Below are 119263 nucleotides of genomic sequence, written 5' to 3' on the forward strand. Positions count from 1 at the left end.
GAAATCAAATTCTATCACCTCTGAAAAATATAATGAAAACAGCTCTAGAAATGGTTCGTTTTCAGCGTAGCCTTTTATTACACACAAACTCTCACACTCCTTGGTGGCATAGCTCTGTCTTTTTCTAATGCTGTCTAAACATCATTAGACCAGAAGACAGACTTTCAATATCATTTCATTAATTTTCTGTCCTGGAAAGCAATAGTTAGGTTTCAAAATCATATATATATATGTTCATATAAATCTTGAGAATGTTAGACTTTTGTATAAGAGGAAACCAGACAAGTTGTACTTCATTGATGCATGCTGGTAGTAATGGCACTCAAGGTTTACTGACAGGAGTTTGCAGTTAAAAGTAACTAATTCATCACGGCTTTCTTTAAAATGCTATTGCTTAGTTTTTGTAGGATTTGTAGGATGATGAAGAAAAGCAAAGATAATTCAAGGCAAATGGAAGAAGATACATTCACCAAAAAAAACTTCTGTTGGCATTTAACACACATTTTAAAGAAAGCTAAGAAATTCTGCTTTGTTTCATTTTATTCACAGTCTTACTTTGTAGTTACTGATGACAGGCAGTCAAAATGACTTTCGGATGTTTGTATAGATTTGCATGTACTCAGAATACATCAGCGCTGGACAGATTTAGAGTTTAGACACCACAGTCGGCACATTGGGCCAAACTGCTGAGCTCAGCTGGTTATGTCAGATCTCTCCACATTATTCTCAAATGCTGACTAGTCCCTCTCTCAGAAATCACTAGATACAAAATAAACAGCACAGATCGCATGAACGCTGGCTCAGGTGGGTCGTTAATTTGGGAATATGGCCAGGTGTAGCTAAACATTGTACCTACTCAACTGACAGCCCTTAGCATCTTGCATCCCTGGCACAGTAAATGTTTTACTTTGCCTGACGTAATGAGATCAAGAGAGATGGGAAAAGGCCTCATTTTACATTCTGACTGATGTTAGTGTGAATTAATGAATTTGGCTGATGGGAATTAATACTTATACTATTTGTTAACTAAGAAAAGTGCTAATTAGAAATCCTTTTTGACTTGATCTCTGTAAAGTCCTGCTGTGTTCTATTTGTTTAAAGCTTACTGAACCCATATAAGTAGGTGCTCATGGCAGAAGCTGCATTATGTTAATGATAAGGTGTTACTGTTTTTCTTTGAAACCGTTATTTATTAGATAATACCTGTCAGTAGTGAGTGGAGCTTTTACATTAAATCGGTCATTAAAAGATATCTGAGAGGCTTTCAGGGAAGTTAAGCTATTTTATTGTTTAAACAATATTTTGTTACTTAGCTTCCTTAAAATTACATAATTTACTCTTTGAATAAAGAATTAATTTTCTGAGAATATTTAACTAAATCTGCTCTCCTTCAAATAGCTAAAAGAAATACAGAAATTCTGACAGAATGTTGTTTTTGCTGTCATTTACAGAAATAAAGAACAAATTCTTTTTACTTCTCCTACTGTTGAGACTCACTAAAATCTTGCACATAGGATAAATAAGAAGACTTGGAGGAGTGCGGGAAATTGTCTTTTGGGGGTTACATTGCAAAACTGCACTGCATTCATCCAGTGAAGGTGAAGAGTAATATTCTATTACAGGTAATACCACAAAGGTAAACCACCTTTCATAATAATTTTCATCTTTCACTTAACTCAGCTGGAGGGATGTAAGGTGAGGCCCTGGCATGCAGATACTGCTCTTAGCCTGCTCATCTCTGACACCTGTTTTTCACTGAGTTTTTCTGAGTAATACCTGGGGCTACAGCACTTCTAAGAGGCACTACACAGGTTCAGGGATAGATCCTGATGCCATCAGGATGCCCATATGATTTGATTTTCTACAGGATGGCTGGCCAAATTCTAGATTGCCAACTCACTGTGTACAGCAGCACCTAGCCTTCTCATACTCTTTTATTTCAAACAGAATCATAGAACTAGTAGTCTGGAAGGGACCTTAAAGGTAGTTCCAACACCCCTGCCTTGGGCAGGGACATATTCCAGCAGACCAGGTTGCCCAAAGCCCCATCCAGTCTAGCCTTGAACACTTCCAGGCATTGGGCATCTACAACTCTCTGGGCAACCCATTCCACCACCCCAGTAATAAATTATTTCTTCCTAATATCTAATTTAAATCTACCCTCTTTTGCTTTAAAACCATTATCCCTTGTCCTATCACTACACTCTGTGATGAAGAGTCCCTCCCCAGCTTTCCTCTTGGCCCCATTTAAGCACTCACTGGAAGGCCACTGGAGAGTCTCCCTAGAGCTGAACATCCCCAGCTCTCTCATTCTGTCTTTGTAGGAGAGGTGCTCCAAACCTCTGATTGTCCTCGTGGCCCTCCTCTGAAACCCCTCTAACAGGTCCTTGTCTTTCATATTCTTTTATTTCATATCACCCAGGAAATGGTGGTGATCAGGCACTTAAGAATGTGCTCGGGAGGAGGCATTCCAGAGCAGGTGATGAGGGAGACAACCACATCTACATAAATTCTTTTGTTGGAGCACTGTGCCAAGATCTCTTGCACTAGTGTGCTTGGCAGATGGGTAACAGATCACACAGACCAGCCAAATCTAGAACCAAGGACTGGCAGGAGAGAGGTGATGGTGCTTTGAACATCAAAGAGATGTTCCTGCCTCTGCTGGCAGATGTTAGCTTTGAGTCTTGGTGGTGCCACAGTCTGCTGACACAGGCAGAGGTCTGAGCTGGAAGTGGGGGGAAATTTCAGGGGACCAAGGTACTGCTTGATTTTTGGAGATGCAGAACGAGGAAAACTTGTGAAGCAGAAATGGTGCAGGAGGGAAAAAGAGAAGCATAGGATGCAGTTGTGGTCTGAAGTAGGGAGAATATGGGTATGCTTCAAGTTTAAGGAAGAGTAAAGGATTTAGTGGATGATAAATTAAGGCATGATAGTATTTCGGAATACAGTCCAAGGACTGGCAAGTTTAATCATTACTGTTCTATAAAGCAGATTTTAGGCACAAGTGTGACAGAGAAAGGTGCCAAAATAGGGCAGGAAATAGATATTATTTTGTGTATTTCTTTCCAAAATCTAATCATTGAACTAGATCCACTGGGGAATGCATGTGTTCAGGGAAAAGGGTTAGAAAGAAATGAGGGGGGATTAAAATTGAAGGAACAGTTTCAGAATAAATCACACTGCTGTAATTTAATTATTCTACAATTGGACATAACCCTCAGAAAATTCACAGTTAAAAATCATCCAAATATGAATTCACAGAATTAGGATATCAAAGTCAAAGAATTATGATCCTAGCTATTTAATTACTGTGATTCCAATTCAGACTGCATAGATTGTTAGAACTAATGTCTTCTCCTTTAAAAAATAAACAAACAAACCCACCATGTCTTTACACCACTTATTATCATTACTTTCAGCACAAGCTCTGGCATGGATCTTAGGTCTGTTTACCCTCCATGGTGTTAATGTTTGTTTTCAGTGGATGAGAAACAGTTTTATTTTTGCACCAGTAAGAGTATAATGTTTCAAATTCCATTTATTTAGACTTTGCTTTGTTTGGCTGTTGAGAAAGGTTAGCGGTTTGTGCTCAGCACTACTGTGTAAGATTCCCTTTCTTGACAGTGGTAGGAGTGCTATAGAAGCAGATCAGAATGGAGGACTCTAACCTTAGGGAAAACACTGCTTTTATGCCAGAAGAAAGTATGCAATGATAAAGGATTTGAAAGTGCAGAAGGATGGGATTGTAGAGGGCACGGGGACTTTGGCTTTCTCCAAGGGTGGGAAAATGTTTCCTTTGAATTTACTTCTTCAATGAGAAAAATAAAAACCTCATGATTTGTTTTGGAAGATGCAAGAATGAGGCCTGAGATATCAGAAACTGGACTTTTTTTGCTGACTGGCAACACTGAATTGATTCCAAAATCCAGTCGCCGAGAGACAGTAGAACTACAATACCAAATGAAGGGGGAGTCTTTCTTTAAAGAGACTGTTGCACAGCATCCAGCTGGAATTTGGAAGTCATTTTACTGACAGATGATAATGGATTTCATTTTGAGCTTTGCCAGGAATCCCTATATCATTGGCTACAGAGTGGAAAAAGCATTCTCCTTGCACATGCATACACGTGGAAGAGACTAGGCTATGAAAGCATCTTTTCTGAAATTAAATGCAGGGCCTTGTAAGGTTTGGTTTGTCGGTGGTGGGGTTCTTTTTGTTTTTTCTTTTCAGTAAAACAAAGTTGGTGGAGGCTCTTAAATGTAAGCTTATTTGTATATATAAAGGAAGTTTGATTTGTTCTGCATGTTGTATTATTGATAAACAACAGAGGCTACATACATTTGTAACTCAGCTTGACGGAAAATATGAGTGAAGAAAAAACAATGGCTGGCCACCAATACCAAATGCTAGAGCCTGGGGGAGAGGAGAACATAAACAGCTTCCTTTGATTTTGGCCACATTATTAGATGGGCAGGCTTAAGCAACATATTTACAGGTTATGTCTATTGATGAGCACATGCAGTGGCTTTGATTCAGAGGAGAGACCTTGCCACTTGGCCAATAGATTTGACTCCAGGCTGAATTGTACTGTCTCTACATTTAAGTGCCTCCTTTCTCTCTAACCACTCCTGCGTGATCTTACAGTTCAGCATCATCTAGCACCTCCTACGTGGTTGTATTACGAAGGCCTATTACAGTCTGAGGAAGGTTTTATTGTTTATTGTTTATTTTACAGGGTTTATTTTATTGTTTCATTATGGTTAGAACTCATCCATTAAGAAATTAGTGACTTTTGTTGCCAGAAATATTATAAGCCTGCTATGCCACACTCAGAAGGGGAATGTGCTAATATATTTATGCTCAACTTTTGTCCCTTTCAGGGCACATTGTTAACTAAACTGCACTGATCATTCACTGATGTAGAAATAAGCTTTATAGCCTGACGCCAAAACGTATTACTTGGTCTACATCCACAAGGCCAATGTAGTCCATGTGGGAAGCTTTATGCAAGTTGTATAAACAAATTTAGAGACTGAGAAACAAATTGCAAGGAACAGTTTGGTGGCCAGACCAGCAACTGTAGGCAAAGACCTACATCCAACTTGATACGTGAAATTTCAGAGAGGCTAGAGAAACACATGCCATAGCTGCCAAATCTGTGTAATTTGTGAGATGGTTGTGTCCTGGGGGGTTGCAAACTTCAAGCAAAACTGTTCCCAGCCTGGGTGCTACAGCCCTATGAAACTGAAAAGGAAAGCGACCTGAGTTTTATGTTCTTCCCCCTCTTCATTTCTGAGGGAAAAAAAAATAAATCACAAAGTGTTCTCAAAAAAAAAAAAAAATAATAATACCTTTCTTCTTTTAGAAAGGTAAGAAACATCAAGGACTGTTTTCCTGAACAGTGCTGAAGGCCATGTTAGCTGTTCTAGAAAGCCTTTTGAAAAGTTTTCCAAAACGGAAACAGCTTTCTGAAGCCATAATTCAGGAAGCCTCACTGTTTAAGAAACATTTAAATCTTAGAAAAGCAATAAATAATTACGTGTGTTCTTAACAACTTGAGCAAAGAACACTCTTTGCTGACTTGTCAGCTGAAGGAGAGAAGTTGATGGTTCTTACTGAAAAGATCATTTTTTCAAAATATTTGTCAAGCATTTGAAATAAGCAGTTACACACACACACACATACACATATATATATAAAGAAAGATGCATGATTAAAATTAATTCCCCTCTCAGTTGATCAGGCTTTAATTATTTAAGATCCAAAACCTCTACTAGTTTTTTGGTCAACTGTAGTCTTTCAGGAAATATCAAGTAGAGAAGACATGATTTTTTCAAGTAGTAGTATGTTTTCACTCTTCACCATTTACTGGAGAGCAAGAGCAAATGTTCTTTAAAGCACACTACAGTAAGAGGCAAATAGTGTTTCTTCCTCCTGAAGGATGTAAGTACTATACCTACTTCCCTTCTGGGGAGTATATTATTAGAAGGAAAGATCTCTTCTATATTATTATTAAATATGTGGGCACAAGAATATTACTGTGTCTAGCTACACTGCAGTATGAACCTGCACATTTTCTTACCCTATTGTGCAAATTGAGAATATAGGGAGTAGTTAACTCCTCTCCCAGATAAACTCAAGTTGCCTTGTATTTACACACAGCATTATTTAGAACTGCAAGTTTATTGTAAAGTCACAGCTTTGGCTACTCCACATATGTTCATGTATTCGTATTTGGTGGTTTAATAAGACAGAAAATGAAAAGGTGACTTGAAAATTTTAAGGTTGCCACTGATAATTTCATCATAAATATTCCTGTCTTACAAAAAGTCATTACAGATTTGCCCATTAACTCTTGCACTAATGGCAGAATGTAATTTTCTATGTAGAAATGGCAGTTTTACATCTGTGCATTCCTTTTTAGCAAGTATACCAAACCACGTATAGTCACTCTGGATCCTTATTTTGCGTATTACTTGCATTCTTGGTTTATAAGTATAGTTGAATTACATTCAGTTTTGCTAATACAAGATTTAAGATTTCAGTAACTTCATCTTTCAGTTATCAGAAGGAAGCTGGAAGTTTTCAGATGGCTTGGCAACAACTGGGCATTTTGCAGTCTGCATGACTTGGAGGGAGCAAAAGCCATAGTTTCCCAATATTTTTGATTTGTTGTTTTTGGCTGTTGGAGGATTTAACCAAGAGGGTTTCAATGATCTGGTTTATAGCTTGGCCTACAAGCATCTTTGGCAGCACAACTGAATGGACAGGGACAAGCAGCCAAACAGAAGACATCTTTAGCTGACTTCATTAGTGGAGAACCTATTTTAGAACAATACACTAGGGCCCTTTGTAACAAGGAATAAATATAATTTCCTTCTCTCCTTTGTTCAGGAGAGTGGTGGAGGTCATTTTAAGCTCCCAGTGATCAGCTGTCCTGCTTCAGCTTGACTCACTATTTGCTACAGAATCCAACAACAATAAACAGAAAGTTAGCTAGATGTGTTCAGTAAGATGATAAGCAGCAAAACAAAACAATTTCCTTTAATTAATCTTTATTCATCCAAGCAAATACACAATAGATAAAACCAGGCCAGTTCATGATTCTCACAGCTGTTGTTCACGTTCTCCCAGCTGTTTGTGACTTGCTTTCTTTTAGCCTTCCAACAGCCCTGAGCTTACAGATCCAGGTGTGGGCACAGCAGGCAGTGCTTCTAAGCACTCCTCATCTCTCACTGACATCATGGTGGTGCGTATTTCCAGCCGTACCATCAGGAGCTGGGTGCAGAACCCTCCAGTTGGTCATCTTGAAGCTCACATCCAACCCTGAAAACTGAGCCATAAAAAAGCAGGAGAGTTAATAGTAAAGGCATTTGGCAACGGTATCTGTGCATTCTGCCCCATACCTCTGTCCTGTCCTGCTGTATTAACAGCTGTTCCTAGCCTGATTCTCCTTCCCCATACTCTCTCACTACACCTCAGCAGGCACAGTCTGCAAATCCAAGACCTTAATGAAGAACAAGGGGATGGTGGAAATGTCACAATCCCTGTTTCTGTGAACAATTGCAGTCTGATTTTTTTTTTTTTTCCTGGACAACAAAAGAAAACTTCAAAAAGAGAAAAATGGACATCAGCCAAGAAATGGGGTGGGGGAAAATGTTTATGGATGTTGGCAAATCTACTGTGCAGCTTTCCCATGTTATAAACTACATCATTGTCTACAAACCCGGGCAAGATACACTTCTGCAAACTAAGGATGATACAAGACTTGTATCTTATGTTCCTTATAATCCTGAATTCCTATTTCTCCACTAAAAGCATGTAATTAAAGGTGTTTTATAAAGCACATACATGAGGTCAGTATCATCCTGGAATAAAATTCAGACTAAAGCAGTAATGGACTGCACAGCGTGGCTGAAAGTGTCCTGCGAAGTTAAAATAAAAGTTTTGGAGGCTCCGAGCAATGCTGGTCGGTACAACCGGGTGGGGGAAGGGCACCATGTGGTTTGGGGTATTTTCACCAAATGTTAAATCACACAGAATATTTCACTCGTCTCCAGTGTGAGATCACGACATGACTCCTCTGTAATGAATTCTTTATCTTGGCAGCCCTCCTGCTTTCTCCCAACTGTGCCTCCCTCTCTCCCCTTCTGGTCCCGGCACAGGCACATCTGGCGGCGCTCGGGGTGTGATGTGGGGCTGGGGGCTGCCTCGCCGCCCACACCTGCAGGCTCCAGCACCGCTGCCGGGACCAGCCCAGCGCCCCCAACCCACCACGGCCCCGCTCCCAACCCGGGAGCCCCCGAGGGCCCGAGCCGCTGCCCGGGCGCAGGGCGGGCGGGTGCCGGTCGCCAAGGCGACGCGTGAGGCCTCCGCCCGCTGCCGGCACCGCCATGGGCCCCAAGCGGCCCAAGGCCGCCGCCGCCGCCGCCTCCGCGGGGCCCGCGGCGAAGAGCTGGGAGGCCGCGCTGGTGGCCGCCGCCCTGGAGGAGGTGAAGGAGGCACCGAGGGGGACCCGGGGCAGCCCGGCCGGGGCGAGGGGCGCTGGGGCGGGCAGGGGGTCATGGAGGGGCTCTCTCCCCACGCCGGTGCCCCAAGGAGCAGCCGCCGCCCTCGCCCTCCTCTCGGCGGGGTGGGTGCCAAGTTTCGGCTGGGAGCGAGCTTTTTATAAACTGCTGAACAACGGGGTTTGATGGAGGTGCTGACACAGCATTAACTCCAGCGTTGAAAATGCGAGGCTGTAATTTTCCTGCCTCGGTGTGTGCAGCTTTTTTTTTTTTTTTTTTTTTTTTTTTTTTTTTTTTTTTACCCTTCTTTTTAACAGCTTGTGAGTGAGGATCTGAAGGCATGTTTGGGTTTCCAGGTTCTATGTAAGCAATGTAATTCTAATAAATCTTGACTCACGAGAAAGAATTTGATTTCAAAATAGCGTAGCAGTTTCGCAAACAATAATATTTATCTAGCATGTGTTTACCTAGCTCCACTTCTGTAAGTGAGACAAATGACTTCCATGGCTCCCTTGTTTATTGGGTCCCTGATGTGCCTTACTTGAAAACCAAGGATAGTTTATAGTTTTGCTGTTGTGAGTTTTTGTTAGTTTGTTTTTAATGCACTAGTTCTAGTAATTATGAAGATTTCCGTATTCAGGAGGCAGTTTTTCAATTGGCTAACCAGCTTTCCAAAAACACCACAGATGTCCAAAAGTCTCCTAAGTACTTCCTCGCATTTATTTTTTTGTTTGGTAGTCACGATATCGTACAAGGTCAGCCAACCAAAATCACAACTTGAAGTAAGTGCTGCTCAGCTAAGGCTTTTGTTTCCCATTTTTCCCCCAGAATGTGCTTTTTCAGCAGAGTTCAAAAGCGCTCGAGTCCTTCCTTACTAGCGAATCCCTGCCCTGCCCTAGGAGAACCTCCCCGAAGCATGGGGGTGAGTGGAGGTCCAGTCTCCGTCACCTACTCAGTTCCTGGGCTTTTTTTCCTGGGCTTGCTAGCAAGGTGCCAATTAGCGATATTTTGTTTTTATGGTGGTGTTTATTAAGGCTGTGGATATTGTCCAGTGAATTCAGTGAACAAAGTGCTTTGTTTACTCTACTGCTTCTATATGCAATTTATTACATTTGTTAAATACAAACCATTATATTAAAGTATTTTAAAAGGTAAGAAATAAATGCTTGAAATATAGGAAATGCCAGAATTAGGATTATTCAAGACCACACATTGAGGCAGATGGAAAGAAAATGTTGAATATGTTCACTGAATGGGGCAAGAATACTGTAGGAAAAAAAAGTTTGTGATCGCCTAATTAAAGATTATCATAATGCCTATACCCAGCAGGGCTTAATTAGGGTTCTTTGGCTCCTTAATTCTGGTATTGTCCATCTGTTTTATGTTCCAGTTAAACTAATTCCACTTTCTCTGTCTTGCTGCTAGCAGGCAGAGCCTTGGGTTCAGTTTGAGCTCAGGCTTCTGTGATGCTGGGCAACTGCTAAAAATTCTTACTGCAGGAAAATTCATGTTCAGCTCTGATAGTCATGGGTAAGGGCATACATGGTGCAAAGCTGTTAAATGCCTGCAGATCTCAGGTTCATCAAGTATGGCCAAACATGGCAATACTTAATATAAATACACATGCGATGTAAAAGCACACCTTTGCAACAGTGTGTCTATGCTGCCAGATTTAGTTCTTTCCTCTGGAACATGGAGAAAAATGAATTTAAGTACTTAATCTTATAGGTTTTCTATTAAAGGATAAAAATGATCTTTCAAATCAAACCTCATTCTGCAAATAGTCTAACCACGTTATCTTCTTCCTCCGCCCTCCTCAGTAAATACATAGCATACATAATTTAAGCTTGAATATATAAACTGAAAGCAGCCTGTAACACAGAGTGTTGAGCTCCTTTAATTATACATGTCACCAGCCGCACTGTACAAAATTATTTCTTACATTGTGTGATATACCATATGAATCTGAATTTATTTGAGAGATGACAGGAACTCCTATCAATTAAAGACATTTCTCTCCTGGTAAATCATGTATAATGAATTTTAAAATCTTTTACTTTTATCAGTTTAGATAATATTTTTTCCTATTAGTGGAGTCAAAGGGAATTTACTAGAACTGGTTTTATGTTGTACCAGATAGGCTGAGCAATGAAATTTCCCATTTTAATGTGTGTTTATGACTTACCATATTTTATTAGTCTGATCTATGAAAAGGAGTCATTTTACCAGTGGTGTTAACATTTTATGGAAGGGTATGCTAACTAAAATATGATTTAAATGGTATTTACTAACCAAATAATGGCTTTTACTTAAACACACTGTGAAAACTGGCAAACAGACAACATAAAAACATGTACGGAGGAAATACGGATTTGGGAGAGCCTCACATTATAGTTTATATGCACCTTTTGTGTCTAACATGCTGTGCAGAAGAACATACAGCTGCAAGATGTGTTTTTCTTCATATATTTATAAAGGTATTTTGATTGGGTTCACTGCAAAATTAAATAACAAAATATAAGCTAAGATGCTTAGTTTGAACCTTTGTGTGCTTTAAGTCACTAAATATACTTGCTAAGTGAAATTCTGGGCAAATACGGCCCTGACAATTGAAGTAATTGATATCTATTATATGTCCTTATTAGCAACTGTAATTAAGCATGGCAACTGGAAGCCACATTCTGCTCTGGTTTCCCATATGTACTGTTTCTGTCACTTTATGTGCATTTTAGGGCCTGAAGATTGAACCTTGTATAAAACCATTCAAAATGTTCTGAATTGGATGACTCCATTTTGATTACAATTCATACTTTTTCCTCTTTGGAGAGGAATTTGATACTCAGTTGAATTGTGATGCCCTGTAACCTGCAGGGATAATAAAGCAAAAGTTCAGGCCCCTAAAACCAGAAGCCAGTAGTAATATGGCCATGTGTCAGTCAGCAGGTAATGAAAGTGGACTTGGAGGTTTCTTAACGCTGGTGCTCTTACACAGTCACTACATGAGGGCTGCAAAATGGCTGATGAGCAACCTTTACCAGTAAAGCCCGCTGGACTTGCTGATTTACAAGCTCCCTCATTGTTGAAAGCAAAGAATGCTAGAGGGGATGTTTTCCTAGGTGTCCATAAATCTTTAATAAATCTCACTATTTCTAAGGCTTTACTTAAAAATCGGGAGATTAAAGAACTCTTGCCTTTTGATGCTGAAGTGTTTGGAGTTTAAGTTTTCAAACATTTCTCTTCAGCCATTACGCTTATATTTGAAACTGAGGTGTAAAGAAATGAGCCTACCAGTTGTGGCCCTTGGAAAAAAATAAAATACCAGAAGAATAAGTGGCAATGAAAAATGACAGATACACAGATTTCCTGGAAATGGGGATGAGATGACTGCGTGATGCTTTTCCTAGCAAAAGAGATCTAGAAACTAGTACTGCAAATGTAGTCAATATATCTGATTTGTTGAAATGTCTTCTCTAGAACAGCTGCTCTTCTGTGTCTAGGAAATGAAGCAGAAAGTACAAGACAGATTTAAAAAGAAAATTCTGTGAGCTGCATCTTCTTTCTTCTTCGGCATGGATGGAAGTTTGAGATTTTTTGACATACCTGTATTATTCCAATAGTACTGTGACAAATAAGATATGTATACCATGTGTACTGATTTTTAATAGGTTGGAAAAAAAAAAAAAACATTACAGAGGAGCGCAGTTGAGGAGCACAGCTGAGGCCTGAAACTCAGAGTAGGTAATGCTTCTGCTGTTCTCCCAGTGGCAGCAGCCTCCCTAGACTGTTTCCATGCTTTTCCTTTAGTTACTTGCATGGTTTTCTCTGTCCTGTTCTTTAAGCTGGGAACCTCATTTAAGGTAGCCTTAGGGTCACTAATCTATCCCCCTTCAGATCCTTTCTTAGGTCTCACTTCTACAAAAACATTTGAAAGAATTAAACTAAGTAGAGGAACAGTTGTATATTGAGGGAGAAAATGTTTTTAAAGTAACCATATACATTTTACTACTTTTCCTTCTAATTTTTATGTTGTGATTTTAGGTGGTGAGCTGTAGAAGCAGGGTCTGTTTCTTCTCTATCCTTTCAGTGCCTTGAACATTAAGGATACTGTTACAGTATTGATAACATAAGGACGATGTTGCAAAAATAATAGATTTTAAGGTCAGAAAAAAAGCAGTCACTAAAACACTTTAAACTATATGCTAATGCTGCGTGTTCTCTGTCCTCATTGACTCCAGTTACTGATCTCAATGTTCAGCTTTTCTGAAAAATGAGCTTCAAAAACAGTCAGAGTAGAAATGGATGACATGCTGTTAGTGACTGGGAATTCTAGACCATTGTTCCCGGCCAAAGTGTGTGTAGCTATTTCTGGCATTTATCTAGCTCCAATTTCCAGGTATTCTACCTTTTGTATAAAAGGAATACATATTTGATTCATATTACAGCTAAAGAGGGATAGGATAATATTGCTTAATACTGTTTAAATTTTTACACAAAAGACCTTGTATCGTGTTGCATATACTTCTTCAGAATTGTTAGGCGGATTTTCACTACCAATAGTCTTTTTGATGTTGATTCCTGTATTTTATTTTAATGTATTAGCCAGCATTTGGCCTGTGCTAAAAGTATTCTCATAGCTGTTCTGTGGAGAAGCTCTAGCAGGTTGTTTCTTTGAAACAGAGAATTAGCAGAAGGAAAAAGTTGCCATGCTGGTGTCAAGGGCATATCTTTTGCTGAATCCCTGAGAATGTTAGTTGGATAAATCCTAAGTGTTTTGAGAAGTCATTTTTTCACAAGCAGGATTTACCCTGATGTTTTGCTTTGGTGTTACGGGGTGCTGTGAAGGTGGCCACCACAGTGGAAACCTGGAAAATTCACTCCATTGCTTCTGGTGCCTTCCCTGGGAATGCAGAAGTGTGGCAAAAGAGAAAGTCTCATTACTCAAACATAATTCTGAAAGTTCATGGGAAAATATTACAGGTGCTAGGAATTTAATAAGGAATGTAAGGGTTGAGAAAGGTGGAAATGAGGTCAGGTAACGAAACTTAGGGACTAGCTGGACAAGGAACTGAGGAAAAGATGATGCTAGGGGTGCAAATAAAGGATGTGTGATTCAGAGAAGTTATGGCACTGACAAGGAGCAGGGAGTGGAAATGGAAGAAGAAATGAGCTAGCAACCATTGTGAGCAAGGAGTGGAAAGGTCAAGAAGAGACAAGTCTCTGAGGAAGACAGGTTTCACAGACATTGTTGCAGGATGTTAACCGGTCCTAAGCAGGTGCAATTTGTGGGCACAGAGACACCAGCATGTTCTAAGGAGGAACTGAAGAAGTCGTAAGTTAGAGGTTTTAGGACTCTCACAGAGATTTCTTCACATATCCAAAGAACTGGAGGAAGTTGTAGGAACAGGCTCTGTTGCTGCTGTACCGTGCCTCACCACGAATCTGGGCAAAAACCTAACATTCCTGAGTATGGCGCACTTTCTGTGCTGTCACTGTGTGTCTGTCTGACACTGGGCCCCATGCTTCTCTTTTGGTCGTTCACACTGAAGAGGACATTCTGGTGATAACAGTTGCTCCATTAATTCACCCAGCATGTGGATGTTCTGAAGGCTCTAGCTTTTCTCATGAGCTATGGGAACACCAGGATACCGCCACATGGCGGCCTTTTGATCTCAACGTTTTGCAATTGTGAAAGCCTAGAAAATAATGCATTTGCACACATCCAAATGCCCTGTTCAAATAATAGTAAGTTTTTTTTGAGTCAAACTCTTGGCAGCTATACGATGACAACTTTAAGTTGAATTCAGATGAACTGCAGCTCCTGTACACATTTTGATGATGATGTTGGAATACCAGGCTCTTTCAGAATGCTTTGCACCAGCAGCTATCTTGGCAACTTTAGGCAGAGTGAGCTATCATTATTTCCCAACTCTGTAGAAAAGGGAAAAAAGAAATTCAGTGTACCTGGTGCAGTCCCCATGTGGGCTGTTGCCAAAGCATCACAGCTGCTGTCATTTCACTAGTGAGCAGTGTCCACTGACTCAGAGCGGCTGGGCGCTCTCCTCTACTAAGCAGCTTCCATACTGTTTGCGTGGTCTTAACACATCAGTGGTGTGCTTGCACTCACCTACATTTTGCAACATTAAATTCTGAAGGTGTGTTTTGTGCTGCTATAGAACATAGAGGAGGTAGGTGGTCTTTCCCACTTTTTTGTTTCTCTGAATATACTGGGGTTAAAAAGAGGAGCATGTTTGTATAATCATGTTATGATATGAAAAGGAACAAATGAAGAAGGATGTATTAAAACAGGAAAAAGAGAAAATTCTCCTCTTAGCACTTCCATCTAACTTTTTTTTGAAGGGTCCTTTCCTTCATTTTACCATAAACTCTAGCTTTTTTCCTCTTTTCTGCTAGCATGTGCATATACATTGTACATGATATATGCATATGAAATTATTTCCATCAAAATCCTAAAGTTACCAACCTTTCTTAAATTTGTCTTTAAAATCTTTCCCTGCCATGATGCACACTGATTGGCACATGAGTCTGCTTAGGCTGGTCCTGGTGAGTGTGACAATGCTCTGGTACTGCCTGGGTCTTGCTGACACTCTTTCCATGTTGACCTTTGTTAAGTTTACTGATATCCTTGCAGTTTACACATACAGACATTGAACTTAATTATATATATATATATATATATATATATATATATATGATGGATCCTGAAGCGTGGAAGGCACAATGCTTATAAGTGCTTCAGGTGTCACTGATGCTGATAGAGAAGACTAGAGAGAGATGCAGATGTGCTGGAGATAGCTGCTCATTTTCCTAAAGGGATTCCAGTAGGTTAGAGTAAAAGAAGTAGGTGGAGAAGAAGAGTAACCAGTTGCTTAAATTACATAATTTTAAAGTTTTTGTGGATGTATATCCATAAGTAACTTGTTACAATCTTCTCTTGTTGTGCATTTCTTTTATGCTGAAAACAATTTTTTCTTCTTAAAAATGCATGTGTATTTTCCTGCAGATGTTTGCAAGCTGCTAGTTTTTTATTTGTTGATATTGTCATGAAATATAACTTGCCATTGATACAAATTTTTTCTTGTTTCAGAACACTTACTGAAAGCATGTAAGAATGAGTAAATATAACCTCATAAAACATAGTACAAACAATGCTACAATTAGAAATTAGAAAATAGTTCTGGGCTGAAAGTTTTTTTTATTTTTTCTAGAGCAAAGAATGACAATAGTGTAAATACATACATGTAAAATTCTATTTCTTGTTTGTTTACCAAAATGTGAAATCTCCAAATTACATTTTAAAGTTATTTTATCTTTGTGTGAAGCTAATGCAGCCTTTGCCTGTGCGGAGGTTTTTTCGAGTGTTTCTAGGCATTTGTGTTTTCCACAGCATAATGCTGCCACCTGATGGAAGAAAGAATTGGGACAAAGCTGTACGTGCTTTTTCAGACTGTATAGCTTATCTCAGTGTGATTCATATGTTAATGTCGAACGTGTCTTAAAGGGAGTAATTATCTCTACAGGCTTACTCCTTGAAACTGCAGAGAAGCATTTTGTGTGCTCATGTTCTAATGCATTAAATATTTTTTCCTGGAAATAGGATGACTGGAAGCCTAGCATCGCTTTTGTGGTTGGGACCAAAATTGAGGATGAAATACACACAACAGCCTTGTCTCTTGCTGTGCAGGTGCCACAACGGAAGCTCTTCAGCGTGGTGACACGTGAAGATATCTTCAAACAGGTATTCCAAGAAAGGAACTTTTAATAACAAACCAAACCCTATTTAAATTTAATGTATTTATTAATATTAATATTAAATTAAATTTAAAATAACTTTAAATTCTCTGTGGCAGTTTTTAAAATTACACTAACTCATTAGAAAATGGAAAAAGAAAGCTTTCTGCATAAGCTGGTCTGCCCCTTGCAAACAGTGGGGTTTTCTACAGACTTTTCTTCAAGATGCTGGTCATCAAAGCTCTCTCCCTAAGGTACATGGGTACTTTAAGATGATTCCTTACCAATTTGGAGTGTTATTGTAGTGTTCAGTGAAAGAGAATAACTAGTAAAATAAGTTGTTTAATTTTAAAATCTACTCACAGTATAATACCTTATTTCCTTACAGATCACAGAATCTGGAAATCAAAAGGGAAAAAAGGTTAAGGATGTGCCTATGTTCTATGAGGTAGGTTGAGACGTATTTCAGAATCAGAGCTCTTTTACATTACGGTAATTACAGCTGTGTAATTATGTTATGCATACCAGAGTAAATGCAATTCTACCTGGTAAAAGCACTGACCCATGTAGATACCTAAAGTTCTTTCTTCTTCTGATACCAGCACAGTTCCATTGGACTACTAATTATGTGAGAATCAAGATGTCTTTGTATGGATCTGAGTTGTATTAAGTTGAACATTTGTTACATGGTCATATTTTGATGGCGTTGTTACAAATTACAGAAAAATAATTAGACTCTGCCCTCCCAGATGTTCACAGTAATTTAGAGATTTGTACCTTCCTCCGTTTACAGGCAAGCAGTCCCATAAATGAAATGCCATCTCCATGGGGCAGTATCCATTACAATCTCAGACTGATGTTAAATTCTAACCTGGTTCATCTAATGGGGTATGTCAGCTGGATTGAGAATCATGCTTAGTACAAATAGGACTTCCTTCTCCCTACCTTGTTAATGTTTTACGTACAGCTTGTGAGAGGTTATAAAATTCTGTGATTAATTAGAAGATTGTTTAAAATTTTCTCAGGTAAAGTTTTATGGCCCTACAGACCTGGAAAATAAAGAATTTTGGATCCCTCTAAAAAGATTGTGTTTGCATTTTAGTTCTGAAATGACTAATAAAGTTTTAATATGTCTCAGGTTTTGGCGGACTTTATAACAGGTCTTTTTAGTTGCAGTCTGTTTTTCAGTATTGCCAGGCTACTATCTGAACAAGTCCCTTTGGAATTATTCACCACTGACATGACTGTGAATTTTAGGCAATTAACCCTCTTCATTTAGGACTAGCCCCCCAGGCAAACTCACCCTTATATTACCTGGGATGTAAAACCCCTTCAGTCCTACTGACAGAAAGATTATGAAATCTGGTTCTAAGCAGAAGCTTTGCATGATACCTGTATTTAATTACTAAGAGCAATTTTCCTTGTGAAGTGGATACTTATTAAATTCCAGCTGTCAGTGCTGTGTCTCATTAGCTACTTACTTGACTCCTCAAAGACATTTTTTTTCCTCCTCTCCTTTAACAGAGAATATAAAATGCCTGTTCTGACCTTTTGCTTGGACTCAGTTTCCGTTCTGGCTGTAGCAAATTAAAAGATTGATCATGTTGCTACAAGCATTAAGATTCTGCCTCTCTGGGTCGAAATTTGCTCCTGAGTGTTCATTTAAAGTCCATGTGCCGTTTGTGCATTCAAAACTTTCGCTGCAGTAAGGATAAACAAGCACAAGGCTAGCACAGAGCATAGAGCTGGGAAATGTTCTTCCAAGAGGAACATTTTTGTCCTTTGTGCATACAGTTCTCTGTTCTGGGACATGACACACAGGGATTTCCACAAGTGCAGATTTGTTTCTAGTGAGACAGTAAATAAGATTATCGAACCTATAATGATCTTTGAACATATGAAGTATATATGTGTATGAATTTGGGACTGATAACATGGATAGCAATGTGGTTATTAATGGTATTAATAGTAACATTATTACCCATGCTCTTGCATGTTGCATTTACTCAAATGTGGGGTATTTTAATAAATTTCAGTGCAGCAGTCTGTGGTGCCTGCTGTAAGTCAGGAAACATTAACAAACTATATTGCAGGCTGGTTATGTATTATATTAAAGCTTTTTGTCTATTCTAAATTATTTTCATTCAGGGCTTTAACGTCTTACTGTGTTCAATTTCACATCACTCTTACTGTACAAATTGAAGAGGATAATGGCAGGGTTTATGAATGTGTAGTTAAAAGATTTCCATATCTGGGACAATTTGGTGTCTAACTGTTTTTCTGTCTCTTAAGTGACTTGATGAGGAGTAGGAGTCCTGATCTGTAATTTTGTGCAAATTCCAACAATTAAATCATGTTAAGTTGAGTTTCTCATAAAGACACCAAGGAAATGATTTTTTTTTTCTTGTATATGCAAAGGAAAATGTTAAGTTTCCTGAAAAACAGCAACAAATTTAATAGTGAATCAGGTTGATTTATCATGTACAGTTTTTCTACCAGACAAGACCTAAGGATGCAGTATGTTTAAATAAATTATGTGTATTATATATCACAGAATCATAGAATGGCTTGGATTGGAAGGGACCTTAAAGATCACCTAGTTCCAACCCTCCAGTCATAGGCAGAGATGCCACCTACCAGACCAGGTTGGCGAAGGCCCCATCCAACCTGGCCTTGAACAACTCCAGGGATGGGACATCCACAACTTCTCTGGGCAAAAGAGAATATATGCATATAATACTATTATATATTATTACATATACCTTGTATAAATATATATGTATATTTACATACATATATATATACACATTTATTCTATTGTTTATGTACCTGGTTTTTGTGTCCATTTTCTATTAGAGTTGGTCATGTTATGTGTAATTAAGGTGCTTTACCACTACTAAAATGAAACAGTTTGTCAGTTACCATACTTTGAACTTCGAAAATTTATTCAAGCCTAAATTTTCCACACTAGTTTATTCATCAAGATGTTTTGTTTTGTTTTGTTTTTCTGGAAAATTCTGTTGAGATCGAGTTCAGGGGCTATGTAGATGGAAAGATTTTTTTTCCTTGTAGCAGTTTCTTTTCCAGTTTTGTTGAACTCATCGATACTGGGTTAGGAAAGTTGCCTTGACGTTACTCAGGAAATTGTGAGAAGGATTCTTGTCACATACTCAGAAGGGAATAAGCTGAGCTGTGGAGCAGTACCATGGTGATAAATGATTGTGAAACAAGATGGAACCTCATGCTGCCCCTTCATGTGAGAAGACTGGAAGTAGATAGCCAGGTTTGCTGCAAACAAACAATTATGTGGCCATGAGAGAGAGGGGCGTGGAAGGGAGAGAGGCGTGGAACAATTTAGTGGTTCTCCCAGGCAAGCTGAGATGCTTGAGACAGAGAGTCATGGAAAGATGAAATAGGCACAAGTGGTAGAGACCAGAGCAGTTTTGTTTGGATGTGAATCTCAGAATGCTATCTTCAGAATGTGCGCCTGTGCTTATGAAGCCAGCAAAGTTGAAGTCTCGTAACAACAGCATCCTTTTGCACACTGCTATGACTCATCGCCAGAACAAACTGGACTGTGAATCCTATGTAACCAAAGAGGTTGATTGCAATTAAAAATATTAATCTTTATTCCACTACATGTGAAAAAAATATTAATATTAATATAATATTAATATTAATATTATATGCTTTCTTGCAGAATAATTGTTAGTTGTCGAACTAAGTAATGCTATCAAACTGGGGGACAAACACAAATCCTGACCCATTCATAGAATCATAGAATGGTTTGGATTGAAAGGGACCTTAGAGATCATCTAGTTCCAAACCCCCTGACATGGGCAGGGACACCTCCCACCAGGCCAGGTTGCTCAAATCCCATCTAACATGGCCTTAAACAGTTCCAGGGATGGGGCATCCACAACTTCTCTGGGCAACCTGTTCCAGTGCTTCACCACTCTCACAGGAAATAATTTCTTCCTTATGTCTAATATAAACCTACCCTCTTTTAGTTTAAAGCCATGACTCCTTGTCCCATCATTACAATCCCTGACAGAGTCCCTCCCCAGCTTTTCTCTAGGCCCCCTTTAGGTACTGGAAGGCTGCTCTAAGGTCTCCCCGGAGCCATCTCTTCTCCAGGCTGAACATCCCCATCTCTCTCAGCCTGTCTTTGTAGGAGAGGTGCCCTTGATGATCTTTGTGGCCCTCCTCTGGACTTGTTCGTACAGGTCCATGTCCTTCTTGTGCCAGGGGTTCCGGAGCTGAAGGCAGTACTCCAAGTTGGGTCTCACAAGAACAGAAGAGAGGGGGAGAATCACCTCCCTCAACCTTCTGGCCACACTTCTTTTGATGCAGCCCAGGATACAGTTGGCTTTCTGGGCTGCAAGCGCACATTGCTGGCTCATGTTGAGCTTCTCACCAACCAACACCCCCAGGTCCTTCTCCTCAGGGCGGCTCTCAATTCATTCTCTGGCCAGCCTGCATTTGGGATTGGCCCAGCCCAGATGCAAGATCTTGCAATTGGGAGAGAATGTGCTTGCATTCTCACACTAGAATTCCATGCCACTGGAACAGATTAAATCAGCTGTAAATAAGAGTTTCTCAACTGTTAATCACTGGGTAGACAGCAAACTCGACTGATGTCTGCTGCATTTTTGCGACGGGACACAGCGTGAACAGTGTGCACTGCATTCCAGAAGTCCTCGCTAGACTTGTTATTCCTTGAGGACAGGTATAGGTGAATACAAGATAGGAAGTCTCTCAGCCATGGTAGAACTAATAAAAACAACATCAACAACAACTTAAGCCAAGACTAACTTGATCTTCTGCTAGACTCTGTTTAGTATGCTATGGAAAACTGGATTTTAAAGACTTTTCTGCAAGCATGTTTGAAGTAGAAAAGATGGGCAAAACATTTGGGAAGAGTCCATTAAACAAGTGAAGTAAAGTCTGTGATAGCAACAAATCCCATAAGTTGCAGGGGGTGGTAGGAGAAGATGGTTAACCAAGTTGTTTCAATTCATAATAACTAAGTTCAATTCTCAATAACTAAGTTGTTTCAATTCTTCTTTTTCAGTAAGAAAGGCTACTGATAAAAAAATGTCAACACTGTAGGCCAAGAGTTGGATTTCTTATTAATGCAGCTATCACCAATTTGTTTTATGTTGTGTGAAATTAGTAAATGGATAGATATGATTGGTAGAAGAGATTATCATGACCTGTGCCACAGGTCACAGTGGTGTTTTTTCCAAAAATAATCAGACTTGAAATTTCTAAAATCATGATAGGGTGTTTTTTTTCTAAATAATGACAAATGACTGAGAATATGTCACAGCTTAATTTCTTTACAGGAAGGACCTTTCCTGATAAAAGTTACTTATAGTTTCAGTGTAAATGCATGTTTCAATATATGGCCATATTTACTAGATCAAAGAAAATCTTGCAAATAATCTTCTCAGTGTAAAAACTTTGAGATTGTGTTCAGATTGCTCCTATTTTTTTCTCTTTCTTTAGCGATGTGTAATAGAATTCTTCATATTTTTCAATTCTTTAGTAATTTCTGTGATTCTTCTTTAAGAATCATTTACAATTTACTATGTAATTGTGGACACTAGAAAGAACTTAGTGGTTTGTTGAATATGCATTAAATACAAGTGTAACATAATGCACATACTCCTATTTGTTGGCTCATTATATATGAGTCTGAAGATTGACTAATTTACCGTGGCTACTGCCTTGCACTGAGAGTGAATTTTAGACTGAGCGGTTCACTGTTGACCAATGAGTCCGTCTCAAAGTTACCACTTTTCAGGTTCTCCATCCTTTTAATTTGGTCTGTTTACTTTGTTCTAAGATACATATCTTATAATTTAACAAAATAAATAATATTGCTTTCTCACCCTATGCTGACTAAGACAAATTGCTTTGTATGAATGAATCTTCCGGAACATTCTTTAGAACTGCTATGGTTATTGGGTCTTCTGGAAATTGAGTAATTGAAAATTTTGTTTCTTCTCCCACAGCACTTACAATCTTTTAAACAGAGTAGCTTCAATACCTTGTATGTTTCAGACCTCATAAGAAACTCACCTGTTTGATGGTGCTTCTTTGTTTATCTCTGCATTTTTAGGTCTGTCAGTTAATGAGTTTCAGTCTTTGTCACTGCTTTCTTAACTGTAGAATGCTTATTTCTAAATCAATAATTAACTAATAAAGAGGGAATTCTGTTTTTCACTATATAATTGTTAATATGTTTCAACTAGAATTGCAGCCTTACCAGGGAAAGCTATTCTGTTTGTGAAAAGACCTTTTCTTCAAAAAGAACAAAATTAAATTAATAATAACTATTTTGGAAGGTGGTCCAGGTTTCATGGAACCGAAGTTGATTGTTGTAGTGGGTGCTTTGGCAGATGTTCACTTTAGAGTCCTCTGCTTTGCATCTTTCCATTTGGTATAGGGAAATATTCAAAACTCTTCTGTTACAGTGTCTTTCTAATTTTTCTGAAGTTGCCTGTAATTTGTGAGGTATCTTGCAAAATATTTTAATGTTGAAATGCACATTCTGCATACCAACTTTATAGACCTAGAGTAGACACTGATCTTAGAGTAATTTCTCACATTTTGAGTATGGGAAATTGCATAAAACTCCACTGTCTGCCTACCCCTTATGAAGTGTTCCTTTCATTCTCTTCATTGTAAAATTCTCAACAAGATTCATCTTTGTTCAGCACTGTTCATTTTCTTAAGACTAAGATGAGCCACAACCATATCATGCAGACCATTTTATTTTTTTTAATGAGCATGATCATTGAATTATCTTCCACAGTTTTCTTAAAGAAGACTTAGCTATGGTTGGAAGCAGTTCAGTTATGTGGAGAGTCTCTTGATTGTATCTTTTCTGCTATTTTCGGCCAGCTCACCCTTATATCTCTATAACCATGCCCCCTTTTCATGTTCCCCATATAGAAATTGTGCATCTTTTTCCTCTGACTTCTCCTGTCTCTCTATGTATCTTTCATGACTAACTCCTTTCTTCCTTAAATCTGAAATAGTGAGGACTTGCAAATCAGGCTGTCCAAGATCTTGTTACGCATCTGATTACGCTGAATTGTCTCTGATTCTGCAACCCAGAAAATCATTTTTCTCTATCATAGTCATTAGCTTCCATGTCACATGCAGGAACTGTTAAGATTTAAACAGAAGAAAGTATAGGATATTGACTACAAATTGTCATATTTGGCTGAACACAGAACCTATTTGATTCTTCTGTTGGCTTGCTTCTAGATATACAAAGGAATTGATTGTCATTCAAAACCTCATTTCTATTCTACCTTCATTTTTACAGGGAAGAAGTATCAGCTCAGATACTTCAAATTTTGGGACTAGCAAAAGCAAAAAAGGTGCCCGTTTTATTGTCTGATTGAAGATTCATAACAGCCAACCTGTATTGACAGGGATATAGAAATATCAACCTGGTTGTGCAATTTCAAAAAGCAAACCAAAGAGACCCCCAAATTAAATCAGTCTAATGCTAAGCATAGTATGCACACTTTGCCATCAAAATGCAGTTCAGTTGACTGTTTGCACGTAAATATTAATTAGTTCATGTTTTGTACAGCTCATTTTTGAGGACTAAATGGTTATGGATTAGAAACATAATCTTGCATTGTTTTAAAATTATTTATAGGGTGCATTTTTTTTCTTCTTCTTTTTTTTTTTCTTCCTAAGTTTGTGCTCTCAGAGTCCTTGGGAAATTGTGTAATGTTCACAGCACTTTTTGCATTAATAATAAGCTGTAGCAGGGTCAGAAAGATCCTTGGGTTTTCTAGGTGTAAGTGAAACATATTCTTCTCCTGTCACTTCCAACACAAAACACATTACCTAATATATTAAGACTTCATGCAGGGTAGTGAAACATAGCAATGAACAAACTGAAGTAGAGTAAATTGAATGAATTCTGGCAGAAAACAAGGAATTTAAAGCAGTCTTACTTCAAGCATTTCTGTGAATTGTTTGTTTGCTTGTTTTCTGGAATTACGTAGAATGTAGGTTTGTGAAGTAAAGGTTGTTGCTGGTAAGACTATTTGAAAGGTTTTTTGGTGGTATCACAATGTAAAAAGAAAGTCTACTTTAGATTGGAACTCAGCATATAGTCCTTGGGTATAGGTGTTATTGATGTAGTATAAAAGTTTATGCATACACATACATATGTGTGTGTATGCAGGCACATCAATATTCAAAGCTATGTTATTCTAATAAGTCCTCACCTCAATGGCATGAATTTCATTATACTGAAATATAATGAATTAATATATATAAACTAAAATAATAAAATAATAATAATAATAAACTGAATATTTTATGTCCGCTCTTCAGTTGGTCCTAAATACCTCTTTTTCTATTATTTCTATTATCTTTCTGATTGTGTCCTTTTTTTTCTTTTTTTGGGGGGGGAGTGGGGGGGGACAGGGACACTCTGCCATCTGTCTCTAACACTACTTTCATGGAAAAAAAAGATGGCACAAAGGACAAGGGGTATGCATTTATGTTGCCTTAAGGATATTACAGTAAATTTATAGCATAGAGAAAGCAAAAGTTTTGGTTTTATTGTGCTGTTTTGTGTGTTTTTTTTGTTGTTTTTTTTTTTTTTTTTAAGTGATATAGTTAATGATACTATATCTTCAGCGAAAAAGTGATATGAATCTCTCTTACAGTGCTGGCCTGAATGAAGTAGCCTTAAATCTCAGACGGATATTGCTTTTGAAAGAATAGAAATGAAAATCAACGTCTCTGGCCCATTGGCCCCTGCTCTTATAAGAATTCTTATAATCCTCTGTAGTGATCCCTCCCATAAAAACTCTCATGTCACCCATTAGCTTCCTGTCTCTCATTGCATTCATGATTCCACATCTCCATTTTAGCTCTATAGTTTCTTCTACTCTATTACCATAAATATTTTCACAATCTAATGACCTAGAACACCTTTGTAATGCCATGTATTTCTTTTGTTTCATTCTTGCTGCATATGACAAATATGCAATGTTTTTCACTGAGATTTTACATCAGGCTAATAATCTGATGTAGAAACAAAACTCGTAATGGCACAAATGTAGTGCTTGTGGCTAGGAATATTTTCACCCAAGAAGGTACAAGCTGTTATGAGTTGTGCAATGGTATCTGGAGGAGATCAAAGAGTGGTTAGTAGCCAGAATACGTGTCACTGAAGAAACAAGTTTCAGAAATAATGCTAGTTAGGAGTATTTTTAGGGAAGCCTTTTGATTTCTTATGGAAACGTATAATTAAAAGTGAATAGTTTTTGTGGAAGTGTATAGATTTTTACAAAGCACCGTCAGAATGGTTGGGATCAGGAGTAGGCTTTCTCAAAAGCAGAGGTGGTCATTCTAAGATGCAGTCTTTCCAGCTGAAAGATGTGTCAATAGAATTCTATTTTGTAGTAAAAGTTAGCCAAATTTTGTTTTCTTTCCACTGTAGAACAAAAAATAATTGGAAAAGTGGTTGTAAAGTGGAACAGTTCAGGGGCCAAAACTTGTCAGGTGTCATTGTTTTGTTGAGTGGGTTTGACAGTAAAAAAGAACTTTGGCAGCCTTGCTGAATGGTCAGAAGGATAGAAAGATTTCATATTATTTCCAGTTCCAGTACAGGGCAAAACAAACACTGCAGTCTTAAATGTTGTAATAGAATGGAACAGTTCTCTAGTCAGCCTTTGTCAAGTGCAATTGTGTGGATGTGAGTTAAGAGAATTTTATTGCAGGAGTGCTTGGCCTTCACTCTGTATGGGTATGCAGATGCTCACGAAATGGCTAAGAACTGTCATTAAATGAGGATGCCTTTTAGAGAGGTACTGGCTCCAGGGAGGGGTAGGGAACATTCAATCCTGCTGTGGGCACTGTCTACTCCTTGCTTTTCATGTCTGTAGTACCAAACACCTACCATGTAAATAATTGTATGGAACACAACTTGTTTTGTAAATGAGCCTACAGCATTAAGTGTTGTTTTTACCTGAGAGCTGTTTATTGTCTTGTCTTCTTAGGAGAGTTTAACTACTCTCCCTCCTGGGTCCAAGAATCTAGGTCAGTTTACTTAAAAAGAAGTTAAGGGGAAAAAAGGTTAGCTTGGGTTTAGCACGTTTCATAATTCAGATTGGTCTCAATTTGTGAATATCAATATGAATGATTCTTACAGAAGTCGACCAATGTCTGCATATCAGCTGAGGTTAGATTTCCCTCTCTTTATCTCACAGGAGACCTTTACCAACAATCCAGTTTGCTCTGCTGACAACTGAATAGGGTTATCCATACCCCTCCTAGATAATTTTAAAGTATTCCAGGATTTTTGATACTCTGCTGGCTCTGGCCGGGTTGGAGGTAACTTTCTGCAGAGCAACCTATATAGTGCTTTGCTCTGCACTTGTAGCTAGAACGGTATTGTTATCACACCAATGTTTTGAGTATTGCTGAGCAGTGCTGGCACTGCATCAGGGCTGTCTCTCCAGCTCTCACCCCCCGACAGGCCAGAAGGCAGGGGTCGGCAAGAGGGAGGTGGGGAGGGGACACAGCCAGGGTAGCTGACCTGAACTAACCAAATGGATATTCCATACCACATGCCATCATGCTCAGCAATAAAAACTGGGGAAGTGAAAGGAGGGAGAGGGTCTCTTGTTATGAAAGCATCTGTCTTCCCAAGCAACTACTATGTGATTTTATTGAAGCCCTGCTTCCCAAGACAAGGCTGAACATTGCTTCCTAATGGGAAGTAGAGAATAATTATTTTCTCAGTTTGCTTCTGCACAGCCTTTGCTTACTTTTTATTCTCCTTTAATTAAACTGCTCCTTATCTCAACTCATGAGCTTTTCTTTCTTTACCATATTTTCTCCCCCCATACTTCTGAGGAGGGGGTGTGAGAGAGCAGAAGAGTGGAACTTAGCAGCCCATCAGTTGTTAAATCACCACAGATACCTTGAAAACTTTACTAGAACTAGTGCTTTCAGCTACACGAGCTTCTACCTGTTGTGCTTACCTTAAGAGCTGGATACTTCATAATGCCTTTCACTGGTGGACTTCTTAGATCTTGCTACATTGCTTTGGCAGACAGTTGCCTCACCAGTGCTAATACTGAGGAGAGTAGAATGTCATTGTCAAGTATCTTCTCAAGAGCAGCATGTGTACTCCGTTATGTTATCAAATGATGTGCCTTCGGCTTGGGATTTGTTTGTTCCTTGAGACTGTACTGCTGTTGCTAGAAACTGGTTGGTCCTAGAAATTCTAGTTGCTTACAATCAATTTCCAAAGCTTCTGTAGTTCTGCATCCCTTTCCAGGGGCCCATCTAAGGACAGCACATCACATTAGGAAGTTCCAGGATTTGTAAATGCTACAACTGGGGTAAAAAATCTTGAGCTCCTGCAGGAAAACAATCTGTGTCTTCTAATTTTGTGTTTCATAGAAACTGAGAAATCTGGTTCTATTGTTTACATGAGACAATTGAACATATTTTATTTCCATTTCAGCATGATGACTCTTCATAATTTTAGCTCTAGTATTCTTCAGGCATCACCCTCTGCCTGTATTATTATTTTATTACAGTTAATTGTAATTATCTGGCCTGAGGCCATTTATAAAACCCCAAATTGCTGACAATTTATTGTCTAGGAAAGAAACTTGATACCATTTGAAATTCATCTATCTATTTAAAACTTAGACTTTAAACTTGCTTAGAATGCTGGTGACACCTTGTTTTTGCTTTCTGCATTACAAGATTTCCTGCATATGTTCAACTTAGTATGAAATTTTGTTTGTTTGTTTGTTTTCCATAAAGCTTTGTTGCAATCTCTATGTTAAGCAAGTATGCCTGTAATGTAACAATGTCATTCTTAAACTGGTAGAGGGACCCTCTGGAAAAGGAAATACTGATAGGTCTCTTCCACCCTAGATGTTTCTGTGATTCTGTGATACCTGTTTTGTTGCCTTCAAAGTTTCAGGTGATTATAAGTGGTTAATTATGGGCCGTGGAGTGTAAGACATGTTTCTCAAGTAGAATAATTAACTACAGAATACTTTATCACCACAGGAAAAAAAAAAATGCCCAAGGCCCTGTTGCAAACATGGGCGTAAGTGGAAAGGTCCTGCCAAGGAGCGGTGCCAAGCCCACGAGGTCATTGGGCCCTCCTGTCCCACAGGTTCTGAGGGTTCTTAACAAAATTCTGGCAGTGTGTAACTGGGCAGGTTCTGCCAGCACAAGCGTTGATGAGATAACTTTACTTCTTAAATCTTTTTGTTCCACCCCTTACTGGTTTCTCTCTGTAGCCAGATGTAATATCAGAGAAGCATGACTTTAGCTCTGTAATGTTCATTGTGCAAATCCAATTGGCTGGGATTACTGGAAAGAATTTACTTCTCAGAAGCACAAAATATTCTGTTCCACAATGAAAAGACAAGCTGGGCACATTTATACTACTGAAATGTAAATGTTTCAAGATTTCATCATAGCAATATATCTCTTCTTCTGGGAACAGATCACAGCAGACTGGCATATCTTCTCATTTTAAAGCTCTGGGGTCTTTAGGGGTTCTTCAGGAATCACTTGAATCACCATTTCAACTTTCCCCAGTTAGGATGTTAAAAATGAACAGGTATCTAAAGAGTCACATGAGAGAGTCTTTCCTTTGCATGACACTCCTGTTTCCCAAGATAGCAATGCTAATGATTGTTCTTTTGAATAACTGGACATTCGTTTCATATTTTGTATTCCCTTAAAGAAGGTGGGTTTGGTAGCAGTTAGGTGGTCAGGAAGGCATAGGAGGTATATGCCACGGATGGTTAGAGCTGTTGTATGAGATACTTAATAAAGCTAAGGTTAAAAGTCACCATAATTTATATGTAATATGTTTTCTCTTTTTTACTTAAATGAGGTTATTCAACTGTTTGTGTTTCTCTTAAAATATTATTTGAGTACTTCTAACAGTAAGAGACATACATTGTACATATGTCTTAGAAAGTTCTCCTTCTGCATTACTGAGATTAAACCAGTTAAGATATCCTGCAGAGAAGGACTCATGGGTACTGGTGGGTGAAAAGCTTACCATAGGCCAGCAATGTGCACTTGCAGCCCAGAAAGCTAACCATGTCCTGGGTTCTATCAAAAGAAGCGTGGCCAGCAGGTCAAGGGAGGTGATTCTCCCCCTCTGCTCTGCTCTTGTGAGACTCTACCTGGAGTACTGCCTTCAGCTCTGGGGCCCACAGTACAAGAAAGACATGGACACTGAGGGGAAGAAGGGAGACATCAAATCTACTTCTATTATTTTTAAAAAATTACCTGAAATACATGTTCGTAGATTCTTCACTGATTAATGAAGATGATTTTCTGGTTTGGCTTAAGTTTCGCAGTCTACCTTGTGGATACATAAGCTCTATGTGGAACTCTTTTCAGATATGCAGTTGATTTACTGATTTAGCTTGGTTTGAATTGCGAGATCTTAATTCACCAGTGGAGGAGGATGATTATGCAAGCGATTTTTTGACATCATATTTGGGAAGAGGTTCTGAGAGGCAAAAATGAAATGAGGGGAATGGTCAGACAATACAAACTAAATTACCTTTCAACAAACTGCAGGTGTGATCTGGAAGAAGTTGTTTCAATCAGCTCAGGGCTTTCCTGGTATTCTTTCAAAATGATATCATATGCGCTAGTCAATGAAATGGCATCACCTGATTTAGAAATATTTAATACTATGCATACAGAAGTCTTCTTTGGCCAGAAGTAATTTTTCACTATGACATGCAGCTTTCATTTCATAGTCTGTCTTGAAAGCTTCTTGAGAGGGATTCACAACACTGATGGCAGATTGTTTTAAGTGAAGATCATTTATTTTATTAGCTTTTATTAGCTTGCTTAACAAAATATGTTTGAACATTAAATATTAGCTTCATTGGTAAAAGTAGTCCATATAACCTCTTGACTGATGGCACTTTTGTTAAAGACAGATTATCTGCTTCAAACTGACTTGATCGGTGTCAGCTCTTAAGGTACATACCTTACTAAGGAGTCCTTCTAGGAACCATTATGTATATGAGTCTTGAATTTCTTACAGTTTCAAGTACAGGAGGGAAGATGGAGATTTACAAAGCTTATCATGGATATAGAATAACTAGGGGTGACCACTGTTCATAGCAAGTGATGCTAACCACTTCCAATTAATGATAATGCTGTGAAAGTTGGTAATTCAATTTATCAGTTCAAATGCTTTTCTCATTATGATTTAGCAGCCACAGAATGGTTCTGTATAAAGAAAATGAGGCATTTCAAAGAAAGATACTATAAAGACTGGCTTTAAAGGTTTTCCAAATTTATAAAACCTGTCTCCAATCTCAATGACATCAGCATATGCCAGTGGTATAGTATCACCTACAAGCACTCATGCAGTGTTTGAATGGCTTGAAATACATGCCCTTTGCACCAGGCAGCTAAGTCTCTGCATGGTTCATACTGCCACCATATGAGATCAAATACTGCATCACTGCAGCCTTTCTGCACTTCACAAATGTGACCCCTGCTGTGTGAGGAATGCTAAGTTTCCTATTCCTTTAAAGGAAAAGAGGCCCTACCTAACTGAGTTTGTCTGTCCAAGTTTCCATGGTTTCTCACATAAGGAAAAGGTCATCATTGGCAGGATAAAGTATAGCCAATCTGAAATGAATCCACTTCATAGTATCCCAAAAATTCCTTCTGTGCTCCTACCAAGTCTTTGTCTTCAGCTTTTTTTTTTTTATTGAGGCTCTGTGGATTTTTAGCTGTTTATGCCAGGTGCCTGCATAATTCACAGGGCCACAAATGAAGAAAACTTGCATGAGTGTAATAAATTCTTTTATCTGCTCTGCATGAATTGATCTATGTTCTATCTTTAAACAAGCAGTGATGAAGGATTTTTTTTATTATTATTTGCTTATGCATGGAGCAGACATTGCTGTGTGAAAAACTGTTTTCACGGTATTGCCAAATGTAGGGTGCTCTTTTTTTTTTTTCTGAACTCTCTCCCCAGTAGTAGAATGTATTCCTGTTAAAGAGTTTGGTTTATACCTCTCTGACACCTCACATTAAAAAATAATAATAATAATAAATATGCTTCTTCTCCACTCACAGAGTTGTCCAGTTTACTAGAGACCTGGGACAAGTCCTTTAATTTCTGTATTCTCTATCTACAACGTAGGAATAATCACAATATGTTGCATTTAACTGCTAAATCACTTTGAATTTCTCAGGAGGAATGGGTTGTAAGAATCTAAGCATTCCTTCCTTCTTCCATGAATAATAAATCAGCAACTGCCATCAAGCTCTGGGTTACTATATATACTTTTCAGGAATCCTTCCAGAATCTCTCCATTTCCCCTCTATTGTGCGTCAAGAAATGTGCATCTCATCTAGATTAGCCATTTGGGAAGCATCTCTTTCCATAGGCTGTTAACACCATTTCTGCGAAAAAACAATATGAGAATTTGTTTCTCTAAGGGAAATTACTATGATATTTCTACCAAAGTCTCTTTCAGAGCTCAGATTTTCTGTAGCTATCTCTGGGTGACTCTTCTTTGTTGGAATGGCTAGTAGTTTTTAGGGTGCGTACAGTCTGTGGGATTTTTTAAGTCAGTCCTTAATGTGTCATTGATTTTCTACCATGTCTCTGAAGTTACTGGGATTCTTTCCAGGAGCCTTCTATTGGTTGGCTTGTTGAGGTAGTGACCAGTACTATTACTCAGAATACAAAAGATGTATGTAAACAAAAACTCATCTTAACCATGATGTATTTTCTTAAGTGTATGTTATTGAGATTATCAGATTTATTAGTGTTGGAGGAACAGGGTTGTTTGGAGATGGGGGGTTATAAATACAAGTATTTACTTTGCTTTTTCTCCCTGTTATATGATACAGAAAAATCTGAAATTTAACTTTTCTTTTTTCCTGTGTTTTGTTCCCATGTACATGAAATACTAATTTGGCTTATAATATTCTGGATTCCATTCTGGCATTGACGATTCAGAGAAGCATTTGTAGTGGCTATATTTACTTACCCAGGTTTTACTTGATAAGTGAAAATTTCTAAGCTGGGCAAGGAACTATGAAAGCTCAAAGCTAATGGTGGTGTTTGCATTAGACAAGACACAGTTCAGTGAGATGCAGTGTGCACCTTCATTGTCTGAACGTTAGCAAGCAAAATTGACACCATATGTGCCCAACTGTAATTGCTCCAAGAAGGGAAAAGAGAAACATGTCAGAACATTTGAGTAACACCTAATTCAGCCCATGGTTATAAATAAAGCTGATGGTTGCTTAAAAACAAAAGTAGGAAAATATTATGGTTATATTATTCCTCAACAGCGCTTCCTACATAGGTGAACTTTATTACAGAGACAACACAAGTGAAAAGAAACATATAACAACTTTTTATGGTATTTTTATGTTATTTTATTTTTTTCGCAGTAAATAAAGTGGTTATGAGGCTCCAAGGAAAACGGCCCAGATGTTACTGTGTTGTACGAAATTTAGTGGAAACAAGCTGTAAAAAACATAGTCATAAAACAGCCTGTCAATGCCACACATCTGGACAATGCAGCTGTATGTTCCCGCTGCTGTCATCACCCTAAGAAAACTCAATAGCCTTATTTCACCCCAATTAGGCTGCATACCAACAGAATCAGCATTACACAGGGAGGGGTGTATTTTCACCAAGACAGACCCTCTCAAATTCCCTTCAAGAAGCTTGTATCTTTCATTCAAGGCTGGTGCCTCAGACACTAGTCACTTTGTAAAGTAGTACTTCAAAGTATTCCTATTGATTTTGTACCTGCTAAATGTTTTTTTTAATTATTATTATTTTTTATTAGTTTATAATAAGTAGTTGCTTACTGTTGCCTGTTTAAAACCAATATATATATATAAATAAAATATATGAATATATATATGCAGTTTACAGTAAAAACTGTGTATCTGTTCACAATTGCATATTTTTTTCTCTTCTACTTTTATCACATAATATAGCATTTGAGGTCTTTGGACCAAAGAATAGCTATGCATCTTACAGATTTGTTGTTTTTCAGAATGTGTGGCCATTCTGAGCCACATATTGTACAATGTGAAATTACACCCCATCATTTCTGCATGCAAACTATGTCAAATGCAATATTAAAACCATACAAGTAATAGCTGTTTTTGTTTTTTTCTCTACAGGTAGTAGAAGCAGCCAAAGCCATTCTTAACAGTGGAGAAGAGATTCCTGTAACACTAACTGGAAAGCTATTGAAATTTCAACTGCTTTGTCTTAAACAGAAAGACATTCAGAGAAGGGAAGCTGAAAAGAAGGTAGTATAGTATGCCATAGAGAGGATGCTTAATTAACTTTATGAAGCCACTTCTATTCAAGAGCTATTTGCATAAATTCAGCTTTCTCCTCGTGCTTCACTAACTGTATCCATAATTGAAGATAAATGTAAATTGAAATTTATATTTCAAGTTAATTAGATTTTTGGGAAGAAGCTCCCAATTACTTAAATGCAGGTGAGACAGGGAAAAAAATAGAAAAGAAGAAGTATTGCCCTACTACTCACTTGAGTAAAAAGTAGTAATGTCTTAGCTGAAGCATAGAACCACTAGAAAATAATGGTAGAAACTTGCTTCAGCTCAATATATCTCTGCTGAAGTTAAGGTAGGAGAGGTTATATTACTTGAGAGGTATCAGGGATATGTGCAGAGTAGCATTGTGAAGAAATTACTATCATGAATCATTTCTCTGGAAGAAATTTGGAGAAGTTGTCTGTTCCATCCTCTGGTATTAAGGCAGGATAAAATATACATAAACTATTCTTGGTAGATGTTTATTGAACCGGTTCTTAAAAACCTTGCACTGCTCTGCTTTCACCTTTCTATGGCAATCAGTGTTACTGTTCAAATATCTTTGCAATGTAGATGTTTGTAAAAGGTTTCTAACTTCATCAACCTTGTTTTAATTTAAATCCATTGCTCTTTCATTTCTCACTGTGTATGGGGACAATGGCTCAATATCCAAGTGGAGAGCAGGGATTAGAGGTGTCATTCTGGGGTCAATATTGTTACCAGTATTATTTAATATCTTTGTTGGTGACATGGACAGTGGAATTCAGAGCACACTCAGCAAGTTTGCTGATAACACCAAGCTGAGTGGTGTGTTCCACATGCTGGGGGAAAGGATTGCCATCCAAAGGGACCTTGACAGACTTGGTGGGGTCATGCAAACCTCATGAAGTTCAACAAGGCCAAGTACAAGGTCCTGCACCTGATGAGTGGATTGAGAGAAGCCCTGCAGAGAAGGACTTGGGGGTACTGGTGGGTGAAAAGCTCAACATGAGCCAGCAATATGTTCTTGCAGTCCAGAAAGCCAACCATATCCTGGGCTGAATTAAAAGAAGTGTAGCCAACAAGTCGAGGGAGGTGATTCTCCCCCTCTGCTCTGCTCTTGTGAGACTCCACCTATAGTACTGCCTTCAGCTCTGGGGCCCACAGCATAAGAAAGACATGGACCTATTAGAGCAGGTCCAGAGAAGGGCTACGAGGATGATAAAACAAAACAAAACAAAAAAAAAAAAAAAAAGAAAAAAAAGAAAAAACCTCACTTCCACATATTCTCCAAAATCATTACTTCTAGCTCCAAGAGTGCCTTAGATTACTTGTGTGTTCTAGGATGAATTTCACAGAATCACAGAATCACAGAATTTCTAGGTTGGAAGAGACCTCAAGATCATCGAGTCCAACCTCTAACCTAACACTAACAGTCCCCACTAAACCATATCCCTAAGCTCTACATCTAAACGTCTTTTGAAGACTTCCAGGGATGGTGACTCCACCACCTCCCTGGGCAGCCTGTTCCAATGCCTCACAACCCTTTCAGTAAAGAAGCTCTTCCTAACATCTAACCTAAAACTCCCCTGGCGCAACTTTAGCCCATTCCCCCTCGTCCTGTCACCAGGCACGTGGGAGAACAGGCCAACCCCCACCTCGCTACAGCCTCCTTTAAGGTATCTGTAGAGAGCGATAAGGTCGCCCCTGAGCCTCCTCTTCTCCAGGCTGAACAAGCCCAGCTCCCTCAGCCGCTCCTCGTAAGACTTGTTCTCCAGGCCCCTCACCAGCTTCGTCGCCCTTCTTTGGACCCGCTCAAGCACCTCCATGTCCTTCTTGTAGCGAGGGGCCCAAAACTGAACACAGTACTCGAGGTGCGGCCTCACCAGAGCCGAGTACAGGGGGACGATCACCTCCCTAGCCCTGCTGGTCACACTATTTCTGATACAAGCCAGGATGCCGTTGGCCTTCTTGGCCACCTGAGCACACTGCTGGCTCATATTCAGCCGACTGTCCACTATCACTCCCAGGTCCTTCTCTGCCTGGCAGCTCTCCAACCACTCATCTCCCAGCCTGTAGCTCTGCTTGGGATTATTACGCCCCAGGTGCAGGACCCGGCACTTGGCCTTGTTAAACTTAATGCAGTTGACCCCAGCCCATCGGTGCAGCCTATCCAGAAAAATTTATCCAAAAAATTTAATCAAGATTGCACAGAATCACAATCATTTTTGAACCCGAATTACTTTCTAACTGCTGTAATTAGTAAATAAATAAATAAATAAATAAAAGTTGTCAGTACTACATTTCAAAAACTTACTGAACAATTATTTTTTGTTATAGTCCTTTTCCACCAAATATTCATTAAACTGGAGACCTTCATTAACAGAAAGTCAAATACTTGCTGCAAAAAGTTACTCTGTTGAGCAAAAATTACAGGTATTACAAGACATGATATAAAACCTGTAAAATTAGATGATATGGAGACCTAAGCAGTCTGTGCATGTAAAAAGGTAAAGAAAATGGTTTCAAGGATTATGCGTAGTTGAAAAGTCTTTACATGTTTTTTTATAAATAATTATATTTGTGGGAATAATTGGCGGAGGAAGTATAACACAGACTCAATAACATTAAAAACTAGTCGATGAATTAGTGTATTGGTCTCATTGAAGTCAATGGCAAAACTTTTACAAATAAGAATCACAGAATGGTTGATGTTGGAAGGGACCTCCAGAGATCATCTAGTCCAACCTCCCCTGCTCAAGCAGGGTCACCTAGAACGTTATACAGGATCACAGGTTTTGAGTATTTCCAAAGGAGACTTCACAACCTCTCTGGACAGCCTGTTCCAGTGCTCTGTCACCCGAACCTGTTAAGAAATTCTTCCTTAAAAGACAATGAAACCTCCCATGGTTCAATTTATACCCGTTACCCCTTGTCCCATCACTGGTCACCACTGAGAAGAATTTGGCCCCATCCTCTTTACATTGCCCACTCAGGTATTTGTAAAGATTGGTAAGACTCTCTCAGTCTTCTCTTTTCTAGGCTAAACAGGCCTAGTTCACTTAGTCTTTCCTCATAAGACAGGTAATGTAAGCCAAAGATGATACAGGGCCTGGAATATCTTCCCTATGAGGAAAGACTGAAAGACCTGGGTTTGTTCAGCCTTGAGAAGAGAAGACTGAGAGGGGATCTTATCAATGTTTACAAATAACTTAAGTGTGGGAGACAGTGGGATTTGGCCAACCTCTTTTCAGTAGTTTGTGGGGATAGGACATGGGGCAATGGCCAAAAAATGAAGCACAGGAAGTTTTGCACCAACATGCTTCTTCACAGTGAGGGTGATGGAGCACTGGAACAGGCTGCCCAGGGAGGCTGTAGAGTCTCCTTCTCTGGAGATATTCAAGGCCCATTTGGACGCCCAGCTGGGCAACGTGCTCTAGGGAACCTGCTTTGGCAGGGGGTTGGACCTGTGATTCTGTGATAACAAAAATTTGAAGTTTAAAGATTAGTCGCTTTAGTATTAAAATGGAGCCCCAGGCTTTGTTTTGGCAAGGTTACTCTTGTATGTATTAATTTATTTCCCTGGAGAATCTGAGGATAGTTGATTTTGAAGGTAGAAGAATCTCTGGAATTTACACGTTCTTCTTGGTTTTAGCCAAGCAATCTGGACAGTTGTCTGCTCCCCTGGATTACATCTCTATCAAAGTGTGACAGACAAATATGAGAGAAGCAGCTGAAGGACAAACTTGTCATTTTGGGAGGCCTCAGTCAGCTGGGAGGCCTCTTCACGGTAAAGATACTCTGCAGTACAGAATGGGCAAAAATTGGCTTTTAATTTAGAATTTCAACTCTAAATTGCCTGCCATAAAATTTTAGTCCTTTCCAACTAGCTTGTACAGTACAAGTTCCACTGACAGCTCAGGTGTTGAAGCCAGGACTGCACTGGCAGATTAATTCTCAGAAAACTAACATAACTGTCCATTTTTGTTTGGAGTAAACACCAATATATGGAATAGCAGAAGAAAAGCAGAAAGTGAATAGGCAAAAATAAACCATAATTCCATTATAAAATTTCTGTTTTTCAGTAGGAGCAGAAGCTTGTCATTGACTGCCAAGTGTATCTGTTTGAATTATTCAGAGACACTTCTGCATAATTAGAAAAGCGTGTGAGGTAGTAAGATTTATGTAATTATGTAATGCAAAGTTTAAAATGACAGATGCAAAGCTAATGGAAGACTGAAAATTCCACAGAAATCTGCACCTCGTAGGGAACAAGAAACGTGACATCAAAAAGGAAAGAGTCCTCAAAAGGAGAAGCTTTTAGTTCCTGAAGTTCTAAGGACAAGTAGTGCTCCTTATTGGAATCTTGACAAATTCAGATATGTCTCTGCTTATTTGAAGCTTAATTACATTAAATGATTCAGGTGCAATTAATAAAACTTATTGTAAACAGCGTGGCCTGATGATTGCATCATCTGTTTTGATGTGTTCATCAACTTAGAATTCAAACTGATACTATCAAAATCTTTTCTTTGAAATGTCCAAAGCTGAATAAATCTGAAAGCAAATAATTAATACTGTTCAAAATCCCTGGTACCACAGCAAAAACACTTTTAAGAATCTATTGAAGGTATTTCTAAATGGTACAGAAAGGGAATGCATGAAGAAGGGAAGGAAGGAAATGATTTTCAGCTTTGGTCTTGAATTTGAGCTAAATACAATTTCTGCAGCTGGAAAGTCTGCTTTTCCAGCTGGGTGTAAGGAAAACAACTGTGTGGAGTCATCTGACCTATCTCATTTGCATGGAGAGCTTTTTTATTATTATTATTTTATTATTATTATTTATTTATTTTAAAGTGACACCTGCAGGATGCTAGCAGTAAGTTAATATATTTCCAATGTATTTAATTTAGCTTAAAAAAAATACAAAAAAAAAAAAAAACATTCTCATGTGGTTAGAGCATAGTCATGCTGCTGGGAAAAAGTAAGATTCTTGTTCTTACAGCATTTCTCTTTACCTTAATATAGTTTGGATTATTTTAATTTTAGACTTGTTGTGAGCTTCTTGGATTTATAATGTGAGGCTTTGGGAACTATCACCATCTTTTTTCATTCTTTACTCTTAAATTACCAAGTAGAACTTAACATAGGGGGTTTGCTTGGAAATAATGAGAATGGCTGAGTAATATCCTGTGTGAAATGAGCACAAGACTCTTGGTTGTAGTTTATAGTAGACAGATATTTACATCACAGACAAAATAGTGCTGGTACTGTTTTATGCCATGCTCAAGAGTGTTAACAGAGATGCTGAAGACTTAACAGAAATCAAATTTTTAGTCTTATTTTCCTTCAGTCCAGGGAAGGTTTCTGGCTGATGCAAGTACTGTAGTTGCTGAAGGTCATTGGTTCTTTACTTGTCTTTCTACCAGTATTCATTTAATCAATTCTGTAAGTATAATATATACCTTCCCCTCATAATTCATCTTAACACGATGATTTAGTAAGAATATAATAAACTGGTGTGTTTGAGAAGGAAAAAGCAGTGTTTAAGACATCTTTAATGCAACAATTTTATAACTTTGAGAGGGAAAAGTACTCAAGAGTATTCAAGTTATTCATTGATCCACTCTAATTTTATAGCAATCTGCCCTTTGTTCTTCACAAAGGCTACAATGAAAACTTAGTTTCTTCATCCTGTCAGGCTGAAGAAGAGCGAAAAAAGGAAAAAGATGGAGGAAAAGAGAAAGGTAAACCTCTTGGCAAGAAGGAGAAACCCCCTAGTGCCAAGACAGCTGAGAAAGAAAGGAAAGGAAGAAAGACAGACATAGCCCCTGCAGTGCCAGCTACTGTTAAAAAGAACACACAATTGAAGCGACGAGGAGAAGAAGAAGAGGAATGCAAATACATTGGTATGTAAAAAATGCAGATATACTCCTGATAAACTTGCAAAAATCATCGAACCTAGCTTCACATTCATTTACGTTTTTTGTTTAATGTTGAAAGATGTATTTGGCAATACTAAAGCATTGCCACCTTGCATTTGAAGAGAGGGCACTGTGCTTTGCTTAGAAGATATATTGCACAGTCCAAGAAATAAAACAGAGATGAAATATGTAGCACATTAACATCAAAAATGCTTTAGCATGTGTAAGACTAAAGTGGCTAAATAAATCCTACATATCCTTACACAAAGATTTCAGAATAACTAAATGCATGTGTCAGTATCCAAAGGCATCATTCTCCTTTTATTAATAAAGTAAAACTGAGCTGTCCACCATTGTTTAGGGGTGAAGCCAGGTTCTGTATAAAGGGCAATATGATTTCATTTACTGTAAAAACGTGTGGGTAGTGCTAAGACCTGAAGAAAGCTACTCCAGAAGTGAGCTATACAAGGTAAGAAATAACATACTAACCAGTGTTGAGAAAATCTTTATTCTCAATACATAGCACCCGTGGTTACAAATGTCACTGTAACAAAAAAAAATATTGGAGAATGTGCATACCTCTCCTCATTAGATCATAGTTATATTTAATTTGGACCACAGTGAGATTTAACTACGTCAGAAAAAACAGGATCTCTCCTGCCAGAGAAGCACTTGCTGGTCTTGAATGTGCAGCCGTTATTCCCCAGTTGAACCCCTGCAGGCATCCCTTCCTATTTCATCAGACTTCTGTCTATATCCCTTTTGGGATCAATGCTACTCCTGAAGCATCTAAAAAGCATTGGTCTAGATGTTTAGAACAAATCTGAATATTAGTCAAGCTGACAAAATTACACAGGAACAGAACAGTGACTTTTTGTGCATTTGCTCATTTTCTTAGATAAGGCCTGACAAAAACATCATTTTCATAATTTTAAGATTTTTTAGGGACTTGAAAGAGAAGTGTTTGAAGAAATTTTTATGCCCGTAAGAGTCAAAGCCAAAGTGATGTAGAGAACTCATGTTATCTTACTTATGTAAGTATAGAATGTACCGTACAAAATGGCTTTGAGTAGCTATTAATGTGATTCTTCTAGGACCTATAGAAACAATTTTACCAGATCCAACATTTTTGATCCCGATCTTAAGGGGTGTGTGAGGAGTGGGCAGAAAACAGCAGGTACCTGTATAAGATAAGAGATTTTTTTTACCCCATATCCATACTTTGCTGCCTTTTTAGTCACAGCTAATAAGAAGAAAAAGTAAGAAAAATAATAATTGCCTCCAAAAGCTAACCACCATGAAAAGTGTGTTTGTTTAGTATGCTTAATAGTTTTATGTTATGAACTGCTAGCATTGCCATTAAATTTTATTAACTGAGATCATCTCATTAGTCCCAAGGGTATTTACAAAACAGTGGTAGCAATGATTGCAGATTATCTCAAAGGAGAATTTGTCTAGGTATTTTGTGCTTGCAAACATGATAGAAGAATAAAAAACAAACGCCCCAGAGACTGTAGGAATATCAGAAGCTACCTACTGGTTCCTTCTGATTGCTGCATTTTTGCTAATAGTTTGTAATAGTTTGCTTCTCTGACCTTAATTTGCAGTATCACTATATCACTATATACACAAGAAAAAAAAAAAAAAAAAAAAAAAAAAGAATTTTGTTTAGCTGTTGAATTCCTTACTCCAGTCTGTTTTATTGTGCTTTGAACAGATGATGAACCAGATGATGGTGCCCATTATTACTTTATAATCTTGGGTTTCCACAACCCTCAGCTACTGCCTGTGATGTCTGAGCTTGGAGTTAATGTTTCAAGTGTAATCAGGATTTCTTCTGAGAATTATAATCCATTACAGACATATTTGGAAGCAGCTAAACTTCAAGAAGAATCTTCACTTTCACCTGAAGGTAATTTGGTCATAAGAACAAAATTTGTCTAGAAGAGTACTGTTTAGTATTCAAGTAGACTGTTCCTGTTGTGCTTTTCTCCTCTGTGCCTTGTGTGTATGTATACTACCTGTGAGCAGCTTTATTTCCTAGTGCAAAAATGCTGTTGACTTTGGTTTGGTCACCAAAAGCTAAAGCAAAAGCTTGCCTTGGCTGGCCAGTGGAAAGAAGGACTGACTATGCAGGCAGTGTTGCAGCCACAGTTCTGTGCAGCAGCCACCAAGGAACATTTTATCAAATGCATACCTGTGTGTGTCATTAGCCAGGAAGGTCCATTTCAAAGAAAATGTGTACATTTGGTAATTTCAAGGGAAGTGCACAGCTGGCTAGGTTGTGACTGTGTGCCCAGCCAGAAAAGAATGTGTTACAGAACAACACCCTGTAGTCATACAGCCTGAGGACAACTGAATAGCACCTCTGGTGAAAAGGACATGGGATTCTGGTGGACAGCAAGCTAAATGTGAGTCATCAATGATGGCTAACCATACTCAGCTCTATTAACAGAGCCAGTAGGTCAATGGAAGTGTTTTTTCCCTGTTACTTGGCACACATGAGACTAGAGTTTTAGGCTCTGCAGTACACGAAAGATACTGATAAATCCGAATGAGTCCAGATGAGATCCACCCTATGAGGAGTGGCTAAAGGACCTGGGCTTGCTTAGTGTGGAGAAGGCTTACAGAGCACCTAATAGCATCCTTCCAATACCTTTGAGGGGTGTTACCAAGAACACAGAGCAAGACTTTACTGAGGTACATGGCCAAAGGAAAGCAGGTGATCTGAAATCACAGACCCCAGAGAGAGAGGGAAAGTCTGGAGCACAGGAGATACACCCTTGGTAGAAGAGGATCAGGTCAGGGAATACTTAAGCAACCTTTGAATGACCATGGCAACTGGAAGAGGTGCTTGAGGACTGGCGGAAAGCAAATGTCACTCCTGTCTTCAAAAAGGGTAAGATGGAAGACCCAGAGAACTACAAGCCACTCAGCCTCAATCCTTGGGAAGATGATAAAACAAATATGATTATTTGCATATTTATAAGGAAATTTTGTAAAGGGAAAAAGAAGTAAATATACCTGGTAGTCCTTCATTTAAGTAGTGTTATAAGTAGTAATGCAAGTACTTCTTGTTGGCATGTATGTTGTGTGTGTTTTGGAGGATTAATCTGTTTTCACTACAGATACCATTGCAGACAGGTGATGGTTACAACTAACTACAATTAATGCTGGCAGCAGAAAGATTCAACTTCAGATTGCAAAGGAATAGGTAAAATAACTGAGTAGTACTGAGGTAAGATAGAGGAGTTTTCAGATCAGCTGATTCAGTTTAACTAAAACTGCATTCAGTTTAAAGATCTGCCTGCCATTCTTATTTATACTTGAGACTCATAAAGAACAAGTGAGATAGTGGAAAAAGATCTGGGAGGAAGAGGGAAAGGAATACAAATAGCCAGAGTACTGAAATCTGCTTAATTTTTGTTTCTGGGAAAATACTGGAACAAAGAATTTACAACCAGTTAAAAGAAAAAATGAAGATATGAGTAACAGCTAATATATCCCTGTACTCCGCTCTGGTGAGGCCTCACCTTGTGTACTGTGTTCAGTTTGGGGCCCCTCACTACAAGAAAGATATCAAGGCCCTGGAGCATGTCCAGGGAAGGGCTGCAAAACTGGGAAAGGGCCTGGAACACAAGTCTTATGAGGAGCTGCTGAGTGAACTGGGGTTGTTTATTCTGGAAAAGAGAAGGCTCCGGGGAGACCTCATTGCTCTCTGCAACTACCTGAAAGGAAGATGTGGGGAGCTGGGGGTCGGCTTCTTCTCGCAGATAAGTAGCAACAGAACAAGGGGGAATGTCCTCAAGTAGAGCCAGGGGAGGTTCAGGTTGGAAATCAGGAGAAATTTATTCTCATAAAGAGTGGCTAGGCACTGGAATGGGTTGCCTAGGGAGGTGGTGGAGTCACCATCCCTGGGGGTGTTTAAGGAAAGATGGGATGTGGTGTTTAGGGACATGGTTTAGTGGGTAGGTGATATTGGTGGTAGGGAGATGGTTGGACCAGATGATCTTGGAGGTCTTTTCTAACCTTAATGACTCTACAATTCTATATGTTGTTCAAGAACAAATCATGTTAGACAAGTTTAATTTCCTCACAAAATGAATTACTGACCTTTTAAGCAGAGGAATAGTCAGCATTGTATTTTTGATTTTATATAATGCTATTTCTCATGTCCCACAGTGAGCAAGATAGGTCTAGGAAAGTGTATGTACAGTAGGTGCAACCTCCTTGGAAAACCTTAGTTTCTGTAGAGTAGCTATCAAAGGCTTATAAAATAGAAGGATGCATGGAGTGGAGTCGAGAATTTGTGCTTGTTCTGGTATTATAAAATATTATCATCAATATTGGAATAAGGAGGTGTGACTCAAATGCAAAATGTTCTTGACAGAATAGAGAATAACAATTTGGAAAAAAAAAGTGTATTATGTTTAATGTTGACAAATATAGTGTAGTACATTTATGCAAGAATAATGTGTGTACAAATACAAGCTAGGAAACACCTAACTGAAAGACACATTGTGAGACAAGCTATCATGCTGACTTTGCAAATGAACATGTCATCAGTATCAGTATGCCACTAAAAAAAATCTCCAGATTATAAAAGAGAATATGTCCTAAAAATACCTGAAGTAATTCTATTATACAACTCAACAGTGCGTTAAAATTTCTTAAGAAATGTGTGTCAATCAGAAAATTCCAAATGATCACAAAGAAAATTATTAGGGATTTGTAAAACTTGACTTATGAGGAAAATAAATAAATAGTCAGCCTTATTATTTTTAAACTTAAGGATAAAGGGCATAAAAGGGGATGTAATAAAAGTTTTCAAGTTTATAAAAGGCTAGCATAGAAAATAAAAAGTATAAATTACAAAAAACAACAATATAGCAGGAAGAAAATTTCTACAGGAGAGGTTGGTGAAGTACTAATGTAGATTGAGTAGGAATATTGTTGAGTCTTTGAGGCTTTTAAGGTTATATTAGGCAAACATTTGTCACCAATGATATAGTTAATTGTGCCTTGGAGCAGAGGTTAAAGTATTTCCTAGTTGAATGGCTTTTGAAATAGATCATGACTGATCATTTCAGTAATGTACAAATATATACTTCTAGAAAGGAAGACATTAACCTGTAAATCCAATTGTGTTATAATGTTTCTGTTGTTCATGGCATTAGTACTACTAAACCATGGATTAGGCACCATAGCTTTCATGTTCTTTTCCTTCTCAGGTGTCTAAATGCCCTATTGGCTTTCATTTTGTGATGTTACCAAGTCAAGCACTATTAGTGCCTTTCATATGGTTAGGTTTTTGTTCCTCTAATCACTCTAGTAACTCTACTATTATTTCCTCTTTTCTGAGAGTTACTATTCAGAACTCCGACCAATCTCTCAGCCTGGCAAAATGGAATTCATTTTTCTGTTTCTGCTGGAAACGTGTGACGTGACACATTGTAGTGATTCTAGGACTTCTGTTTCCACAGTGATGGTTCAAAATCAGTATGCAATGTATTAGTATATACTAGATGCTATTATTCCACTGTTACATGATTATAACAGATTGTTGTTGTTCCAAAATTATGTAGAGTACTGCTGAATTCCATCTTCACTTCAAATTATTCAGTAATAGAAATGAGAATTCAGTTCTTCTGTGGGGTTGTGCCACACTTCTTCTGCATTAACAGTTTCTTTCACCTCTTTATCTTCCTTTCATGGAAACTAATTTATTCTGAGAGGGTTTACATGATGAAACTATACTTGAGGAAGAAAAGACCTTACTACTATAGGCACAAGAATGAAGAAGAGAGGCGTTATTCAAGGACAGAACATCTAATGATTGATCCTAGAGAGCCATGATGTTTCTGTGCAAAGGGAAACCTAAGCATCATACATTTATGTGTTTTATTATTAAACTATGGGGTGGAGTTAGTAAAACATTATTATTCTTCTGTTGTAAAACTGAAATTTTTGGCTGCAATATTGTTAGCAAAGTGCCACTCAACTTCCATTCAACAACGTGAAGTGGTTGACCCATGACTGAGCAGTCTAAATACTGTTATACTGCCATGACATGCATTCAAAGCTGAGTGTGTTAGGAGAACATTGCCACTGAATTAGAGCCTATATTTCATGAGCAAATGAAAAAAAAAAAAAAAAGGGGGGGGGGGGGGGGGAGAAGAAAGATGATCCTGTGACTGAGATGAGCTGTTAGGAGCATGGAACGGTTTAAATCAAAGGACCGTTTGGGCCAATATTCCATCTCCAGAAGTGGTCATGAACTGATGCCTAAGGAAGAGGAAAGGGAGAAGAAGAATATGAACAGCATAAAGGAAAGGAATAGAAGTTATAAGAAAAGAAGAAGCGTAATAGGAAAAGCACACATGAAACTTCTCCATATGCACCTCACCTGGCCTCCACTTATTTTCAAGTCAAGGGATTTTCCTGATCCCGATGTGTCTTGTCTTTGTACTAAACCTCAATGTATTTATTTTGTTTATTTTTTGAGGACTTGTTCAGATTTCCTTGAACTACTGGAAATTTCTTATACCTACAAAATCTTTTGGCAGAGAGTTCCCAGATCTTCTACCCAGTGCTTGGAGTCACTTATGACACATACCTTCAAAATCATGATAGGACCATTTTATAAGTTAATTGGCCATCACTTCTGATGGCTGCTACACAAGGAATATATATCTTTGAGTTCTTTAAGAAAGTCAGCATTTTTTGAAGAGTTCACAGCCTCACAGAGTTGTTTTAGTTTAAATCCATAGGGCCACTGGCAAAATACAAGTGTGGTATTTGGCCTCACTGCTTAGGTTTTAAAAGTGCTGAGCACCCACACGTCCAAATGAAAGCAAGTAATTGCAGGCTTAATATTCTTATGTCTCTTAAAATTAAGCTATAATAAGTATGGTTGATCTTGGATTCCAGAGTATGATTTTAAGTTTGGTATTAAGAGAGAAAGTTTTTTCTCTGTACCTGGAGCACCTTTGAAAATTGATCATCACCATGCAATAAAAATGAGAGCTATACAACTTCTAGACTCACTATTCATAGTCATGCTATACCTTAAACTTCTTTTAACCCCACTTTCCACTTCAACAAAATGGTGATAGTAAGGCTTGCTTACCCTATACTTAACTGTTTGGTCTAAATTTGTGCTGGCAGCTTTGGAAAAGTGCAAATATTTTTATATTTCCTAGGTTTCAAATATTAATTGCTGTTATTTTGGTGAAGTTTTTTTGTTTTATTTCTGTGTGTTTGTTTTTCTAAAAGAAATGCCATGTTACCGTACTTAGGCTTTATCTTCTGGGAGTTTTTTAATATACAATTTGTGCCTTTTGTAGAATGGAGATAGTGCACTGTGATTTATCTAATACTTTAAAATTTAAGATGTTGAAGCAGAGAAAAGAAGGAAAGATGAAGCTGTCAAAGATCTGGAAATGTTTTGGAAATACCTAGAGCCAGTTCTGAACAGTGGAAAGCATGGATCAAGTCTCTTTGACGTTGCCAGACTTCATCACCTAGTTAAGGAGAATGCCTTTCCCTCCGACTGGTCTGACAGAGAAATGCTGGTCAGTAGATAATGCTTTCATAACACATGGCATGCCTTGAGGTTTGTAACATTTAGCACCAGTTTAGAACTGGAAGGAATTTTAGCTCTCTATTCTGTGAAACAGAAACAAAACAGTATGTTTGTTATCTTCAACAAAAAATATTTTCTATATATCCAACAAGTATATTCAGCATGTATTCACGAGGAATCCTTTGAATAAAAGTACCTAACTTGGAGTTTCTTAATGTTGTAGGCCACAGCAGCGGAGTTGTAAACAGTTCAAAGTACTAAAATTAATTCATTGGCTTCACAAAGGTCCAATTTGAATCTCATTAGGGAGTCAGATGTCAGTGCTAAATAAAATTAAAAATATGTTTTTGTTCTCCTAACACCAGGTCTACTTACTATATATCAGAAAAGTCACAAGAACAGATGAAAATGAATGCAAGAGTGCTTTTTGATTATAAGCTGTTGTTTTAGCACACCCTGTACTGCTTCTTGTTGCCCTGCCCAAAACATGTCTCTGATGTGTTACTCTTTATAGCCTGGTGAGTTAGGACCATTGGAAGGCAAAGTAAACAGTTAGAAAATTTTTCCAACCTGGGATCTCAAGTATGGGAAGGTAAAAGGGTCCAACATCTTCTAATCCACAGTGGTGGCAGTGAAAAATAGGACATGCTAAAGCTACATTCCATGATTTATCCTACTGTATTTGTGGTCTATATTATTAGGGTTAAAGGACAAACTACATTCTCCTAACACTTTTTTAAAGTACATTAAATCCTGTATATAAACAATATTGTGAGCTAGGAAGTACCCTTGATCCTGAAGGGATCAGAACTGAATTGGGCTAAATCCATAGTGGTTTTTAAGGCATTCACTAAAAATGCCTCAATTGTGGAAATGTGTAGACTTGCTACTTACAACATTATTCACCATTACATTCTTGATCTAATCTTAAAATACGAAGCCAATTTTGAGAAAGAAGTTCTTTAATCCTGTATATCTTCCCAGTAATCACCTCTTCTAGGGGCCTGTTGCAGCCCATAAATATCCTGCAAGCACATATCTTTACTGAAATAAAAGAATAATTATCTGTCACTGAAATTGTTCCAGCAGATTGTAGTTGTAATTTCACATTCTTCTGTATCAGAATTCAGTAGAGCTCTAAACAAGTAGGAACATTTGTAAGTCTTTAAAGAAGCAGATGGGAAAAATGCAAGTCATGAAATCATAGGTGGATAGAGTAAATCTGTTCTGGTGGGCTTCCAGGAGAGTCTTTGAGTCCTATCTTGCTGCATCTGGAAAGACCAAGAGATACAGAAGGATAACTTTTTTGACAAATTGTTAGACATTGTTACCAAAAAATGATAGTGTTAGGTACAGAAGAAAATCTCCATTTAAGAAATTTTTGGTATTTATAAAGGAAAATGCTTTCAAAAATATTTTCCTTTGTTCAAGAGTCACTGGTGGCTTGACTCAGAGAACTTTCAACAAGGATCTGATTCTGTTCTGAGATGAGTAGAAAGCAAGGAAGTAAATTCGTAAAACTGTAATTATACAAACCTTTGTATCTGACCCTTTAAGCGGTGCCAGGTTGTACTACTTGTAACTGTAAAAATTAGAATCATATAATCATTGAATGGCTTGAGTTGGAAGGAACCTGAAGGATCATCCAGTCCCAACCCCGCTGCCATGGACAGGGATGCCTTCCACTAGACCACGTTGCCCAAAGCCACAGTCCAACCTGGCTTTGAACACTTCCAGGGATGGAGCATCCACAGCTTCTCAGGGCAACCTGTTCCAGTGCCTCACCACTCTTAGATTGAAGAATTTCTTCCTAATATTGAATCTAAATTGGACCTCTCTTAGTTTGAAGCCATTACCTGTTGTCCTATCACTACACTCCATGATAAAGAGTTCCTCCCCAGCTTTCCTGTAGGCCGTCTTTAAGTACTGGAAGGCCACTATAAAGTCAGTCTGGAGCCTTCTCTTCTCTAGACTTAACATCCTCAATTCTCATAGCCTGTCTTCATAGTAGAGGTGCTCCAGCCTTCTGATCATCCTTGTGGCCATCTTATTGGCTTACTCCAACAGGTCTGTGTCAGTCTTATCTTGGTGGCCCCAGAGTTGGGCATACTAGTCTGGGTGGAGTCTCACAAGAGCAGTACAGGGGGAGAATCTCCTCCCTTGACCTGCTGGTCACACTTCATTCTTGTTCTGTTTAAAAGACTGTGCATGAAAAACACTCCAAGACTTTAAAAATGAAATTTTCATATGCCCCAGTGATTTCTTGTAATATATGAATGGAAAGTTTCGCAAAAGAGCATTGAATTAGAAGAACAAAGATGCACAAATAATAACTCTGAAAATTCTGTTTTCACAAATATGGCTTCTCTCCCAAACACCTCCTCTAAGCTTCAAATGTTATCAAAACTGCAACAAGTATTCCATATCTGATCAGTGGTTTGGGTGCTTGTTTTGAAGTGCTATAAGGAGGGCCAGAGTCAGAGAAAGCAAATGCTTGATACTTCTTAAGGGTCACTTAATGCTTTTAGTGTGAGTTAAGAACTTAATGACAGTTGTGTTTCTTCACCATGCTTCGTTTTAGGAAACTTAAAATTGAGACATCTGATATTTTGCTAGACACCATATTTCTGTGTTTAGACTGTACAGAAGAAGAATATGGCCACTAAGGCCACTTAACCCTGAGTGTGGCATGTGGTCTGAAACAGGGCTTGGTATCAGTACAAAAGCATTTCAGTTTTAAAACAGTGGTTGGCGTCACCTTTTTTATTCCTCCAAAACCTTGGTGAAAACCACAGTACACCACTTCTGTAAACTTGTCTTTTCCCTTGTCAGATTTTAGTAGATACAGTTTTCTCCCTTTGGATGTTTGGGTGATATGATGACATTTCTTTGTTTGCACAGCTATGGAATTTCTTCTGTTCTTGAGGCTTTCTTTGTTTTAACAGAGGAATGAAAGAAAGAAAGAAAGAAAGTAGTATGAGATGACATTACTTAGTTGGATTATTTTTATTGTTTTGTCCTTTTAGGGCAGGAGAATGGCTGACATTGCAAATATGCTGCAGGTTGATCACCAGTAGAAACATACACAGATGGTAGAAAAAAAGTATTTTATGTTCCCTTGCCTTTTCCTTCCCATCCAAAAGATAACCTACATTTCAATTGCAAGACAACAGACCTTGAATGGTTACTGTTAAGACTAGTTAAGCTGTATACAACTAAAGCAGCTGGATAACGCTCAGTCCATACTGTGGTATGGCAGCATTTAGGCAGATAAAGAGGAGGATGCCTTGTTTTCTTAGATTTACTCTATAAAACATTTTGAATTATTAAATAAAAATACCCTTGGTAGATTTATAAACAGTTGTAGATCTGATGGTTAGAGAACTAATGACTCTTGTGTCTTAAGTTACACGACACTTTTGCATGCAAACTTCATCCTTTGTATCTTATTTTCTGTTATAGCTTGCATTTGGCACTGCATTGTTTGAAAGTATTGCTTGTTTAATGTATGACTGCCTGGATTGGAGAAGACAGCATTGTAACTACTTGGAAAACACCAAGTTTATTAATGTGCCTGAATTATCAGAGAGCACATCAACACAACCACCTGTAACTGAGGCAAGGATCCTTTTTGCTTTACCACAATCCTTGTAGAAAATAATTAACTATAGGATAGAATTATCTGCCTTTAATTCTGCACTAAAAAATACAGCTTGGACCATCACTCCATGTGTAATTTTTTGTGAATGAAATTGGAATTTTTGTCTTCAGCATTTAAAACTTCAAAAATGGGAAAAAAAAAATAGCAGAACGTTGGAGAAAGGGGGAAAAAAAGAAAATTTGGAGGATCATACACGTATTGGCATAAAGTATCATGGGTGTAAAAATGACTTAAATAACTTCTGATGACACCTTCTTGTGCCTAGAAAAATCTCTATGCCTGCACAGAGCTACTGTGTCTTGTTACAGATCAGTGAACTATCCAAAAAAGGTTATTAGTTCTATCCCAGATCAGTTCCTTTACTTTGCTTATGGTGGATGAAAGCTTCACAACAAGAAAGGCACAAGAAAGCAGTTTGTAAGATGTGGTCTAGTATTGGGGAAAAAATTGGTTTACTCCATTTGTAGCAGTGCTACTGAATGTTCATTTAAAGCATTCATAAAACAACATTGCTTGTTCCTTTCAGAGTCAGGTAGGATTTGACTCCCCTAGTAAGAACCATTTAAAGGTTTAGCATCTGATAGAGGGTAAATAGCAAAAGATAAATGAAATTGTTTTTTTCCCACCTATTTACATTAGGTGATCCTCATTTGCTTCTGATTTTTTTGTCTCTATCTTTGTTATTTTAGATACAACCAGCACCACAAGTTACACCTTCAAAGAAAAAAGGGCAAGCAGAAGAAAATCTGCCAACAGTGATTTTGTCACAGGGTATGATTAAAGGATTAAAGCACTTGCGCTGTAGCTCTTCACTGTTAATCTTACTGTTCCTTCATCTGATGGCACAAATCTCTGAAATTATTTGCTCAGTAAACCAAATCTGGTTTGATGTTGTGAGGGTAGTTTCTTAGTGAAAATGTTGTGAAAGTCTCTGGAAACTGCAATGGTGATAAGTTATTTTTCTAACTGTTCCTAGTCACACTTGGATATAAGAGCTATACAGTCCTGGACTTTGTTAGTTTTTTTTAGAAAAAATGTTACAGTTGAACTGGTCAGTAGTATAAATTGTCATTTTTTAATAAATCCATCCTAATGCATTCTTTTTTTACAACAATTTTTTTTTTACAACAGAGAAAGAAGTTTCTTTTTTGGCTGCCTCTGTAGATATGAGATATTACAATGACTTGCTGAATCAGATTCCAGAGGAATACTTTTCTGTGCCCTTAATGCTGAGCTGCATGCTGGAACAAGTGGGATATTATTTTTTTAATTCCTGTGGTTAATTCAGCTTAGAACTGTTATAATGAATTGATCAAAGATTAATAACTCCATCTCTTTCATACAGAGCTAAGAGACTATGCGTAGAGGCACTGACCATGGAGGCTTAATATAACGGAATCATAATTCATACGTGGCTTCCTTGTTTTCCTTTCATATTGTGCACGCTTACTCTGTAAATACAGGATTATCCCGAAATCGTATTTCTAAGACTATAGATCCAATATAATCAAATGAGGAAAAACTTGTCATTTTGTAGCTAAGTCAGTAACAGATTTTCACATCTTGCAACAGCAGTACTAAACTTTTACTGGTTTACTCTGTACAAAGGTCTTAGGGCAAGCTTTACACTAGAATTGGTGTGTAGCTATGCTAACGATAGACAGGTCTGATTTCTGCTGAGTTCAGACACAATTTACAAGTTAGTAAAGCCCCGTAGTATGATTTGAAAATCTTCCTTCTTTTCAAAATAATGTTTCAGCACAATTAGTTTATTTAGTCCAAAAATAGACTCAGGCAAAAATACTCAAGATAAGGTCCAGCATTTGAAATGCAGTCAAAACTTGTGTTCATCATTAACAATTCTTAACATTTCAAGTTGGATATATTTTTCTTCTCATCCTTTGAAAAGTGAGTAATAAACACATTTAATCCTGTTTTCCATCTGTTTTGGGCAGAAACTAACATGCAGAATTGCATTTATTTGGTACTTGTACCAAAAAAAAAAAAATATTCCTTTACAAAATGTATGGATATGTGTTTAGCTAATATGTAGCTTATCACAGGATCTGTTTGGTAGTTTTAAGGATGTTATGCAGCAGTCATACTGTAGTGAAAGCTATCATATATCATGTTTACTAGGTTATTGCAAGTGAAGAAGACCTTACACCACCTAGTCTGGTGGTGCCAGAGCGCCGGGCAGATGGGCTACATCATGCCATTGCAGATCATATAGCCTCTGTCCTTCCTTCTCTTCCACTTTCTGAGAGTGAAAAAAAGGTTTGTGTTGTCTTTTATTTCTTACCTAAAATGACAAGTAAGTCTTATTATTGGTGTTTAATGCATCTTTCTTTTTTAACAGAATCTCTATGACTACTTTTCTCCTCAGTACAGTGAAGAAACTGTAACCCCCAAGTATCCTCTCTTATTTAATTACCATGATACTCTGGGTCAGCGATTACACCTGCTGAAGGTATAGTGCTATCTATCATATATAATCAGTTCTAAAGTCCACAGGCAGTGAATACTCAATGCACTAGAAAGGGTGGAGTGATGTTTTTACGAAGGAAATCAGCATAGCCTAGATTTTTCCTATTGAGATAGACACCCTAATACAACTTTAGTCTGCTTAAAAAGCAATGGGTTACTGTTCCTGACAGAGAACATGCCACAAACACAGAGCATTATATTGATTTCACTGTTTGCATTAATAACAAGAATGTTTAGCTTTTGGTGTAGATGAGAGATACAGAACTCTGTTGATTTACTCTAGTATTCCAGAATTTTTGAGACTATTTAGTACAGAAAAATATCTTCTAATATCTGTTATTATGTCTTCTGTCAGCTCTTCTCTTCTGTGTCTTCTTTTTCCTGCCAAAAATATCTGACACCATGATTCAGTAATGCACTGTGAGCACACGCTCAAAATTTAAGTATATGTCCAACTCACTTAAGCACAGTTACATCTTTTCCTATAAAAAGAGGTATTTATTCTAACAATTTTTAGAAATCCACTGGTGTTGAAGTTAACTTTAACTCTTGTACTTTGGTTTTTGTTCCAGGTCCAAGACAACTTAAATCCAGAAAAGATTGAACATGAAATGATGGATAAATTGCCTCTAAAGGAACTTATCCATTTCACCCTTCCTTCAACTATAAACAACACTAAACGCTTGGCCAGTGTTCATGAGCTCATGCATTATTGCACTAGTGGTGAACTGATTTTCTTTTTCATTGATATAATTTCCTTTTTTTTTTTTCTTCTGGTTGATGATTCTGTTGAATAGATGGAATTTGGGGATGAGTTTTGTCAGCTACCTAAAACCTTTGAAGAAGTTCCCTTTTTTTTTTATTCTTGACTATACCTTGGCCTACCATACAAGTTAGGCTATCCTCAGACCTCTGTTTCATGGTTCTTGGGCAAGGCAATATATGTATTAAATATTGCATAATTAAGACCTGGCAGCATCTCAGAACTCTCTTATTACTTACTTAATGTTTAATAAGAGAGAAATGGTTACATCTGAGAAAGAAACGAAAATAATTGTACAAATTGCTATTTTGATCTTAGGACACATAATGCGTTTTGGGAGACAATGACATGAACTGCATGTTTGTTTACCATCATTCTTGTGGTGGAAGAGCACATGTATCTTAGAAAAATTTTATTGAACAATAACTGGTTTTAAAAATGTATTCTTTGTAAGCTGCTGTAATTAATAGAGAAATGGCTTCTACAATAATCTCTATCAAACCAGCAGAATACCTTCACTATTTCAACCATAATCACTTCTGCCGTTACCTTTTCTTGGAATGTGCATACCACCATGATGTACACTGTGAAACAATCCCAAAGACTACATAAATACCCTTAGGTAGTTTTGGAAGTTTACTCTTTGACTACTAAGAAATATAAACATTCAAATCCCTTCCGTTACATTTATGTCATCATATAAGGCACAGTATTTGAAGTTACTTTCCCAGCTATTTATTCCCAAAATCCCAGGTGTTGGATTAGTTTACACTAGCTGCATTGTTTCTAGTTGTTGGTATGTTCATTTTAGAAGGTGTGTCTTAGCTATTAAGGTATTCCATATTGCTGTAGCTTGCCAGCTGGTGGATATCAAATTTGATGGTCTTCACTGGACCATACTATACCGCCAAACTCTCCCAACTGTTAACTTTGCTTGAGATAGCCAACATTCTCAAGATGTTCAATGTTTAACTACCCCAAAATAGAAAATGTTTCAAGCTGAAGATACGCTGTGTATGATTTGGGGACTGAACTACCTGTCTTAAAGTTGAGTCCTTCTTGTGATTATCAATGTATGGACACCAATGCAAATAACCATAAATAGTATTTGATATTGCCTTTGCACCTTACATGCTTCAATGCAAATTTTGTGTAAAATGTTGTTTGAAGAAGAAAAAAACACTTGGTTCTTTGTTTGAAAAGCTACAGATTAAAAAAAAAAAAATGATTATGATAATAGAAGCCTTTTCATGAGCTAAAGCTGAAAATAACTAGTTGTTAACTGGTTTGGTAAAGTTTACTCAGTAATTTAAAATCAACATAATTTGTATAAAGTTAATGAGCCAGTACGTATTCAGATGTGGGAAGCACTTCATTTAAGATGGATTAATAATTAGGCATATCATTTTGCAATTTGGAAACATTCAACTTTGAATGCAGTGTAAAAAGTAGCTGACATAATTTGATCCAATACCATTAAGGAAATTGTTCTTGGCTTTTGCAGAGTTGCCAAGAACAATATGCTTGCATAGTCTTCTATTTATCTTCTGCTGAGCCATAAGAACATTTTCAGTTAATGATTGTAATTCTTTTATAGAACTTCTGAGTTGGGCTGAAGTAGAAAGAGCCTTCAGAGTGTTTACTTTTGAAAGCCTGACGCTGACTGGGCTGAGTGACTCTGGTCTCCTGGAGAGCTCTGGATCTATGGTTGGAGGTGATTCTGAAGTGTCTTATATCCCTTGGGATAATCCAGCCAGGTTTGCAAGACAGCTGAGACAACTCTTCCTTATGGAAACGAAGCTTAATGAGAAATCACCAAGAGGCTCTGGTAAAAACCTCTCTATTTATGTTACTCCTGAAGAATTTGAATCTGCTATTTATTTTACCATATCGTTTGCTGTTACAAGGTAGTGATTTTTCTTCCTTGTACAAATCACCAAATTTGAAGTATTGCATAGTCTGCACATTGACTATCTACACAGGAGTACTGCATTAAGACAAAAACAAGTTATTTTTATATGACAACATTAAACAGTTGATTTAAGCAACTCTTTAAAATGGTATGTGTAGAAAAATATGTACTGTAAAACTGTTTAATTGCTTGTGACATCAAATACATTTTAGAGACATAAAATACTGAAAACATGCTTAAATACCTTTCTGAATGCAAGTTCTTGTGAGTTATAATGCCAGCTGGATTTTTACTACCTTAGTAGCATCCACAGAGTAAAATCAAAAGTGGTATGTAAGGTTAATTAGATGATTACTAGTGAACAAGTAAGAGGAGTGGAAAAGAGATATACCTTACACATGAGAACTCTAGAAGTTGATATAAAAAGTTGAAAGATTAAAAAAAAAAAAAAAAAGTAGTATTCTTGATAATTACACGTGCATAAATAGCTTTTACTGCATTTTTATCTTCCAGGTGTCCCTCTTCTTTCACATGCAAGTAAATTCAGTGTGGAGTTTTGATATTCAAAATTTTAGGCCAAATTTAGAAGTAAAGAAGAACCATATTTATTTTGTGTCAAAGAAAGTGAGACCAGCAAATAAGCCTAACATATGGTAGAACTGACAGTTCCAAGTTCCAAGCCAGTCGAGCTTGCAACTTATTTAAAATGAGTTATATGTTCAGGTTTATGGTAAAACTTGCTTTTGCAGCAAAGATACAGGAAAGAATGAACCTGAGAGTTTTGCAAATAAGAAATTCTACAAATACTGTAGATACAGAATGAATGTGTTATATCTGGCCTAACTTTATCTGTCTAAAAGTAAGCATCTAGCCAAGGCTAATTATCTAGGCCCTTTTTGTGACCAGGGGAAAGAGAAGGGTTATTTAAGCAGTCAGCTTAGATGGGATCCTTTCCTTACGATGTTGGAGTAGGCAAAATGAATACTTCTTATCTGCCTCTTTTCTGAAGTTTGAGAACATTATTTGGTGTTTATTTGTTTTACTTTTTTGCTAAATACAACACTGAATGTTCTGGTTACAAACATAGCTGTCAGCATTTCAACACTTCTGCAGCACAAAAACAGATACCAAGAAGAGAAATCTATTGCTATTGGATTTCCTTAGCCTTCTAAAGGCAGTCAGTAAACAGATGTAATTTCCCAGAGAATCATAGCCTAAAGATACCTTTAGATAAACGTAGCGAAACAGTCTGGAAGCTGAGCTGTTTATGAACCATTTATGAACAAATACTTCCAGGAGTATTTTCTCTCAAGAACAGAATTTTTCTTGTATGTGTGAATTTTGATCAAATATTAGTGACTTCTGCCCTAACCCAGGGCATAAAGAGACAATATGAGAATATAAAAGTAAAAATCTCCTTATGATTCTATTCATATCAGGTGCCCATTGTAATACTGCTAGTTCATCAGTCAAACTAGTTTGTCAGAATTACTAGATAGATCCTTGACAGGTATAATCTGTCAGTAGCTAATAGAACTCTATAAATCCAATGATTCTGAAAAGTTTAAAATACACATTTTTTTCAAAAATTCTGATATCAAAATAATTTATTTTACCTCTTATTTATGTAATCTGTGCAAAGGAATACCTGTCGTTTCTCAGGTAGTAAGCAGAAAAATGGTTCTTCATGTTTGAGTCTTGAGGACACTTCTTAGAGTATTTTTAATCTTTTTGACCATGCAAGGCCATCACAGGACAGATCAAGAGGAAAATTTGAGTGGAACTTACAAAGAGTTTTTTGGGGGTTTTGTTTTTTGTTTTTTTTTTTAATGAACAGTTTGACGCTTGTTGTTGTACATGGAATCCAAAGTCTGGGAGAGGTGTATCATGTATTTAGCTTACTAGTGTCATAAAAGAAAGCTTCAACTTGATGGCAATCTCATTGAGGAGGCTAAAGAAATTGCAGAACTCTGATCTTAGTGTTGGGGGCTGGAATTTCTGGAGGAATTTTAAAATTCTGCTTTCAATTTTCAGGAACTGCTGAAACAGATGATAAGAATGGAAGAGATTGTCTGGCCGATCCTGTTTTCAACAAAGAATTGGATCTTTTTTCTTCTGATCTGGCAAGTGTGATTGATGAGTGGACTAAACTATGCTCTATATTATGAGACAACAGAAAATGTTGTTCAATGCTGGGAAATGTTGATGTGGATTCTTTTGCAATGCTGCATGAGAATGTCAATTTTGTGATGTTTGGGAAATAGTGACATAACTTTTAAGTACTATGCAATCATCTTCTTTGAATTCTAAGGTGAAGGGGTTTGGTGAAGCTACTAATGGCAACACTGGTTTAATTGAATACCAGGGGTCAAATACTTGGATGAGAGTTTGAGAGAAATTGCCAGACTGTCAAACTAATAGACTGTGTAGTTTGGCTTCTTTAAAAACACCTGCCTGCCATACAGCCCTGGATAAATATAGCAATTTTAAGATTACTTCATAGGACCTGTCTAAATATTCGTAATTACTTACAGCACTCAAAAACATATAACCTAATAATAAAAATAGTTGAATTATGTTTGCCATAAAGAAAAAACAAAAGCAAAAACCTTTGGGAGCAATTGTGTTTTTTATTAAATATTGCCATACAGCTCTACACATGTGCAGCATTATGCAATTAACTGTGATGCAACATGGGATGCTGTCTACTAAGACAACAGATTACAGTGAACTTCATACAATTGACACTGAAATGTTGATAATCATTATTTTGTTTTGCTGTATTTTGAGGTGAGTCTGGAAAATAATGGCATAGAACCAAACTTAGAAGAAATAAAAAAGATTCAGAAGCGTTGTCTGACAGACTGGAGTTTTGCTGAGTATTTTCAACCCCACGTTCTTCTTCAGGTATCTGTGAACTGACAATGTTATAGATACAGTCATGTCTCAGAATGCTTCACAAAGAATTAGTAGTGGAATTGGTTCAGTTTTATCCCTGATGCATTTTCACCAAAGCCCATTGTTCTTTAGCTGCTTTAAATTTCAAACAAGAAACTGTAGTTTGTACTTGTTTTTTATTTTGTGGTTTGGTGGCACTGCAGCTGTTCTTTTTCGTATGAGTCTTTTAACTAAATGCGTGATGGAAAAAAAAAAGTGATCTTACCCTTAGACGTGATACTCCATGGCAGTTATGGGATTCATTAGTCCACTGTATGTAGCCGCATACTTTACAAGTACATATTCAGCATATGTTTTATGGGCAAATAAAAATTTTGTCATAAGCATGCTTTACCCTCCCAGGGCTACAAGGTTCATTTATAGAAATCTTGCAAGCTAAAGACCAAAATTCTTCTTGCGGTGAGACAGAAAAACAAATATGAAAGATAAGGTCCAGTATAGATGGCATAAGGTGATAGGCATTCTCTTGGGAGAGGTGTCAGCTTTGTGCTGCCTTGATCTTCACATGCTTCAATTCATTTTTGATCCTCACACATGCTATAGAAGCATTGAGGAAAGGCTGCTATTTCAGCACCACTTTAGCATCACTGCATGTCTGGTCACAGATTTCAGTACATGGGGAATTCCTTCTTATGCAAGGTAAATAGCTAATACTACCTGAACTGTCAATAATTAATGAATCTAGCCAAAAGATACTGATATAAAATAACTGCAACAGAAAATAACAATATTTTGGTAATAATATATCTTTATTTCCTGTATTAGATGTCACATCTAAGCACAATTCTTACAACCAGCTGGTAATGAGATTTTCATATTTAAATCATACTTGTTATAGTATTACTTCAGTTTTACTTCAGTTCAATAGTTCTGTAAAAATAATGGTTTGAAAGAAAAGTTTCTTCTGGCTATAACTAAAAAATAAGGTACAACCTGCAGACAATGTAAACGCTGAAAGTGAAGGACTGTCCAGAACAGAGTGGAATAATATAGGACACAGTAAATCTCAGAGATGTACAGGTCATAGTATAGCAAATTGGATACCAAACTAACTTAACAGAAGTTAGTTTGTTTTTCTCTACCTGCTACACAACAGTTTTGCTTTTATTCATTATCTATTTAAACGCTTGGTTTTAAATCTTAAATAGATATAAACAATAATCTTATTCTTTAGCTGATATTTTTCATTCATGGTCAGTCTCAGAAGTGGAGGGTACTGAGTACCTATTCTCAATATGCATAGTAATGGAGTTCAGTTTCCACATACCCAAACACTTCATATTGCTAGAATCCAAGTGCTTTGCGTACATCCTGAAGGAAGAGTGAAGTTCCAGTGTACCTCAGAAGTACCAGATAAAAGCTCTGCAGTGTGCCATCTGCACATACTACTGTATATAGGGAGGGTGTACCTTTGTTTCTTTGCTTTTCAGGTTCTGTATACTGCAAACCAAGAGTATAGATGTATTGATTGCTTTTATCATACCCAAGATAATTCTTTACTAATGGTTCTTCACAATCCTATGAATCAGTATCGTTCATGCCAAGAGACGTGGGATGTTGCATTACACTCTAATGTTGGATTCAGGTAACTAATTTTATTATTCATATCTCATTCGCAGTCATTTTCAATTAAAGCCTGCATGGCCATGCTTGGAACAAAGCTCTGAAATGAAAAGATACCATGATGTAACTATATTTATGAGAAAGCAAGCCGTGCAGGTGGAGAAATGTAGTATATCAAAGTAATTCTGATGAGACAAAGCTTTTCAGAGGAGAACCATGCAGTAACTGTGTATGTAATTGCTTATCACATACTATAAAAATATGATAATACATACACACAAAGTCATATTACGGATATGCACATCACGAAAATGGTGCTGAGGTGGAGGATGTCAAAAAGGAAACTCTAAAAATTTAATTACCTTTTTTTTCAACTATGTTTACATAAATCATGCATTGTCATAGATTTTTTTTCAAGAAAAGCTAGAGGCCCTTTGTCAGTATTAGATTTTTTTTTCTAACGATATCACATTCTTCTTAATTGTTTGCCACTATCTGCTCACCAATAAGAAGTATGAAAGTGCTTGGTGTGCTATTATTCGAGCTTTTGCCAGTGGACCTGTTTATTTTGGAATGCATTTTTGCACTGAAGCAGCAGTATACGCCATGATGTATATCCAACTGCTGTTCCGACTTATTGATCACAGGTAGACTGTGTGTCCACGTGTCCATGTGCTGATTTGTAAAAAGGCTATGATGTCATGGAGAGATATCTGAGCTAGCTTTAACCTCATCACAGTGGTGCACTGTGATTTAATTAGATTTGATTTATCAAATAGAGTTACAAGCAACTTATCCAATGGACAAACTTATTTTTCACAAATGTGTCAGCAAGCATCACTTTCTGAGTGAGGTGTCCTATTTATCAGAATACTGGAATCTTAAAATATTTTTTTGTGTGTACCTATATATTTTAATAGGCTTGAATGCTAAATAGGCAAAATATGTCTTCCTCAAAACATATTTTGTATCATGTTTCATATATTTGCTCTCAGTCAAGGAACTCTGTGTGTCAGTCTCAGCTTTCTAGTTATTTGCACTTAAATTATTTACTATGAAAAGAGGCTGTTGTGATTAGCAGTGACTGAGACCAGAGTCAGGAGAGATTTACCAGCAGAAACTGGAAGTTCCTTGGAGAAAATGATAGCTCTTTTGTGGTTGTTCCATTAATTCCAGTAAATGTCTTGTCTGTCTGGGCAATCTCTTTTTTTTTTTTCTCTCTCCCATGTATTTAACAGTTGCAATGTACCCCAAAGATAGTGAAAGATCATATGTTAAAGTAAATGCAGGTCTTGCATTCAGACAGACAGACAGTCACTAGTGTCAAATGAAGTCCATTGCACAAAATAATATTAGTGGATCCCTGTCCTATTCAGTTTTCCAACTATTCCTACCCTTCTTTAGATATCTTTCCTATACCCTACGCACTGGTTCAGGTTCTTAAACATAAACACCTGGTGCCAGTTTAGCTGCCTGTGTCTGAAATGTCTGCACAGGGTGAGCAGATGTGAGACCATCGGAGACCCATGCTTTTCTGAAATGACACTGGAGACTAGGTCACATCGCCTAGTATATCTAACGTCACTTGGTGTTTACAAGAATAACCTCATCCTAATGACCTACCGTTGTATTATCCATAGAAGCAGATAATGATGACCAAGACCTCCTCAGGAAGCAATTATCTTTGAAAAAATAACTCTTCATCTGTGGGGTCCTAAAACAATTTGGCAACTCATGTTGAAAGGGCATTGAAATAGTCAATTCAAAGCTAGTTGCAAGATGGGAAGAGCTCTTGAATCCTGCAAAACAAAAGTTAAATGATTTTGCATCCAAAGAAGGAATGACGCATGCTCTCTGGCAGATGAATTATAATTCTGTTGAGGCTTGTCTAGCTATATATTTTCTTATTATTATTCTTCCAGATATACTGAAAACAAGGCTTAGACATTAAATATAGCTTCTGCATGGGGCATGCCAGCTTTGTTCACTGACACTTCACAGCATTCTGTTTCAAAGCAGAAAGACATTCCTAAAGAAACTGGCCTAAGAGCTAACCAGAAGGTTTGGTTTTACTGTTCTTTTGGAGAAATATTCACGACTGCTCTATTATGAGGAGCTATGGGCTCTCATTTGATCCAGTTATGTGGCATCTATACCTGCCTTTTCTCTGCAAAACAATGAGCACGTTTTCTGACCTTATTCAACCTTTTTCTAAAGATCATTTCAGATTTCCAGACAAAGTATCATAAATATTTGCTAGTGTATGTTTCCAAGCAACATAACACTTCTCTGAAAGACAGCCTTTAAATACCTGGAGTGCTTCAAGCTGTTGCCTGCATTAGCTTCCAGATCTTGTTGAGCTGTCACACACACAGTCATAAACCCTACTTAATAATGTACTTTAGGTGTTAGTGGTATTTTACCTTTATGCTTATATTATAAAGATAATTTATATTTATAATTTAATTATACTAATTATCATACTATATTCACATATATGTTAATTATATTAATAATTATACAGTATACTTAGAGTTCAGTACTGGCTTCTGATGAATTTAATAACTATTCATTAATTTACATTTTATTAAAATTACTATTATTCTAAATTTGGGGTTATATTTAAGAGTCACACTTTCACCACAGAGGGGTAATTGACTATCTCTTTGTTATGGTGTGCGTTTACTTGATACTTTTTTATTGTGACATCTTACAGACCAGATTCCCACTTTGCAGGGTTTTTTCATAGCTGCTCTCCAGAATGTACTTCTGTTACCTGCATACTTGAGAAATGACTAGCAATTTGTTACAAGTGGGTCTTGTTATGGTAAATTCTTGTGCAAGATGGAAATTTAACTTCTTATGTTGCAGCAGCTTGATTTGGAGTTGGTTTTGCTCCCGGATATTCCGGTTAACTTTTCCTTCTTCTCTATGGATACCAAGTCCTGTAGTTCATGTGGAACATCCACAAGTGTAGGAATTGTGCCCTTCCAAAGGGTAGGCAGCAGGAGGCTGCCTGTGAAATCCAATGGATGCTACTTACAAGCAGGGTCCAAAGGCATGGGTGCTTATGCCTACAGTGATATATATGTACAGAACATTTTAATTTTGGATAGAAGTGACCACTCTATCAGGAAGCCAGTTGAATTCCAACATTATCACAACTATTCTTTTTCTCAAATTCAATCTTAATGACATTTGTTTACTGTTTCATAGTAAACACATTACACAAGTTACTGGAAAAAATAATCCTTTCTGAGAAATGATTCTGAGTCAGACATTGGCAGTAGTGACATCAGAATACATATTAATAGAATGTGTATTTTTGACTTTGAATGACTGTTTCATTGCCCTAGAATATTTTCCACGCGAATAATCTCATTTTTATTTATAACGTATATTCATCTTCAAGTTATTCCAGTACTGGCAACTCTAAATCCAGACTAGTTTTGCCTTTTGTTTTCAACATCTTTGTTTTTCTACCTCGTTCACTTTTCTTCAGATACAAACAGAGTTGTCTTGTCCCTACTGAATACTTGATAAACAGTTTCTCCATGCAAGTACCTCAAAGCAGGCTCCACACACATTGCAGGAGGTAGGAGAGGCTAGGGTATCTTTAAGGTGTACACAAACTGCGTACATCTCCAGCCTGTGTAGATAGCATACTTATTAAATCTCTTGAATATACAGTGTAATGCTACAGTAAGAAATTTGAAACTCATGAGATCAAGAATTGCTTGTGCTGCCGACATGTTCACAAACAAAAACTGCAGATACATACAGAGCATTTGAACGCAGTTGATTCATCTTGAATTTATGAATGAAAAGCATTATGAAGATGCAACAACTGAATCTCATGCACTCTATACTAGCCCCTTTTACTTTTGCACATGTGAAGAATCTTACATTGAAGAATTATGGTCATCCTCCAAATAAAGGGTTGAGTGGCAACTGTATATATGACTTTCAGCCTTCATCCTACCTTGAAAGCAGTTGTCCACAATGAACTGTTTTAGTATTTGTGTCTACCACTGGAAGATGCGATAATGCAAGTACAGATGCCAGCTGCAAACTCTGGATCAGTTTATCATTCAGTGCTGACTTCAGCTGTTAATTATCAATATTCTTAATTTATGCCAGGCTACAGTGCATTGATTCACTAATCTGGATTTAGGTGGTGGCAATTTCCAAATGCCTTTCCAGTCATACTGATAGACCTAGAAATTAAATACAATAACACCTCCTTAGTTGCTGAAAAAAAAACAAATGAAGTGTATGCTAAAAGACAGTATAAATCAGGAGCTACTAAGAAAATAAGTCATCCAAGTGACTGTTCAATATTGACTGAATAGTATCTCTTTGCAGAAAGGAGAACCAAAATCCCAAACATAAAAGAGCTTAAGAAAATACCATCCAAGCAAAATACCACCTTATTTTAAAAAGAAAAAAGAAAAATGAAAGAAACCCTGTCAAACACAATCCTTCTCTCAGCAGTTACTGACTAATATTTGTATAAGAAACTGAGAAGGCAAGTGATTTTGTTTGACCTGAAATCATATGAGTGGAAATCGTATTATGGTAAATAGATAAATATTGTGCTTTTCAGGAACTATCTTGAGCTGGTAGCCAACTCGATTGAAGACTGGGTAAAAGAAGAAGAAGTCAAATACCAAGAAGAGAAGATAGCCAAGGAAACAGAAGCTCTTAAACTGGCAGGAGGCACTGCAGAAGGACCTTCTGAATTTTCTGAATGTGCTGTCAAAAAAAATGGCTTGCCTAAGAACGCCGCAAGTGGGTATCTTTCTGTTTCATTGTAGAAAATTCATTCTTCATGTTAAGTGTTGAGACTCAAAGCTATTCAGAGTAGAGTCCCATATATTTTTCATAAGTTAACCTTGTCTTGTCATCTGTGTAGACATAAACATGTTTGAAAATGAATGAAATTCACGTGTTTAAGTATTCTGCATCATCCTTCATTCTGCAAACTGAGGCTCTTAATGTAAGTTTACATTGACAATAATTGTTGTTATTTAATGGAATTACCCTAAGGATTACAAACAAATACGAATTTCTGTTTAGATGACTGAACGTATGTAAAGATGATCAGTAGTTGAAGTTGGCATCACTGTCCAGAAAAATTCTTTTTTAAAAGGGCAGCATGTAAGAAGTTGTGAACTAGAAGCTAAAACTGGAAACTGGAATTGACTAGACTGCAGAGCAAACTTTAGTTACAAGCAACATTTTGGATAGTGAAAATTGTAAGCCATTCATACAATAAATTTTGAGCAGGCAACAGAATCTGAAAACACATTTTCACAAAAGAGAACTCTTGTCCAAATTTTCTATTTGTGTATTTAAATTGAATTAACAATGATGTGTTATTTAGTCTTTGCTTTATTCATCTGCTTTGAGAATATACTTGAAACCTTCTAGCACTAAAAATTAACATTTCAAAAAATAGGATTGTCATTTCTTAACCTACTTAATGCTTCTGTAAATAATTTGGAAACTAAAAGGACAGTTTTGACTTCTAAATCATAACTTGTACCCATCTAGCTATCTGTCCTGGTTTTGGCTAGGATAGAGTTAATTTTTTTCATGGTGGCTGGTATGGTGCTGTGATTTCAATTTAGGAGGAAAATAGTGCTGATAACATACCGATGTTTCAGTTGTTGCTGAGCAGGGTTTGCATAGTGTGCTTGTCTGCTTTTCATACTACCCTGCTAGCAAGGAGTCTAGAGGTGCACAAGAAGCTGGGAGGGGATACAACCAGGACACCTCGCCCAAATTGACCAAAGGAATATATGGTCCCCAGTTATGAATACCAAGTAATACTAGTTGTGAGATAAATTTCTTCTAATCTGAATAGCCTTTCTATTTTATCTCTAAAATTATTTAACATTTGCTTTATTCTACCTTTACACTTATGTATTTTACTATTTACTAATATTTATATTTATTTACTCGCACTACTTTTTATTTATTTTTCCATTCTTTTCTTAAATTATTCAATTTTTACGTATTTATGACTGCACTTGTCTCAAAGACAGCACATCAAGATGTGAGAGCGTAATGGAGACCATTCCAGAATCTCAACCCAGCAATGAAAAAAGTCCTTTTATTAGAGAAGGTTCTCTTAAGGTGAGGCAAAAATATGTATGTTTCTGAAATGGGTTACATAACACTGATTTACCTGAAAGGTAAGCTTTTGTTCTTATAGACTTGTATAGACTTGGCCCTATCCATTACACTACACAGATCTAGCTTAACTAATGTACTCCCCTGATATTTTTTTATTTTTATTTGACTCCTCACAGCCATAGTATATCTCATCTTTCTTACAATGTGTAGTGCTCCGCACTTCAAGTACTAACACTGGAATGTAGATATGAAATGGTGTTAGCCAATTCCTGGATACGCGACTTGAGCTGGTATAGCTCAAGTTAGGCTAATGCCTATCTTATAATTGTGAATGCTTACCGTTTCTTCCACGGTGATTTACACTTTGAGAATAAATTAATGCAGTGACGCATTCAGATATGATCAAAAATGGACAAGTGAACAACAAAATTAATAATTTACTTCTGACTGAATGTGTAAGGTATAAATAGTAATCCTATATGTCTCCTGTTGTCAAGAATGACTGATCCTGTGAGTTGAATGAGTCAGTCATTTTATGCAAAATAGAGTATGTAATATTGTAAAACTATAGACAAGTTTGAAAAATGTGAGTAACTTAGAAGACCAAAAGAACCAATGTTCTTTTGAGTTTGTTTACTGATATTCTTTTCAGCATGTATGTGTGAAATACTGTGAAATAGAAAGAAAACCACAGTAATTTGAACTCTAAAATTTTATTTAGGCTTGGAAAGAGGAACAGAATCGGTTACAAGAGGAAGAACGACTTAAGGAAGAAAAAAAAGCAAAAAAAGAAAATTTGGGTGATAAAAAGAAAAGACAGGAGACAGCAATATGTGTAGAAAGTGAAGGTTCCAATAAGAAATCTTCCAAAGAAAAACCTGAAGATGAGGCAGCAAAAGCCTCTGAACCTGAGGAGGATCCCAGCATCCCAGAAACACATTCTGAGAAAGTGTACAAGGTAAGGAATCATATTGTTGCACCATGTTAGGAGTGTCAGCTATTTATATATTATCAAGATTACAGCAAAGATATTATCTTTTGTGAAACTAGAGTTCAGGGCAAATTAAGCCTAACTACATCCTGTTTAATTCCATCATTTTAGCAGCAGATCATTTCCTAAAAGTTTTGAAAAGCAGTTTCTAACATTTAAGACTATCCTACACAAGACTATTTAATTTCTTGGATGTTTTTAAATGTATATGACAAAAGATAACACAAAGATAAGTTGATCGTGGTTTTGTGACCATGGATAATGTATTCATGGGATGAATTTTGCCTGAAGATGTGCCTTTCATGGGAGAGGGTAGGAAAAAGGAACATAGAGACCTGTTACGATTCACTTGCGCATTGCTAGACCTAACTGAAATTTTGGCTGTCCGCATTGGAAATCAAGTGAAAGGAATTCACTGTTTTTTCCATTTCCTGTTTCAAATTTCATGTTCTTGGAGTGAGTTAATACAAGACGTTCTGCCTGTTACACTAACAGAGGGATATTCCTTACCAGGGGAACTCTTCACTATTGTATCCAAACAATTTTTAGACAGTTTGCACTGTTTTATATTTGCTTTTTATTTTAAGCCTTGCATCCAAGACCATCATCCTGTGGTTTCCTTCTCACTACACACCATGAAACTACAGAATCATAGATACTAGACTAGATGTCCCAAAAGCTATTCATTATTTCAGTACCAGGAAATGACAGTTATGGTTAATATCCTACTTCTCCTTGAAGTTTTCTGGGAGTAAAGCTATGAAAACAGGAGATCCATATTCACGGAAGTACTTCTGTACCCTGCTCCTACTTTCACTATGCACATCTCTTTCAAATTAAGGAATGTAAATAAGGTACAACAGAGTTCCTTTGTGACACAAAATCCCATTTTATAGATGCAGACGATGGTTGTGCACTGCAAATGAAGTGACTTGCTGGTGTCAATATATTTTAGTCTAAACTTGCTTGAGTATGAGCTTCAAATTCAGAGATATATACCTTCCTAGTCTGAACTTGCCTGAGTACGCTTAACTAAGTTTTGCTAATTTGTGGCTGGTTAGAAGGCAGAGCAATCTAAGAATCAGGTTTACAGTGTCTGAAATCCAAAATCTAGAGGCTGAAAATCTGCATCTTTACCTGTTCAGTTCATGATGTACAGATCTCATGGCATTGGACTTTGTCTCTTTGCACTTGTCCAGAATTTTTCTTTCCCTCACATATATGTTACGCCACCAGACTGCTACTCTTCATTTCCACTGGTGGCTCCATACCACTGAATGACCAGATTCTGCACTCTTGTGGAACCAAGTTACTTCAGTTAGTAACTGAGGTACTATTTTAATATAAGAATAGCATGTAATATATTTGCTAAAGTAATAATTACAGTAGTTAACTCTCTAAAAAAATGTTCAGAAAAATACTGTTGTGATGATCTGTCCTTCATTTACCTCTTTCACAGCTTTTGCCTTTCTCATTTACACATAGTCTAAATTTTGTTTTTCCAGTTTCTTGGCTACAACATGGGGGAGGGTCTCATTCAAGTATCTGGAATCAATCACTATCTTTTCCCATCTGATGGAGGACAGATTCAAGTAGAGAAGATAGAGTTTGTAAAAGGTGAGTCTTCTACTTTTCATGCTTTGCTTTAACTCTGTTAATAACTGATGACATAGTTTCTTTATCCATAAATGCTTTTTTGCATCTCAGTAGTAGAAATTCTGTTAAAGACATTATGAGCATACCATATAATTCCATATTAGACTCTATTACCACTAAAGTTTACATTTTGCTATAGTAGGTTAGCAATTGAAGGATAACGTATCAAAAATTAGAAATGGTGAAAAATCTGTTCATATTTATTTCTTCAATGACAACCAGTGCAAGATATTCCAAGAATGCGTGTCCCAATAATTTGTCCAGTCAAATGCAACATTTCTAAGTAACAGGGTTATTTTGCAGCCTTTCAGATCTCATTGTCAGGAAGTTTTCTGAATTTTATTTAGACAATCTAAACTCAGATAACCTTAATTTTGTCATCTTTGCCCAATAGTAAGCAATTGAATCCAGTTCTGAGCAATTTTCTTTTTTTCATGCCTTGTAGCTGCAGGTGCAAGCTTTTTGGAGCAGAGGTCAGCTCTGAAGCCTGATGGGGAAAATAATAGTATTCCATTGCTTTGCAGGTCTAACTTTGGTGAAGCTGAAAGTGATAAAGGACAACCACAATTTCTTCATTCATATCACGGACCCCAAGAAAGACTTAACAGAAATTGAAGTGCAAGAAAATAATGAAGAACAGAAAGTTACATCAGGTTAGTGACTTGACATCACTGATGTAATGAATTAATAGTTTGACATATTTAGTAGTTGGATGCAAACTTCATCAGCTTACATAAAATAAATTCCTAATTGCAGAGGGTGAAAAAGATCAGTGTTGCTGTGAATAGATGCATACTTTCAAATGAAGAATGTGGGCAGGTTTTTATGTTATTAGACATTCAAAATTACAAATATATCAGAATCTCTGTGAATGTGAGGCTTTATTCCACTATAAGGTGTAAGTGAAATGTTTAGCTATTAGTAACATTCATCATCATCAAAAAAAAAAAAAAAAAAAAAAGTGAGTGTGAGTGGGTATTTTACTGTCTACTACCATCTCTTTTACAATTCACTGTCCAGATCAGAAGTCCAAAGATGTAGAAATATTTTTTTCAGTAGCCAGACTTACAATTGAAATAATATGTTGGGGAATCTTGGAAATTTTCAGATCGAGAACAGCTCCAACAATTTGCAGTTGAAACAGTCTTTGGACCCTCTGAGTCAGGAGATGGCAAAGACTGGGCACTTCAGCCTCTGTCCTCACCTTTGTGGACTGTTTTGTAGAATATTTATTTATGCGGGGAGACAGCTCTTTGTATCTAAGATCAGGGAAGGAACCAGTCATTTAAAAGACACAAGACTAAATAATAATCCAGTTTTCTGACTTAAGCATCATGTAGAGATCTTATCAAGGTATAGAAGTAAGCACAGTACAGGACAACAGGTGCAAACTGCTGTCTTTCTGAAGCAGGGAAATCACTGAACAGATTCACTATTCCTTAAGAGAAGAATTCTCTTCTTTAGTAGTGGACTCCTGATCTTAATGTGGCCTGGGAAAGCCTAAGACTATGCAAACTGAACTGTGTATTCTATGCCCAGAATAAATTTCCCTGGAAAGGGAGGAGTTTCCCCTTTGCACTGGATCTCCTTTTGTGGATCATATCGCTGTAGCATTATTGCCTCCTCAAGATCTTTGGTGTGGAAATAGGTCCTTTCTGCAGTTCAGCGATATCTATTGCTGGTTGCCACGTTGCTAACTGGCACTCACAAGTATTGAATCCAAATTCTTCTGAACCCAGCTGAGGGTGGTTCCAGGAAGGAAAGTGTTTTGTAACAATATGTGTATATATTTGCTAAAAGCACTGTGGGATTGCTCATGCAGAACTGAAGAGTGTTGGAAAAGTATAACTTTTGGTAGGTATGTTAGTTCTTTTACTCATCAGTGTTAGAAAGCATCCTGTTCCTGCTCCTCTCTCTGACAGCAGCTGCCAGATTGAAATAGTAGTAGGTTGGATGAATAGAGAATTTGCATCCCTTCCACAGATGAGATATTTCTTGTCTGCCCTTCTGAAAGTGGTCCTGTGTCATTCTGGGGTCTGTCAGATGGTACTTTCAGTCACAATGTGTTAACATCTGAAGCAACCTGTAGTCATTTGGCACCAGTGTGAGGCTTTATTTCAGTATAAACAGGAGTCCCCGGTGTGATAGAAACGAGCCGTTTAACATTCTTGTCAGCCAATACGGGAGAGAAACAGGATACTTGACTCTAGAACTTGGTTCTTTTGCTGTTTAAATTAAAAAAGACTTTTCACTGATTGTTGCTATTAAACCTGTTCTTACAGACATAGCTAATTAGAATGTAATTTGTAGATGAAAAGCCACAGGTACATTATAGAAAACTGACTATTATACACTACCGTATAAGTGGAATGACAGGGAATGCACCACAGGTATCACCCTTAAAAAGTTTTTCCCACCCTGTATTTATTTATTTTACAGGTCAGTTATCCACCTTAAGGTCCCACTGTTCACACCAGTCATTGGTTTGCAGGTCAGGTGGTTCTAGTATGTGCTGCTATCTGTAAAATTATTATTATTTTTTTTTTTAAGGAAAAATGAAGAATCAAAAGAAAGCTGTGAGCAAGTTTGGATCTTTTTCAGCCACCTTAGAAAATGGAATCCAGCTGTCCCTGAGCTATTATGGACCTACAGGGAAGACAGCAGGTAAAGTAAGCAAATAGAAGAGGATATTTGAGAACCATAGGGGGAATTATTTTTCTTTTTTTTTTTTTTCCATACACCCCTTATTCAATAATTTGTTGCATGCAATTTTGCCTTTCTTAGCAGCTGTTACTACATGGTGGGGAATTTTCAGCAAGGCTTGAGATGAGATTACATTGTCAAGAATATTCTATGATTCAGATTTCAAAATGGAGGGAGGTCTCCATGCATTTTTTACTTACTGTGAAAATAGAGCAGAGCAATGAGAAACTTGAAAGTATTGTTATTAAGTAGTCCAGCAAAATCAGCCAGTTAATTTGAGCCAAAGAAAATGTGATTTGCTGAGGAGTCTTCTTGGTTTTCCAAGAAATAATATTTTTGTTAACTCATATAGGTGATTATGGAACTTTCATTTTATGTTAAAAGTTGGACTCTAGGCTACAGTTGTGCAGTCATAATGAGGGATTTCTCTCAGCCTTTCAATAAACACATTCACCAACTGGAAGCAATTGCTTCAAAAAACCACAGTGAAAATAGCGTCTGCTTTTACCAAGAGCTTTTTGTTTCCAGTACATTTGAAAGGCCACTGAAACCATCGTATGAATAAAAGTGAAACCCTCCTCTGATCAGGAAATAATCCCAGCATTTTTCAGCTCTTAAAATATGAAAACATTTAATTGAATGCATCTTTGTGTGAACCGTGGTAAGCCATTCAACTATACACTCAGTTTTAATTATTCAAATACATTTTTCAAATTAATTACTAAAAAAGGACTTCTTAAACTTGAACAAAGATAGCATCCACAATGTAGTTGACTGTGAAAAGTCATGTATTTTGGCATGAGACGCATCTAAACACCTACATGTCAGCTGGTGATGTTCAGGTTTTTTTCACATATAACATAAGCAACCTGTTCTACATTAGAATAATCCTTGCCATGTTGAGCTTTACTGCAGCACTGCTGACTCGTTGGTATGCTTTGACTGTTTGCAGTTTTCCTACAATCACTTGCTTATGCCTATGTTCCCCTGTGGGCATTTGTATTATAAGTGCTCAGAAAAATTATAACCAGAAAAACTCTGGCGTAGGCTATTCATATATACCATCCATCCCTAATGTAGAATGGTATGCCACGTAATCTGTAGTTTCTCCCCATGGATTGGTTAAATTGTGTTACTGAATCATTTTCTGGAACCTCTATAATTATCTCTGTTCTTCTTGTTTTTCTCATTTTATATCTTCCATATTCCTTTTCTGAAGTTAAGATGACAAAAATCCCCAGATTGTTTGTCAGCTTTATGCATCTTTTTATTTCTTGGTTGAATTTTAATAATGTTTAAGTTAAACAAACTTTTAAGTTCTGAATTATTATTTGTTTTCTCTAGCATAACCAAAATCTAACTTTTGACTTAGGAATAAGCTTCTCATCACTTTGTGATGCACTGCTTGAGTACTTATGGGACTTTCACATAAGGGTATTATATAACCTTTGCACTTGTCTTTGTGCCTTGATGAAATCCTGAGAACACAACTCCAAGTGCTGGAGATCTGATTTTGTTTTCAGGAGGAAAGAAACCTTCCTTACTCTGACAGTCTTCTGGAATTTCCCATCATTCTCAAGACTTGTAAAGACACTTTCCCTCAGTCACAACAATCTATTCTGTCTTTGTTACCCTCAGACAATGAGTTCTTATTTTTCAGGGCAACCATAGTAAAAGAGTAAGTGTAATTTCCTTAGGGGTTGAGAGCCTCTAACAGCTTTTATTCGTAAATTCAGCACTCTGGAAAGTGTCATCTGAAACTGATCATGCTCCACTTCACGGCATGGGTGCTTGATAGAGCCCCTCACTAAATGTAAGAGCTTGTTTATACCTAATTTGCAGTGTTCACATGGATATTTAGACTAACCTGAAAGGATAGATCATGTTCACTAACGATTTTAAAGGTCGGTTGCCTCAGAGTCCTTCATGTCAACTATCCTGCTTCTTGGTAGAGAATTACTTCTGTCCAAGTTTATTGGTCAGCTGTTTCTACTCATTAGCCACCTGTAGATCAGTACTACTGCTTTTTTATTAGTCATGCTGTCTAATAAATGTGCATCACATTGGCTGCCATGGAGAATTTTAAACTCTCCAATTTCATATAATTATTTGAGAACTTATTTCTGGCATATTACAAATAAAACAGATGTGTTCATCTTTCCTCAGACTTCCAGTGAACCATAAAAGTCATGCAGCATAAATTTCAGCACCTGAAAACAGAGCCACCTAACAAAGCATCGGATGCGTGTGTCAGCCACGTATCAGCTAATGGAAATGGGGACTTCAAAAAGCCTTATGCTGATCTAAATTTTCCTATCAGCTAAAGGTCATGAATGTATTGAGATATTGGTGTATTTCCCTAATGCTGGCACCAACACAAAAACTGAGGTTAAAGGCTTAGCTTAAAACCTGAGGTGGAAGGCTTGTTTTCCACAGGCTTCTAATTATGACTTTATTACCTGATGATCTTCTGGTGATGATAGTTTCTTCTAGCCTTAGATTGTTAATTTTTGTGTAACCTTTGCAGTTCCCATAAATCCAGAATCATTTACAAGACAAATGTTCCAGAACACACAGACAGCCTTTCTAGTAGTTCAGAATTTTATTTTTGATCTGGGCTCTGCATTTTCTTATCTGCAATGCTAAAAGTATCTAAGCCAAAACCTTTCTGGAAACCATAAATACAGTAGCAGTTGGACCTATATTTTATCTTGTTCAGCCGAAGATATATTAATGCTTCATTTGCATTTACAGAAAATGCAGTGAGCTCATACTGGAATGGTTTTATTAGCACACTTCTGTAAGCATTTCTTCCCCCTTTGTCTGAATGCAATTTGTCTTGCTATTTGTCAATGAGTTAGTTAACTTTTCTTTGCCTAATTTATTATTTTTCACATTAAAAACTTTGGAAGAAGCAAAATTAAAAAGTAATTTAATCAAAAGTATTTTATAAAAAAGGCTTTTTGGAAGTCTTCCTAAAGACACTTGCAATGACTGACTTGTCATTAAACTTCATACTTTCAGAAGCTACTAAGCAAATCAAGTTTGATGTATTTATTTAAATTTTTAAAAAGCTGTTTTCTGAGATCACGTTTTGCTCACTGGCATTTTCAGTCCTTTATCTATATGAATGTGGTTAAGATATGGATAATGAAAAGCTCCATCTGGGGTAACAAATTTTCCAAAACAGACAGGAATTCAATTGCCTGAATTATCTGGATGGAATACAAGGTGCTATTCCATGAATTGTAGTCTTGGGACTTAAGCTGCCTTCAAGCAAGAGGAGGTGATTAAAAAAACATGACAAAAAAAAAAAAAAAAAAAAAAAAAAAAAAAAAAGGATTAGGGTTACATCTGACTAGGTTTTTCAGATTAAGGAGAAATATTTGCTCATTGAAACAAAAAATGTGTTACAGAAAATCTTACTTTATATTAATACTATTTTCAGGTCAGTGTTTTGGAAGGCAACATGAGTACTTCCTGTCAGCGTGCTTAGCCGGCTGCCCTAATGACAGACTTTTAAGAAGTGGGAGAGACTCAGCAACAGAATCTTTCTGAATCATTTTAGCAAAATAGAGCTATGGAGTCCAAAACTGCTGGAGTCAGTCCATGCTCCATCAGCCTGTGATAAAGCATAATAACAGTGACCTTATCCTAGATGCTAGACTCAAAATGTCTCGACATATATAAGTATTCTGGAGGTAAAAGAGAAAAACAAAGCTGTATTTTCTACTTTTGAGACCAATGACAAGCTATGGGAAACAAGTTTCAAGATTGCTTTTAGATTGACAAGTAGTCCATCAGTGGAGAGATTTTCCAAATAATTTCATATATTCAGTCCCTCTGTCTTATTCCACTGAGTTTGTTATTTCAAAGGTAAAATTTAGTGTATAAAATATTGTCAAAAATAGAATGTGGTAAACTACATTTATGAAACTTAATTGCATTAAAATATTTATTTTCCCTCTTTTAGATGATGAAACAGATCCTGTCTTAGCAACAGTTCTGAACATCCCTTCTGTTCATATTCCGACTGTTTTTCCTTCTTCTACATCAGCTTCAGGAAAAAAAGATAAGTCAATCAAACAAAAACCAGGAAAATCTCTGCCATCTACAAAAGCAAGCCATAGCAGAGTAAGCTCTACACCACCAGACACCCACATAAAACAAGAAGAAGGAAAGGTGAGAGAACAGACATTATCCAATTAACACAGAAAAGAAACAAACCAAAATTTAAATACATAAGCTTATGTTATAGACAAATATATTCTTCTCAAAAGGCTTTGAGATGTGCCTTAACAAATCCCTAAAAATTTATGGTGCTTCAATGGATATGTTTTACTCTTCCAATTGCTCTTGGGTATAAATATTGGCAGTTGTTAATGAAAGTACCCTTTAAGGCTCCATGCTGTAGAACAGTGAGTCTTCCATAATCCACGTTTTGTTGACTTTGGCTTTACAGTTAAACCTGTTACATTCTCACTGACTAGAACTGCTCTAGAAATTAATTTTTAGTTTAACCAAATAAGAAAACTTCTCTGTGCTTTCTAAAACCTATATTGGAAAGTCTACAACCAACCAAATTGGAATATAGAATCCTTTAGACCCTTGATACCATCAAGTCCAATCATCCACATAACATTACCAAGTCTACCGCTAAACCATGTCCCTAAACACCACGTTCACACATCTTTTAAATATCTTTAGGGATGGTGACTCCTTCACTTCCCTAGGCAGCCTGTTCCAATGCCTAACCACTCTTTCTGTGAATAAATTCTTCCTGATACCCAATCTAACCCTCCCCTCAGGCAACTTGAGGCTATTTTCTCACATCCTATTACTTGTCACCTAAGAAAAAAGACTGATACCCACCTCGCTACAGCCTGCTTTCATGTAGTTGTTAGAAAACAACGAGGTCTCCCCTGAGCTTCCTTTTCTCTAGACTAAACAACCCTAGTTCCCTTGGCCATTCCTCATAATATCTTGTTTTCTAGTCCCTTCACCAGCTTTTTTGTTTTTCTCTGAATGCATTTCAGCAACTCAGTATCATTCTTGGAATAAGGGATCCAAAACTGAACATAGTACTCAAGGTGTGGTCTCACCAGTCCCAAGTACAGAGGAATAATTACTTCCCTAGTCCCACTGTTCACAGTATTTCTGATATATGCCTTCTGGGCCACGTGGGCACACTGCTGTCTCATTTTCAGCCAATTGTCAGCCAAAACTTCGGGTCCTTTTCTGCTGGGCAACTTTATAGCTGCTCTTCCACAAGCACGTTCAGCTCCATGGGGTTGTTATGACCCAAGCACAACACCCAGCATTTAGCCTAATTAGTGGAGAGTTTTGCAAAAGCCTTCTTTGCAATTTGGTCTTTCCAGTTGATCATTAGCCAGGGACCAGCAACTTGAGGAAGCTGCTTTTGTCTATGGCTGAAGTTATTTCTGTCACAGGACAGGCCTTTGGAAAGGATGGATGACATCTCAAAAACAGATTCTGAATTTCTGTTACGGAATACGTATCACAGAGTAATAAAGGAATTACAGGGCCATGTGCATCAGAAGAGCATAACATTTGATCTTGAACATCTTCCATAGAGTTCTGTGAGAAGTTTTGGGGCATTAAAACATGTGAGTGGGGGACAAATCGTTCACAATTCCCCTCTGCAATATAACTAACCTAGATTATCTCAGGTCATTAGCTAATTTATGGCAGAATATTTTAAGCAACCACAGGAGGTTTGTTTGATCCTGTGATCTCATGGACCTGCCAGAGTATCAGTTACATCAAAAGTTCTCACAGAAATACAGAAGATATAGCAGCATGCTGGAAGAGGATGCAAAAGTTTTCTATTTGAGATGATTTAATCTCTTTTCTTTTTTGATGCTGTTTTCTCAAACAAGTAGTCCCAGAAATGCATGTTTTAAAACACAAAACAAACTCTGAAAGGAGGAAAGAAATGAATGCGAACACTATTAAGAACCGGTTTAGTCACCACTTTCAGTTTAGGAAAGCAGTGTCTTCTGACAACAGACATTATTGGTACATAAAGCAGTGAGGTCCATAAACAGTTTCATTTAACATTATTGCTCTAAAATACACATTCTAGGATAATTCTTTAATACTAATTATTATAAAAAGCTATCCCTTCTAACTTGAGTGATCAAGTTACAAAAGAGAATAGCATTTCTAGATAACTTGTTTGTGCTTGCTAAATGTGGTTCTTAATATCTTTCCCAATTAACTGCAAAAATATTTAAAGGATATATTTTACATTTTGATTTTCCCCCAATTTGATTCTATTTTTTAATCAAGGATGGCTGAAACAAAAAATAGAGAACTGGTAATTGAATCATAGAAGCATATCATAGAACGACTTGGGTTGGAAAGGACACTAAAGATCATTTAGTCCCAAACCTCCTGCCATGGGCAGGGACACCTCCCACTATACCAGGTTGCCCAGGGCCTCATCCAACCTGGTCTTGAACACCTCCAGGGATGGGGCATCCATAACTTCTCTGGGCAACCTGTTCTAGTGTCTCACTTTCCTTGAAAGAGGAAATAACTTCTCTGGGCAACCTGTTCTAGTGTCTCTCTTTCCTTGAAAGAGGAAATAGCTTCCAGTGAACAGTAAATGAGAGGAGAGGGTAGTAAGAAAGACAAGAATGGACAGGTACTGAGAACATCCTTGAAAGACTCTGACATGACATAGCTATGCCGCTCTGTGGTACCCAGTGAATGAGGTGATGCTATGTCTCTTGTTTCAACATTCTGTCCATATCCACAAAAAATGCTACTGAGCCAATTTTCACAAATTTAACTAGGCATTTATAGAGCATGAGCATTGAAAGTGGTGCAGGGATTTGCCAAACAGCACTCAGCATAACATACAGCAATTGTATGGTACAAAAGAAAACTGCATAAATTCCTATACCACTAAAATTCTGTCATGAGGACATCTTTAAGTTCCTCCTCTTCTTCCAAGAGACTATTTATGATTTCAGTTAGAATGTCTTCAGTAATTTTTTGTGTTTTAATAAAAACTAAAAAAAAAAATCAATATTCATTTGCTAGTGCATACAGCACCTGGCTATGTGAGTCTGCAGGGATTTTAGAGGAGAAGATCTGAGGTGAAGTTGACAAATTCACATGGACATCATCCAGAAAATAGGATGCAATTCAGTAAGAAAATGTACTAAGTTCTACAATTGTGTGTAAATAATATATCAACAGAATGGATGACTATTCCATCAATAACAGTTATGCAGAAAAGGTCTGAGTTGAAAAGGATCACAAGCTATATATAAGTCAACAATGCCATCTTGCTGTGAGAAGGGCAAACACCATATTGAGGAGAATAAACAGGAGAAAAGCCTGCTAAATACGTGAAATTATTCTTCCATTCAGGGCTGGTAAGGCCTCAGTTGCAGGGCTGTTTCCAGTTATGGATAACATACTGCAAGAAAAATGTAGGCCATGCTGGAGAATTCTAAGGAAAGCACCAGGAACAGTAAGAGGTGTAGAAAACTTGACCAGTGAGGAAAGGTTAAAAGACTTGGTTTGGGTTTGTTTGATCCAGAGCTTAGTGGCAGAACAGCCTGCTCTAAAGTGGATAACATCATCTCTTATGTTAGCCCATATAACCAGAAGAAATTATCAGAAGTAAACTTATTTTTTTGCAAGAGAGATTCAGGCTAACCAATATGAAAGTCTCATTAAGGTTAAACAAGGTAAAGCATTTGGAATATATTGCCTAGGGAAACAAGGAAGTGTCTAGCCCTGGGAATTTTTACAGTTTTCTCAAACTGTATAGTTACACTTGATATTTTGATATAGCTATACTTGATATATATATATATATTTTTTACTATTAGGGAGAAGTAGATGAAAACTGAGGTTTACTTCTACCCTTTTCTTTGTTGTCTTCCTTATGACTCCTGTGCCTGTGATCTTAGGGTAATGAGGATAACCTTAATTACCCAGTAATATGTAAAGTAGCTATAAAATATACAGTATCCTTTATCTAAAAAGATAGGGCAAGACATCTGCCATTTTTTTTCTATTTTTCCTCTATATTTCTTTTCCTATAAATCAAGAATACGGGATAATACCAGCACTAGTTCTCTCTGTTACCTGTCTGCAAAAAACTGCTTTCATCCTAGGACTGGCATAGCGTAGCTCATTGTCACATACATTTCTGAGGAGATGACGTCAAAGGATCCACTGTTGTATTTTTCCCAAATGTTCTAGTGTCTTCAGACATTCCTTAGGTCATCCTCATCTTTTCTAGTTATCAGGATGGTTTCCACTACAGAGCAGTACAAAGAGAATTACACTTTTTGATTGTCAAGTATTCTTTCTTGTCCTCTTCTCATCTGCCGTATTTCCAGCAGACTGGAAGTACTGTTCTACTTATCTTTTGTGCTCTTTTAGTAATTATAGGTAAAGTAGCTGATGCAATCTCTATGCTGTTCTGTTATGGTCTTGCACTTCATGTTATCCATTTATTGTCATCTCATCCTGACACCATGCACAAGGTAGCATAATGACTCAGCAAAATTAATGAAGTTAGGAAGAGTTTTTCTTAAAGGGTTAATGAAGAGGAATCAAATAAGATAGCATAATCAAAAAAAATCAGGTAGTGTTTCCCCTTCAGAATCCATACATTCTCAAAGTGCTATAAATGACTGATAGAAAGTACTTTTTTGAAATGTTTTGATAAAGCTGATATATATATAACTTATTTTTTTCTTAAGTCTTTAAAAATGGAATAAAACTAATTCATGTTTCACTCCGTAGGTGGAAATAGAAGAACCAGCTTCCCAAACACAAGTCATTTCAGATGCTCTTGCTTTCCGAAGCTTGAATATCTCCTGTCCCAATGGACTAGTATTAACTTTCCTTGGTGAAAGTTTTGAAGGTTAGTTTTTTCAGCCACTGTAGAATAAGGAGTTTTTAAAGAAGTTTAACTTAAAGAAGGAAATTATTTCTGCCTTGATGGGCGTAGATGTAGCAATATGAAGTATTAACATCTCAGACTGCTGATTCTTTCATAATGTCTATTTAATAGCAATTGGAACATAAATAATGTGTTGCAATTCAAATATAAAATCTAAAAGTGCAAGGATTTAGACATAGACGGGGGGGGGAGAAGCAGGAACCCTTAAAAAAACGTGGGAGTCATGTTGAATAATCTGTTGAATACGCATATGTATAGGAATACAGGTGAAAAGGAGCAAATTCAATTACTGAATACATATATACAGAGGAATCTTAAGTGATAACAGTAAGATTAAGTTGCCTACATCTGTGTTTCTTTGGAATATTATCTATTGTTGTTAAGTCTACAAGGCAAGTTTTTCATAGTTTGGAGTATTCAGGATAGAGTAACAAGAATGATTAATGGATCAGGTTTATCTTACTGTGAGCTCATGTCAAGAGAACTCTATTTGATTACCAAAATGAAGATCAAATGATGACTGGTGCCAGTCTGGAAGTACAAAGAAATCAGAATTTTGGTGACAGCTTGTAAATAAAGAGCTTGTAAATACAGTATACAAATGTATTACAAGTTTTAGAGACTTGAAACTCAAGAATAATGCTTTTATACTAGATTTAAGATACACTCATTTATTAATGCTAAGAGTGACTAACAAAACTAACCCATTCTGTGATATACTGTCTTCTGTTGGACATTTTATAATCGGGTTAATTGCTTTTCTAAAAGATATGATCATGTTGAAAAAGGAACCACTTCAAGTAAGTCCTTTGCTTTATGTCACCCAGAACGTACAGACAAGGTGTTTGTAATAACCCTTTATGCACTTATTTTTTAATTTCCTTTCAGAGAATGATCAGGTATATAGATAGATACTTCTAGGTTTCTGTGCCAGACATATTCTTCTACAATGATTCAATTTCCCTGCATTTTTGAAAATCAGCGTGAGGTTCATCTTCGCATACCATAAACTGTTGTAATCCTCAGTTTTTCTAAGTTTTGGGTTTTGAAGCAGACAAATGTGTTTTAGTTTTCTTTTGTCACCTGGTCAGTTTTTAAAACGGTCACATACAGATGTCATTTAATGCCTATGTAGAATAGATCCATGCAGCCTAGGGTGTGTTAGAGCTACTGAGTGGGTGAAAATAGACCAGAACAATTTCAGAAGTTCGTATATATCCAGGATTCATCACACATGCCAAATCTTGCTATCAGTAATTCCAACATATCCTATTGCATAAAAAACGGCAGAATCATTCATTTTCCTGGCAACTGATGAAACAACAGTAAATATCATCCATACCTCTTAGAAACTAGCCAAGTAGCAAGTCCAGTGTACGTAAATTAAGAAAAAAAAGTTATTTTTATTAAATAACATTAGAAATGCTATATTGTCCACCAAGATACAGCCCAGGTTTATAATCACGTGGTTGAGAAATATCTTGATTTTTTATGTTTATTTTTTTGCCATACTGGCCTGAATTAATAGTAAAATCTTCCCTCATTTTTCTTCTCAGATATCACTTCCCTCTTCATATCAAAATATTTTGGCAGTTTAGGGTAAATGTGCTCTGATCAATCTGATATATAGTACAGTAAAGAGGATGCAGATGGTTTTCAAACATACAATTTGGCAAGGAGCATAAGTTCAAATACTAAATAGTTAAGGTGAACAAAACAGTTATGGACACATACATGTAGTGTCTTGACACAACTGCCTATTATACTCATTAGCATAGTCAACACACTGCCATAATTTAATCTAAAAACTTTATTTGTTCAAGTAGACAAAATATCTAAGTTCCTTTGTCATTTAGTCTTAAATTTGTTGAAACTCAGTAACTTTTTCTCTGTTAGGGGAAGTTAGGAGATTCCTCTCACCAAGTGTCAGTCTTCCAAAAGTTCAGCATCCATAGTAAATCCTTCTTCAAATTTCTCTTGTTTTCATGTGGAAAAGACAGACACCTCCACAGGAATTTCTGATTAGACAACTGCTTTGAATTGTTTTCTGATAGAGACTGTCCCTAACTCCATGGATTACAGAGGAAACTGAGGAGAGTTAGTTTTAATAGCTTAAGTTGAATACCTTCTGTAGACCACATGGTGCTGAGGGTTTTACACCGTTTGAGTGTGCGTTGCACAGTATTAAGTAACTGTGAATATGTCTTCAGATTTGAAAGGTGAGACCAAAGCAGATGAAGCCAAGGAAGAGGAGCCTGAGAAAGGTGAGACCAAAGCAGATGAAGCCAAGGAAGAAGAGCCTGAGAAAGGTGAGACTAAATCAGATGAAGCCAAGGAAGAGGAGGTTGAGAAAGCTGTAACCAGAGCGAATGAAGCAATGGAGGAAGAGATTGTGGAAAGTGGAGAGAAAGAACATGAGGTTACAGAAGGTGAAGTAAAGCAAGAAGACACCAAAAGAAAAAAGGCAAAACAGCCTGCTCTGGAAATTCTTGTTAGGCAAAGTTATCCCCAAAAGATAAAGAACTCTCAACTATATACATCCGTGGCAAGACATATAGAACAAGAGGTGTCAAGAGTCATCACTGGACAAGGAACTGTCGTAAAGTATATGATGGATGGATCTACCTGGGTATGTTGGAAGCAGCCTGTGTATGTGATTGCCATTGAACTTGTGTTTGTCAGCTGACATAGAGAAGTATCCAGCTTATAGATGCAGGAGTTAAGTAACAACTGACCTTTGCAGCTATGTCAAGATTAAAATGTTAGTGGCTTTGTTCAGAATCAGAACTTAGGGTGCATGTGGAGCTTTAATTATGAAAATTTTAGGCACATGAACATTTATACAACTTTGGGTTTAGGAAACAGCTGAATAAAGTTTTGAGAACAGCATTCCTGGAATTAAACATCTGAAGTGTGGATTAGTTAGTCTTTGGGTATTTTGGCAACACAAAAGCATCTATATGTTTTTTCAGTCATCTTAATGGTCATACAGAATCCAAAAAAGGCCTGATCTTCAGTCCTGCAGACACCTTCAGGTATCCTGAATTTTAATCAAAAAGACTCTATATTCCTATATTCCTGTATGTCTATATTCCTTCTTTGTTGTGGTGGTTTAACCAGGCTGGCAGCTAAACACCACACACCGTTTGCTCACCCTCCCCCCTCCCTCTCTGGGATGGGGGAGAGAAATGGGAAAGTGAAGCCTGTGAGTTAAGATAAAGACAGTTTATTAAGATAGGAAATAATAATAATAATAATAATAATAACAGTATGTACAAAACAAGTGATGCACAATGCAGTTGCTCACCACCCGCTGACCAATGCCCAGCCTATCTCTGAGCAGCCAGCCCCCCCCCCCGGCTAGCCACCCCTACATATTGTTCAGCATGCCGTCAGATGGCATGGAATACCCCTTTGGCCAGTTTGGGTCAGCTGTCCTGCGTCTGTCCCCTCCCGTCTCCTGCTGCACCCCCAGCCTGCCCGCTGGCAGGACAGAGCGAGGAGCTGAAAAGTCCTTGGCTTGGTGTAAGCACTGCTCTGCAACAATTAAAACATGAATGTGTTATCAACATTATTCTCATCCTAAATACAAAACATAGCACCCTACCAGCTACTAGGAGGAAAATTAATTCTATCCTAACTAAAACCAGGACATTTGTTTACACATAGTAGGTTGGACCGAATTTTTAGGTGCTATAAGTTAGATACCACTTTTGCAGATACTGTAAAGCAATTATCTTTTCAAAGTCTAAAACTCCATGTATAGTAAGCAAATAGGTGAAAAGAGTTGTCTGATTGTACTCAGAAACTACCAAAATTATTCCTTATTATTTCCTCAAGTTTTTTACAGTCTAAGTAGACCACAAATCCTAGTACAAATGCATTAGATTCATTCATTACATTAGATCTAGATTCATTCATTACATTAGATCTTAAACCATTTACCCAGGATTTCTGAGAAGCATATGCATTTCAGAAATATACAAAGGAGCTGGCTGCTGTTTGTATATTCACAAGATACAGTCTCCTGACAGAAGAAAATAGGCCATGTGCCTAGCATGATTGTAACACAACGCTTGCATATGCAGATTAATTGTCACCTTCTTTGTATTAACTTAATGTCCATGAGTCATCAAAAATTGAATGCATATAGACAAGTACTCAAAAAAGAAGAAATGGTTAATTATCTTACAATAACTGTAACTCTAACGAGACTATGTGACTGTATGTTGTCCTTTTGTTTCCCACTTTGTACCATCTTCTCCCCCAGATATCTGTGCTGTATTTGTAATTGAATTCAGAGATGATACGGGTAATTCTAGACTTTTTCTGCTACGCAGGGAATATGCATATCAAGAGTTAAGCATTATGGACAGTAGATCTCAGAAAACAGCTATGATAAGATAAATAACCATGACTACTTTTTGTTAGCTGCCTTTATGGATAAAAAACTAACATTAATCCTAGATGTGGAATAACTGAATACCAGATCAATATATTGATACAGATGCATTACCATTGCTAGAAAGAGTGGTATTCATAAAAAGACATCAACCTGTGACCACTTAACCAGTCAAAGAATAGCCTTTGCTTTTACAATGCCTATTTGTTACTAAATATAATCCCCATTGATTACATATGTGAACTATAGTAATTAGCAGCCATTTCTTTTTAAGATAGCTTCTTTACTTTTTGTATGTATTCTGTCAGTCTTACTTTTTTAGTTCTATCACCCGCTATTCTAGTCACCCAATATTCTAGTCCCTATTCTAGTGACTGTTAGTGACACATACTTTTGAGATTTTTTATTAGTGTTTGAAATTATATTAGCCTCTAATATGTCTTTGCTTTTTGTAGATTCTGTTTGCTGATGGCACAGTGAGTAGGAGTCCTGATTCTGGCCCTGTCCTTCCACCACCTGCAATTCCAGATAACACGGAACTGTTGCCAGAATCAGAGCCTTTACCAGAGACCAGCACTAAGAAAGGTAACATTTTGTGTGTTTCAGACAGATTTAAAGATAGCAGGGCTGTTAATACTAAGTAAAGGGCATTTTTTTTTAGTATGAAAATTCTGCCAGTGTAAAAATGAAATTTTATCTGTACTCAGCTGCTGTACACTGCTGATTTGTTATTATCTTCACAGCAGATCATTTCTCTCCTACTCTAGTTTTTTTTTTCTTCTAAACTGCAAGAACTCTAAGAAGTAAAAGAGTATATAAGAACTACCTAGCTAGAAGAGTGACTTCACAGTCATTTCAAAGAAATCATTGCAAATACGGTAGAGTCAAATCCTTACTTACATATTACACAGTTTTTAGTCCTGGTGTTGAGAAATGCTCTTTTCACAGAGGACTTGCAACATTTTTCTTTCTCGTTGCATGTATTTCAAGGCACCTAATTTTGGTCACAATCAATTGGTTGTATAGATTTGTGGTCTGCCGGAGTATTCTCATGTTAGTGTGTTTGGCAGAGAAATAAACAAATAAATGTTTGCTTATCATAGAATCATTTAGGTTGGATAAGACCTCTAAGATCATCTAGTCCAACATTTAACCTAGTACTGACAAGTCCACCATTAAACCATGTCACTAAGTTTTACATCTACATGTTTCTTGAAGACCTACAGGGATGGCGACTCAACTAGTTACCTGATCAGCCTGTTCCATTTCTGCTGTGGAACTTTCCAGCTACTTTTCCTCCACCTTGTAGCACTCTGTAGAGGTTGCTGTGCCCCCAGTGCAGGACCCAGCACTTAGCCTTGTTGAACCTCATACAGTTGGCCTTGGCCAACGTGGTCCAGCCTATCCAGATCTGTTAGTAGAGGCTTTCTGCCCCCAAGCAGATCAACACTCATACCTAACCTGGTGTTGTCTGCAGACATACTGAGGGTGCACTTGATCCCCTCATCCAGATCATTGATAAAGATATTGAAGAGAACAGGCCACATTACTGAGGTCTGAGGGACACTACTAGTGACCAGCATCCAACTGGATTTAACTCCATTCAGTAGGACTCTTTGGGCACAGCCACCCGTCCACTTTTTAACCCAACAAAGCGTACACCATCCAAGCCACGAGCAGCCAGTTTCTCCAGGAGAAAGCTGTGGGAAATGATGTCAAAAGCCTTACAGAAGTCTAGGTAGACCACATCCACAGCCTTTCTCTCACCCACTGAGTGTGTCACCTTGTCATAGAAGATCAGGTTTGTCAAGTAGGACTTGCCTTTCATAAATCCATGCTGACTGGGCCTGATCACCTGGTTGTCCTGTAAGTGCCTCGTGATGGGACTCAAGATAATCTGCTCCATGAGCTTCCCTGGCACCGAATCCAGACTGACAGATCTGTAGATTCCCAGATACTCCTTCCTGCCTTTCTTGTAGATAGACATCACATTTGCTAGCCACTAGTCAACTGGGACATCCCCTGATAGCTAGGACTGCTGATAAATGATGGAAAGTGATGAGTGCTTCTGCCAACTCCCTCAACTTGCTTCATACCTCGGAGTGTGGTCCCATATCACACTGTCAGTGCTACATAGTACAAAGAATAATTATGAACTGTCGTAACTAACTTATAATTTATTGGAAACATGAATAAAAAATGCTGCTAAAGCGAAGTCTTTTCAAATCAGATTTTCTGATTCATCAAGTCCAGCCCCCTGTTGTTAGGATATTCTTTAGGATATCTGGAAGGATGATTGAGAACTACTCTGACAAATCATCTTCTAATTTTTTGTCTTCTTTGGCCAGTGTATATAATTTATTACTTACCCTTTTTTTATAATCACTTTTTCACCCCACCTTTCCTCTCTACTGTTTAGTCTTGACAAACTTACAGTGAATATTTGTATCTTTTTTGCATTTTGTTTGCTAGGATTTGTATGCTGTAAACTTATAGAGTCCTGTCCAGACCATGTTGTTATCTTTTGCCTACACTTTGTCTAGTTCCTTTTCTTGAATATGGGAGGCTAGAATTCTCTATCATATATTTGATAAGATCTCTCCATTACCTTTCACAATGTAACCTGCATCTCTTTTCTTCTCATGTGCCATAAGTTTGGATTTGCCTTTTTTGTCACTCTACTTTCACAGAGATAACTTACACTCATTCTATATGGATGGTATATCCAGGTCTTTATCTTATTCAACTGCTGCAAACTTGTCTGAAGCAGAAATCAATTTTATTAGTGCTTTTTTCATAAACTTATTTTTATTAGGTTTTATCAAATTCCTATTACTTTAATCCTCAAGCTCATGGGATAGTTTGGGATGTCTTTTTTTCCTATAAGCCATTCAGATTCTGTTCTGCATTGACAGTGCATTCCAAAGTCATGTCATAATCAGATATCATTAGCATGCTGTTTGGTTTTATGTGTCATTAATAAATATATTAAAGAGCACACCTTTGAGTAACAGCTCTTGTAATTTCCGTCTAGTCTGGTAAATCATTCTTTCAATTCTGTCAAAGACAGTACTCACAGAAATTCTTCAGTTGATTGATTTTGTGTTTTGCCTTAGAGAATACAAAATCTAATACAGACATTTTTGTTTCTGCAGGAAAAGGAAATGACAGAAATGGTGTATCACACCCAAACAAGGATGAAGTGTCTGAAAATACCGTTCAGGGTCTAGTTGATTCTGAGCAACCTAAGGAGAATCAGGCAGGAACCTGGATAACAACAACCCCATTAGGCATTCAAGTGGGCACTGAAGGAGCAAAACGAATGGATCTGGAGCCAATCTTAATCTATCAGGCAACTGACCCAGCTGATGGAACGGTACTACTATTTTTTGTGTTATTACAGCACTCTCTACTAAGCTAAGAGACAGAGATACCATCATCTGTTGCAGGATGTGTTCAGAGAATCATGGAATTATAGAACCATAGAACAGTTTGGATTGGAAGGAACATAAAAGATCATCTAGTCCCAAACCCCCTGCCATGGGCAGGGACACCTCCCACTATACCAGGTTGCTCCAGGCCCCATCCAGCCTGGCTTTGAACGCTTCCACGGAGGGGGCATCCACAGCTTCTCTGGGCAACTGGTTACAGTACCTCACCACCCTCACAGTAAAGACTTTCTAAACTAATATCTAATCTAAATCTGCCCTCTTTTAATTTAAAGCTGTTAGTCCTTGTCCCATCACTACTCTCCCTGACAAAAAGTCCTACCCCAGCTTTTCTGTAGGGCCCTCTTTTAGGTACTGGAAGGCCACTATAAGGTCTCACTGGAGCCTTCTCTTCTCAAGGCTGAACAACCCCAGCTCCCTCAGCCTGTCTTCATAGGAGAGGGGTTCCAGCCCTTTCATCATCCTCATGGCCCTCCTCTGGTCATGTTCTAATACATCTTTCTTGTGCTGGGGACCCCAGAGCTGAACACCATACTCCAGGTAGTCATCACGCCAGCTCTCATTGACATAGAGGGTAGTAACCAAACCCATCTGTGGCAGCAGTCCTTAACCATCTGTTGATTTGCTTGATTTTACTGTTTTACTGTACTGTTCAATACAGTTTTCAAATATTTTGTTATTACACTGTTACTAATATAAAAGCTACAGATTTTGAAGAAAATGTAAATCCTCAATGTCTGAACTAAATAAAGTTGTAATAGTCCAGCTTGTTCAGAGTTTCAATACATATCATCTTGTATTACTGTTGTTGCTGTTAGAGGTATCTCAGTGCTAATATATATCCATATTCCTTCATTCTTTCAGGTTATGACCGTACGAGATGATGAAGTGATAATTGTTGAGAAGCTGGATGGTAGCAGAGTAGTAGATCATGCTGATGGTACTAGGATCACAACTTTTTATCAAGACTGCAAAGAACTTTTTATGCCTGAGGACAGTGAGGAAAGAGGTAAAATCAAAAGGGGTGCGCTTATCTCTGCTTTATATTGTGAACCAGATAATTGTCAAGATATACTTAAGAAGGCTCATATTAGTAGCCTAGATAACAAATCCAATGATGCAGTCTAGACTAGGTTTGCCTGCCAGGTCTTTTTTTTTTTTTTTTTTCCATCAGTATTCAGTGCAAAATTTACATTGCAGCAACAAGCAAATTTCTGTCTTTCCACTTATACATTTGTATGACCCACCTCACCATAAGAACACAGTGCCTGAGAGTTTTGTTATCTTCATTGCCCTCTCTACACCTATCCTGATATAGCATGTGAGCTGATTTGAGTCTTAACTGAATACATATGTAAGGGCTGGGGCATCCTTACAATCCCCAGAGAAACCGTGGACTCCACAACCTTGGAGATATTCAAAATTTCATTAAATATGACCTTGGAAAATGCCCCATGTAGATACACTTGCGTGAAACAAATGAGGCTAATGGTCATCCATGTTTCTTCTGTCTGGCAGTGTATTCTGTATGCTTTGTTCAGTTGCTGGACAAGTTCTGTCTTCTGTAATTAATATGAAGTGTCAGTCTCAAACCGACAAACTGTTCAAACAAAGTAGGAAGTTCTGGTTGTACAGGGAAAGATAATTATTCAGTTAACAGTGGGGAATTTTAAAAATCAAAACAGTGACCTGTCTGTTCGATGGGAAAGCAGTGGCCAAATTAACGCAACAGTTCGATTTGCTTTCCATCACTTGTACTGCTGAATAGGAATTCCTCCGCATCCTAGAGCATGTATCACAGGCATTAATGAATTTGAGTTATCCAACTTGTATGTTACAAATATCCAGATCATTATGTTTATTTACATACTTGATAAATTAGAATGTAGTCTCCTGGCCATCCTTAGATGAATGGACTTGCTGAGACTATCAGCTCTGGTGCAGGTGGGTTCCACAGCACAGCTGGGGATGGTGGCGTACAGGGGGGTTTCTTGAGCCAGGAAAGCCCCAGGGGAGCACAGAGACCCACCAGGGTCCAACAGCTCACACAAGAGCAGCTGACAAGGTGTGGGCACAGCCAGCAGTAATGGCAGCCACCACCCCCCTGCCACATAAGCAGCCCCTAGGGAGCACAGCAAACAGAGTGAGCAAAAAGGGCATGGTGTGGCAGTTGGCATGGCAGTTTGGGTGGGAGGGCATCCCTTTGAGGAAGGGCCATCCCACTGGCCAAGAAGGAGGCGACAAGTACTCCTTAACCCTGCACCCAGACCTGCGCAGTCCAAGGGCACTCACCCTACCTGATCCTCAAGGCAGAATGGTGGGCACTTGTCTCAGGGTAAAGGCTGTGGCACTGGCTGCACCATCCTCCCCAGTGATGGCTAATGCCTCTACCCAGACAGAGCTACTGAAGGGTGAGGCTGTAGTGCAGACCTCTGACTCCTGGAAGTGCCTAGATCTTTCCTTGGGGTAGAGACAGGTGGTAGACCTGCCTGCAAAAGGTGTGCCCAGGTGGAGGACCTCCTGCACCAGGTGGCCGAGCTGCAGGAGGCAATGACAGGGCTGCGTAGCATCAAGGAGGCTGAGGAGGAGTTAGCTGGATCCTAGCATAGTCTGCAGAGGATCAAACAGCCCATGACCAAACAGCCTGAAATTCCCTCACTGGCACTCACAGAAGAGGGGGGGCGGGCACTAACACAGCAGAGTGGAAGCTGGCAGCAACAGGCACCACAGGAGACCTGATCTGCTTTTGAGAGAAGTCTGCTGCTTACCAGGGGCTCGTATCAGGGCTATCACCAAGAGAATGCCAAGCCTTGTACAGCTTAAGGACTATTATCTGCTGCTGCTGTTTAACACCAGTGATGGTGTTAAACTGTATGCCACTGATGCAGCCAGGAGCAGTCTGTGGAATATCAAAAGGGATTACAGAGCACTGGGAGCAGCAGTACAGGACTCAGGAGCAGAGGTAGTTTTTTTCAACAGTTCTGCCGGTTAAAGGGAAGGGGATTGAAAAAGCCGGTCAAATCTGGCAAATAAAAAGATGGTTACAGGACTGCTGCCACAAACAGGGGTTTGGTTACTACCCTCTGTGTGAATGAGCAGCTGGAGTGATGACTACGCGGAGTACCATGTTCAGGTCTGGGGCCCCCAGCACAACAAGGACATGGACCTCTTAGAACTTGACCAGAGGAGGGCCATGAGGATGATGAAAGGGCTGGAGCCCCTCTCCTATGCAGACAGGCTGAGGGAGTTGGAGTTGTTCAGCCTTGAGAAGAGAAGGCTTCAGCAAGACATTATAGTGGCCTTCCAGTACCTAAAAGAGGGCCTACAAGAAATCTGAGGAGGGACTTTTTGTCAGGGAGAGTAGTGATGGGACAAGGACTAACAGCTTTAAATTAAAAGAGGGTAGATTTAGATTAGATATTAGTTTAGAAATTCTTTACTGTGAGTGTCGTGAGGCACTGGAACACTTTGCCCAGAGAAGTTGTGGATGCCCTCTCTGTAGAAATGTTCAAAGCCAGGCTGGATGGGGCTTGGAGCAACCTGGTCTAGTGGAAGATGTCCCTGCTGATGGGGGGGAAGTTAGAACTGGATGATCTTTAATGTCCCTTCCAACCTCTACCATTCTATGATTCTATTAATCTTCATATATTTAGTAGATAGTTCAAAAATTCTAAGGTTGCATAATGTTTACACAACAGAATTAAATGATAAAGGATGTTATCAGAGGTTTGAGGGTCTTTTACTGACCAGCCCTTTGAGAGAAAATGCAAACTGAATCCTGAGACTGTTCTATGGTTCATTTACTTCAGACTAGTTGTTCTGTATTAATTCTTAGATGAACGCTCAGAAGCCATCACAAAGAAAGTGAAATATGTACGAGTAGAAAATCCCAAGTTTGCTACCGTTACAACAAATTGTGAGGATGGTTCTTGTTGTACCATCTTTGGAGATGGGACATCTGTTACAGCAAAGCCACAGGGAACATACCAGGTGGGAGTCACTATATTTCATTACAGTGATATTTATCGGTGTCCAGAGTTGCACACCATCAGCTTTTCTCACCTTGATTATTTTAACTCTGTAGCCTTCATGAATCTTATGAGTCTCTCTATTTTATACTCTGCCAATGTTCAGATAGTTAGTCACAGCTATATAGTAAATTTATTTCACAATCTTAAATTTTCTGAAGTCAAAGATTTTACAAAGACTAGCATCAGCTTACCCTTATCATCTTCCTTCTTTCTCTCCCTCCGTTCCCTCAAAACTGTATGATTCAGTAGAATCATAGGATCTGAGAGCTCTCCTCTTGATTTGCAGCTGTTCTTTATTTTTATGCTATAACTAAGCTGAATATTTCACCCTTGAGGATTGAACCTCATCACTTTTTTACTGTGATAGGTTTTACCCATCAAGACAGGCTCCCTTTTCATTGATGAAGATTGCACGGCAGTTTATACCCATGAAGTTTACAATTTCATCAGCAAGAAAGAAGGAAAACAAACAGGGAGATATGTTATGAAACACACTTCCAGCACTATTTGTGAAATGATGGACCCTGAAGGAAATCTTTTCAAGGTAAAATACATGGAAGGAAATGAGTTTCTGCATTTTAGGTAATTTTATCTCATAAACATTTTTCAAAGTTAGTTTGTAGCCTTCTAGTACTTACTCTTAAAGTAGCCTAGCTAGCCAGAAGGAACAGTCCCTGAATCAGATCGCTGAAATGTTCTTGAGAATGTGACAGTTCTCAGGTTTTTGGTATTTCCCCATTTTAGAGAGGTTAAATAAAACACATGGTCTACAATTTACCTCACCTGTAAAGCTACCTTAATTATTGGCTCATAGCAAAAAAAAAAAAAAACAGCTCTGCAAATGAAGATCAAAAATGAGAGAGGATATTCACTTTTCAGAAGATCCATAGAAACACGCTAATCTGCCTGGTAAGGCAAATATTGTTGTGAAATTCAGTCTTTAAAGTCACACTGTTTGTGCTGTGGTCCTTGCACACCTACGACATGCTTTTGAGATAGGTTAGTTCTTATCTTTGAGTTCATTCAAATGTCTGTGATAGACTGTTTTCCCGTTAAAGGTTCTACTTAAAGGTTTTAAATGTGGCATCCAATTGTAATCATTACCATTTCTCTGGATTATGTGTGTTTATAATCACATGCCCTGATAAATCAGATATAAAGTACACTAAAGTGGATATAGAGGAGTTTCAAACTGATACAGTTTGGCACTGAGACTCTCTTAGATATACATTGGCATTACGTGAGAAATATCCCAATAATTTTCTAAGATGGTCTCTTGTTAATTAATTTATGTGCAAATGCAATGGCAGGCATCCTGTAAGCAGGAGCATGCAGCAGAAGTGTGTCATAGCCCTGTGTCCGATGTTACCCAATGCTTGATTCCTTCCTTGTTTCCTCATTGGCTGAGTACTACAGGTTCACAACCTACACAATGCTTGTTTCTCTTCTTACACTGTCTTTTTTTTTTTCCTGTGAATTTCAGGTTGCTCCGCCTGAAATATCTTTTTTTTTTTTTTGTCTCTTTCACTGGGCTAGATCATATGACAGTCCAGCAGCAAGTTACTGTTTTAAATAAATCACGAAACTCAAATAATTTTATATAACTTCAATTATAGGTCATGGCTGATGGTAGCACATCTGTGGTTATTCCTAGCACTGGCCCTGACAACAAGGAGAACAGAAGTTCAGCATCAGTACTCCCAGAAGATAAGAAACCTGTCATTTATGATGAGCATGTCCCCAGGTAAACAGCATGAGTTCAGGTTTTGTAGACTGGCACTTTCTTTGTTCAACACTGTGTATCTACACACCTGATGTCAACTTCTTGAAGTTCCATTTTCTTGTGTTGTCGTCACAGTGCTTTTAAATCTTTGCCATCTAGAAAAGAATGCAGTTTGAAAGCCATTGGATTTGATCGGTGTGGTGGGTTGACATTGGCCAGCTGACAGACACCCACTCAGCTTCTTGCTCGTTTCCCCTCCTTGACAAGACAAGGGCAGAAAATAAAATGGAAAAGCATATGGGATAAAGACAAATTGCATAACAATTACTGTCGTGGGCAAAACAGATTCAACTTAGGGAAGAATAACATAATTTATTGCCAATTAAAATAGAATTGGATGGTGAGAAACAAAGACAAACTAAAACATCTTCCAACCCAACCCCTTATTTTTCCCTAGCTCAACATGACTCCTCTACTTCCTCTCCTTCACACACCCTGAGCGGTACAGGTGGATGGGGAATGGAGGGTGGTGGTCAGTCCATAACAGTTCCTCTCTGCCTGTTCTTCCTCCTCACACTTCTCCCCTGCTACAACGTGGGTCCTCTCCATATGCTGCAGTCCCTTCAGGACAAGTCTGCTCCAGTGTGGGCTGTTCACAGGCTGCAGTTCCTTAAGGGAATATCCACCTGCTCCACCATGGTCTCCTCCATGGGCTACAGGGGAACTTCTGCTCCGAGACCTGCAGCACCTCCTCTCCTCCTCCTTCTCTGACACTAGTGCCTGCAAGGTTGTTTCCCCCACTTTTTTCCTGACTCCTCACTACCTGCACAGCATTTGACCCTGTCTTAAGTATGCTTTCCCAGAAGTGCACCCAGCTTGGCTTCTGGGCTCAGCTGTGCCCTGCAGCGGGGGCTGTTGCAGACAGCTGGAACCATCTGTGTCCAGCATGGGCAGCCCCAGCTTCTCCTCACAGAGGCAACCCCTGCAACCTCCCCCAGTGTCAATACTTTGCTTCCTATGCTCAATACAATCGGTGTTGTGTGGATGGCTCTCCAGGTTCTTCGTCATCCACACGGATGGTTCAGGAACTGAACTCCTACGGAGCCGGGATGTAGAAGAGTATCTCGCTGAGGCTTCTAGAGATCCAGCTGCTGTGGTCTTGCAGGAACCTGTACAAGAACATCCAGGTAGGAAAACCTAATTTATTTTCTGACAAACTAGTAACAGAAAAAATTACAAAGGTAGGATCAGAAGTTTCAAAACCCGTATTTGGAGAGGAAATTTGAAAATGTTTTTCCCCACATAGACAGGCATCCAAACTTCTGGCAGTGAAACAAAGGGAAGGAGCTTGTGCAAAAACTCTGGGAAACAGAGAATTAAATGAATGACATTTTGAAGGGATCAGTGGAGGAACAGGTGTATCTTTTTCCACTCTCAGATATGCACACAAAAGCATTTACCAAATGCATAGATTCTCTGTGTGTTTCCATCAAAAATATTGAATATATTGCTCTTCATTTAATAATATAGTTGTGTTTATCAATGAAGACAATGATGCTCTGTTGCTGACCATTAGTCTAGCTGTTGGAAAGAATAAATATATGTTATTAAGAAGCTGGAAAAATACAACTGAAGTAGGAGAAGACAATACAGGGTTGGTACTTGGCACCAACCAACCCATTACAGCAATGCAGGAATTTACAACCTGAAATGGCTGATTGTTATTGTGAATTTAGAGATACTGTGTTTCTATAAATATACTGTGGCATAACAGGTAGATACTTATAGTAAATATATCTTGAAAAAAACAGAAATATATGGTTCCCCTAGATATGGGGGATGATAGTAATGACCAGTTCCTCCCCACTGTATAAACTGACTGGAATAATTTTGTCATTGGAAAAAAATAAGAGAAGTGGCACTGAGAGAGCCAAAAAAGATAGGGAAAGTGGAAATCTCAGGAAGATGGAGAAGATACATACCAATGAAAATCCCAGCCAAGAAAACCTGCTTGCAACCAGCAGTCATTTGTAATGGTGGCATTTCAGTATTACCTCCAAGGAAAATGACTCTCATTAAAGTATTCCAATCACATGTTAAGAGGAAGATAGAGGAAGAGTTCCAGGTTCAAGGTTTTCTTTGAATCCAGCTGTTAGGGTGCTCTTCCAGACTTCATACTCTACCTTTCCCTGCACACAATTTGCACTGATAATGAGGCTTTACAATTTTGAATCATTGTAACAAAGTAGCTCAGTGGCAATATCAGAAGTCCAACAATGGGATAGATAAGATTAGATTAAGTAGACTTTAGGTTTGGGTAAGAAAAAATATTTTGAAAATTTTCAAAATTAATCAGAACAATAAAAAGAGATAATAATTTATCTCTAATGGAATCCATTCAGTGACCAGATTGTGATGTATAAAACACAGTAAATAATTATGTTTATTCTGAATATGTTGTACATCTTCTGAGATTAGTATTCAGTAAACCTGGTCTAATGGTCTTTTCTTCTTTGTTTGGGATATTGCACACACGATACTACTCAGCTGTTACCCAAGACTCAAAGCAAGTAGTGTAGGCAGTCAGTTGTTAAAGATGGTCTGAGTAATCCAAAGCTGTCAGCTATTGTACAATCACTTGAAGTGATACAATATTATCTGTAGCCATGTGTATCACATTTTTACATGGAGTTTTACACCTGATAATAAGTTTCCTTTTACTTAGGAAAGTATATTTTTTCTGGAGGTCTGAAACATTTGTCGTTGTTTTTTTTATTCAAACTGATTCTCACGAAAATGTGCCTTTGAACCAGGTGTTTTAAGTATTACTGTCCTCAGCCCATTGCTTGAAGCTTCCCCCTGGGTAATGAAGAAAGAACCAGAGAGTATTGTTCCTCCAAATCTTCAGGCAAGGACCTGGAATACATTTTCTCCTCACGAGGTATGAATTCTTCAAAAGTGTCTTTTGCTACTTAAGCAATATTGGATGTTTGTTACAGAGGGGGAAGCGGAACTCTAAACAGTGTGACATTAAGATCAGTTCATTAAGCAAACAAAGCAGAGGGTAGGCTGTGTCAGGGAAAATCTAGGCAACATGTTTTGTTTAAACTCAGTGAAGTGCTACAGCAGTTTGAAGGAGAGTTCATTTTTCCAGATGAAGAGGTTGTAAGATAGATAAATTGTGCCTAATAATCTACAGACTTGATTGTCTAGATCTATGATGTTATAAGCAGAGCATGTGCTTTTCAGCCAAGATAGGCATTACTGATACCTGCATTTAGCCAGTAATATATATAGCCTCTTGCTCTTTTTCCTTGTTTTTGCCTATGTTCAGAGGAAGATCACAGATCCTCCAGTCAGAACACATATTTGGAAGGGTCTCCACATCGGATCCCAAAAGCAGCCGTGCTTGCCAGTACCTGTGCGAAAATGTCCTAATAAACTGCAAATTCGTCAACTGTTCCAGTATGAGCCACTCAGTGACAAACTAAGAGAAAAGCTACAGCTTTCTCTCAAGGTAGTACAATCATATTTGCTTCATTTTTCCAATGAGCAACAGAGAACAGACAAATCAGGTGACATGAATTTATACACATCTGTGACAAGAACTCTAATACTTTTGAAAAACAATCAGTGTTTCATACATAGACAGGTGCTCTAAGAAGAATCTATTTCCGAAGCAGCTCAAGTTTCCTCTCCCATCCCTCCCATCCCTTTTGGAACCCACTTCTGTGCAAATACATGGGGTCCAGTCCAGTGCACATCATATATAGTATACTAACAAATAGCGTCTTTTCTGTCAGTATTGATACCTGTTACTTTTACTTTGCTTAGGGTTTATTTTCCTGTGCAAAGCCTTGAAAACTTGTATCTATAATGTTGTACAAGTATTTCTAACCCACCATAAATATAGTTAGCTTAGTGACTAAGAAAGTCATTGAAACAGTAGTCTTTGTTATCAGTTAGTTTTCATGGATCAGTACAGACTATTTCTAGCTTCAGGTCTGAACTCCATCACTGTTCATGTTTAGCAAATAGCTGTGTAGCCTTCTGATAAAGCATCCGCCCATCCCTCTTTAGTGACTGGTTCATAAAAAGGTAAAAGTTGCACCTCCTGTTTAAGCGTTCTGTGATAGAATCTGAAAGTTCTGCTATTGATCTTTACCAGCAGTTCTACATTTCACTTCTCTGTTTTGGTATAAAACATTTATTTAATTCACACTGTGAAAATGCTCATAAAACAGATTTTAGAGTTAAAAGCACATTATTATTTACCAACTAGGGAGTAACAAATCTACACATGTTCCACAATTTAATTATTTAACATATTTTGATGATGGTCTTGCAGACTGAATTTCAGAATTAATGGCATGTAAAATCTGTGAAGTTAGTAGCACGTTGTAGCTTGTTAGACTATTTTTTTTTCACATTACAAAATAATAGAATATCATTGACAGCTTTTCAGCCCTGGTATGGTTTGGAGCATACCAATCTCTCAGAATTTAATTTTATCCTTTTACAGTCTATACATACATTAAAATGATTCTTTAATTTGCATGCTGTTTTTTCAAAGGAAACACTATAAAGAAAAAAGTTCCAGGCCAAAATCCCAACTTAAGTCTCTCCATCAACCAGATCTGTTTTGGCTTTTAGAGAAAGAACATAGTTATGTCAGGAAGGAAGAACTGCAATTATTGGCACTGAGGTGACATTTGTAAATAACTGTATTAATCTGAAAAGGAAAATTCCTCATTGCTTATATATCAATGTCTAATTAATGTATTTCTCCAGAAACGAGTATCTTAAATTTTTAGCCAAATACTCACTTCGGCAGAACCAAGTCAGTGTCTAAAGAACAAGTTATTATTCTTCCTTTCTCCATCTACTTGGAGAGGCATGAAGGAATGAAAATGAACTGGAACCAGATTACTTCTGCCAACCTTCTCCATTTATAAAACTCAGTATTGCATGTAGCTTTCTAGCAGGATGGTGTGTTAGCACAACCCTCGGTAAGGACCCTTTTTTCCCTCCAACTAATCTTCTAAAGCATAAAGAAATGTGGACAAAGAAGTGTCCTTTTCTTTAGCACTCTGTGATTTTGACAAAGTAAACTCGTATGTAAAAGCAGTTTCAGACATTTTTGAAGTTAATTTTTCAACCACGATGTTGTACATTTCCTTTTCCCTAATAGAGATCATATGGAAAGGAGAGACCACAACCAGTGTTTGTTAGATCATCTTCTATTCGTTAAGCTGATCTTAATAATATAATCAAATCATTATTATTAATAGCAGATATTTTCTCAATAAAATTATTTTATTCAATCACATAGTATACTCAGACATGTGCACACTCATAATTTCCTGGCTGGTACAGCAGCTGGTAGGCCATCCCTGACTGCTTACTGAGAAGCAAGGGGTCACAATGGTGCACCAGAGGATTCTAGGTAGCTCATCACCACCCTCTTGGATATGCTCCAAGTCACACAGTTTATTGTGGCTGCTAATGTGTGCTAGCAGCCTGCTAGAGATTCAGCAGATGCATGGTGCCATCAGTTTATCAGTTCTTGCAGATTCAACAGTATTGCTAGTCATAAGCATTGACTAGACTTTGACAAGATGTTACCTGTTGCCTTCTTGGCACATACACCTCTCTTAGACCTGTTAGGTTTTTGTAACTATTTCTCCATGTAAACCTCTAGATAACCAGTCACACAGATTCATATAGAAAGGGTCTTTTTGACACTGAGAAGTACATGCATCCATTGCTTCTACAAACCTTTTTCTCTATATATGTGTCCAGAAAGTCTACTTCTGCAAAGCATACATCTGCCTCTTTCTTGTTCTTTTTTCATTGTTCCACAAGGAATACATAGAAAACATTTTAAAGCAGGAAAGTGACCTGGAAGAGATGAATGTAAAAGAACCAAGAACAGAAGATGAAAAAGAGAATGCTGCAAATCTCCTTGATCTGGTTACGGTGAGAAAAAATACAATTTTAAACCACTTCTTTCCAACAAATACACTGTATTGTGTTGCAAGTGTCATCCTTAAAACACATCATAATCTATTAATAGAATAGCAAATGTTTGGATAGCACAATGGCACCTCTGCTGTAGTTTAGTGGTGAAGCAGGGCCACAATGAGCATTCATCTGGACTACTGAATGTCACTACTGCCATTCTGGTTAAGCAATGCCGAAAACAGCTTATGAGTTTAGCCTCTTCAGAATGATACATTCCCAAACACACAGGCCAAAAATGACTGAAGTACTTGTGTCTCCCAGAATTAGGATGAGAATTTTTCCAGGCTGTTGTCACTGCAGCTAAGAAACTTGTCTTTCAGTCACTGCAAGCTCTGTACAAAGAGTTAAAACCTGCTTTTGGGGTAATCCAAAAACAATCTAGATCATTATTAATTGCCTCTGCCTGTGTTCTGGGCACATACGCTCTGTTAATTTGCACAGCAAATTAGACTGTGAGAAGAAAAGGGAGAGGAATAGGAAAGGTGGGAAAAAGGAGAAGAGGGACTTGAGTAGGAGTCAGGAAATGGTGAGGTTAGTGGGGAAGATGTATGGTGAAAATGAACTAGAAAAAAGCACGCAGCAGAAGTGGGTGGGCATTAGAATGAATGAAAGAGACATTGTTTACATCTTATGTTAAGAATGATCATATATGTAGTGGTCAGTTTGCTCTGTTTCAGTTCTTTAAATCATTTGTTTCCTACAGCTTTCTTTAAACTTTGTGTTATGTTAACTCATATGCTAGATTTTTAATAGTTACTAAAGTGTTTTCTTTTTTAGTCTCATTTAGGAAATGTTTTTATTTACATTTAGTCAAGTAATAAGCATATAGTGAATTCAAACATACTGAATTTAAAAATCTGATATTTGATTTAGTCATTTTAGTGTAAATATTCACTACCAAATGATGTATCCACCTTTCAAAAGTGAGTATGTTCTAGCAAACAAACATTGTCTTAGGCTTAGAGTCACTCCTCCCAAGTCTCCACTGTTCCCTAGCTCTGTTACAACCTAGATTGCCTGGTCATAAGAACCCTGGCTTCCACTTAACGGTTTCAGGGCCAGCATGAAAATAAAGGAAGTATCTTAGTAAAAGTATCTCGCACTGCTCAAACACTTTACTGTCAACCAACCTCAGGAGAGTTCCTCATTAATGAAACCTACAAATTTCTGAACACAATTCCTATTTGATTTCTTGTGTCCATGAGTTTTAAATCTGGTTCAAATCCTTTGCAGAAGGATTTGAGTTTGAATATGAACTGGCTTAATTGGATTAATAAACAGAAACCATGTAAAATATGAAGCCACCTGTGAAGTGCATCATCAAAAAAGAAAAAAGTACCTGTTTAGACCAGGGAAATAGTACCTCATTTCATTTTGTCCCAGCTCTTGTTTTCTAGCACACCTTCATTCCTGTAGTCACATTCTCAGGAAATAGAATAACACTTGTTTGGATTAGAAATCCTCTAAGAGGGTGCTATTGTGAGATCTGTTTCTCGCCTAGTCACAGTTATTCGTTCTTCATTGCAGTCCTTCCCTATCTGGGAGAAGTCATCTGAAGATCTAAGTGCCAGAGGTAATAAAAATTGAATCATCTATCTTTTAAAATCATTGAATACCATAGTAAATATTAAAGTACAGTAGTAGTATTCTGAAAGTAGTAACACAAAAGTGAATTAATCTGTATGCTACGTACATGCTTCCATCTTTTTCATTTTGAGCATGATTTGTTCATGGGTTGGAACTAGATGACCTTTAAGGTCCCTTCCAACCCAAACCATTCTATGATTCTATGATATTCACAGGTGGTTAGAGCTTGTTAGCATTAATGATTCAGTACCTCTAAAAAAAACACTTCCTGTGTTTAGGCACATGCATTTGTCATTTTGATCCACATTTCCATGTGTGTACAGTTTTCTCAAGTATAAGAATTATGACACGGCTCTACTTGATTAATTTTACATATATCAATATTTCAGATACCCAGTTGCTTTGAAAAACCTAAGTCCTGGTTGTTCATTACATTGAAAATCGTGTCTCAATCATGTTTTGGTTCTATCAGCCTTGTCTGAGGGAAAAGAAGGGCCAATGTACTAGAATCATAGAATATCCTGAATATCCTGAGTTAGAAGGAGCCCACAAGGATTATTGAGTCCAATTCCTGACTCCACGATGGACTACTTAAAAATTACACGTGACTGAGAGCATTGACCAAACAGTTCTTGAACTCCAGTAGGCTTAGTGCTATGACCACTGCCCTAGGGAGCCTGTTCTAGTACCCAGCCACCAAGTCAGTGAAGAACCTTTTCCTAATACTGGTTGGATACTTTCCTAATACCCAATCCTTGACACAGTGTCATGCTATTCCCTTGGGTCCTGTTACTGTCACCAGAGAGCAGAGCTCAGCACCTGCCCCTCCACTCCCCTTTGTGGAAGCCGTAGACTGTCATGAGGTCTCCCCTCAATCTCCTCTTCTCTGGGCTGCACAAACCAAGTGATTTCAGCCACTCCTCATACATCTTCCCCTCTAGACCAGTCACCATGTCCGTTGACCTCCTTTGGACACTATCTCATAGCTTTATATCATTCTTATTCTTATACTGTGACACCAAAAGTGCCCTAAGTACTCAAAGTGAGGCCGCACCAGCAGAGTACAGTGGGACGGTCCCTTCCCTCAGCTGGCTAGCAGTGCTGTGCTTGATGCACCTCAGGGTACAGTTGGCTCTTTTGGCTGCCAGGGCACACTGTTGACTCATACACAACCTGCTGTGAACCAGAATCCCCACATCACTTTCCACAGGGCTCCTCTCCAGCCTCACATCCCCAGGTCTGTATGTACATCCAGAGTTCCCCATCCCAAGGGCAGAATCTGACACTTGCTCTTGTTTAACTTCATATGGTTGGTACTAGTTTTCCTTTGTAAATTTCTACTAAGTTTTCATAATATACTTGTTAGCATTTATTAATGTTTTAAATAGGTACAAAAAAAAATAAAAATCCATAGACCTTTTCAGTAGAAAAATCCATAGTATTCAATCCCATAGTGATGCTAGTCTTCAAAATGTTATTTTTCTGCCCCTCCTGCCTTGCCAAGTGTATTTCTGTTTGTTAAAAAATATCAAAGCACAATATGTAATGCAAATGAAAACTGCTGCAAAGGCTTGCTACAGCTTTTTGATTTAAAAGTATAATTAAAATGTGCTTTTAATATACCATTATTAACAAGGAAGATAGAGTGAAGCTCTTTAAAAAGAAGCACAAATAGAAAAAGAAAGAAAGAAAAAAAAAAAGGAAACTACAAGTATATTTTGTTGTGAAAAAGGTGAGTAATTTTTTTTTTGAGATTTGCTATTGCATAATTCGTAAGACACTAACAGATGTTGTCACGATCAAATAGGATCAAATCTCTCAAATACTCATCTATCCAAAGTTTTGCCACAAAAAAAAATTGTTTGAACCAAGAAAATTTCTTTGAATTCACAGTCTAGGTGCAAAGCATGAAGTAAGCAGCACATTTTATAGAAGATGTCAGTGGACAGGGAAATTCTTTATTAAAGCCCCCAATTTTTTCTCGATCTTAAATACGGAAAGTTTAGCTTTTCTCCATGGTGAATGTTGAAGCAGTAGTTCCTTCCAGGAGAGTGTTGATTGTGACTGTGAAGGCAGCCACAATTAAATACAACGTAAGACTGCTGAAAGTAATAAAGGTACCTGAAAACCCAGATTATTTTCTTCATCTGGAGTCAGAGACCTGGAATGTTGGTCTGCACTAAAAGTGACTGAATGCCAGCAACTTTTCCTATTCACAGGTATTTGATTTGTGTCTTGAAAGAACATAAATATATTTCAGGAAATACAGTGTGGAGGTTTGAGCTTAATATGCTTCTAGTTTTTTTCTACATTGAACTGAATTTTGCCTCTTATTCCACAGTAATAAAGAATCTGTAATTGGCCTTTCTCATAAAATTTCTTATTGACTGTAGAAGACACAAGAATCCAGGTTTCTCTTCAACTGGCTCTGCAGTATTATCCCAGCAAGAAATCTTTAATTTGATTAAAAGTATAGGGATGTAATTAATAAGGACTAATTTTATCTTCAATGCTTTTAAACCATAGGTTTTCACCAAATGTTAGAAAGATGCATTAAAAACGTATCCTTTTACATTTGTTACTCATAACAGTTTCCAATGTTTAGCATAACACATTCAGTAATATTCTTTACTTTGCAGCTCACATAACTGAGCTGTATGAACATGCAGTGGCTTCCCAATGCCAGCATAACAGAGAGAAAACAGTCAATAAGCAAACAGAGGAACAGGAGCAGAGTTCCAGGTAGGACAGACCAGTGAGAACTGACGTAAATAACACGACGGATGGAACCAAGCTGTCATTAAGGAGCAGGACTTAGATCTTTAGATACATATGACAATACCTTTTCCTATGATTAATTTGTCCTTCTGTGCCTCTCTTTCCTTATCTGAAAAATACTTGAAAGTTTGTCAGAAAACGATTTTGAGGATTATTTTGGGTGAATAATACAATAAAAATTATTATATGTGTGAACAATTTTACTGCAAACTATACAAATTCAAGTCAGGAGTCCCTAGTTAAAATCATATAACATACTTCATAAGAGCATTTCTTTCCAGGGTTATTTTATAAATGTGCTTGTGCTTATAAAACATTATGCTAGTTTTCTCATTTTCACTTATTTTTTTCCTTCCTGATCATTCAGCACAAACGGACAAACATCAGTGTCCAAATGGCAGAGCAAACTACAAGAGTACAGGTAATAGTGTTAGTAGGACAGAAAGTTAATTGTTTTAAGAGCCACCTTAAGTCTACATTTGGAAAGAATGTTATTGTTTTCACCATTATTCCACGTGAAAAACACAGCAAAGTTTTTGCACGTTCATTCACAATGAACATAAAATATTTTGACAGCTATTTAGGTCATTCACTGTTTCTCAGATTATACCGAATAACCTGAAATGGTGATGAACTAGTATTATGATTAGACACTTGTTTTTTCTTTCTTGATTTTGTAAGAGGTTGAATAGCAATTGAAAACAGTGTTCTTCCCTATTAGTTCTTAATTACTTTCTAACTGACTTGCATGAGATAAAAATCTTTTTATATATATAATTCCAGATTTATACTTCAATATAACATTTTCCACTATTTTGCATACAATTTAAAGAATAAATGCATATATATCTTCATAGCCAGCACTGAAAAATATCATGTGCAGTTCTGGCTCTGAAGTCAGCATCAAAACTCTCAATAAGATTAAAAGGGTGAGGATTTCTGCAAGTCATTGAAACAATAGTAGTATAAAACTGAACTAACTCAAGCTGAAAACATAAGTGGTCTTTATTCAGGTGAGTTTTACCTTCAGAGGTTTGAACAGCTTTTACTTAATATCCACAGAGCCATCAAGTTTTTCTATCATAAAATAAGGAAATTTGATTAATTTTGTTTTATAAATTTTGGCAATCATAATGCATCTGAAATACCAATCCTCAGGTTTAAATATTTGTTGGAAGGTTCAAAAGGCACTATATTGGCAGTCTTGGACGTGTTCCACAAGGTTTAGAGAACTGGAGCATGTTTTGAGGAGGAGCTCTTTGGAGCAGCGAACCCACAGTCCATATGCATTTTGATCAGCCCCTCCATAAATCAGTATCTGCAGAGGACTTTGTCTCTGCATTCCAGACTAGCCTCTTTTCAGTTACTACTGAGAAAACTGAGAGAATACTGTTCAATGTGATTAACCAGAAAACAAAATGCCACTTGCCACTCTTCTATTTCACATTGTTTCAGACAATACTGAAAAACAGGGTGAACTCAGTTATAATTATTTTTTCTTTCTTTTCCTTACTAACAATGGGAAAAATTTCTTAGGAAAGAACTTGATGAAGAAAAGAAAACCTTAATGGCAATAAGAAACAAAATAATTCCTCCATATTTTGAATCAGAATGGGGCAAGGCATTTCTCTCAAAAAAGGTAATTGAACTGAAAACTAGATATGTTTATGTGAGGCCAGGTAGTGTCTGTCATCATCCCACAAAGACAGTTATGGTTTTACATCTCAGCCTCAAATTATCTCAATAAAATGTTACAGAGGATAATTGTGGCAGAATTAATACTGGGAATTATATGCCCTTGTCAAAGGAAACATATCTTGGAGATGGCATATACTTACTGAGGCCAAACTATGTAGATTCCTTATTTAAAGTCTGGAGACAGTCTGATTCAGAGCAGATGCTGAACCTTGGGTGTTTTCATTCACCCCTTGAAAACCTCTCTCTGTTAACTGGAAAGGAAATCAGTAAGACTAAACCACCCATGCTAACTGGAGGTGGCCTTGGGACCTTTCCTGTTGTAATCTCACCTGATCAATGCTTTCAGTATAAAGTATCCTCAAAAACGCACATTGGAATCCAATATAATACAATACAATAGAACTTATGAGTTCTATTGTTACTACTTTAGTTCTCCTTATTTATTTCCATTGCATCCTTTTTTTTTTTTTTTCTTTTGTGGGGAAGGAGGGGGAGAGGGGGAGGGTGCTACTTTTTTGTTTTGTTTTGTTTTTTAGTGTTTCTGGTTAGAATACCTAAGCTCCCTTTCTTCCTTTTCTCTAGTTTCCTGATGTGGAAGCACTGTCTAAGGAACTTCCTCCAGTTCCAAAAATAGAAAGTGAAAATCTCCTTTTAGAGACGATCAAAAACCCCAGGAGAGGTAATTTGAGCTCTACTGTCTGGTAACATTTTAATATCTTCTTTATTGTATTATGTCTCATCTCATATTGCATTTAAATTTAAGAATAAATTATCTGCCCATATGTATTCCGGCATTTTGATACATGAAGTGCTTGAACCACAATAACCATATCTGTTCTAATACATGAAACACACACAGCAGCATTCCCTGACACTGAGATACACCAGTATGGGCAAGACTGTGTAAGACTGTGTCTGTGCTAGTAAATTCAGCCTCCTCAAAAAAGGTGATCTTTTCCTTAGCCAAAACTCATTTACCCACCAATATTTCTGGGGAGACTGCTCAATGGCACAGTCAGTATTATTCCAGTGTTCAGCAGTTTAACCATGTAGATTGCCATGTTTAAATACCTGGGAATGTTTCCGTTTAATCCACTGATACCAATGCAGTCTATGAGACTTCTGTGTTTCATGTGTTAAAGGAGCCTTTACAGACATCACTGAATATGAGTGAAAGCTCCATAGGCTTTGGATGCAAAGTTGAAGAACTGTGCTATGAATGCGGGGGGGGTTGATGGATGCAAAATGCTCAAGAAAATCTTAAGTGAAATAAACAATAGAAGTGGATGAGCAAGAAAAAAATGGAGGCCAAGTTTGGAAAAAGACTAGTATGAGTGCAGGAAAAAGCTGAGCGACGGTACAAATCGTGAAATTAAAGGGGAAGAGGGGAGCTTGGGGACTGGAGCAGATGTGCAATAGGAAACATGTAGGGTAAGTATAGTTTGGAAAATACACGAGGAAAGCACTTGAAGGCAGAGGAAGCAGTGATTGAGGGTAAGCAGTGTAAGAGTAGACCATCATCTGAGGTTTAAGCTTTACAGCATTGAGAGGAATACTTCAGCTCTATTTGAAAGGCATCTCTAGCAAGTACTGAGATGATGTAGTGAGATAAAAAGTTGTACACAGCAAAGAATCATATTAGGAAAGCAGTCCCCCATGGAGTTTTATCAGACCCCTCCTAGTTCCCGTTTTTCCTCCTTTTGCAGTTACCAGAAGGTAACTTGTGCTGAACTGTTCATTAGACCTTCCTGACTTATTTTTCTGTGCTGGATAGTTCATTAGACCTTCCTGACTTATTTTTCAGTTAGCCAGAGAACAAGAAATAAAGAATCATAAGATAAACGTTTTAAAATGATCCTTGTTGCCTTGTAGAGCAAAATGTTACATGCAGAATTTTCATAGCCTCTCAGGGTCATGTATACAGTGTTCAAAGATTGTCTAAATTAAGGTGCCAAATACTTTGGGAATTTTTTTCATGTGTTTCTTAAAATGTTGATTGTGAAAAACACTTGTCACAGTAGCCCATTATTTTTCCCTTTAGCATCTGAGTGTCTCAACAGCACAAGTGATTCTTCACCATCTCCTGGTCTTCTGCTGAAGACTCAATCAAAGCAAAGTAAAGGTTCCAGCAGCACAACAGGTAAGGCTACCTTCCAGAGGGTTGTTTGGAGTAGGTTAATTTCTATCTTCTTAAGCACAGTTCAAAGATGACAAGGTAGGGGCTTGGTAGACCATCTTAGCCCCAGAATCAGAAGTATACAGGTAATACACAAATGAATTGTTGCATTCAAGATAATAATTCCTGCTAAGAGACAGGAATTACTAGCTAGTTATGCTTACAGACCTGTGCTGCTTTGGGACCTAGACACGGATTTGTTGCTGTGTGGACATACAGATTTGGCTTGACCAACCTGGGTGATCATTGTGCAGTCTAGACATGCCTTAGGAATAGTAATGTCCTCAAATTTGATTTTAGTGCTTGGGGTTTTTGTACCTCTTTTGTTTTTAATCACTTCCATGGGTGTTTATACCTTCACTGCATGTTTCCACTATGATGTTTCCAATGAGTGTTTTACTAATTATAGTACATCTTTGCCTATTATTAAATTTTAATTACTTGCTAGCATTTTTTTAAATGTACTTGTTGACCTCTTAAATATTAATGAAGCCAATTTTACTGTCCTTGTGCTAATCAAATGCTTTCATAGAAAATTAAAGTTTTATCTGAACAAGAACTTTGGGATTGGGCAGAATTTGGTGCTTAGTTTTTTGTGCTTTTGAAAATCTTTCCTTTCCAGATCAAAGCAAGGCTGCAGGGTCACAAGAGATACCCTTTCGACTTAAAGTTCAGAGTCTGCTGGTGAATGCTGCAGGACAGCCAAGAAAAGAGAAAGTGAGATTACCGTCTTCACTTCAGGGAAGAAAACCAAACTCCATACCACACAAAAAGGTAAAATAGCATCTTTTTTGTTAATACTAATATTCTCTCAGTCATCTCTTTTGCATAAAATCTTCATTCTGGAGCAATACTGGACAATGTTTTGAATCTGTCTACTGAAACAATAGAGCTTGCAGTTTATACATAAATTTACTAGCAATTCTAAAAGTAGCTTTCCTCTCAACTAATAGGGGCTAACTCATGCCAAAAGCATAGTTCTGTACCAGGCATGCACATGAAAGCACTGGTTGCCAAAAGAGTATGCTCAGTTCCCCTAAGATATCTCAACAGTTTCTTAGTATGTCTGAAAACTCAAACCACTGTAAATTTGCAGACAATATTACAAGTACTTAGCTTTGCTTCTTCAGTTAGGGTGCCTTTTTGTAATTCTTCAGAATGAGCGGGCAGAGGTTAAAAGTAGGTTAATTTAGGTGTAGTAACTCTGAACCTAGGTTGTTGGCCACCAACTTTCTCTGTTGTCTAATATTTTAATTCTGTTTACAAAGATAGAAGATCCTGCCGCAGGAAAAGTCAACATATCTTCTCTTGCAACAACAAAATGGCATCATTGTGGCTTCCATCTCATTCCACCTAGAGTGACATTTGGAGTACTAAAGGAAGGCTGCACCTATGCAACCACTGTGATTCTGAAGAATGTTGGCATAAACTTTTCAAGGTTTGTTCTAATTCTCAGTAACTTGTTTTTTAACTGTCATAATTTGCACTGCTTGTTAATTTCAACCTTTTCATATGATTAATATGAAATAGCAAATGGTATTTTTATGTTTGGAATCATTTGATAATGACTGATTGGGTTGAGATGATAATATTAGAAATACTTCAGCATTGTTTGCATATTATTGTTACTAGGAAGGTGCAAATCAGTAGTGAACAGCAGGTCCTATATGCATAGTCCTAGCCCATAGCAGATGATATACTTGTTCTTACTGAAATTCTGAGGTTCAGGGACCAGTATTATGTTTGGCTTTGCTGGAGTTGCTGCTGAATGCTGCCTGTGTGACAATCTAAATGGTCTGATTTGTATTCAGGCAGCCACGTCTTGAGCTGCATTGAGAAACAGATTCAGCAGTGACAGATTCAGAGGATAAGGATGATATAAAGCCTTTATTTGTGCATGTTTCCTTCACTCAGTATCACCCCTGTCAGTGAGTGAGAGACAATCGCAGTGCATTATGTTCCAGCATGGTGAGGATAAATCCATTTCTAGGCCTGCAGTCCAGCAGTGCAGTCAGCACTGCCTGACAAAGTACAGGAAGTTATCAGATTTATCCAGCTGCGGTTTAGAAGATACACAAATACAGTAAGGAAATGCTTATGACTGCTTTCTTCTGTGATAGAATTCCCCTTTGGGGTGACTGCACATATGTTTAATTCAATCACTCTTGCATAAGCACTGTTCCAGAGTTTTTACTTGATCAGCATTCAGGCAAGTGTGCTTATAACCCCTGTCCTCCCAGCTGCCATACATGTGACAGAAAAGAGGGCCAACCATGTTCATCCCCCTCAGTTCTCTCAACTGTACTCGTCTTAGCTGTGCTATAAGCACCTTGCTTTTCAGCTCAAGGGAGAGCCTACAATAATTGTCTTTGAGTTCTACAGTTTTTGAGCTTCCACCTAGGATTTGTCACTTCAGTATAGCTTCAGTTGAATGGGTAGAAGCCCACTGGCTGGTTTCAAGAATTGCAGTAGTTAGTGAGATTTTTTTCATTTCAGATGGACCCAAATCCCCAAAGCTAAAACCTGAGAATATTTTCTTTATAAATTCCTCTGTTCTGAGAGAGCTGTTCTTGCCAAAGTATGCCTATGTCACTTTCTTAATCCCACCTGTCCTCAATCATGCCCTGAAACTGGAAGAATCCTGTTTATACTCTTGATCAGGGAGTGTAATGATGGGACATGGGGTAACGGCTTTAATCTAGAAGAGGGTAGATTTAGATTGAATTTAAGGAAGAAATTCTTTACTCAGAGGGTGATGAGGGACTGGAACAGGTTGCCCAGGGAAGCTGTGGATGCCCCATCTCCCTGGAAGTGGTCAAGGCCAGGCTGGATGGGCTTGGAGCATCCTGGCCTAGTGGAAGGTGTCCGTGCCTGTGGAAGGGGGGTTGGAACCAGGTGATCTTTAAAGTCCTTTCCAATTTAACAATTCTATGATTCAGCAGTTAAGTGAAGGCTCCTGCTATTTATGGTTGGGCCAGAGGATCTTGGAGGTCTTTTCCAACCTTAATGATTCTGTGATTCTTTGGAAATACAATCAAGACAACTGTCACAGTGACATTATCTTAGCAGTCACAGCGTGCCTTTACTATGGTACCGCAGTGCCAGAATAACATAAACATAGAGCATTTACCTCTGATATTTGTTCTTCCTCTTTAAGTAGCAAATTATCATCAAAACAGAAACTCAAAGGAGATACGCTCAGCTGGAATCACCATGGTCTCTCGTCAACTAAGTCAATCAAGCGCCTTAGAAACATTCAAGACCAGCTGAGAGACTCTTGCACAACCCCTTTCATCAGAATGGAGGAGGTTAAAATAAAATAAACAGAATTAGATGTGGTATCAAAGGGACATTTCTCCTTTAATGCACGTTTCAGCATCATGGTGCATGCCGATGATAAATCAGTAGGTCCTATCAACATCCCGTGGCTCAAGATGTGCATGTTATATTCTTTATATTCATGCCAGAGCACTATATGGAGACAGTCATGGAAAATACCACCCTCATTCTGATAAATCCAGCTTAACCTTTAAGTCTTTTACTAGCTGCTTTGAGAAGTGAACTGAGTGAGTAGGTGCTGCCTGACAGCAGTACACACTGATGGGTTGGCAGTTCTGGCCCATGCCCACCACGTGCTGAAGCATTTTCCAGGACAGACTCGGTAGTTTAGATGTCTTCCAAACTGTCTACACCGTTGCCTGAACTAGTTAGAATGTCCTGACAAAGATCAAGTCCAGTTTCTCTTAACAGCCAGCACTCTAGGAATTGTGACAGCCAGTTTATAATTCTGCCAGAGCTTTCCCTAAAATGAAGCCATGTACTGAGCAGGCCTCTTCAACTACCTTTCCTTTATCACCTTCTTTTGTAAGAACTAGTAGCTCTCGTTCAGGTGGAAATGAAAACCACAGGGTAAAGTAAAAAAGTAAATGCTGTATCTGCTCTGAGAGCTTTAGAAATCTTAACAGTGGCTTTTTGTTTTGTTTTTACAAGCCAGAGCCACGATAGAAAATACCTATCTGCATACTACTGATTAAGCAAAGGGACAGGGGGAACGTCCCCTCACAATGATCTGGAGCAAGGGAAGTTGCATGCACATGGCAAAAGGACTGCACAGATATGAAACAATCAATGAGAAATGAAATGAAACTACTGCCTTAAGCGGGTACCATGAAATTAAAGAGGCTCATTTATGTGAAATTTATACCAGGATTGTGCTTTGCAATATAATCATATAAAAACCACATCAAACAAAGATCAGTAAGGACTTCTGGGTGTGCAACACACAGGTGTTTGTGAAAAAGATGTAAGTTCAGCTTCCTGTGTGTATGCAGGCTTAGGCTGCAGATGTTTCACGTCCTGTTCTAAGGACAAGGCAGAGTAATGAGCTCTTTGGAGACTTACTTTGGCCCATTAAACTGCTGCTTTGGTTTTTTGGTAGAAACCTGAGCCTTGGCTAAAAGCCCAGGAATATTGCTGTAGCCAAAATTGTACATTGTGATGGGAAGGATGATCTAAAAAATTCTGCTGTCATTTACACAAGCACAGGAAAAGCAGATGGCCTGCTTCCCAGCTGTGCACTCTGCTTGCTTGAAACAGATTCTAGAAAACTGATTCTCTTCCCATTCTGACAGGTTTCGGGTGAAGCAACCACCTCCGCACACCGGACTGAGCGTGATGTACACACCAGGACCTGTAGGTTACACAAAAGATCTTTTGTTTTATGCTAGACCCACATGGCCCTCAGGCCATCTAGAGATCCTCCCATACCAGCTGTCTGGGAATAGAGTGGGTAGTTATTTTATTATACATGCAGTTATATATTCAAATAACTTCAAAATTATCTGAAGTGATGCTACCTTCTACTGTCTCTCTGTTGCCTTCTACTAAGTGCCTTATTTTGCCCTGAGACTCAAAGCCTGCCCCAGAATGCAAAAGGATAGACATGTTAAGTTTAGTGGAAAGCAGCAGGTCAAGCACTGAGGATAAAGAGGGATTTTTTGATACAGACCGTATACTCTGCCTCTACCTCCAAGTTTTTCCATGGCTTAAGGTATTTGTTATAGCTGCTCTGCCTTATGCCTGGACTTTTATCTTCTGTCCTAATACCTGCAGGAGTTGAACTTAGTGAACTGTTGCCTCAGCCATTTCTCCTCCTGCTTGCAACTATCCTCCACCTTAACTCTTTTACCTAGCAAAGCACCAGAGCACTTCAAATTGTCCCATTAAGTAAAAAGCTTTCTTACTTTCTGCTTTACTTTAGTCTTTCTCTTCACCTCCATGTTTTATGTGAATACACCTTGTTCAGATACTTGAGCCAGTATCCAGACAGCACCCAGGTAAATACCCATCAATATCCTTGTCCATGATTTTACAGACATGGAATAAAGAAGCAATGCCTTGTGCAAGGAGTCAGTGCCAGAATGCAAGTTAAATTTTCTGGTCTGGAGCCCCTGCCACAATCTGACACTTAAGAGGGCTAAAAGAATTTCCATTCTCTTTTCCTCTCCACACATCCATTCAGTTGTCATCTCCACTTTCTCCTTTCTCCCTCATATCTCTGTTCTTTTTCATTCTCTCTCAGGTGACCCCAGTTCCCCTTTTCCCTCTGGATCATAAAAGAAAATTTAAGGGGACAAAAATTGCAAAGGGGTAAAAAGAACACCAGACAATTTTCTTTCAAACTGCAATATGAAGAGCCACTGTTTTGTATAGACCTTTGTAGTGAAACAGATACTCAGTAACTGTCAAGCACAGTCATTTGTGCTGGGCACAACTGAAGATGATTTCATCAGACAACACAGAGCATGAACCAACTGTAAGCATTGCTGGAGGAGGCTATGAATGAAACATGCACCTTACCTGTGAGCAATCCTCTGTCTCTCCTAGGTGGCAGCAGGATTGCACGTTGAACTGGAGATAGAAATATTCGCCATGGTAATTGGAGGGGAAGGTACTGACGGTCGTGAAGAAATTTCCCATGATATTGAAATATTAACAGAAGCAGAGACCATTCTCCTGCCTGTGAGAGCAAATATCCTTTGTTGTCTTACTTCTCACCCTCCACATGCACAACTGGCATCGACCTTGAGGACTGTCCACCTGTCAGGAACTTTAAGCATCAATTCCAGTGCAAGCTGTAGTGCCTTTTTTGGAAACACCAGATGGGTGTTTTCCAAAGCATAATAAATGAAGAATTCAGAATTCTGGCCCAAAAAGCAATTTAGATAAAGTAACAAGGTTTTGAAAAGCAGAGAAAGGAAAAATAGTAAGACCAGAAAGATGTGGCTTTTAAGTAATAAACAGAAAGTGTAAGAACTCTTTCCCACCCCTCACTGATAGATTTTTTATAACAGTTTTGAACGTATGGTAGCATCTGATGGTACAGCCTTACATACTAAACAAATAAATGAGACAATACCCATGTCAGCAAATACATGAGCACATAACTGCATGAATGCTGTCTGAAATGAGCCCAGTGTGTGTTCAATAGATTTTAAGACTTTTAGTTGTTTAATTGAGGACAGAGGTAGAGTAAAAATAGTAATGAAATCAAAAACAATTATTTCTCTTTCCCTTATGCTCTAGACCTCTCCTAAGACGAGAGGTCTTCTTGAAGGCTTTAATATAAATAGTAAGGTAAGATGCACCCAAACACTTAATTATCATGACAGAAAATCTCAGTCTTAGTAAGGGACACCCTTACCAAGGAGAGGAAGAATTCAGGATCCTTTGAGGCTGACCAGAGTACTAAGGTAATGGCAACTGCACTGAGGCTTTATATGCTCTGGAAGTTACACTGAAACTCTGGAAGTTTACTTTGTAGTGATACGAAGAAATCTTCTGTGTCCATTATTGTGGAGCTGAGCTAGATAGGATTGATGGCATAGCAGCAAAAACAGTTTCTGCTCCACTCCCACTCACCCAGTCCTCAGTCACGCACTTACAGACCTCCAAAACAAGCACCCTTCCCCACTATTTTACTTGGCCTTTAATCTTTGAGCTGAGGTCAGTAGTTCAGTATCAACTTGTTTCACAGCCTCACTTCCAGAATTCCTTCCAGCCTCCACCCATATCCTTTCAGTTCTATAAATGTACAGAAACGGCTAGATCCTTAACGTAATATCCCACCTGTGTTAGCCACTGACATCTATGAGTGCCGCCCTCAAGGATACCCCCAGGGTGGGATGGCAGAAGCAGTCTGGACAGCTTCTACAAAACCTAAGCCACGGTTCCGGATCACACTACCCCGAAAACTTTCTAGCTAATGTAAGTACTGCATGCAGTGATGCCAGCTGTGAATTAAATCAGAGTAGTTGTACCTCCTCTTGGCTTCTTATCCACATCATCAACAAACCTCATGGTACTGACAGCAAAGCTGTCAAGCACACACCACATGCATGACATGAGAAAAAGGAAGCACTGGATGGTATCATTAACAAAGAGACTCACTGCAAGAGATTTACAGATTATTGCAGCTGTTCTGCTCGGTGGAGGTACGCTCACAGCAGAGCCTCCCTAGTCCTGTCCTTCACTTAACTGCCTCCACATTAAACAACTCATTGAGCCTCCTGGCAGCAGGAGGTTAGATTTATTGCAGTTAAGCCATAATAAATCAGCCTCTTTTTAACAGTCTTCACTTCCTAAAACCAAGTCTTACTGCTGACCCTTTGACACTGACAGCAAGCCTAATAAGGGACAGCAGCCTTACAGACAGACATAATATGACATGCTCCAGCATACACAACCCTCTGCACACATTTCATACAGCATATTTCTGTACCCTTAAAGAATCAGACTCTGTATACAGAGAGCAGATGTCTTCCCTGCCAACAACACAGCTTTACTGGGGAATTTCTCTTCAAACCACCAACCAACGTGTTTAACATGAGGCTGGTGTTTCATCTAACCCACATCAATTAAGGTGTTCTACAATACAACCAGTGGTGACAGTTCACGAACAGGATTTCTATGGATGTTTCTTCTCTACCTTGCTTAGAGTTCCCATTTGTCTCATATCTGCAACACTGACATCAACTTTCTCTTTCAACTTTAACATCTGTAAGTCTGTCATGTTATCTAACAAGTCAGTAAAGAAATCCCAAATGTAACTCATTTCCTTTCCTGTAGAGAAAAAAAAAAAAAAAAAAGAAGACCACATCAGTCAGTTCTCAAAAGAAACTTCAGAGACATGCACCTCTGACTGCTGCATCTGCTCTAAGACTGCCCAGAGTACTTCAAACACAGCTTTTTTTTCCTGTTTAAATATCTTCTTACCCTTTCAATGTGGAATTTTACTCCCAGAGTAACAGACAACTGTAGTCTAGGAAGAGCAGTGAATTTAATGTATTCCATTTTAGCAGCTTACAAGCTGTAGTTCATCACTGAAGGCAATTGAGACAAACCTCTCTCACTTGGATTTGAAATGGAAGAGAATACTCAGTCAGTTCATATTTCAGAGAGATACCTCACTGTCCCAACTCAGTCCCCTATAGTCCTGCACTAAAATACAGCTGTTGGAACATCTCTGTACACCAGGTGTACACCTTTTCCTGCCAAGTCTAAGCCCTGGAAATTCTGATCAGTGTCATCTCCCATTAAAATTTCTAGGTGGAAAGAAATTAACATCACAGTATCCTCTTCCCATGTGGCTAATCCAGCTAATTGTGAGGACTGTTTTTTTAGTTGCCATTGCCATTGCCATATCTCCTTTCTGTTCTAACAATGTCTTTGTGTGAGTTGATTGGTAATTCCTACTGAATTAACAATTATTAGCTACACAATGCTACCCGAGCAACTGAACTAAATGCCTCTTTGAACATTCTTCCCCAGACGAACTCTGAACTCAAAACCTGAGCTCCAACATGTCAAAAACGGACTGGTTGGAGTCACAGAACACTGACCCTCCTAGGTTAAGTCTTGTACTTCGTTAAATAGTCCTATTCAGTCACCCAGAATAGATGTAGTTAAGTCTTTCTTTGCAGAGGCACATAACTTTTTTAATTTCCATCATATTTCCCAGGTGATTACGACCAGAGCCAATATGATTCTCTCCAATGAGACCTCAAAACTTCCCTGCAATATTAGAACTGATCACAAATTAGCCATACCTCCTAGCAGAGGCCAAGAAGCAAAAATCACTGAAGCAGCATAACCTGCTCAAATTTAGGAATTTATTATATTTTCTTAGTTATTTCTCTTATTTAAAGGATTTCACAAGGATTCTCTTAATATACTCAAAATGAAATACTGCACAGGAAGCTGCTGGTGAATGCCTTCAGTATTTCCAAGTAGACTGCCAGTCTGAATTCCTGGTCATTTTTATTCCCTGCAATTTATGGAATAAAAACAAACCCTTAATCCAGTTTAAGCCTATGCAAGAACACTTTTTCATGTTATTGCCCTCCAACAGCAACAGCATAGACCAGTTCTACTGAAGGCAGTCTGATGTTATTACTGTGTTTCCATAACTGTACAAAAGTAGTTTGTTTGTTTGCTTGTTTTTTAATTTCTTTTCATGTTAATTTTCTCTCCTCTTTCACTACAGGTCAGAGCCCTGGAAGAATGATGTAAAAAATCGGCAGTAGTGAATTACCTGAATTTTAGTCCAATGTTATGGAAACATTCCCAATATAGACATTTTCATTTGTTTAATCAAAATAACATGAATAAATTTTTTTTCTGTCCCCCTATTAATGGGAAGGGTAGTCTGAAAGTGCCTTCTGACATGCCTGTCTGAAATGTGAACAGCAGAATTATTCTTATATTTCAGTCCCAATACTTCATGATCTGCACTTCAGAAGAGTGCTGAATGCGTCCTGATAGGTTTATTTTTTAAAAGGGATTACGTTTCTACAGCCCATGCTGAAGGACCTGATTTTTTTTAAGTACTGAGCAGCAGCTTTCACTGAAGTCAACAGTAACTTTGAGAAAGAAGCTGTAGCATGAGCTGCTGATCTGCTCTGGTCTTCTAATTCCAACATTTCTCCTTGCTTTCACAATCAGAGCTTAGCTTTCTGTGCACAGACCGTTCACTTGCCTTTAATTTACTTCAGACAATAGATGGGAGTTACGAGGACACAAAGTTGCACTTGTCAGAGGAATTCTCTTTATATCCTCTTGTTCACCGTCAGATATGATTATTTTCAAATGTTCATTTTTTCCATCATGGAAGACTGAAACACTTAGTGGTGGCATTTTCCCACTTTTGTTCCTACTTCAGTAGTAGTGACTAAAGGAAGTGTCTTAGTCTCTTTAAGAGATACCTTACTCACACATCCCAGTGTAGTTCTGCTTTCTTTTTTATGAATTTATTTCCAATGAATTGTTTTCCTGTGCTTCATCCTTTTTCACTGTGTGACTGAGAGACGGGGAATTTTTCTTGATACACACAGACGACTTGTTCTCTCAACACTTTGCAGTGACTGAGAATCTCACAACTGGGGATTAAACAATAGTTTTCACCAGTG

At 37.9% G+C, this 119263-nt stretch overlaps 1 protein-coding gene across 2 annotated transcripts; it reads left to right on the forward strand.

The window, feature by feature from the left end:
- Positions 1 to 8198: 8198 nt before the first annotated feature.
- On the forward strand, positions 8199 to 118449 carry SPAG17 (sperm associated antigen 17). Of its 2 annotated transcripts, XM_035314579.1 has the most exons (48): positions 8199 to 8492; positions 16123 to 16263; positions 16645 to 16704; positions 33489 to 33620; positions 39331 to 39538; positions 41271 to 41465; positions 46946 to 47127; positions 50601 to 50756; positions 51489 to 51570; positions 51931 to 52049; positions 52939 to 53076; positions 53159 to 53269; positions 53859 to 54009; positions 55647 to 55877; positions 57996 to 58084; positions 58752 to 58868; positions 60350 to 60504; positions 65089 to 65273; positions 66529 to 66623; positions 67345 to 67581; positions 69120 to 69231; positions 69795 to 69923; positions 71821 to 71934; positions 75947 to 76155; positions 80770 to 80890; positions 83140 to 83558; positions 85787 to 85916; positions 88487 to 88707; positions 89645 to 89789; positions 92616 to 92770; positions 93179 to 93355; positions 94428 to 94555; positions 95591 to 95721; positions 97348 to 97475; positions 97869 to 98051; positions 100400 to 100513; positions 102086 to 102131; positions 104785 to 104887; positions 105291 to 105344; positions 106460 to 106562; positions 107204 to 107300; positions 108663 to 108761; positions 109420 to 109571; positions 110066 to 110235; positions 113429 to 113489; positions 114684 to 114828; positions 115926 to 116063; positions 118342 to 118449. In XM_035314579.1, exons 1-47 carry the CDS (start codon positions 8394 to 8396, stop codon positions 116060 to 116062), a joined length of 6666 nt encoding a protein of 2221 aa, XP_035170470.1. In that variant the 5' UTR covers positions 8199 to 8393; the 3' UTR covers position 116063; positions 118342 to 118449. The 2 variants fall into 2 exon arrangements, with proteins under 2 accessions (XP_035170470.1, XP_035170473.1); XM_035314582.1 differs by lacking the exons at positions 8199 to 8492; positions 16123 to 16263; positions 16645 to 16704; ... (1 more) ...; positions 39331 to 39538; positions 41271 to 41465 and adding an exon at positions 42103 to 42253.
- The last annotated feature ends 814 nt before the right edge of the window (positions 118450 to 119263 follow it).

The sequence above is a fragment of the Oxyura jamaicensis genome, chromosome 1, assembly GCF_011077185.1.
Source record: "Oxyura jamaicensis isolate SHBP4307 breed ruddy duck chromosome 1, BPBGC_Ojam_1.0, whole genome shotgun sequence".
In the NCBI taxonomy this organism is placed as follows: Eukaryota; Metazoa; Chordata; class Aves; order Anseriformes; family Anatidae; genus Oxyura; species Oxyura jamaicensis.

Excerpts from the sequence above, each read along its gene's own strand:
- SPAG17 (XM_035314579.1), top strand. The coding sequence starts at position 8,394 with ATGGGCCCCAAGCGGCCCAAGGCCGCCGCCGCCGCCGCCTCCGCGGGG. Across the intron at positions 58,085-58,751 it reads ATCTTTTTTCTTCTGATCTG|GTGAGTCTGGAAAATAATGG; the intron begins GCAAGTGTGATT and ends CTGTATTTTGAG. Across the intron at positions 89,790-92,615 it reads TGAGGACAGTGAGGAAAGAG|ATGAACGCTCAGAAGCCATC; the intron begins GTAAAATCAAAA and ends ATTAATTCTTAG.